This window comes from Vigna unguiculata, chromosome 1, assembly GCF_004118075.2.
Source record: "Vigna unguiculata cultivar IT97K-499-35 chromosome 1, ASM411807v1, whole genome shotgun sequence".
Taxonomy (NCBI): Eukaryota; Viridiplantae; Streptophyta; class Magnoliopsida; order Fabales; family Fabaceae; genus Vigna; species Vigna unguiculata.
In genome coordinates this window covers 34,728,798-34,872,976 of record NC_040279.1, presented here as the reverse complement: position 1 = coordinate 34,872,976, position 144,179 = coordinate 34,728,798, and the positions used below count along the sequence as shown (strand labels likewise).

At 30.1% G+C, this 144,179-nt stretch overlaps 15 protein-coding genes, 1 long non-coding RNA gene and 1 pseudogene across 23 annotated transcripts; 5 read left to right on the top strand and 12 right to left on the bottom strand.

Annotated features, from left to right (window-relative positions):
* Positions 1 to 2,380: 2,380 nt before the first annotated feature.
* Positions 2,381 to 3,154, top strand: LOC114194637 (pistil-specific extensin-like protein). Its single transcript, XM_028084988.1, has 2 exons — positions 2,381 to 2,586; positions 2,655 to 3,154. Exons 1-2 carry the CDS (start codon positions 2,424 to 2,426, stop codon positions 3,017 to 3,019), a joined length of 528 nt encoding a protein of 175 aa, XP_027940789.1. The 5' UTR covers positions 2,381 to 2,423; the 3' UTR covers positions 3,020 to 3,154.
* A 114-nt stretch (positions 3,155 to 3,268) lies between these two features.
* LOC114194628 (vacuolar protein-sorting-associated protein 37 homolog 1) lies at positions 3,269 to 8,499 on the bottom strand. Its single transcript, XM_028084977.1, has 7 exons — positions 8,363 to 8,499; positions 7,103 to 7,297; positions 6,829 to 6,916; positions 4,326 to 4,365; positions 4,185 to 4,231; positions 3,973 to 4,093; positions 3,269 to 3,865 (listed from the first exon to the last, which is right to left on the bottom strand). Exons 1-7 carry the CDS (start codon positions 8,374 to 8,376, stop codon positions 3,705 to 3,707), a joined length of 666 nt encoding a protein of 221 aa, XP_027940778.1. The 5' UTR covers positions 8,377 to 8,499; the 3' UTR covers positions 3,269 to 3,704.
* Positions 8,500 to 14,025: 5,526 nt separating this feature from the next.
* On the top strand, positions 14,026 to 15,839 carry LOC114178115. 2 transcript variants are annotated; one of them, XM_028063846.1, is made up of 4 exons: positions 14,026 to 14,243; positions 14,349 to 14,528; positions 14,643 to 14,858; positions 15,264 to 15,839. In XM_028063846.1, the coding sequence occupies exons 1-4, from the start codon at positions 14,241 to 14,243 to the stop codon at positions 15,498 to 15,500; spliced, it is 636 nt and encodes a 211-aa protein (XP_027919647.1). In that variant the 5' UTR covers positions 14,026 to 14,240; the 3' UTR covers positions 15,501 to 15,839. The 2 variants fall into 2 exon arrangements, with proteins under 2 accessions (XP_027919647.1, XP_027919637.1); XM_028063836.1 differs by lacking the exon at positions 14,026 to 14,243 and having other exon boundaries at positions 14,319 to 14,528.
* A 17,363-nt stretch (positions 15,840 to 33,202) lies between these two features.
* LOC114190913 (RING-H2 finger protein ATL32-like) lies at positions 33,203 to 33,655 on the bottom strand. Its single transcript, XM_028079994.1, has one exon. The coding sequence runs from the start codon at positions 33,653 to 33,655 to the stop codon at positions 33,203 to 33,205; it is 453 nt and encodes a 150-aa protein (XP_027935795.1).
* A 17,643-nt stretch (positions 33,656 to 51,298) lies between these two features.
* LOC114179327 (protein DMR6-LIKE OXYGENASE 1-like) lies at positions 51,299 to 54,013 on the top strand. Of its 2 annotated transcripts, none has more exons than XM_028065646.1 (5): positions 51,299 to 51,509; positions 51,644 to 51,939; positions 52,103 to 52,350; positions 52,530 to 52,863; positions 53,567 to 54,013. In XM_028065646.1, the coding sequence occupies exons 1-5, from the start codon at positions 51,308 to 51,310 to the stop codon at positions 53,810 to 53,812; spliced, it is 1,326 nt and encodes a 441-aa protein (XP_027921447.1). In that variant the 5' UTR covers positions 51,299 to 51,307; the 3' UTR covers positions 53,813 to 54,013. The 2 variants fall into 2 exon arrangements, with proteins under 2 accessions (XP_027921447.1, XP_027921437.1); XM_028065636.1 differs by having other exon boundaries at positions 51,641 to 51,939.
* Positions 54,014 to 66,445: 12,432 nt separating this feature from the next.
* LOC114171555 lies at positions 66,446 to 70,426 on the top strand. Of its 6 annotated transcripts, none has more exons than XR_003601628.1 (7): positions 66,446 to 66,538; positions 66,719 to 67,094; positions 67,449 to 67,635; positions 67,714 to 67,827; positions 67,928 to 68,085; positions 68,235 to 68,355; positions 69,886 to 70,426. It is a non-coding gene; the product is annotated as an uncharacterized LOC114171555 (long non-coding RNA). The 6 variants fall into 6 exon arrangements; XR_003601629.1 differs by having other exon boundaries at positions 66,719 to 67,143; positions 67,479 to 67,635; XR_003601589.1 differs by having other exon boundaries at positions 66,719 to 67,143.
* A 968-nt stretch (positions 70,427 to 71,394) lies between these two features.
* On the top strand, positions 71,395 to 81,621 carry LOC114181275 (probable pectinesterase 15). The gene is given in 7 exon segments (XM_028067685.1): positions 71,395 to 72,406; positions 73,425 to 73,596; positions 74,080 to 74,107; positions 74,110 to 74,285; positions 75,490 to 75,645; positions 81,090 to 81,184; positions 81,269 to 81,621. Coding segments are annotated over 7 exon segments (1,260 nt in total). The 5' UTR covers positions 71,395 to 71,969; the 3' UTR covers positions 81,465 to 81,621.
* Positions 81,622 to 83,323: 1,702 nt separating this feature from the next.
* LOC114195519 (UDP-glycosyltransferase 73D1-like) lies at positions 83,324 to 85,117 on the bottom strand. The gene has a single exon (XM_028086021.1). It carries the CDS (start codon positions 84,884 to 84,886, stop codon positions 83,414 to 83,416), a length of 1,473 nt encoding a protein of 490 aa, XP_027941822.1. The 5' UTR covers positions 84,887 to 85,117; the 3' UTR covers positions 83,324 to 83,413.
* Positions 85,118 to 92,960: 7,843 nt separating this feature from the next.
* LOC114183832 lies at positions 92,961 to 95,776 on the bottom strand (annotated as a pseudogene).
* A 3,201-nt stretch (positions 95,777 to 98,977) lies between these two features.
* On the bottom strand, positions 98,978 to 101,031 carry LOC114183824 (UDP-glycosyltransferase 73C3-like). Its single transcript, XM_028070978.1, has one exon. The coding sequence runs from the start codon at positions 100,604 to 100,606 to the stop codon at positions 99,134 to 99,136; it is 1,473 nt and encodes a 490-aa protein (XP_027926779.1). The 5' UTR covers positions 100,607 to 101,031; the 3' UTR covers positions 98,978 to 99,133.
* Positions 101,032 to 101,444: 413 nt separating this feature from the next.
* On the bottom strand, positions 101,445 to 103,202 carry LOC114173310 (UDP-glycosyltransferase 73C3-like). Its single transcript, XM_028057609.1, has one exon. The coding sequence runs from the start codon at positions 103,120 to 103,122 to the stop codon at positions 101,626 to 101,628; it is 1,497 nt and encodes a 498-aa protein (XP_027913410.1). The 5' UTR covers positions 103,123 to 103,202; the 3' UTR covers positions 101,445 to 101,625.
* Positions 103,203 to 105,785: 2,583 nt separating this feature from the next.
* On the bottom strand, positions 105,786 to 107,571 carry LOC114163510 (UDP-glycosyltransferase 73C2-like). The gene has a single exon (XM_028047819.1). The coding sequence runs from the start codon at positions 107,467 to 107,469 to the stop codon at positions 106,006 to 106,008; it is 1,464 nt and encodes a 487-aa protein (XP_027903620.1). The 5' UTR covers positions 107,470 to 107,571; the 3' UTR covers positions 105,786 to 106,005.
* Positions 107,572 to 109,056: 1,485 nt separating this feature from the next.
* On the bottom strand, positions 109,057 to 110,529 carry LOC114189202 (UDP-glycosyltransferase 73C6-like). The gene has a single exon (XM_028077950.1). The coding sequence runs from the start codon at positions 110,527 to 110,529 to the stop codon at positions 109,057 to 109,059; it is 1,473 nt and encodes a 490-aa protein (XP_027933751.1).
* A 4,800-nt stretch (positions 110,530 to 115,329) lies between these two features.
* On the bottom strand, positions 115,330 to 117,206 carry LOC114194221 (UDP-glycosyltransferase 73C1-like). Its single transcript, XM_028084337.1, has one exon. The coding sequence runs from the start codon at positions 117,138 to 117,140 to the stop codon at positions 115,578 to 115,580; it is 1,563 nt and encodes a 520-aa protein (XP_027940138.1). The 5' UTR covers positions 117,141 to 117,206; the 3' UTR covers positions 115,330 to 115,577.
* Positions 117,207 to 118,916: 1,710 nt separating this feature from the next.
* LOC114173760 (UDP-glycosyltransferase 73C1-like) lies at positions 118,917 to 121,055 on the bottom strand. The gene has a single exon (XM_028058384.1). The coding sequence runs from the start codon at positions 120,851 to 120,853 to the stop codon at positions 119,369 to 119,371; it is 1,485 nt and encodes a 494-aa protein (XP_027914185.1). The 5' UTR covers positions 120,854 to 121,055; the 3' UTR covers positions 118,917 to 119,368.
* Positions 121,056 to 126,998: 5,943 nt separating this feature from the next.
* LOC114173275 (UDP-glycosyltransferase 73C1-like) lies at positions 126,999 to 128,783 on the bottom strand. Its single transcript, XM_028057562.1, has one exon. It carries the CDS (start codon positions 128,597 to 128,599, stop codon positions 127,136 to 127,138), a length of 1,464 nt encoding a protein of 487 aa, XP_027913363.1. The 5' UTR covers positions 128,600 to 128,783; the 3' UTR covers positions 126,999 to 127,135.
* Positions 128,784 to 136,361: 7,578 nt separating this feature from the next.
* On the bottom strand, positions 136,362 to 138,182 carry LOC114181040 (UDP-glycosyltransferase 73C2-like). Its single transcript, XM_028067363.1, has one exon. It carries the CDS (start codon positions 138,041 to 138,043, stop codon positions 136,565 to 136,567), a length of 1,479 nt encoding a protein of 492 aa, XP_027923164.1. The 5' UTR covers positions 138,044 to 138,182; the 3' UTR covers positions 136,362 to 136,564.
* Positions 138,183 to 144,179: the final 5,997 nt, after the last annotated feature.

Below are 144,179 nucleotides of genomic sequence, written 5' to 3'. Positions count from 1 at the left end.
GGCTCTAATTGGTATCATCTCACTTTGCTTAAAAACCATTTTGAAAACTAGACAACACTGTCATGGAGGTGCCAATTTGGGTCATGAAATCAAGTGAAACATCTCCCAATGAAAACCAGAATATGTGCTGTTTTCTGGTGTGAGGCTGAGCCTTGAAAATTGCGAGAAGATCAGCGCTGAGCGCCAGCCTAGCGGTGCCTGGCGCTGAAAAATGCGAGAAGAATGAGGTTGAGCTCCAGCCGAGCGGTGCCCTAGCGTTGGGACCCCTACAGGTCTGGAACGAGATTTTAATGTTGAGGCTGAGCGTTGGAATCTGAGGTTGAGCGCTGGCTGCCAGATTTCATGTGTTTGCTATTTTGATGTGTTTCATTGCATTAACTTACCTGAAATGAATTTTTTTGACTGTCTTGGTATGCTTTGAGTGAGATTGGGTGAATATAGACCTGTTGTATGTGAATTATGGAGGAATTTCATGGAGAAATTCTAAGTGTGGATGAGGTAGGGTATGCAAAGACATAAGGACTCAGTTTTGGTTGGTATCTTGACGCTCCAATAACCATTAAGGCTCATATAGAGTATAATGAGTTATGTCGTGAAGAGTAGCAGGAGGTCTTAGCCACTGGACTCGATCAAGTCTTTGGCGCGAAGGAGACTTACCTGGTGTTATGATTGGGTGATAACCCCTTGAGGCCAAACTCTGCAGAGTTTGGGAATCATACTCAGTGCAAGCCACCAAGAGGTTCGATGTTAATTGCATATATCCGGATGATTGAGTCTAGAGTTGAATGGCGTGTGAGTATTGGAATGTTCATGTGTAAATTTGTGATAATTGATTGTTATTATATTGTTACTCTAATGTAACTTTCTTTAAATCATTATTAGCTTACCCCTACTTTATGTGTTTCTGTCTCGTGTTGTATGTTTTCCTTTTGCGATGATTACCTTTTCGGTGGGAACAGATGTGGTTGCAGTGTCAAGGGCACTTCTGGAGAATGAGGATCCATTGTTTTAGGTTATGGAGGAGCTTTCCAGTGGGAGCTTTAGTAGGGATCAGTTTAAACATAGAGTTTACTAGTTTAGTTTAAATGTATAATTGATATATTTTTATAGTCATATATTTTATAAGACTGTAATAATATATTGTGTACATTGGATTATCTGGTTTGGAACTATAATGAAATTTCTTTTTTTTATTAGTTTCAAGCTGCTAAAATTTGGATGTTACATAAAGAATACTATATAATGACTAACGCTAATTAAAGGATAAAACAGTATAACAAAGGTGAAAACACAAAATATGCATTCTCTTTATTATAGTTATAAATAGTTTTGGTTTTCTAATCCGTGATTAAAAGTGGTTTAGAGTGTTTTTTTTTTAATTTTACTATAATGTATCACGGTGGCCTTAATTGGAATACACGGGAAATATTTTAATTAGTTTTAAAGCTTGCATAAATAAAATGTTTGTTTATAGATTAAAGTCTAAGTGTAAGTTTTAGAAATTAAAATTTATTTTTGTTGTATTTTCCATTCGTATTTTTATTTAGGTTTATTAAGTCTAATAAAAATTAGGAGCAGAATAATGGAAGACAAGAAAACAAATAACATTTTGAAGATACCGAACTCACCTAGAATTCATAATAATTTGGGCGAAAACAAAGACATAATGATATAATTGAGTATCATGCTTGTGACACAAACATAAAAAATATGACATAAGTATGAGAAGCATAGAGTTAATCTTAACCTGTGATCTAGAGCTAAATTAATACTTTAAAATCGAATTCCCTCTCTTTTTCTTAACTTTGGTCAACTAACATCGATGAATATGAGAACTTGCATTTAACTCTTGCAATTCGCATTAAAATTAGAAGGTGGTTTCTCCTATAAATAGTCATATATTCTCTTATTGTAAAGAACTTCGGATATTATTAAATGAAGTGAGTATCTTTGAAAGAGAATGAATTTTCTTTCTACTTGAATTTTGTATCAATGGTTGAAGTATCAACTCATTCATCACTTATATTTAAATAATCTAAGTGGTGCAACAATCTCAGTCCCTAAATTATTCTTTCTTACTGTCTTTACCAAACTGTCAATCTATTTCGTATGGTATTAAATTCGTCTCTATAGATGGAGCATCCATAAGTTTCATCTTCATTTTTAAAATTTCAAAACATAAAACAAAGCAATTGCTTAAATTTTTCCAAACTAATCCTAACTAGTTTCATTTCATCAATTTTATTCCATTTCTATAAATAAGTAAATAAATGTTGCAGTTGAGTAATGGGGTGCACGTCCTAAGCGGATAGTATAGTAGTGCCCTTCCACTTTTGTCAACAATTCAACCACATGGTTTGTTATATATATTTACTTCTTTCAGCCATATATCCATCCCTGTGAATCAAAAGAGAGAGGAAGAGATGGGATTTTCAAGAGCTCTGATGATCATTATGATCTCACTGCTGGTGGGTTGCTCCTCAGGTTTGGATGAATCAGGAGTGATTTACGTGGGTGGAAAAGTGATGTGCCAGGACTGCACCCAGGGCTGGAACGAATGGGTTAACGGTGGCAAACCTATGAAAGGTATTGTAGCAATATCATTCTAATATTTTCCTACATCTCATCGTAGCTAATTGTGCGTGCACTGACAGGAGTAAAGGTGTCCCTAACATGCATGGACAAGAGAAGCAGGGTTGTGTACTATACAAGTGACACAACAGATGAGTTAGGGCAATACGACTTGAATGTTAAAAAGTATGTCTATGGCAAAGAATTGGATACAAAACGATGCTCGGTGAGGTTGGTGTCTTCTCCAGATAGCGTTTGCAACATCCCCACTGACTTCGGTGGTGGAAAGTCTGGTGTCAAGCTCAACAATCCTACATCAGTGTATCGCAGTTTCATCAAGTACATGCTCAACCATTTTTATTACACCACTCCCATGTGCGATAAACCAGACACTGAGGTCTCTGATTCTGAATCTCAAGATCACCACGGACCAGGAGGCTACTACTAATTAATGGCTACGCTCCCTCAGCTTAATTCCAATACAAATGATTATTATTGTTTCTCGCTTATTTACTTTTGCAAGAAACGTGTATCTCAACATTAAATTTTACGACAATGGCGAAAAAAAAAATTGTGCTTCTTCATACAAATATAAAATAAGCATTTCTCATGTCCAAAATAAATTTCCTAATCACAACTTATTGAAGGCTTTTTCCTTTTGTTTCCTCAACTTGGTGTATCTATCGTAACAAAAAAAGCGAAAATGAAGAATCGGGCTACATGTTGGCAATGGCTTAACATAAAATGGGTTCTGATAAACTTGTAGTTGCTCCCAAAGAAAAGGAGAAATTGTTTTATATTTTACAACACAACAGTAAAATCCTATATCAGCGATGGTGACCTTGGCATGTACTTCAGAGTTCATACAAATAGCGTTGAAGGTCTGCAAACGAGTACATACCTCATCTCAGTGGCGTTGAAACCACTCGAGAATGTGACTAGAATCAACAATCTCAGGCTGTACATATACGAACAATCTCAATAATAGTAGATTGCTGTATCCCAGCGACCGCAACTCAGTATAATAGGTGGCAAGTATCTTTGACCAATGTCAACTATTGACAATAATGAATCAAAAATCAAATATGTACTTGCCAATACAAGTAACTTTCTTGATATTTCATAATTGGCGCTCATACAGTTGATGTTTTAGCAGCAAGATGTATCAGAGTCTTTTTGTGGTAAGTGGTACGTAGCTTCTTGTACTTTTGCAAGAAAGCCGCAAGATCAATCTCTCTGTCAAGGAAATGCTGGTGTAGATCGTCAGATTCCTCTTCAGTCTTATTCGCAGACTCTGCAAATATTATATAGTTTATCATATTTAAACCTACCCTTTGTATCAATAGTAATAAAATTGCTATAACCAAAACTATTGTTGCAAACTACAATTTTAAGTCACACCTAGAATCCTCTGGACAAGAGATGCTGGCGAATTCAGTTTCAACATTTCTTCTTTCTGCTTTTCAAGCTCATTTAGTTTCTCTTTTGCGGCAGCTAACTCAGTTGTCCTAATTATTCTACACTGTTTCCATAGGTGGAGGAAGAAATAAGTTTAATAATCAGCAATAGCTCGAAAAGAAAAAATCAAACCAATCATAGGATTGTGTTCTTACTTGATTCCTAAGTTCCATGATACGAGGCTCCTTTTGAAGATTTTCCTCTGTAGAAGGCAATAGTTTAGGCTCTACCACAATTTAACAGCAGGCCGACCATTTAATGGCAATATAACAAATAAAAGAAATTAAATAACTCACCTGCAAGCTGCAAATTCTCCTTGCAAAGTTCATCTTTCAGCTGATGAGGTCAATAAGCCAAAATAAAAAGTCAATATACTACATCACTATTACATTTATTTATTTATTTATTTTCGTTTTGTATCTTTTTCTTATCTCTTAAAATACATACACCTCAAAACATGCAAAATTTTAATTTTTCTAATAAAATTTGTTTAGGAGCATTTTGACTAAACAATCAATACATGATTTAAAAAAATAAAATAAAACTAGTGTATTCATATTTAAACTACTAAAAAGAAAATTTACGAATTTAAAGACATCTGTCTTACAGTAACATAAATATTGGTCAGATAGAAAATGTTAATATTTCTTTTTCATTTTCATTAAATAAATAAATAATTATATACAAGTCACTTTCCACACTTTGTAGCAACACGTTTAAAAAATATTAAATTAAATAATACAAATTACATTCATACGTATCTACAGCACCACCCAGTTGAAAGAGCATAAACAAGATTAAGGGCAATCCGAAACAAAGGAATTAAGGGTTTCGGGAAGGGGCAGTGGCGGCAACATCCAGTAACAACTACAAATGCATCCAGTGGCAAAAACAATGAAATCACACCCAATTACAAGAGTCAAATTTCAGATCTAACAATCACACAGAACCATTTCAAATGCAGCGTGACAATTAAGACCAGGTTTAATCTCTGGTGGGTTTATGAGTTTAGGCTGATTTTCATTTAAATGAATATTGACTACACAGCTCCACCGTGCTGCTATTTTACGTCTACTTCCTGAGTTAGCCAAGTCAGAAAATCCTATCATACTTATGCATTTGGACACAACCCACCAAACCAAACATGATTGCAGTTCAGGATTCTTCGATCCCTTCTAATGTGTGTAAAATCGTAAGATTCTAAGAGTTGACGAAAAAGTTTGACTTGTGTAGGAATAAGATCAACTGTCGTCAGATGTTAAGCTTTACAAATCAGCACCTTTAATCATGCCTATCAGTATCACACAATTCTCAATACAATGCAAATTATTCGAGTCAAGAAGCTGGTAATACAAATTGAAGAACAAATCATTTTGGTGCATGAATTGGAGTTGAATGCAAGAATCACAATCTGGAGAAATTCTCCAAGGCCTCAGTCTGCAAGGGTCATCACTTAAGCGTGAAGGTTTTTGGTCAAAATGGAAGAAAACAGTGACTGGAGCGGGAAAATTGTGCCAAACTGCAGTTCTAACTCTTGTTCAACTTAGGTAAGATTGCATCTAGCGGATTAGGAAATACTAACCTAAATAACATACTTTAGTATTTACTTCTACTTTAGCAACTTGAGTTTTAGTTGCAAGACAGAACATGTTTCGACTTCGGGCCATCAGCTTTCACTTTTAATTATTGACATGATACTTGAAGTATTGTGTAATCTCGAGTATCAAATTAAAATATCTAATTGATGTGAAAATTGTTTTTATTTCGATTAATGTATCTTTTACTTATAAATAAAATCCATAATAAAGCACAGTAAAATTTGTTATGATTTTTCTAATACAAATACAAATATTTAATTAATATATAATAATTTTAATAATATTTGTTATAAATTTTAATTCTAATATTATTTCATTTTAATAAATTTTAATAGACCTCATGCTTCTCATGCTCCTAGATTCACATTTTACGTTATTGATCACGAATCTTACAATTCACAGATCAGTCATCCTGCAAATGGATCTTCAAAATCATTGATTTGTTTGAGATTCAATACATGCGCATGCCTCTAGTAACTTTCAGCAAAAGATAAAACTTACCTTCGTAAAATGTTATTAAAGGTATCAATTTATAAAACTCAATACCCTGGGTCAATTGATTGATAATGCAAGACGCAGCTAGTATACTACCAATTATTTTTCAAAAGTGTGAGAAAGTTCCACCAAATTGCATTTTAAATTATCCACGTTGCAACTTGGAATACTCCTGGAAGACAAATGAGAATACATTGGCACCATCCTCTAGATTTTTAGAACAAAATAATAATGTGGCAAGTTATAACTTTGGGAGTGAGTTAACAAAAACAGTATGACGTGGACTTGAGAGATTATATAAAGGAGTTACAATGCTATAGAAAGGTTGTTAAACTTGAGAGTTTATGACAAGGACCCCCATAAAGTCTCGACTAGCAGAGTTGACAAGTAAACTCAGTAAGAGACATAATAAAAAACATAATAATAAACCCGTTAATGACACATACACTTAACAAAATAGTCTAAACACACATAATACTCTTATTCACCAAAAGAAACAAATATTCTAAAGACAATAATAACTCAACTTCATAATAAAATAAAATAGCAAATCACAATAAGAAAATGTAATAATACACTGGTACTGAATAACATTAAACTACACTCCTCGAACTCCATTGAGAGAAGAAAGTGAAATACCAAAAAGAGAACATAAAAGTTCCAAGGTAAGAACCACTAGAAATTGGAGTAAAGATATGAAACTTACATTAGTTTGAATCTTGACCTGATCAAGCGAATGTAAGAACTGCTGGTATGCATCTTTGTCAGATAAAAGCTTCCGCAACTCATCAACACTGCATTTTGTAATGAGAAGAAAAATCAATTAAGATCACCATATTCAAAAACGGGAACAGTTCACAACTTCAAAGTAACTAGAAAATACTAATTGTACAACTAAGAAAACCCGTCCAACTATTTTTCATTTACAAAATCAGATACAACACAATTATGAATAGCAAATAAACTGTGAAAACTCAAACCTCTTGTCCTTCAAAACAGCGATGACTCCAGCAGCTTCAGAGGGCGGAACATGAGAAGAAGGCCTATGCGGTAATGAAGAAGAAGATCCAGACGGTGTAGCAGGCCTAGACGAACTTGGTGAACTTACCACTGATGGTGGATACCATGACTGTGACTGCGAGGAACCATCCTGTGATTGTTGCTCTTGTGATCCCCTGCGCATAATTGGAAAACAGAAATTCTTATATGCTATTAACCACTATCACGCTGGAAATTCAGTTTATTATCATTATCGTTGTTCTACTGAAAGTTTAATGTTACCAAATGCACGATAGCGATTAACTGGCCAAAAATACTATTATTGCTTTTCATATATGCTATTAAGCTCTATACGTTTTGGATTAATGGAAATAAATGGACAGAAATGTGTAGATTAAAACGGAACGAAGCATAATAACATAATAAATCTTTTGTCCTGTTGTTTGATATATTATGAAATTCTAACAAAACACTTATCTTCTGTATATGTAATCATATATTACCTTATTTTAAATCTTACATATATACATTTCAATCATGTGTTATCATTCTCTTTTTAGTGTCACCAGCCACATGCCTATATTTGCAGCAACTAAGGCAGTAAAAATATGTTTTGGAAAGAAAAATACTTTTAAGGATGATGGAAACTCCCGGGGAGATTGACTTGGTTTATATAATAAATTCACAATTAAAAAAGAGGGATTAATTTTTATCTAAATTAAAAAAAAAAAATGGCGTATCTATGTGCCCAAAAGAATGTGAAGGGAAGATCATGGGCATCTCATCGAAAAAGATAATCAAGAAAGAGGGGTTATGCAAAATATAATGAGTATAAGTTAAATCATAAATTCATAGTTAAAACAAAAACAAATTATGTAATCTAATTTTAAGGAAATGACGTGCAATCCTAATGGAGCCAGGTGGGAAAATAAAGTACTCGCTGCCAATCTATGGTCTCCTCCCACGGCGTCTACAGGGTGGAGGGTTGAAGAAATCAAAGGAGAAAACAATAAATTCCCAAGAAACAGATATCCATTTTTATCATACACTCTCCGGTTCGGAAAAAAAGGGCTGAAAACAAAGGAATCAAATGGAATGAGCTCTCAATCCAAGAAATGGACATTAACTATTTAATCACATCCCTTTCCCCCTTCAATTTCTTTCCGTTAATCTAAACCAAGAAAGATGCATGTATATGAAATTTAACGAATTGGAGTTTCAGGGGCGCAGAGAAGAATTACCAGAATCTGAACATGGCTAACTGGTTCCGAATTGCTGATCCACCAAACGAAGAATTACCAGAAACCCTCGAAATTTCAGAGAGAAGGAAACTTCGCAAAGTGGGAACAAACTAGTTCCTTCTATGAATTTAGTTTGATTCATATAAGTTTTAGACATAAAAACCTTTACGGGCTCTGGGCTGACTTTTCCGGCCTGGCCCATTCATTTTTGCCAAAGTCGGTTTCAAATGAACTATCAGTTTCTTTTATCACTTAAAATAATTTTAACAAAATCAAATTTATTGCAATAAATTTCTATATTATAAATTTATATTAAAAGACATAGTTTGGTCTTACTCTTTAACTTCCCTCATTAATCATTATCAATTATTACACTATTAAAGTTGTAGGAGTGGTTTCACTTGAATATACTATTAAAGGAGAGGTTTCACTTAAAATAAATAATGAAATATTTATAGTGTTTAACTAATAATATAAAAATTATTATTATAACTTGCGAACACAAATGTGTTTATGTGTTTCCATTATTTAATTTTCATAAAAATTTAAGTTAAGATCGAAAATAAATATATAATTAATTTTTAAAATAGTTATTAATGTAAAATTAAAAAATAAAATATTTATAAAACAAAATTTAAAATAACAGTTTAATATAATTTTTTAAAATAATAATTAAAAGAAAATTATTTATAAAATATTAAGGATAAAATCAAAATAATGAAATGTGGACAAAAAAGAAGATATCTTTTTTATATATTATTACATATATCAGAAATCTTATAAAAAATAATAGTATAATAACCAAATCAACCAAAAAGTAAAGAAAAATAATGAAAAGTATGTAAAATAAGAAAGAAAATGTAAATGGTTTACGGAACTGGTTGTGCATGTTCGATGTGGTTACAACTACAAAGTGTGTGGTAAGAAGAGATATGTGCTTGTTCCTCATATTCGTGGTTGTTTGTATTGTGGCTCACATGATATCTCCGACCTTGTTACGTAATGTCCAAAAAAGTTCGTTAGAATAAGCTCTAATTTGGCTCTGATATCATGTTAAGTGGACTTTAAACCTAATTTAACCCCACAAGACCGTTTATAAGATGAAGATTACACCCACTTATTTATATATATATATATATATATATATATATATATATATATATATATATATATATATATATATATATTACATTCTCCAATTGAAAAGAGTTTAAATAAGGTAATCAATTAATTAAACAACATTTTTTTTTCATTTCCGATTTTTTTTGAATACATCTTCTAACTCCATCTTATACTATCTTTTTTAGTAGTTCAACGATAACTCCTTTTTTCAATATAAATGTGAGAAATATATTGTTTGTTTAAATATTATATAATCAGTTATATAAGATATTTTAACTATTACTACAATATAATATATGTAATATTAATAAATTTAATTGTTGTAATTTGTAAAAGTTTCAATATTTTTGTGTCTTCTATTTGTTATGTTTTCTATTCTTAGTTGTTCCTATAAGACATTCTTTCACCGAACATTTGAACCATTTATCTTTATCTTTTCAAAAAGGTGTCTAGCCTTTGCAAACTATTATTTAATTAGAAGATAAGTATTAACACTACCTACATGATATATAAATGGACCAACAAAATGTAGGAGTAATAAGGTGGTCTACTGGCTAGAAGGAAGAGAAGGAGAGGAAGTTCCTTCGTACTATCAATTTGGAGAAATAAGATTGATTTATTGAGATTTAAATATAGATAGTTTTTATTTATTTTGTAAATAATTTTTATTTATTTAGTATATGAATTTTATTTATTTAATTTGAAAACGTAGTTAAATTTAAAAGTAATACTTAAAGTTAAAATATAAGTTAAATTTAAATAAAATGGTAACTTCAAGGGTAAAAATGAATCAAAAAAAGACACAAAAAAGGGGAATCTCATTCATCTATAGGTATATGTATAGGGAACTGAGAACATCTTGGCCCAACCAGGCATACACACGTACATCTCGGTCTAAGTCATGGGTAAGTACATATGAGATACAAACCTACATCCATCAGACATACAGACGTATATCCCTCAGACATACAGATGTACATGTCACCCTAGTGGTTAGAAGGAAGAGAAGGGAAAGGAAGGTCGTGGGTTTGATTCTTCTTGCTATTAATTTGGAAAAATAAGGTTGGTTTGGTGAGATTTAAATATAAATAGTTTTTATTCATTTATGGTAGCTTGAAGGGTAAAAGTGAACAAAAAAAAAGACACCAAAAAGGAGAATCTCATTCATGTATACATACATCTATCATACATACAGATATGGGCCCAGGTATACATACCTACATTAACCTTAGTAACTAATATTTAGTAATCAATTTCCTTTAATAGGTAGAATGTTGGTAGATAAATTTAGAGACCAATTATAATTTTTTATTCATAATATTGATTATTTTAATAATCAATATTTTTTTTTAACTTTGTAAACTAGTTTCTAAATTGGTCACTATAGTTATTAACAACTTTTGGTTAATAAAATTGGTTATCAACAAGACATTCTCTTGTAGTGAAAGGGATCTTTGCATTCATTCTTTACACACACCTCACCTTAAATTATAACTAACTTGTGCTAGAGTGCCTACGCGTACTCACCATCCAAGAACATCGTTAAATAGCAATTTAGGGGAAGACCTGCGAAAAGAGAAAAGGAATGCAAACTTTTGAAACAACACGATTCCATACAAAAATAATATAAATTATTTTTATTTTCTCTACGTAAGAAGGAAAGTTTAAAAGGTAACATTCCGTTTGACCTTGTTTTTGACATCATGCTATATTTTTGGAAACAAATAGAGGTTTAGAGTTTCTTATTATCTAAGTGAAAATTCAGCTCTTAAAAAAAGACTTATTTGATAACTTATCAATAGTAGTAGATGAATATTACCATAACTATATTTCACTTAAGTGAGATTAAGGGCAAATATAATGTTGTTACTTTTAGAGTTTTTTATCCAATGTGACAACTAAGTTTTTCAAATAGCTCAATTTATTCATGACATTGTTGTAAAATTTGTTCATGTCACATTTTGTAAAAAGAATGGAACAAATAACTATCCTAAGATAATGTGAGTTGATACTTGAGATAAAATGTTTTCATTATATTTTTGCCAAATTATTTTCATTTATTCTTTTTCTGTAATTTGTTACCAAGCAAAGGTTGAGTAATTTCAAATGCACTATTTTTTTTCTGATAGCTCGCAAATTACAAGGTGAAACTAACGTGATAGTAAAACACATAAAAAACAAAATGATAGTAAGAGAAAGAGAAAGTACAATGAAAGGGGAAACAAATTATTCATTATTAGCTTTGCTTGACATTGATTGGATTTGAGACAAATTAAAGTTAGATGAATCCATCATGACATGATATTTTGTCTACGTTTGCACAATGTAATGCTATTCTAAATGAATGATATAATTTCAAATTTCTTAAAATGAAATCACAGTAATTTTATATGACTTTTGAAAATGCTTTATTTTTATTTTTTAATTTGAACTGAAGTTTTGTAAGGAGACACATTTTAGTGTAATATAAAAATTAGATTACATTGAAATCATGCAAACGATCTCAGTTCAAATTAAACTACACTGTCTCGTATCTTTCTTCCATAACCTTATTTCAAACCAGATCATACTGTCATTTCTATATTCAAATTGAAAAAAATAATAATAACAATGAAACAAGATTAGACGTATCAAGATAATGTTTAATCCAAAAATTTTTCTTCGTAAAAAATTATTTATAATTATATATAAATTTATTTTATATATTAATTTAATAATATTACTATATCATATTAAAATATTATTATATATATATATATATATATATATATATATATATATATATATATATATATATATATAACATTATCACGTTTATCCCGGTACAAAATAAACATGATTTGACTTAAAATGTTTTTGAAATTATGTCGTACAATAAAATTTTATATTTATCCATATACGTAAAAAATTTATCTATTTCAGTAATTTTTATTTAAAGTTAACTATCATGAAAAATCCTCAATCTTTAGGCATATCTTCAGGTAAAAGTAATCAAAGACGTCAAGATCATGTTGGCACTAAAATGAGTATTTAATTTTCTAAAATAATAAAATAAACAGAAAACATTAATAAGAGTGCAAACAGAAAACATTGATAAAAGTGAATGGGCCAAATGGCCATAATTGCACCAGAAATCAAGAAAAAAGGAAAACATTCCTAATTCTGTAGAAAAAATAATTTTTTTCCTTCTAATTATACTAATTTTTATAAAGACTATTTATGACAATTAATAATAACAATTAATTTTTGTAACTTATTTTTATGGGTACATATTTATTTATTTATTTTGTTTATCTTTATGTTTGTTAATCATTTTTTAATTTTAACATTCTATAATAAATTATTTATAAAAGTGGTCTTGATAAAAATAAAAAATACTTTTGTTTAATAGTTATGATAACTGATAAAAATTAAATCAAATTTTTTATATTTTAAATTTTTATAATTATAATTGTTAATTTAGTATTTTTATTATCATAAAAATCTCAATATTAATTAATTAATATATTATCTAAATTGGTAATTATAATCACTAATTATCTTTTATCATTAAAATTGATTATGTAATATTCTAATGAGACAAGACAATCGATCATCAAATTAAAATAGTACTTTTGAGAAGTTATTCTGTTTATACATGAGTTAATTTAATTAAAATAAAAATTATATTTAATACTTCCCTTCTCTATGTATTTATTTTAATTAATGTTTCTATAAAGGAATAAAAATTGATAAAAAATAAACAATAAAAGAAACTAGAATAACGTTGTTAAAAATATTAAGAATATTAAAAAGACAACTTTAAACGATATAAATTTAATCAATCAAATTTATATGTCACAAAAAGGAACACACAAAAAAACGTAATAAGATTATAAGAAACAAATAAAAAACAGACTCATAAAATGTTAAATAAAATTAAAAAAAATGTCGAGTGTAAATAAAAATATAGTCTCACCTTACAAAATAATATTTTTATCTTTTATTTCTCTTATTATTGTGTCATTTCATACACAAACAGCAGAAGAGAGTAAAAAAAATATAAAACGATGGAAAGAAACATGTGTAAAGAGTCTGAGATTTTTTGATATATACTTAAATATCAGGTATTATTAGCTTGACATCGAATAAATCTCCACAGACTATTTTACTTTTTAATTTTTTTTAATGATTAGAATAGCTCAATAAATAAAAATTTGTTTTAAAGAAAACATTTTCCTTGGCAATATTTTAGAAAGAGCTGACAGAAGATTCCTTGAGAATGGGAGCCACAATCTGTGATGGACCATAGACGTAACGACACGTGGATAAGTATGGCATGTAGGATGATGAATGAGTACTACAATACATCTAGGGTAGGTATATATTGTATCGTGCCAACTTAGACGCAAAGAAGATCCAAAGTAGCGTAAGCGCCAAACACATCCCCAAACATTCAACGGCTGTGATCTTCTACTGCTCCTATCTTTTCATCTCATCGGTATATTCTCCTATTTCTTTAATCACCCTTTGTCCTTATACACTCTTTAGCGTTGCTGTGTAGTTGAATTCTAAGTCGAAGGCCGTTTATTATTCTCATCGCTCTTTCTCTTTCTCTCCCTCTCCCTCTCCCTCGCCATTTTCATCTTCAGCATCTGCGTTTTTCTTTCTGAACAAGTGAATAAAAATTGAACCCCTTCACGGTTCTAACATTCTGCACACAACCATCGACCCACATTATTAATCTTATTCATATCCATATCCATATCCACCGACAATGGTATATTTATCTGTATGCATATTTATTTCATCGTCATAGATTCTGTTTATGTCTTTAACGAGGTTTAAAAAAAGTTCATTTTTTCCGACAATGGGATTTGAACAGGACACAGTTCTGGTACCTCCGTGGCTGGAACAACTTCTTCACACACCTTTCTTCAACGTGTGTCGAATTCACGCAGACGCAGCTAGGAGTGAATGTAACATGTTTTGTCTAGATTGCAATGGCGAAGCCTTCTGTTTCTATTGCCGTTCTTCTCGACACAAAGATCATCGAGTCATTCAGGTGGGTGGAGTAGAACACACTTGTTCCTATATATATACACATGTATTTTCTGAGTTTAATTACATGGTATAATGTTTTTGAAAATTTGTGAGGCTGTTGTTTATTGATGGATAGATAAGAAGATCTTCGTATCATGATGTAGTGAGGGTGGCCGAAATTCAGAGGGTGTTGGACATAAGTGGAGTACAGACATATGTGATAAACAGTGCTCGAGTTTTGTTCTTGAATGTGAGGCCACAACCAAAATCTGGGAAAGGAGTTGCTCACATTTGTGAGATTTGTGGAAGGAGCCTCTTGGACCCATTTCGCTTCTGTTCTTTGGGATGTAAGGTGAAATATTATTATTACTATTACAACAATTATTAATCTTCTTCTTATTATTATTTTTTTGTTTTGCCGTATTGTTCATTTCATTATCAACATGCACATCATTCACAACTCAATCATCCTCATCATATGGGTATAACACCCACCACCCATACATCATCACCTACATTTGAAACCCCATCGCCATCATTCACCATCAGAATTATATTCCCTCTACTTTTGAATATTCATCATGTCCGACCATAACAATATTTTTAATTCATTTTTAATACTCATAATCATGATTATAGTTAAACAAAGCACGAGTTTTGCGATTATTTAAGTTGCGAGTATGGTTGGGAACATGGCGTGAGATACCATTACTACTAATTAATACGTATATATACTTTAATTGTGGGATTGAACTAGCTTGAAGGAATAAAGAAAAATGGGGATGCAAGCTTTGCTTTGGATGGTAGGAACGAAGAATTAACAATGGAGACTACCACCACCACCACTACTTCAACTTCAAGAGGATCGGTCTCATCAAATCAGCAAGAAGAAGGATTGCGTGAAGGTTCAACACAAGACATGTATCAAGCCACACCTCCTTCAAACGCAAGGAGAAGAAAAGGAATTCCTCATAGGGCACCCTTTACCTCCTAGGGATGCTTATTCATATTCTCCAATATTCAACTTCATCTCCTCACCACATAAATATATTTTTATTTTTTTACTTGTAATATATAATATAATACGACCCTCTTTGGTGGGAAACCTCGTGATTGTAAATTTTTTTTCAATAAAAAAATGGGAGGCTTTGGAGGGGGGTTTGCCCAAGGTCCGTGATGAGGGAAAAAAAAAAGAAAGGGTATATAGGAAAGTTCCCTCTTTTCGGGTCCAAGAAAAAACGAATGAAGATTCAATAATGCAGATTTGTTTAATGTTTAATTGTTGTGGGTGTATGCGTAATTAAGGAATAAAAAGGCAAATCTTTGGGAACTCCGTTTTATAGTTTTCAATGGCCCACCATCCACATGGGTCGTTTACATAAAGATAACCATAGCTTTTTTTTTTTTTTTAATTTATTTATTTATTATATATATTTTGTATTTTATTTTACTTATTAATTTGTGAATTTGTGTGCATGTAAAGTAACGGGGACAAATCAACTTTCTATTTATCATTGCCAATTTTGGAGAGCTGAATGAGTTGGCCTCACTTTCTCTCCTTTTTGCCCTACATAACCTCCTAAAAATACGCCCTCTGCTTTTCTCTATATTCCTTCGTTAATTTCTTTCCTTCTTTCACTCATTTTTTTTATCTCTGGAAGTGTCACAAATGTGAATGATTAGTTCTGCTTATACCTGGCCACACAAAAAAGTTGAATTTATACTTTATCACTGCGTAGTGACTTTTTCTGTGATTATTAAAACCAATGGCACAATGCAATTTTTTTTTTCTGGGACAAAGAGACGAAATAGTTAGGTAGGAGCGCTGGAAATTTGGAGCCTCACTTAAAGACAAAAAAACTCAAAGATCTATCTATCTACCCAACTTTATCCTGAATTGATAAATCTGCAGAATGAATGAATAATTAAATTTAGGTGATAACGTTATCGACTTTAAAACAAGAATATGGATGACGTCGGAGTTGTTCGAATACATTAAGATAATTAAGATGTTGAATTTCATTGTTAGTACAAGTTTTACCTATTGTTTCTCCGGATTTTGCTTTTGATACTAGTTGAATTTATTTTTAGTGAATATTAAATAAAGTGGATGTGAATTTCGGTCAATTTAACTAATAAATATTTTAAATTTAAATTAAATTGTTTTAATTTATGATTCTATAATGAAGACAAAGTTGATGTACAATTTATTCATATCGTGGATCAACTTTATAAAAATGTTTCATTTATTGAATTCTCCTTTTATATGAATATCAATGTCAATCGGGAATTCGTATCTCTTTCCAATAATCATATTTTTATATTTTTAGATAAAAATATAATAATAAATGTTAAGTATAGTGAAGAAGAATATAGAAGATGGATTGAAGTGAAATTTTTTGACAAATAAAAAAATGTAAAGATGAAAGAATATAAATTGCAATAAATTAAATTTCCAGAATAGAAATTGGTAAAGAAAATCAATAGCGACAATGACCCAAATTGCAACGATCATCACTAAATTTGTGAGTATATCTTATTTTTCACAATATGATTATTTATATTGAAAAAGAAATAACTAAAAATTTTAGATATGATTTAATTATCGATAGGTTTAATAATTTGAAAGAACAAAGAACAAAGAACAATATATTAGATATATGTGATTTCTTTCATAGCTATAATTATATTAAATTACATATTTATTTTATTTATATTAGTGATTATTATAAAATATATAATCTTTTAGTATATTATTTTGACTCTCCTAAAATCAGATCCGTCATGGTTTTTTTGATTTAATTTTTAATTTTTTTAATTTTTAATTTTATAAAAATTTGTCACATGTCAAGTTATAATTGTGTCACGTGTCAATGTCAGTGCCACGTGTTAGTTTGTGGTTATGTTATGTTTTGTGTTCAATTTAGTCCCTATATTCGTTATTTTTATTCAATTTAGTCCAAATTTTTGTTAAAATGAATCAATTTTTTTCCTTTAAAATTGGCACCAAATTTAATATCTTTTATAAAAATTATACTAATATTTTTTTAAATTGACATTTTTATTAATTATTTTTGAAATTCAATTATAAATTATTATATTTAATTATAATTGAATATAATTTTTAGATTCAATTCTTAAATAGAATATTTCTAATTGTTAAAAATATTAGTTTACTTTTTTGACCTATTTTTATTTTCAAGCCACCCACAACTAATAAGGGTTGATTTTATTAAGTTATAATCAAATTTAAGGTACATCCCATTGTATGATAAAAAAATATTGATTAATAAAGTTTAAAAAATTGTACGAAAAGTATTGCGCAACTCTCCACTTATTTATTTATTATTTCATACTTATTTGTCTATCTGGTTTGGCCTATTTTTTTTGTCAGCCCCTAATGCAAGTAATAAGAGGTGATTTTATTAAGTTATAATTAAATTCAGGGCACATTAGAGGTACATCCCATTGGATAATAAAAAAAATTATTGATTAATAAATTTTAAAAAATTGTACGGAGAGAATTACGCAGCTCCACACTTATTTGTTTATTATGCCTCACTTATTTGTCTATATGGTTTGGACTATATATTTTTTTTTCAAGTCAGGCATCTATTGAAAGCAACAAGGCTTGATATTTGTAACTTATAATGAAATTTGGAGTACATAAGTGGTACATCCTATTGGATGATACAAAAAGATTAATTAGTAAATTTTAAAACATGGTACGAAAAATAACACGTAATTTGGCCTTTTTTTTTCATCAAGCCAGCCACCTAGTGAAAAAATAAGGCTTACTTTTGTAACTTATAATCAATTTTGTGGTACATAATACGTACACCCCATTGGATGATAAAAAAAAAGATTGATTAATAACTTTTAATACTTTGTACGAGAAATAATAAGTTGTTCCCCACTTGTTTATTATGCCCAACGTTTTTGTCTATCTAGTTTGACCTCTTTTTTTCTTCAAGGCAGCCACCTAACACAAGTTATAAAGATTGATTTTTGTCACTTGTAATCAAATTTGTGGTACATAAGACGTACATCCTTTGGATGATAAAAAAATATTAATTAGCAAATTTTAAAAAATTGTACAAAAAGTAATACGCAACACCCCAATTATTTTTTTATTATGCCCATCTTATTTATCTATCTGGTTTGGCCTTTTTTTTAAGTCATTCATTCAATGCAAGTAATAGGGTTGTTTTGGTGACTTGTAAGCCAATTTATGGTATATAAGAAATATTTCCCATTGAATAACGAACAAAAGATTGATTAATATATTTAAAAAAATTGTACCAAGAGTAATATGTATACAGTTTTGCTAGTTAGATTCAGATATGATTTGGTTTTTGTTTTTCATCAAGGCAACCACCTAGAGAAGAAATAAGGGTTGCTTTTATAACTTATAATTAAATTCGTGGTACATAAGAGGTACATCTCCATGGATGATAAAAATATATTGACTAAAAACTTTTAATACTTTGTACAAAAAATAATACGTTGCTCCCACTTGTTTATTGTGCCCTAATTTTTTGTCTATCTGGTTTGACCTCTTTCTCTTCAAGGCAGCCACCTAGTGCAAGTTATAAAGCTTGATTTTTGTGACTTGTAATCAGATTTGTGGTACATAAGACGTACATCCTTTGGACGATTAAAAAAATATTAATTAGAAAATTTTATAAAATTGTACAAAAAGTAATATCTAGCATCCCACCTATTTTTTTATTATGTCCATCTTATTTACCTATCTGGTTTGAGCTTTTTTTTGCGTCATTCATTCAATGCAAGTAATAAGGGTTGTTTTTGTGACTTCCAAGCAAATTTATGGTATAAAAGAAATATTTGCCATTGAATAACAAACAAAAAAATTGATTAATATATTTAAAAAAATTGAACCAAGAGTAATATGAATGCAGTTTCCTACTTAGATTAAGATATGATTTGGCTTTTTTTTTTCATCAATGGAGCCACCTTGTGAAAAAATAAGGATTGCTTTTATAACTTATAACTAAATTCGTGGTACATAAGAGGTACATCTCGTTGGATGATAAAAATATACTGATTAATAACTTTTAAAACTTTGTATAAAAAATAATACGTTTTTCCCCATATGTTTAATATGCCCAACTTTTTTGTCTATCTGGTTTGACCTCTTTATTTCTTCAAGGCAGCCACCTAGTCCAACTTATAAAGGTTGATTTTTGTGACTTGTAATCAAATTTGTGGTACATAAGACGTACATCCTCTGAATAATAAAAAATATTAATTAGCAAATTTTAAAAAAATTGTAGAAAAAGTAATACGCAACACTCCACTTATTTTTTATGTCCATCTTATTTACCTATCTAGTTTGACATTTTCTTTTTAAGTCATTCATTCAATACAAGTAATAAGGATTGTTTCTGTGACTTCCAAGCAAATTTATGGTATATAAGAAATATTTCCCATTGAATAACAAAGGAAACATTGATTAATATATTTAAAAAAATTGAACCAAGAGTAATATGAATGCAGTTTCCTACATAGATTAAGATATGATTTGGCCTTTTTTTCATCAAGGCAGCCACCTTGTTAAAAAATAAGGGTTGATTTTGTAACTTATAATTAAATTCGTGGTACATAAAAGCTACATCCTGTTGGATGATCAAAATATATTGGTTAATAACTTTTAAAACTTTGTATAAGAAATAATACGTTTTTCCCCATATGTTTATTATGCCCAATTTTTTTGTCTATTTGGTTTGACCTCTTTTTTTCTTCAAGGCAACCACCTAGTGAAGTTATAAAGGTTGATTTTTGTGATTTGTAATCAGATTTGTGGTACATAGGACGTACATACTTTTGATGATAAAAAAAATATTAATTAGCAAATTTTATAAAATTGTACAAAAAGTAATACGCAACAACTCACTTATTTCTTTATTATGCCCATCTTACTTACCTATCTGTTTTGGCCTTTTGTCTTAAGTCATTCATTCAATGCAAGTAATAAGGGTTGTTTTTGTGACTTCTAAGCCAATTTATGGTATATGAGAAATATTTCCCATTGAATAACAAACAAAAGATTGATTAATATATTTCAAAAAATTGTACCAAGAGTAATATGAATGTAGTTCCCTACTTAGATTTAGATATAATTTGGCCTTTTTTTTTTTCATCAAGGGAGCCACCTAGTGAAAAGATAAGGTTTGCTTTTGTAACTTATAATTAAATTCGTGATACATAAAAGGTACATCTCGTTGGATGATAAAAATATATTGGTTAATAACTTTTAAGACTTTGTATAAAAAATAATACGTTTTTCCCCATATGTTTATTATGTCCAACTTTTTTGTCTATCTGGTTTGACCTCTTTTTTTCTTCAAGGCAGTCACCTAGTTTAAGTTATAAAGGTTGATTTTTTTGACTTGTAATCAAATTTGTGGTACATAATACGTACATCCTTTGGATGATCAAAAAAATATTAATTAGCAAATTTTAAAAAATTATACAAAATGGTAATACGCAACACCGCACATATTTTTTTATTATGTCCATCTTATTTATATATCTGGTTTGACCTTTTTTCTTAAGTCGTTCATTCAATGCAAGTAATAAGGGTTGTTTTGTGACTTCTCAGCAAATTTATTGTATATAAGAAATATTTCCCATTGAATAACAAACAAAATATTGATTAATATATTTAAAAAAAATTGAACCAAGAGTAATATGAATAGAGTTTCCTACTTACATTAACATATGACTAAGCCTTTTTTTTCATCAAGGCAGCCAACTTGTGAAAAAATAAGGGTTGCTTTTGTAACTTATAATTAAATTCGTGATACATAAGATGTGCATCCCGTTGGATGATAAAAATATATTGATTAATAACTTTTAAAACTTTGTATAAAAAATAATACGTAGCTCCCCATATGTTTTTTTTGCCCAACTTTTTTGTCTATCTGGTTTGACCTCTTTTTTTCTTCAAGGCAGCCACATACTACAAGTTATAAAGGTTGATTTTTGTGACTTCTAATCAGATTTGTGATACATAAGACATACATCCTTTGGATGATAAAAAAAATATTAATTAGCAAATTTTATAAAATTGTACAAAAAATAATACGTAGCACCACACTTATTTTTTTATTATTCCCATCTTATTTACCTATCTGGTTTGGACTTTTTTTTTATATCATTCATTCAATGGAAATAAAAATGTTTGTTTTTGTGACTTCTAAGCTAATTTATGGTATACAAGAAATATTTTCCATTGAATAACAAACAAAAGATTGACTAATATATTTAAAAGAATTGTACCAAGAGTAATATGTATGCAATTTTCTACTTAGATTGAGATATGATTTAGCCTTTTTGTTTCATCCAGGCAGCCACTTAGTAAAAAATTAAGGGTTGCTTTTTTAACTTATAGTTAAATTCGTCGTACATAAGAGGTACATCCTGATGCATGATAAAAATATATTGATTATTAACTTTTAAAACTTTGTACAAAAAATAATACGTTGCTCCCCACTTGTTTATTATGCCCATATATTGATTATTAACTTTTAAAACTATGTACAAAAAATAATACGTTGCTCCCCACTTGTTTATTATGCCCGACTTCTTTGTCTATCTTGTTTAACCTCTTTTTTTCTTCAAGGCAGCCACCTAGTGCAAGTTATAAATGTTGATTTTTGTGACTTGTAATCAAATTTGTAGTACATAAGACGTACATCCTTTGGATGATAAAAAATATTAATTAGGAAATTTTAAAAAATTGTACAAAAAGTAATACGCAGCCCTCCACTTATTTTTTTATTATTCCCATCTTATTTACCTATCTGGTTTGGCCTTTTTTTAAGTCATTCCTTCAATGCAAGTAATAAGGGCTGTTTTGTGACTTCTAAGCAAATTTATGGTATATAAGAAATATTTCCCATTGAATAACAAACAAAAGATTGATTAATATATTAAAAAAAATTGTACCAAGACTAATATGAATGGAGTTTCCTACTTAGATTAAGAAATGATTTGGCCTTTCTTTATCCATCAAGGCAGTCACGTTGTGAAAAAATAAGGGTTGTTTTTGTAACTTATAATTAAATTCGTGATACATGAGAGGTACATCCCGTTGGATGATAAAAATATATTGATTAATAACTTTTAAAATTTTGTATAAAAAATAATACGTTGCTCCCCATATGTTTATTATGCCCAACTTTATTGTCTATCTGGTTTGACCTCTTTTTTTCTTCAAGGCAGCCACCTAGTGCAAGTTATAAAGCTTGATTTTTGTGATTTGTAATCAGATTTGTGGTACATAGGACGTACATACTTTGGATGATAAAAAAAAATATTAATTAGCAAATTTTATAAAATTGTACAAAAAGTAATACGCAGCACCCCACTTATTTCTTTATTATGCCCATCTTACTTACCTATCTATTTTGGCCTTTTGTCTTAAGTCATTCATTCAATGCAAGTAATAAGGGTTGTTTTTGTGACTTCTAAGCCAATTTATGGTATATGAGAAATATTTCTCATTGAATAACAAACAAAAGATTGATTAATATATTTCAAAAAATTGTACCAAGAGTAATATGAATGTAGTTCCTTACTTAGATTTAGATATAATTTGGCCTTTTTTTTTCATCAAGGCAGCCCACCAAGTGAAAAGATAAGGTTTGCTTTTGTAACTTATAATTAAATTCGTGATACATAAGAGGTACATCCCGTTGGATGATAAAAATATAGTGATTAATAACTTTTAAAACTTTGTATAAAAAATAATACGTTGCTCCCCATATGTTTATTATGCCCAACTTTTTTGTCTATCTGGGTTGACCTCTTTTTTTCTTTAAGTCAGCCACCTACTGCAAGTTATAGAGGTTGATTTTTGTGACTTGTAATCAAATTTGTGGTACATAAGACATGCATCCTTTGGATGATAAAAAAATATTAATTAGCAAATTTTATAAAATTGTACAAAAAGTAATACGCAACCGCGCAGTTATTTTCTTATTATGCTCATCTTATTTATCTAGTTTGGCCTTGTTTTAAGTCATTGATTCAAATGCAAGTAATACAAGTTGTTTTTTGACTTCCAAGCAAATTTATGGTATATAAGAAATATTTCCCATTGAATAACAAACGAAAGATTGATTAATATATTTTAAAAAATTGAACCAAGAGTAATATGAATGCATTTTTTCTACTTAGATGCAGATATGATTTGGTCTTTTTGTTTCATCAAGACAGCCACCTTGTGAAAAAATAAGGGTTGCTTTTGTAACTTATTATTAAATTCGTGGTACATAAGAGCTACATCCTGTTGGATGATAAAAATATATTTGTTAATAACTTTTAAAACTTTGTATAAAAAATAATACGTTTTTCCCCATATGTTTATTATGCCCAACTTTTTTCTCTATCTGGTTTGACCTCTTTTTTTCTTCAAGGCAGTCGCCTAGTTCAAGGTTGATTTTTTTGACTTGTAATAAAATTTGTGGTACATAAGATATACATAAAAAAATATTAAGTAGCAAATTTTAAAAAATTATACAAAATAGTAATACGCAACGCCCCATATATATTTTTATTATGTCCATTTTATTTATATATCTGGTTTGACCTTTTTTCTTAAGTCGTTCATTCAATGCAAGTAATAAGGGTTGTTTTGTTACTTCTCAGCAAATTTATTGTATATAAGAAATATTTCCCATTGAATAACAAACAAAAGATTGATTAATATATTTAAAAAAAATTGTACCAAGAGTAATATGAATGGAGTTTCCTATTTACATTAACATATGATTTAGCCTTTTTTTTTTCATCAAGGCAAGCAACTTGTGAAAAAATAAGGGTTGCTTTTGTAACTTATAATTAAATTGGTGATACATTAGAGGTACATCCCGTTGGATGATAAAATATATTCATTAATAACTTTTAAAACTTTGTATAAAAAATAATACATTTTCCCCATATGTTTATTATGCCCAACTTCTTTGTCTATCTGATTTGACTTCTTTTTTTCTTCAAGGCAGCCACCTAGTGCAAGTTATAAAGTTGATTTTTATGACTTGTAATCAAATTTGTGGTACATAAGACGTATATCCTTTGGATGATAAAAAAATGTTAATTAGCAAATTTTAAAAAATTATACAAAAAGTAATACGCAACACCCCACTTATTTTTTTATTATGCCCATCTTATTTACCTATCTGGTTTGACTTTTTTTTTAACTCATTCATTCAATGCAAGTAATAAGGCTTGTTTTTTGACTTCTAAGCAAATTTATGGTATATAAGAAATATTTCTCATTGAATAACAAACAAAACATTGATTAATATATTTAAAAAAATTGAACCAAGAGTGATATGAATGCGGTTTCCGACTTAGATTAAGATATGATTTGGCCTTTTTTTTTCATTAAGGCAGCCACCTAGTTAAAAAGAAGGGTTGTTTTCTAAAGTTATAGTTAAATTCGTCGTACATACCCCGATGCATGATAAAAATATATCGATTAATAACTTTTAAAACTTTGTAAAAAAAATATTACGTTGCTCCCCACTTGTTTATTATGCCCAACTTTTTTATCTATCTGGTTTGACCTCTTTTTTTCTTCAAGGAAGCCACCTACTACAAGTTATAAAAGTTGATTTTTGTGACTTGTAATCAGATTTGTGATACATAAGACCAACATCCTTTCGACGATAAAAAAAATATTAATTAGCAAATTTTAAAAATTGTACAACAAGTAATACGCAACACCCCACTTATTTTTTATGTCTATCTTATTTACCTATCTAGTTTAGCCTTTTTTTTAAGTCATTCATTCAATACAAGTAATAACGGTTGTTTTTGTGACTTCCAAGCCAAGTTATGGTATATAAGAAATATTTCTCGTTGAATAACAAACAAAAGATTGATTAATATCAATGAATTTTCCTACTTAGATTAAGATATGATTTGGCCTTTTTTTTTTCATCAAGGCAGCCACCTTGTGAAAAAATAAGGGATGGTTTTGTAACTTATAATTAAATTTGTGGTACATAAGAAGTACATCCCGTTGGATGATAAAAATATATTGATTAATAACTTTTAAAACTTTGTATAAAAAATAATACGTTTTTCCCCATATGTTTATTATGCCCACCTTTTTTTCTTATCTGGTTTGACCTCTTTTTTTTTTCTTTAAGGCAGTCACCTAGTACAAGTTATAAAGGTTGATTTTGGTGACTTGTAATCAAATTTGTCGTACATAAGACGTACATCCTTTGGATGATAAAAAAAATATTAATTAGCAAATTTTAAAAAATTGTAAAAAAAGTAATACGTAACACCCCACTTATTTTTTTATTATGCCCATCTTATTTACCTATCTGGTTTGGCTTTTTTTATGTCATTCATTCAATGCAAGTAATAAGGGTTGTTTTGTGACTTCTAAGCAAATCTATGGTATATAAGAAATATTTCCCATTGAATAACAAACAAAAGATTGATTAATATATTTAAAGAAATTGAAGCAAGAGTAATATGAATGCAGTTTCCTACTTAAATTAAGAAATGATTTGACCTTTTTTTTCATCAAGGCAGCCACCTTGTGAAAAAATAAGGGTTGGTTTTGTAAATTATAATTAAATTCGTGGTACATAAGAGGTACATCCCGTTGATCATAAAAATATATCGATTAATAACTTTTAAAACTTTGTATAAAAAATAATATGTTGCTTCCCATATGTTTACTATGCCCAACTTTTTTGTCTATCTGGTTTGACCTCTTTTTGTCCTCAAGACAGCCACCGAGTGCAAGTTATAATGGTTGATTTTTGTGACTTGTAAACAAAGTTGTGGTACATAAGACGTACATCCTTTGGATGATAAAAAAAATATTAATAAGCAAATTTTAAAAAATTGTACAGAACATAATACGCAGCACGCCACTTATTTTCTTATTATGTCCATCTTATTTACCTATCAGGTTTGACCTTTTGTTTAAGTCATTCATTCAATGCAAGTAATAAGGGTTGTTTTTGTGACTTCCAAGCAAATTTATGGTATATAACAAATATTTCCCATTGAATAACAAACAAAAGATTGATTAATATATTTAAAAAAATTGTACCAAGAGTAATATGAATGTACTCCCCTACTTAGATTGAGATATGATTTGGCTTTTTTCTTTTCATCAAGGCAGTCACCTTGTGAATAAATATGGGATGTTTTGTAACTTATAATTAAATTCGTGGTACATAAGAGTTACGTCCCATTGGATGATAAAAATATATTGATTAATAACTTTTAAAACTTTGTATAAAAAATAATATGTTTTTCCCCATATGTTTATTATGCCCACCTTTTTTCCTATTTGGTTTGAGTTCTTTTTTTTTTCTTGAAGGCAGCCACCTAGTGCAGGTTATAAAGGTTGATTTTTGGGACTTGTAATCAAATTTGTCGTACATAAGACTACATCCTTTGGATGATAAAAAAAATATTAATTAGCAAATTTTAAAAAATTGTACAAAAAGTAATACGCAACACCCCACTTATTTTCTTATTATGCCTATCTTATTTATTTATCTGGTTTGGCCTTTTTTTTAAGTCATTCAATCAATGCAAGTAAAAATGGTTGTTTTTGTGACTTCTAAGCAAATTTATGGTACATAATAAATATTTTCCATTGAATAACAAACAAAAGATTGATTAATATATTTAAAAAAATTGTACCAAGAGTAATATGAATGTACTCCCCTACTTAGGTTGAGATATGATTTGGTCTTTTTCTTTTCATCAAGGCAGCCACCTAATGAAAGAGATAAGGGTGGCTTTTGTAACTTATAATTAAATTTGTGGTACATCCTGATGTATGATAAAAATATATTGATTAATAACTTAAAATTTTTTACAAAAAATAATACATTGCTCCCACTTGTTTATCATGTCCAACTTTTTTTCCTATCTGGTTTAGCCTCTTTTTGTTTCAAGGCAGCCACCTTGCACAAGTTATAAAGGTTGATTTTTGGGACTTGTAATCAAATTTGTGATACATCAGACATACATCCTTTGGATGATAAAAAAAATATTAATTAGCAAATTTTAAAAAAAATGTACAAAAAGCAATACGCAACACCCCACTTATTTTTTTATTATGGTCATCTTATTTACCTATCTGGTTTGGCCTTTTTTTTAAGTCATTCAATGCAAGTAATAAAGCATGTTTTGTGAGTTCTAAGCAAATTTATGGTATATAAGAAATATTTCCCATTGAATAACAAACAAAAGATTGATTAACATATTAAAAAAAAAGTGACCAAGAGTAATATGAATGCGGTTTGCTACTTAGATTAAGATATCATTTGGCCTTTTTCTTTCAGCCACCTACTGCAACTTATAAAGGTTGATTTTTGTGACTTGTAATCAAATTTGTGGTACATGAGACGTACATCCTTTAGACGATAAAAAAAATATTAATTAGCAAATTTTAAAAAATTATACAAAGAGTAATATGCAACACCCCACTTATTTTTTTATTATGCCCATCTTATTTACCTATCTTGTTTGAGCTTTTTTTTTCCTGATTCATTCAATGCAAGTAGTAAGGGTTGTTTTGTGACTTCTACGAAAATTTATGGTATATAAGAAATATTTCCCATTGAATAACAAACAAAAGATGTATTAATATATTTAAAGAAAATTGTACCAAGAATAATATGAATGGAGTTTCCTACTTAGATTAAGATATTATTTGGCCTTTTTTTTCATTAAGGCAACCACCTTGTGAAAAAATAAGGGTTGCTTTTGTAATTTATAATTAAATTCGTGATACATAAGAGGTACATCCTGTTGGATGATAGAAATATGTTGATTAATAACTTTTAAAACTTTGTATAAAATATAATACGTTGCTCCCCATATGTTTATTATGCCCAACTTTTTTGTCTATCTGGTTTGAGCTCTTTTTTTCTTCAAGATAGCCACCTAGTGCAAGTTATGAAGGTTGATTTTTGTGACTTGTTATCAGATTTGTAGTACATAAGACGTCCATCCTTTTGATGATAAAAAAATATTAATTAACAAATTTTAAAAAATTGTACAAAAAGTAATACGCACCACCCCACTTATTTTTTTTATGCCCATCTTATTTACCTATCTGGTTTGGCCTTTTTTTTAAGTCATTGATTCAATGCAAGTAATAAGGGTTGTTTTGTGACTTCTAAGCAAATTTATGGTATATAAGAAATATTTACCATTGAATGATTGATTAATATATTTAAAAAAATTGAACCAAGAGTATTATGCATGCAGTTTCCTACTTAAATTAAGATATGATATGCCTTTTTTTTTATCAAGGCAGCCACCTTGTGAAAAAAATAAGGGTTGCTTTTTTAACTTATAATTAAATTCGTGGTACATCCCGATGGATGATAAATATATATGTATTAATAACTTTGTACAAAAAATAATAAGTTGCTCCCCACTTGTTTATTAAGCCTAACTTTGTTGTCTGTCTGGTTTGACCTCTTTTTTTCTTCAAGACAGCCAGTTAGTGCAAGTTATAAAGGTTGATTTTTGTGACTTGTAATCAGATTTGTGGTACATAAGACATACATCTTTTGGATGATAAGAAAATATTAATTAGCAAATTTTAAAAAATTGTACAAAAAGTAATACACATCATCTCACTTATTTTTTTTATTATACACATATTATTTACCTCTCTGGTTTGACCTATTTTTTTATGTCATTCATTCAATGCAAGTAATAAGGGTTGTTTTTGTGACTTCTAAGAAAATTTATGTTATATAAGAAATATTTTCCATTGAATAACAAACAAAAGATTGATTAGTATATTTAAATTTTTTTTACCAAGAGTAATATGTATACAGTTCGTACTTAGATTGATAGATAGAGATACAATTTGGCTTTTATTTTCATCAAGTCAGCCACCTAGTGAAAAAATAAAGCTTTATTGATTCATTCAATAGCTTTTAATACTTTGTACGAAAAATAATACATTACTCCCAACTTGTTTATTATGCCCAAATTTTTTATCTATCTGGTTTGACCTCTTTTTGTCCTCAAGACAGCCACCGAGTGCAAGTTATAATGGTTGATTTTTGTGACTTGTAAACAAAGTTGTGGTACATAAGACATACATCCTTTGGATGATAAAAAAAATATTAATAAGCAAATTTTAAAAAATTGTACAGAACATAATACGCAGCACGCCACTTATTTTCTTATTATGTCCATCTTATTTACCTATCAGGTTTGACCTTTTGTTTAAGTCATTCATTCAATGCAAGTAATAAGGGTTGTTTTTGTGACTTCCAAGCAAATTTATGGTATATAACAAATATTTCCCATTGAATAACAAACAAAAGATTGATTAATATATTTAAAAAAATTGAACCAAGAGTAATATGAATGCAATTTCCTACTTAGATTAAGATATGATTTGGTCTTTTTTTTCATCAAGGCAGCCACCTTGTAAAAAAATAAGGGTTGCTTTTGTAACTTATAATTAAATTTGTGGTACATAAGATGTACATCCCTTTGATCATAAAAATATATTGATTAATAACTTTTAAAACTTTGTATAAAAAATAATACGTTGCTCCCCATATGTTTATTATGCCCAACTTTTTTGTCTATCTGGTTTGACCTCTTTTTTTCTTCAAGGTAGCAACCTAGTACAAGTTTAAAGGTAGATTTTTGTGACTTGTAATCAGATTTATGGTACATAAGACGTACATCCTTTGAATGATAAAAAAAATATTAATTAGGAAATTTTAAAAAATTGTACAAAAAGTAATACGCAGCCCCCCACTTATTTTTTTATTATGCTCTTATTTACCTATCTAGTTCGGTCTTTTTTTTAAGTCATTCATTCAATGCAAGTAATAAGGGTTGTTTTTCTGACTTCTAAGCAAATTTATGGTATATAAGAAATATTTCCCATTGAATAACAAAATATATTTTAAAAAATTGTACCAAGAGTAGTATGTATGCAGTTTCCTACTTAGATTGGTAGATTGAGATACGATTTGACCTTTTTTTTCATCAAGCCAGCTACCTAGTGAAAAAATAAGGGTTATTTTTGTAACTTATAATTAAATTTCGGGTACATTAAGGTACATCCCATTGGATAATAAAATAAAAAAGATTGATTAATAAATTTGAAAAAGTTGTACGAAGAGTATTAGGCAGCTCCACACTTATTTACTTATTTGTTTATTATGTCTCACTTATTTGTCCATATGGTTATGGCCCACTTATTTGCCTATCTTGTTTGGCCTTTTTTTTTCAAGTCAGTCAGCTAGTGCAAGCAACAAGGTTGATTTTTGTAACTTATAACCAAATTTGAGGTAGTTACATCCCATTTAATAACTGTACGAAAAGGAATACGTAACTCTCCACTTAATTTTTTATTATGCCCATCTGATTTGCTTATCTCATTTGGCCTATTTTTTTGCCTTAAATATATATTTGATTCCTATTTTCATTGTTTTTATTCAATTTGGTAATCATTTTCGTTTTGTGTTCAATTAGGTTCTCATTTGGATCAAATTTTAGTCAGTTTAGTCCTTTTTACTAACGGTGTTTAAATAGTCAAAATTTTTTAACCGTACATACCATGTGTCAGTTACTGATTTTTTTTTTAATTTCTTAATATTATTAATTTTTTAATTTTATAAAAAATGGCCACGTGTCAAGTCAATATTGTGTCACGTGTCAAGTCAATATTGTGCCACATGTCAATGTCAGTGTCACGTGTTAGTTTGTGATTGTGTTATTTTTTGTGTTCAATTTAGTTCTAATATTCGTTATTTTTGTTCAATTTAGTTCCATTTTTTGTTAAAATGAATCAATTTCCCCCCATAAAATTAACACCAAATTTAATATCTTTTATAAAAATTATACTAATATTTTTTTAAAATTGACATTTTTATTAATTATTTTTGAAATTCAATTATAAATTATTATATTTAATTATAAATTGAATATAATTCCTAGATTCAATTGTTAAATAGAATATTTCTAATTGTTATAATAATTAGTTTACTTTTCTTATTAAATATAAGAATTTTATTTAATTTATAATTAAATTTAATAATTCATAATTGAATTTCAAAAATAATTAATAAAAATGTCAATTTTAGAAAAAATATTAGTATAATTTTTATAAAAGATATTAAATTTTGTGTCAATTTGAAAGGGACAAAATTGATTCATTTTAACCAAAATTGAGACTAAATTGAATAAAAATAACGAATACAGAGACTAAATTGAACAAAAAAAAAATAACACAACTACAACTGAGACGTGGCACTGGCATTGACACGTGGCACAATTATGACTTAACATGTGAACAATTTTTTTTAACTTGAAAAATTTTTAAAAATTTAAAAAATAGGAAGTGATGACACGTGACATATACGGTTCAAAAACATTAACTATTTAAACATTGTTACTAAAAATGATCAAATTGATCAAAATTTGACGAAAATGAAGACTTGATTGATCACAAAACGAAAATGATGACCAAATTGAATAAAAACAATGAAAATAGAGATCAAATATATATTTAAGCCAAAAATAAATGATGAATGAATTAATATGTTACTATTATTATTTTTTATTTTTTTATTATATATATATATATATATATATATATATTAAAATTATATTAGTAATCCTTGGTATGCTAATATAACTTTAGTCATTTTAGTTTAAGGTATAAATACTTATTTTATTTTAAATAAATCGCTAAAAATCATTCGTTCAAACTTAATTAATACTTTGAAATTTAGCTTTTTGAATTATTTAATATGTGTCACTTTTTTGCTAATTATTTTTTATAAATTATTAATTTGTGTTATCGTATAAAAAAATTAACATTTTCAAGTAAGGCAATATTTGACATCATTATAAATTTTCACATATTCCAAAGTCCATCAATCATATATTATTATCACATAAAATTTTATTAAAAAAATAAAATAATACAAAATATGAGGAATCACACTAAATTTATGATAAAATTTATATTTCACTAGACATAGACAAACTATGTTTGTTATAAAAAAAATATAAATAAAAATATTCAATATTTATGACAATGAACTTTTATAAAAAATATGATTTTGATTTACATTAATTTTAAAATTATGTGATTTATGTCAAAACGTTTTTGTTATAGAAGCGAATTAATATTATAGTTTGATACAATTTTTCTGATCCAACACAAAAACATTCTGTAAATTTGTTTTAACTTGAAATCATATTTTGACCTAAAATAAATTCTTCAACATGAAACCAAACATGTGTAAATATTTATTAAATATGCCGATCAATATTTCCAGTAGTCTTGTTAGTTTTTTTTTTTTTCAAGCCATTTTTTATTTTTAAATTTTTATTCAAATGAAGTTGTCTATGGTTACTCTATTGCTTGATTCAAGTTTTAACAAAAGTCTCAATTGTCTTGCTTTTGGATCCAAACCGATCCAACACTAAAATCTTCAACCGTCAAAAGGCCAAATAAATAAAGTGACTCAAACCTCCCTGAAATCCAAAAACATGCAAGAACCCTAAAAATCCTAGGTATCAAAATGGGAGAGAACAAGGACAGAACTGAAAAAACCTAATGAATATAAAATGCATGCAAACCTATACATGAATTAATATGAACATATGTGGTGCGAAATTTTAGGCATCACCATTTTGTGAAGCCATTGGCAAGGCTAACTCACAATCAGAAGTGATTGGTGATCGACAAACTGGGCAATTTGCATGGTCCATGAACCATGCATCAACGCAGGATTTATGAAAAACATGATTACAAAGAGGCAACAACCGCACCACATCGTCATCTTCCCACTGTCCTAGGCAAATGGAGCATTCAATATTTTGGCCCAAATGAATGGCAATGGCACCAGTACTACTTGTTTGTGTTGTAGAGATTGAGAAAACTGAGATTTTGTTAAGGATTTCTTGTTGGATCCCTTCACTCTTTACAGAAGTTGTGCTGTCCCTGCGTTGTGTAGTGTGAGTTCTAACGAAATGCCTCAAGAGGATTATGCAGTGGTACACTGCTATTGCTACAGTAGAACAAACTATGCCAGCAGTGGAGAGAACAAGAGGGGTGACATAGGAGTTCATTACAGAGGTGGTTTTGTCATTGGTTCATCATGTTGAATTGGTCGAGGTTGTGGTTTAATATAGAAAGAAAAGATGCATTTTGTGTTGGGGTTTTGATTAGGTTTATCAATCTTGAATTGTTATTCCACCAAAGATGGGTTCTGTTAGATTGACTACTTCATTTTCAAAATGAAAGCTCAAGTACAATTAGATACTTGATTAAGAAATAAATACTAATAGAAATTTAGGAATATTTTATGAATTCTGAGATAAATTTAGTGAAAAAATATAACAAAAATAAAATACGAATCTGATTATATAAGAGATTTAACACTATCTCTAATTTAAAATTTTAAATCAAATATTCAAATTTTCATCTTATGAATTATTTAATTTTCTCAATTCTATTAGATAGAAAACTTACAATGACACTTGGAATCTGATAAATCTTTGTATTTATACTACTTAGTAAATCTATATATTAAATCAGGTATATTGTAACTCATGTCCCATCAAGCTGTACAGTGTAAAATGTGCACTGTATTACACATAATATTAAGTTAATTATATCAATTCTGCACTTAATAATAATTGATTAGTATTGTTTGTATTTATTGTTAGTGTTATCTAAAATGCTAATAAAATATAAAATTAAATTGTTCTACTAAAATATATAAATACTACTGTGTGCATAGTATATATTATTATTATTATTATTATTTTTATTATTATTATAATTAAAATTATTATTAACTAATTAATGAGAAAAACTCTTGTATCACTATATCACACACAAACCACCTGAACATGTATCACTTAGAAGTTATTTTTAATCTATTTTGTCAATTTAATTCTTACAAATTTTTACAAAATTTACTACCAAATTTATTCATAATTATCTCTAAATTCTTTACAAAATACATAATTTACTTTACAATCTACTAAAATTCATTATCTGAAAATAAACACAAGATTAATGTAAATTTAATATTGGAGTAATTAAAGAACGAAATAGTAAATATAATTTATCTTGTCTGCTTGTCACATCTAATAACAGGAAATAAGTATATGTGAGCACAACCTAGTATACATTGAATATTAGAGTCATTAAAGAAATAGTAAATGTAATTTATCTTGTGTTCTTGCAAACTATCTTATAAGAAAATAAATATAAATTTTTATGTGTTAATATTGAGGGATGTGCTCAATACTCGAAAAGTTGTCATGTCATATATTGAATTCAAATTGTATAAATTTTTAGGAGCATTAGTGAAGTTGAATGTTATTAATAAAATAATTTAGGATATTTTTTTGTTTCATTATACCAATTATAAATGATGACAATATTTATTTTAATTTTTTTTAATAGTTGGAAATTATAAATTTTTAATATTATTTTTAAAATTATTATCTTATTCTTATAATTTGCATATATGATAATTTTGTGTTAATAGGTGAAAAGATATTACAGTTGTTATTTTAGTGGCAAAATATGATATTTTATTTCATAATTTTTTTTAATTTTTTAGCATAGTTGTCAATCTATCTATTTATGTGTCTATTTACGATGAAGATTGAGGTAAAATAGTATATAATATATTTTAAAAAGTAAAAAGTAAAGTAATTATAATACTTTAAAATTAAAAATAAAAAAATCAGACATAATAATATAGTATTTTTGTAAAATAAAAAAAAAAAAACATCTATTATTCCCGTGCATTACATAGATAAAATATAGTTTTTGATAAAATCTTAAACAATTGTTATGTAATCAAGTCCTTGTTAAAAGATTAGTCTCAATTGCATAGGATTATCAACAAAACTCGGGCTTTCTTCCTTTACTTTCAAAATTTATTCTGCAACTCTAAATATTTTTCAAATCTTAAAAATACCTTTTTGACGATTTAAGCAAAGTTACTTAAATTATATCTCTAAAATCACTTTAAGATGTGTTTCAATTAATAATATTTTGGATGTCAAAATATATCATTCAAAGTCGACATTCAAATATAAATATTACCTAAAATTAATTTCTCAAATATATATTACCAGAATCGAATTTCAAAATATATATAAAACCGAAAGTGTACTTTTGAAATATATATATATATATATATATATATATATATATATATATATATATATATATATATATATATATTCTTTTCTCGTTTATATTTTTGTATTTTAGAGTTTAATTGTTTTTAATTTTTTTTTTAGTTTAATTTATTTTTTAATACATCATATAAAAACAAAATTATATATATATATATATATATATATATATATATATATATATATATATATATATATATATATATTGATGTTTAATTTTATTTTTCAAATATATTAACAATAATTAAGAAATAAATTAAATTAAAAATACTTAAATTTTAAATAAAAAATATTAATTTTTTTTTATTTCTTTAATTTTATTTAAAGTTATATTTTCTCAATTTTAAATGTTTTTTTTATTATTTAATTATTTATTTTTATGTTTTCATAGTTCTTAATATATATTTTAAAAATAAAATAAAATATTAGTTTAAATTATTTTTAATTTTATTTATTTTATGAGTACTTTTATAATTATTTAATTTATATAATATATATATATATATATATATATTTATATATATATATATATATATATATATATTATTATTTTCTATTTTATTTGAATTTTTTAATTCTATTTAAAAATTAAATTTTTAATTTTAATTATTTTTTCTTTATTTTTAAATTTAAATTTATTTTAATATAATTTGTTAAAAATTTAATAAAAATAAAAATTAAATATAAAGAAAAATAAACTTTAAATTAATATATATATATATATATATATATATATATATATATATATATATATATATATATTTTGCAAGTCATTAATATTCAGAAGTCAAAATTATTCACCGAATATTGACATTCAGTAACATCTTTATTGAAAATCGATATTTAAATATAATTTCGGAGTGCGATCTACTTTATTGTGATTAAATAGTCAAAAAGTAATTTTGAAATTTAAAATTTTGTTGAAGGTGGAGAATAAATCTTGGAGGTGAAGGAAGAAATCTCCTTACTCAGTTTTAGTTATTTGGGTTGGGCCAATCCTATCATTCAAGTTTAAAGACTTGTCAAACAAACTAGTACATGATCAGAAAATAATATATATATATATATATATATATATATATATATATATATATATATAATTAGTTTAAAATTTGGTGACTTAAAATCGATGTAAAAGGATCGTAATTAATTACTTATGACTATTTAATTTGATTATTTTATATAATAAATTCATACTTTGTCTAACTTTAATGAGAACAATAAAACAAAGAAAAGAAAATGGTAAGTAATGTTATTTAGATGGAAGGACAGGGGTGAAGATTTAGTCGAGAACTTGCGGTAGATATGATTAATCTAATTTTTTTAATTTAAAAACAAAATAATAATTTAATGTAAATTCTTTTTAAATATAAATTAAAGTTAAAATAGCTTTTAAATAAAATATTTACTATAAAATTTTAATAAATGAAAATTTTATGTATCAAATTAAAATATTTTTAAATAAATTACTGTTCAAAATATAAAAATTTAAATTAATAATTTTTTATTCATTATTTTAATATGTTATTTATTTATTTATTATATTAAAAAAATTATTTATGTTAACATATAATCAATTATGTTTATTTAGTGTAGTCGTTTATTTACATCAATTTTTTGAATTAAACATATTTTTAGTTCCTTTTTAAAAAGTTTATACATTTTAGTTTTCAAACTTTAAAATAAATAAATAAATATAATCATTTTATTATAATTATGTTAGATTTTGTTGGTGTATCAAACATATTTTCCAACCGATATTGAAGCAGAAAGATATAAAGAGAATGAAGAAAAAAATAAAAAAAAATTTATAATAAATATAATTGATGAAATAGTAACTATTTGATATGTATATAAAAATTAATTCATAAAATATTTTTTTAATAAAGTAAATTTTAAAATAGAAGTCATAATTAAAATAAATTTTAAATTAAAATAAATTTTAAATTAAAATAAAATATTATCATTAAATTTTAAAATTAAGTAAATCATATTTTAAAATAATAATATATTAAAATAAATTAATTTATTAAATATAAAATTTGAATTAATTAATTATTTTTATTATTATTGTAATATTTTTATTTTACATATATTTGGAGTCTCTAAACTTTGATGCAAAATTAAAATGTGTCAATGTCTCAGATTTTGATACATTTGTGTTCTTAAATTGTAAAATGAATAAATATAATTTTCTTAATTAATTAATTATTTTATGAAATATTCTAAATTAACATTGAACATCTGTACAAAGATTAAAGGCTCAAATATCAGCTGAAACATTATTTGACACATAAAAAACGTAATGTAATTAAGTTAGAAAATTGAAATCTATTCATTTTTAATTTTTGGAACCAATTTGTATTAAAGTTTAGAGAATTCGACAATAAAATTAAATAACATAAACAAATTTATACATTAACATTAATAACATAATATTTAAAACAATAAAATAAAACATATAAACATAAATGGTAATAAAACATTTATACAATAATCATTTAAAACAAAAATATAAATAATCATCTTAGGCAGTCTATTATGACATCACCGATTACGTGGAAATCATAATGGACGATGGTACATTTTGTTCGCAAATTTATTTTCAATCTCCGGAAGTTAAGATTGAAATTTGATCTCTTTCTTTGTAGTTTTACGCTTTTTAATATATTACTTTTTGAACTTCTTTCTTTCTGCTTGAACAGTGTTTAAACAGATTGAAACACAGCGTAAATCAATATCTGAGGTCCTTTCAGAGAGTTCAAATAACAAGGTGGTTAGCGAAAACCAGTGAAACTAAAAGACATAGAATATTATGAAGTTCACGGTACAATAGTAAGGTAAAGCGCACTAAGTTATGAAAAATGCCATCCAATGAATTCAGGACGTAAGACAAATTTTAATTGAAATTTATGAATGAGTAAGAGACAAAAGGCTATGCAAATAAACAAGTTAAATAATGAATTAATAAAGTTAAGTCAAGAAAGAAATGGATGCAAACAATTTAGATTGAAACAATGATTTTATGTTTGTTTCTCTTAGGAACTTAGTGCATGAGTTGTGTCACTTCAAAATGATAACACCTTCGCTTAAAAGCCATCGAAGGAAAGACCTTGGCTTGACTCCTATCACAGATGCTTAATTATGTTTTTTTTTTTTTCTTTACATCACTTCAAAGGCCATTGCAGGAAACATTATCAATTGACCTTGCCCTGAATACAAACTCAGAAGCCTCTTCCGTTAATTTTATAGGTGGAACAGTATAAATAATATTTTCTTTAATCTAAGTGTATGTTTAAACATGAAGAAGTTGAATTATATATAAGGAAAAATACTCATAAGTTCATTTTTTTAAGATTTTAGATCGAGAGTGGTGTCAATTTTTTATATGATTGATCATATCATAGATCATATTAGTGTTATATCTCTTTGGTGAACCTCCTCTCTCTGTAGACCCGACATTTTATGTTAAATAAAATTGATTTAGGCATAAATTTTAATATTAATCATAGGAAATTTAATAAAAATGGTTAAATACATTTTTGATCCCTTAACTTTAAGTGAATTTTGAAATTAGTCAATTTTGAAACTTTGAACCAATTTAGTCCATCTTTCAAAATATGTAGATTTAGTCATTTTAATAAAAAACAAATTAAATTTATTTTATATTTCAAGCGCGTTTCATAATAGTGTTTGACTTAACATTAAAGAAAAAAATGTGTCAAACAGTATAAACAACTTAAAATCCTAAAATGCGTACAAAATATCAAATAAACTTAACAAAATTTGATTAAAAGGACTAAATTCACGTATTTTGAAAGATGAAGGACTAAGTTGATTTAAAATTTCAAAATAACTAATTCTAAAATTTATTAAAAATTAAGAGATAAAAACATATTTAATCGTGATAAAAATTTAGAACTATTATGATCTATTATGAAATTCCATGTTCGGAGGTCCACTACCTTAATTCCCTTAAACGAGATTTTGTCTGCATTAACATCTTTAGGTTGTAGGGTTAATAGTTCTATGCCTCTCGTGAACATTTATGGTATACATATCATGCTACTCTAGGTATCCTACCTTACCTATATTACTATATATAATGTAGGGTTTCGATTATTTTATTAGCTCAAATCATATCTGGTGGTTTGTTTATGCTGATTATTCAACATCACCTAACTGATCAAATGTTATGATATGATTAATTAGTGATTGAGTGCTTCAACTTAATAGTATAGAGATTGATGTGCACACTCACTTAATATCGATTGTTTAATTAATTCATGCATAAGTACAACAGCATGAGTTCAAAAACTTAAGGTCAACAGCTGTAATGCACGGATAAGCTTTATTAATTACAAGATCAGTGGAAGCTTGTTAGTAAGTTAATTTAGTGTATTAGATTAATCAAAAAGATCTGTGTCGCTATGAATAAAAAATAATTGTGTGAAATAAATATTTTTACATAATAGTTTAATTATATAGGTAATAGAGCTTTATTATTATGTATTGTTAGGAATTCATGAAAGTTTTCTATTAAGTAAAAATTGTAAGATGATTAAACATTAGTAAAATGACCCATCTATAAGTAAATGATATGTAAATTGATTGTCTTAATGTTTTGAATTGAAAGTGGTGTCTTTGTCTTTAGAGACTTGTTCATGACTTATTGGTGTGTCTATGAAGTTTACCTCTTGATAATGGTTTGGACGGGTATAATATAAAATAGATAAAGGATAAAAAAAATTAAAGATTTTTTTTGTATAAAAAATCTTTCATCTTAATTAAATCAGTGTCTCGAACAAATGAATAGTTACTACTAAGATACTTGTGCTTGTAAGTCACACATTGGATAAAAATTAGTAAAATAACTAAATGACCCATAAACATGTTATTTTAGAGTTTTATGTTGAAAAGTGTGTCTTAATTTTTTATAAGAACTTATTTATGATTTATTAAGATCAATTTTTTCTGATATCTTTTAATGAAAAACTTCACATATGCAAATAAGGAATATATATATATAACACCTCAAGGGTCATGGAGGTCTAAAACAAATTTAAAAATGAGACATTTTATTTAAAAAAAAAATTTCAAGTTTTTTTATGCAATATTATTCATTAAATTATCAAAATTAATTTTATTTAATATTTATTTTTCAATAGATAATAAGACTAATCTGTTTAGTCTTTGTTGAAACACTGTTGATCTTAAATATATTTTTATTATAATATAAAATTCAAAATTATAATATATAAAATACTACAACAATAATATAAAAAGAACGAGTTAAAATAATAAAATCTAGCTCTAGTTGTAAAAAAAGTAGACTTATAATATCTTGAAATCTCAAGTTTCATTCTCTTTCTGAAGTGTCAATTTGTTGATAAACCTCTGCAAAGTTTATTTTGAGATTTATCATTAATAAAATCAATTAAATTTTTTTGTTCTTCTCACCTAAACCTTAATCCCTAAGCAAAATCAAACAAAAAAAAACACATTTCTAATCCTAATACAAATTCAATAAACAGAATAAAAATAATATCAACATAAATAGAAAAAAAAATATTAACCTAAATGAGAGTAAAAAGATTTAGATTCAAAGAATGAAATATGTCAAAACCTCAAAAGAAGAACTTTAGAATAGAAGAAAACAAAGAGAGGCAAAAAGTGGAATCAAAGAAGTCACATAAAGATAAAAAAATAAAATAAAATCAAAATAAAGATCACATGAAGATAAAATAATAAAATAAAATCAAAATTAAAGTCACATAGATAGAAGAAGAAGTAAAATCAAAATTGAAATCACACATAAATAAAAGAAGAAAATATAATCAAAATTAATTATAAGAAAATAAACACAATAAATCATTCTCTTCTCCCTTAAAAAAATATAATTTATTGAAAAAATATTATAATTCATTAATTATCGCTCTTAATACTAATAAAATTGATCAAACACTAATAATAATTTAATTAAATTGTATTCTGAAAGGTAAACTTATCACTAATTTAATAGAGGTATATTAATACCAAATATTTTTTAGGCTTTTTTTTTCTGAAACATAATTGTATAGTTAATTTAATATAGTTAAAGTAGTAATAAAAAAAGTTTGAGATCCTTTTTCTTAACCATAATTTTATAATTGATTTAATAAAAAAGTATTAGTATTGAAAAAATTGAGACATTTTTTTAAGCCTGAAACGATTATTTTACCTATTTTATCCTTTAGTAGATCTTTTATATATATATATATATATATATATATATATATATATATATATATATATATATATATATATATATATATTAATATGTTGCCAATAATATAGAGGATGAGAATTTATATTGGTTAAATCAATATCACTTTTACCCATAGTATCTCCATAATTAAGAAAATATAAAATATGATACTTTTTAATAGTAAGTATCTCCATCATTAAGGAGATATACAACATGAGTTATGATTACTGATCCTATGTTATGTTTTCCTTTAAAAAATTATTTATTTTTATAAGTTTCCTCAAATAATAACTAAAGAAAAAATAAATCAAAGAAATGACTAAATAAGGATGATAATGGGATGGAGATGAAATGAGTTTCGTTATCCCATATTCTTCTAAAAATATTTAATCACTGTATCCAAACTTAATGAGTATCAATTTTTGTCTCATTTCCCTTCCCATCGAGCAAAGGTATATACTCGTAACCGTATTCACATCTATTTTCTTACTGTTTCAATATTAATTAAATAGTTTTTATACAACAATAAAAAAATATGGTAGAGAAGAAAACATAATATTATTAAATATTTAATATTAAAAGAAAGGTTGTTTCTTTAATTTCAAATATTTAAAAATAAATTATATTATAGTTTTATATATATATATATATCAAATTATAATACTAACTAAAGTTTCATGGGAACAAAAAATTATTAAATTTACAAACATTAATGAAATTTAAAAATATTTTTAGAAAAATATACAAGGAAATTAAAAACAAAAATTACTTTAAATGTCTATTTACTTCAATTTGTCAAATTCTAATAAAATATCTTTTTTATACATTAATAAAATTTATATTACATCACTTGATCAAAATCACACAAAGAATAAAGATTGAACTAATAATAATAAAATTTTGAAATAGATCTTTCATCTTTTGAACTTCAATATATGCTGAATGGTGATAAAAAAAACTCATGGCATTTATAGTAAATTATCATATTATAGTAAATAAAATTTATTTATACAATTATAGTGATAAAATAACACATATGATAATGAGTTAGAAAATAAAAAAATTATACAAAAATTATCAAAATAATATTCTATATTATAAAAATAAACAACAAATACAAATATTAAAAAGAAATTATCAAATGTGTCTCTCAGAAATTGCAGAAATAAAAACAATTGTGTAATTAAGGGTATGATAAAATGAAGAAAATACCTCAGAGATCTGATAAAGCTTTTTAAATATCAACTTGGTGAATGATTGTTAGATAACGAAAATTGTTTTGAATAAATAAAAGACCCCTTACTCTGGGCTAGTCACCACACAAACCCTCGGCTTTGATATTGTTGTTGGGTCTTTCAAAAGAGAATCACGGGAAAATACAACATCAATAAAACATGAGTCCAACTCATACATAAAGAATTGACATTAGTCTTAATGCAAAATCTTAAGACAATAAATTTATGATTTTCATCCTTATATATGGTGTTTAACTTTATATTTTTATTAAATGTGATATATATATATATATATATATATATATATATATATATATATATATATATATATATATATATATATATATATATATATATATATATATATATATATATATATATATATATGCAACTTGCGGAAATATCCTCCAAAACAAGACAAATTTGCCATAGCTAAAGCCTACTGGCGTTAATTATAAAGTCAAATTGATATAAAACAATTGAACAATCTATTTTACATCAGGCTCATTTTAGTTTTACTACCATATATATATATATATATATATATATATATATATATAGACACATATATTTATTATTAATTTCATAATATTTGATTCAATTACATCTAACTTTTTTTGGCATAGGATGTCTGTAACTTAGAAATTTTTTTTATCGACAATTGTAAGTTATTAATTTTTTTAACAAATGAGTTAAATTCACAATTTTTCACACCTTTCATTTTAGATTTCATCAAATTAATTTTATTTTTCTAAATTATTAGCGTAATCAAACTCATTATTAGCATGATCAAACTCATGACCTCTTACTTTTTTTTTCTTTACCATAAGATGATACTATTTTTTATTGCTGGTGAAAAATCATGTTAATCATAGTAATTAATGAAACTATAATTATTGGTGAAATGGCTCACTACACTATCTCGAGGAACCCTCGTAGAGAAAACCTAATACTCTCTAGGAACCCTCCTCCCAACACTCTCCCATTCAAACTAACAATAATTTCCATCGTCAACTCTTCGTCTATCCAACCACACAGCACGCAATTTTGAAACTAAAAAAATTCTCATCGCATCTCTATAAGTTTCTCTTAGTAATTTTGACAATATTATTGTTGAAATTTAAGTATGGGCAGAAAATTCAAATTATACAAAAAATTATTATTTATATTTCTAGTTCATAGAAGAGCCATGGAGAAGTAATGGAACAACATTAACTAACAATAGCATGCATTGTGAGATTTTCAGCCGAGTGCAAAGGAAAAAAAAATGTATGTTTCATAATTTTTTTCTGCTTTGATGGACGTCACAAAGTTTTTCAAGACAATCTTATTATTCTTTGTAGTACATTTGTTAAAATTAAGATTCTTTGTAAATATTGTCATGAGCCACAAAAATTAACATAATAAATGAAACTTTGAAACTGAGATAATAAATAAAATTTTAATATTTATTTTTATATCCTCTTCAATTTTTTTAACGGGTCAGTCTTCTTTTAAACGAAGTACATGGTCTTTCAACATCTGACAAGTGGGTTAACTTGTCCCATTCCATTTGATTAAGATTAGAGTGGGTTGGACATTCTGGTCCACTTGTGTAATCATCCTACCAATTTTTATTTCTATTTTAATTTTGAATATAAATAAACTTAACAGAAAATAATAATATAATAGATAAGGCTAAATTTTCATATATTAAAAATAATTTTCTTAAAACCACAAACACTAAAATTTCAATTTTTTTTTGCAGTAATTACTCATTCCTTTTAGATTTGTAATGGATAAATATGGAATACATCTATAGAAATATTTTAAAATTATACCTTTTTAAAGTATTCAAAAAATTGTACAAAAAAATACAAGTACTGTTTTACAAGTATAAATTTAAGAAAGACTCGTTATGAAACAAATATTGATCAGATTGATTTTGATCTGTTCCTTATTCATAGGATTTTATATATATATATATATATATATATATATATATATATATTTTTTTTTTTTTATAACTCATGAATGTGATGAATTCACTTCGAAATATGATGACTGATGGAGATTATTTTCTGTACTGTAAAAACTTCTGGAAGCAGTCCAATACAAGGAACTCCACAAATTGACGGTAATTTAAAACGTGCAACCCTTTTAGCAGAATAATAAAAACAATGCAGATGCACTCAGCAGACAAAAGAATTAGTAAGTTAAATAACCATTAACCAGGTGAAGATGGTGATAATTGTAAAATACAAGAAATAACTCGAAAAGGTTATCACAGTCAAAATCAGAATTCAAACCAATATGTAGAAAGAGTGCTAACAGTGCAGACAGAGAACACAAGGCTACTCACCCATTAATATTAATAACAGGTATATGGTGGTGGTGGCTTGCAAAAAAGTACGAAACATGAATATATTTTGAGTCACAAAAGGCTTAAACATGACGTGGAAAGTAAATTCAGTACGGTATAAAGATTTGGGTTTTCAATTATTAATTATCGCCCCACACCATAGCCATCAAAAATGAATTACTAGAAGAATAATGACCTTGAATTCAAATACTAACCCTGTTGTTAAGACAAAAAGGCATGATAATGAAGGCTGCTATACTTCACTGACTTAGCCAAACCAGATGAAATAAGCATATCATTTATCACATGTGTTATATTGAGATTATTGAGATATTGTCATTATGCTTATTTATTATCATTGTCGTTAGCCATTATATTTAGGAGATATCATTTCTTCTATACTAGGAGTGTAAATATTGTGAGATATTTTTAGTCTAATTATTTAGCCTAATTAGGGGCATGATTAGTGGCTGCAATTCTGTTGGCCTTAATAGGGTAACAGTTCCTTGTAAATGTGTATATATATTGTTGTCTTGATGAATGAAAAGATACACATTTTTCCAGCAGTAAACCTTATTATGGTATCAGCAGCAAGGGAAAATCCTAGGGAGCATTAAAATACCATTTTTCTTACAGTACCATAAGAGATTATGGCTGAGAATAATGGTAATGGCGAGAAACATAGCGAGAAGAAAGTCGACTTGATATTTTTCCTAGGCCCCAGTGACAGTCCAGGCAACGTGATTACACCAATTCAATTACGTGGTCCGAATTATGATGAATGGGCGAGGGCAATTCGCACCTCATTGCAAGCGAAGAGAAAATACGGATTTGTCGAAGGGAAAGTCCCAAAACCAACCACACCTGAGAAAATGGAGGACTGGATCGCAGTGCATTCGATGCTCATAGCGTGGTTGCTCAACACTATCGAGCCATCACTACGCTCTACTCTTTCCTATTATGATGATGCGCAATCCTTGTGGACACATCTCAAGCAGCGTTTTTGCGTTGTGAACGGGACTCGTATATGCCAATTAAAGACATCTTTGGGAGAATGCAAGCAAGGCAAAGGGGAAGAGGTATCCGCCTACTTTGGTCGTCTATCTCGTTTATGGGATGAACTTATGACTTATGTCAAAAAGCCGACTTGCGAATGTGGACAATGTACGTGTAATATTGCCCAACAAGTGGCTGATTTAAGTGCGGCAGACTACCTGCATCATTTTCTTATTGGTCTAGATGGTGTTTATGCAACGATTCGCTCAAATTTGCTTTCTCAAGATCCATTACCAACCATTGATCAAGCCTATCAGCGAGTCATACAGGATGAAAGGCTGCTGCGGGAACAGTCTTCACCTCATCTGAACAGTGACAATGTCATGGCTTTTCGAGTTACACCTGATGCACGGGGTAAATCTAACCGTGTGGACAATTCTGACAAATTTTGTACTCACTGCAACAGAGAAGGCCACGATGCAAGCTCGTGTTTTCAGCTTCATGGGTTCCCCGACTGGTGGGGAGACCGTCCTCGGGGTGGTCGTGGACAGGGTCGTCATGGACCAATGAAAGGAGCAAGCCGTTCTGGAGGACGTGGTAGGGGCACAAACAACACATCTGTACATGCCCACAAAGCCACAGCAGGTACCAATAGCTACGGTGCTAAAGGTGGGCCGTCTCATGCACTACCGAACTTAGGTGAGTCAACAGGAATATCAGGCATCACTCCAGCACAGTGGCAACAACTTCTTGACGCTTTGAATATTCCCAAAACCAAGGATCGCCTTCACGGTATGAATAAAATTTCTTGGATTATTGACACGGGAGCCTCTCATCATGTGACAGGCAATTTATCTTGTCTAATAAATGTGAAAAAGATTACAAACATACCGGTGGGATTGCCGGATGGGAAAGATGCCACTGCTACGAAGGAGGGTAGTGTGATTTTGGATGGTGGTTTGCAGCTTGATAATGTTCTCTTTGTGCCTCAATTAAATTGCAACTTAATTTCTGTCTCTCAATTAATAGATGCCTCCAATTGTATAGTTCAATTTACTAATGCATTGTGCGTAATCCAGGACCGGAGGACGAGGATGTTGATTGGAGCGGGTGAACGGACTGATGGACTTTACTTTTTTCGGGGTGTTCCGAAGGTTCATGCATTGACATTCAGAGATTCCTCAATAGATTTGTGGCATCACCGTTTGGGTCATCCGTCAGAAAAAGTGTTAAAATTCATTCCTCATGTAAGCCAATTTTATCGAAGCAATAATAACACAATCTGTGATGTCTGTCCACGCGCTAAACAGCATAGGGATCATTTTTCATTAAGTGAGCACAATGCCAGTAGCCTGTTTGAATTAGTCCATTGTGATTTATGGGGACCTTATCGCACTCCTTCATCATGTGGGGCACAATATTACTTGACAATTGTTGATGATTATTCGCGTGCAGTTTGGGTTTATTTGTTACGCAATAAAAATGAAGTTGAGTCTATGTTTATGAACTTTGTTGCTTTTGTTGATAGACAATTTGATAAGAAAATCAAGAAAATACGCAGTGACAATGGCACCGAATTTCATTGTTTGCGTGATTTTTCTTTAAAGCATGGGATTGTGTTTGAAACATCATGTGTGGGCACTCCACAACAAAATGGGAGGGTTGAACGCAAACATCAACATATTATGAATGTGGCACGAGCGCTCCGATTTCAAGGTAATTTATCCATACAATTTTGGGGTGAATGTGTGTTAGCGGCATGTTATTTAATTAATCGCACCCCATCCAATGTCCTTAATTATCTCACACCTTATGAAAAATTATTTGGTAAAGCTCCTAAATTTGATAACATGAGAGTTTTTGGTTGCTTATGTTATGCGCATCATCAACGCCGTGACGGGGATAAATTTGCAAGTCGCAGTCGCAAGTGTATATTTGTGGGGTACCCCTATGGAAAAAAGGGTTGGAAATTGTATGATTTGGAATCCCACGAATACTTTGTCTCTCGAGACGTGAAATTTTATGAACATGCATTTCCGTTTGCTGTGTCACCACACAACACTCTTTATACTCCTCCTATTACTTATGATATTGAGCATGTTGTTGATGATATTGGATGGGAGACTTCCGCTGCATTACCTACACCAGGGGGTGCATCCAAGGGGGTGCAAGAAGAGCAGTCACAGCCCCACGGGGGATTGTGTGGAAGTTGTGATGGACCTACTATGTTAACTGATGAGGATGTAAGTATGAGTGGTATGGATGGCGAGGTAGTATCTCCACACGGAGTTGATGGGGCTGAAGTTGTGGTGGTGCAAGAGGCTGTGGCGACCGAGGAAGACAATATGGAGACAGACATGGGAAGGGGGATGCGAAACAAAATCCCATCGACAAGATATAAGGATTTTGTCACTCATATCACTCGAAAAGTAAAGTCCTCGGAAAGTTCACCTGCTCAACAACATGCCTCAGGTACTCCTTACCCTATTACTTACTTTGTCAATTGTGAACGATTTTCTGCTAGACATCGAAATTTTGTTGCAGCCGTGACAGCAGGGAAAGAACCTAAGAATTTTAAGGAAGCCGTAAAGGATTCTGGTTGGCGCGCTGCAATGGCCAACGAGATACGAGCCTTGGAAGAGAATGAGACATGGGTGCTGCAGAAACTCCCTCCCGGAAAGAAAGCACTCGGAAGTAAATGGGTATACAAAATAAAATATCACTCAGATGGGAGCATAGAACGTTTGAAAGCCAGACTTGTTATATTCGGACATCATCAGAGAGAGGGAATAGACTATGATGAAACATTTGCACCGGTGGCAAAAATGGTGACTGTCCGTACTTTCTTGGCAGTGGCGGCAATTAAAAAGTGGGAAGTACATCAAATGGATGTGCATAACGCGTTTCTCCATGGTGACTTGGTTGAGGAGGTGTACATGAAAGTTCCTCCAGGATTTACAAACACTGACCCGAATTTGGTTTGCAGGTTGAAAAAGTCATTGTATGGCTTGAAACAAGCTCCTCGTTGTTGGTTTGCTAAGTTGGCCACGGCATTGAAGCGTTATGGATTTGTTCAATCTTATTCCGATTACTCCTTATTTACATTGCACAGGGGCGAAATACATCTCTATGTTCTGGCCTATGTGGATGACTTAATTATTGCAGGGAATGATATTTCAGCCATGAAAATTTTTAAAGCTTACTTAAGTGCTTGTTTTCATATGAAGGACTTGGGCGTCTTAAAGTATTTTTTGGGGCTGGAAGTTGCTCGTAATCCCGAAGGGTTTTATCTTTGCCAGCGAAAATATGCGTTGGAAATCATTGAAGATGCTGGTTTATTAGGTGCCAAGCCGGCGGATTTTCCAATGGAACAACACCATAAGCTAGCCTTGGCTTCTGGTACTCCGCTTGTAGATCCGGAACCCTATCGGCGACTTATTGGAAGATTAATTTATTTGTCTGTCACTAGACCTGATCTTGCTTACTCTGTACACATTTTGTCTCAGTTTATGCAGCAACCTCGTGAAGAGCATTGGGAGGCAGCCTTAAGGGTTATTAGATATTTGAAGAAACATCCGGGGCAGGGTATTCTACTACGGTCTGATAGTAAACTGAACCTAGAGGGATGGTGTGATTCGGATTGGGCGGGCTGCCCACTTACAAGACGTTCTTTGACTGGCTGGGTGGTGCTTCTTGGTCTTTCTCCCGTGTCCTGGAAAACTAAGAAACAATCAACCGTCTCTCGCTCTTCTGCAGAGGCTGAATATCGCTCTATGGCGGCAACTACATGTGAGTTAAAATGGCTCAAACAGTTACTTGGTGATTTGGGAGTCAGTCATTCTACAGGGATGCGATTGTATTGTGATAGTCAATCAGCATTACATATAGCTCAAAATCCTGTTTTTCATGAAAGAACGAAACATATTGAAGCTGATTGTCATTTTGTCCGTAATGCGGTGACGGCTGGCATCATTTGTCCCTCATACGTTCCAACAACGGTACAACTAGCAGACATTTTTACAAAGGCCTTGGGAAAAACACAATTTGAGTTCCTCCTTCGCAAGTTAGGCATTCGAGATCTCCATGCTCCAACTTGAGGGGGGATATTGAGATTATTGAGATATTGTCATTATGCTTATTTATTATCATTGTCGTTAGCCATTATATTTAGGAGATATCATTTCTTCTATACTAGGAGTGTAAATATTGTGAGATATTTTTAGTCTAATTATTTAGCCTAATTAGGGGCATGATTAGTGGCTGCAATTCTGTTGGCCTTAATAGGGTAACAGTTCCTTGTAAATGTGTATATATATATTGTTGTCTTGATGAATGAAAAGATACACATTTTTCCAGCAGTAAACCTTATTATGTTACTTTCTTTTTTGCATCTCTCACTTCCTTCAAAACTATATACACAATACACGAAGTGATCGATGTATTGTATAGATACTTTACTCAAATTAAAAACATATGCATGCCCAAAAGTCAGCTAAATTGATATATACATGGATTATAGAGTAGTTTTAAAATTGGTGTTTTGAGAGCATATTTATATTATAATAATGGAAAGAAACAAAAAGAGAGTAATAATAGGAAAAACACAAGAAGAGAGAGGTAGTAGGTGCTAGGAAAGAAAGAGACACTTTATCGATTAGCATGGATGTGGTCTTTTCTGTGTCTGTCTTGCCCCGTGGTCTGACTGAACTTTTGTCAACGGTATTCTTAATAAACTTGGAATGGAAATGGAAATGGAAATGGAATTAGTCCTCCAATTCAGAACCTTGAAACTGGTTTTCTTCAAAACTTGCTGCTCTTCCCTACCCCACTTTTCCTTCTTCCCTTCACTATATATACACATCAACATATTCATATCATTAACACCCATAAACCTTCTTTTTTCACTTTCTCTTCTTCACTACCTACTACTTCTCAACCAAGGTATAGTTCATAGCAACTCAATTTTAAGCTCGTGTTTTTAGTCAGTCGCACAATTACATAAACCTAAGAATTTTGTTGTTACATGCATATGTTGTTACATAATTAATTGTTTCCACATGCTTTACATTTAGCAGATCCTATGTCGCCTGCAATGGCACTAGAGCAGAGGAGCAAGAGTGATGCAGCAGAAGAACAAATTGAATATGAGAAAGGAGTGAAGCATCTGTGTGAGAAAGGTCATATTCGTGCGGTACCTAAGAAGTACATACTTCCTGTTGCTGACAGACCCACCAAGAGTGTGAAAGGTTCGAATGTTTTGAACCAAAATCTTCAGTTGCCCATCATTGATTTTGCCGAATTGCTTGGTCCAAACAGGCCCCAAGTCCTTCAATCCCTAGCCAATGCTTGTCAACAGTATGGATTTTTCCAGGTAATTATTGGTGTTTCCTGCATGGACTAATGATGCATGAACAGTGAACATTACATATATATACACAAAGAACTAACCTTAAAGGAAATCATTTTCGTTAAGAATCAGTAATTAGTAAGATTGTTTAGGGTTAGAACTTGATGTTTGTGTGTGTGTGATGCAGCTGGTAAATCATTGCGTCTCGGATGATGTTGTGAGGAACATGATAGATGTGAGTGGAAGGTTCTTTGATCTCCCTTTGGAGGAGAGAGTTAAGTACATGACAACTGATATGGGAGCACCGGTTCGATGTGGGACCAGTTTCAGTCAAACCAAAGACAGTGTGTTGTGTTGGAGGGATTTCTTGAAACTCCTGTGCCATCCCTTACCAGATTTCCTCCCCCATTGGCCTCTTTCACCACTGGACTTTCGGTGAGCACTACAAACAACCTTAAACTCAACATAACCCAAAAACAATTTTTTTTTTTTTTTACAGTTTTTATGATTAAAAAAAATGAAATGTTTTGTGGGAATAATGTTACACTTGAATTGATTACAAGCTGTGATGCAAGTGGTGGGTGGTGTGACATTTATATTTTGATTGAAACCAGGAAAGTGGTTGGCAGCTACGCAGAAGAAAGCAGACATTTGTTTCTGGTGGTAATGGAAGCGATCCTAGAGAGCTTGGGAATAATGGAAAAGGAGGAAGAAGAGAGTGTTATGAAAGAGTTTGAAAATGGGAGTCAAATGATGGTGGCGAATTTCTACCCACGATGCCCAGAACCAGAGCTTACCTTGGGTATTCCTCCTCACTCCGACTATGGCTTCCTCACACTTCTTCTGCAAGACGATGTAGCAGGGTTGCAAGTTCAGTACCAAGACAAATGGGTCACTGTTCAACCCATTCCCAATGCCTTTGTAGTCAACGTTGGTGATCACTTAGAGGTACCTATACAGTTCTTCATATTCAAAATTTGGTAACATGCACAAAACAACCATGCATTTTAACTGATTTCTGGTCGTTCAGGATAACTGGATCACATAATTAAATGCATTATACATCATCTCTAAAGATTACGATACTCTCCCAAACTTTTTTTTAACTAAGTTGGACAAAATTTTCTTTTTAATTCATACAGTTTTTTTTTTTTCAAATCATATCAAAAATTTCTTTCATATCCAATAAGGTGCCATCATGTATATATTGTATAAAATTTGTCAACAAAGCTTTATTAAAAAATAATTTTTCAATTTTTAAGCTCAAACATTTAAGCACAGATATAATTAATAAGTTATTATGTTAATTAAGAAAAATAGTTAAATATATAAATTATAATGATGTTATGTATAATAAATATAAATGTTTCTTAATAGTTACAAATACTTACGGTTTCTTAATTAGGGTTCAAACGTATTATGTTGTACCTTTACCAAAACATAGGACTGGAAGCAAGACTACTGCTTTATTAGAAAGGAATGTTACTCTATCTTTCTAAAACCTTATAAACAAAATATTAAAAGAAAAAGTAAAATATATTCAACAACAGAGAGTGAGGAAACAAAGAAAAGAATTTAAAATGATTCCATATTAAGTTATGTTTGTGGTTTTATTGTTCTGATTTTAGTTTTTTGTGTTCGAATTGATCAGATATATAGCAACGGAAAATACAAGAGCATATTGCATAGAGTTGTCGTGAATGAAGTTAAGAGTAGGGTGTCGGTGGCTTCGCTTCATAGCCTTCCATTTAACTGCACAGTGAAACCGTCGCCAAAACTCATTGATGAAGCCAATCCCAAGCGTTACATGGACACAGATTTTGCTACTTTTCTTGCCTACGTATCTTCACAAGAGCCAAATAAAAAAGATTTTCTGGAGTCTAGAAAATTGCAATGATGCATTCACAATTAGAAAGCAGAATAAAGAAAAAAAATCACAGATATTAATTAATTAAAGCGAGGCCGAAAATATGTAATACGAATGGCTTCGATTTGAACGTCCCTCATGAACAACAGTTTGTATTAATGTTTTGTTTTGTGTGTGATCACTGAGTTGTAGAAGGAAATTTTGGAAATTATGATTGTGTTAATTTTGAAATTGGTGTTTGTTTGTTTAATTTAGTTATTAAAGAATTAAATGGATATCCAAGGTTTTTACTTTGGTAATATTCTAAAAATAGCTAAACAAAGGAGTATTAGTTAGAGTTAAACAAGGTGATTAAGACATATAAATAACTAACAAGCTTAAGACTAGATATCTAAAAATTTGAAGTGGGTTGAAAGTTCCGTATTAGCAAAAAATGAGTAACATAATCGGTATATAACTAAAAATTTGAAAGTGATATATTTTGATCTTTCATATACCAAATCTCTTATAGCCTTCCCTAAGAAAATCTCATAAATTATAATTAGATCAAATATAAAAACTCTATTGACTAACAAAAATGACGCTTTTTACAAAGTGTGAAGGAAAAATTGAAATGGGAAGTTTTTATAAAGTTTAATTATAGAAGTTTCTATTGAATATTTAGTTAATCAATAATGTAGATTAGTATTAATGAATTTTTATTTTAGGTCTATTAAATTTGAATGGTTTCTACATTGAAGAAAATGAAAAGAAAAAAGTCAATTTAAGTTAATATGGCAACTAATTAAATTCGAGCATTAATTTTTTTAAAAAAGTGTTTTCATCTCATTATTATATATTTAGCGAAAGCTTTCTTTTATTCTTAGCTTGGAATTTATTTTGTACGATATGACTTTTCCTTTACTTAGGAACTATGCAAATGTATATTAATAGTAATTGGGCCAAAAATACTTAAACAACGTGTTTCCAAACAAATGAAACAATATATTTCGATATTTAGATATGGGTTGGTTATGGGTTCAAAGGGATTGATAAAAAAAGTATTGGACAAAAGTGATATTTGAAATCTGATTGGTATTTAGGGAATATGAGAAAACCATTGCATAATTTCGTGTGGTTATCATATGATGGATAAACATTTCGAGACAATGACTCATGTTAGGAAAGGAAAAATAGTAAAACTCAAATACGTTTGTTATTGAGTGGGAATATTAAATAAGGTTAAAGATGTCATATTAATTAGAGATAAGACGATTTCATAATATGTAAGTGAATACAAATTTCATATTACAAATCAGTTTTTTAAAATTGAGTTAAAATTAAAATTTACTTCTTACCAAGATATTGAAGTCATAAACCCTTATCGGATAATTTATCCATTAATATTTATTTCCACACACACAAGACACAAGATATAAGTATTTGGATAATTATATGTGTGATTCGAGAGTTTATAATTTTATACATAAACATTGTATTGAAAGGTTTACATGTTTATAAAAAGAAATTATAAGATTATTTACAACTTTTGTAAAAAAAATTTACAAGAAAAAAATATGTAGTTTTTGTTAGAAAAATGATAATATTTTGATTAAATATTGATGCATATAGATGTCAACCCATATTAAATTTATTTATATTTACATTTATATATGTATTCTTATTTTTAATCTATATTTTCATCTGAAGAAATTGATTTTATGTTGATATATAGTACCACAACAAGCCATCTAAAATAAAATATATTTTAGAATTTTGAATCTAGCATCTACCATAAAACATTTACTGTACAAATGTTTGTTGAAGGGTGGATTGTCATATTTTGCAATTTTTCTTTGGTTTAATTTGCTTTTTTTGATGATTATCTAGTATTTATTTGTATAACTGATTAATACAATATTATAACCAACGGGTCTTAGTTTTTCTCATCCGTTTTTCTTATTTAATGTAAATGAATTACTTATTCTTATCTTTCTTTTCTTCTAGTGTTCACAAATTGATACCACATGAATGACCACTTATATACATTTCTTCTTATTGCTGATAATTTGTTTTTTGAAGAGTGAAATAATTTACAACTATTCTGAAATCTACCTTTAAATAGCTAAAAAAAGAAAATCAATGTAGAACATAAAAAATAATTTTGCATTAACACCTCAATACATTGTAAACCCTACATTAAATAACAATAAATTTGTACACATATAATTAATTATCGTGCATTTAAAATAACTTAACTTCACCCAATAAAATCTTTGACTCACGGGCCTAGATTTCGTCATTTAATGGCATGTATTATTGATATAATACCATAGTTTTCACCACCTCGATTTCAATGAATATTGACATGTAAATTAACATCATAAAAATTATTGTCAGAGTTTTAGTTTATTCAAGAGCATATGTGTGCCATTTCTCAAACGAGAAAGTCTTTAGATATCATGTCATGTTCATAGAAAAATAAAAGAAAGGGACAATTCTTTATCACTAACCATTTATTTGTCCCTATTCGTGTTTTGTGCTTTTGTGAAGAAAGAGTTGGTGCAAGACTTTCAACATGCTACGCCACAATTGTGAAAGTTTCTTCTACGCTATCACATTGATATAGTACGTGAAATTTTCTACCGTCAAATACTACGATATTTACGAATAATAAGAAAAACTCAAAAATAGAACATTTCAATAACATTTACTTGTCAACAAGAACACTCAAATATTGATATTTAATATTTATAAATAATTGTTTTATCCTTTTTTTTATGCACTTATATCATGCCTAAAAAATAAAAGGAGGTACGTAATTGTTGTCCCACTTTGATGTCAACCAATATTTTTCGTAAGACAACTCTGTCTGATTTGCATAAATCATGACTAATTCTTCTAAGCTCTTGAAAAATAAATAAATTTCTCTAGTACGTACTGTCTGAATTTTAATTTTACACAAATACCTTTTTTCTGCTCGAAATATTATTTTCTCAATGTGCTTTGTTGTATGGGTCCCATATATAATGCTTTTCGTACAATTAAGAAATTTCAACGAAGAAATTAAAAATTATACGAAGAGGAATATTATGCATGCAATGATATAAAAATAATATCTTTTGCTAGATTCCTCACATTACAGAGTAATAGCTAGCTTCCACATATGATTATCTGGAAATTCGTGTGTCAGTAAGTTATGCAGTAGCAACTATATGATTAGCTGGTTGTTAGGATTAATTAAGATGTGTACTATACTTTCCATATTATTGGTGTTAATTAAGAGTTGTAATGGGTCAAAAATTGTTCGCAGTATATTTGACGATGGCATTTTCAAATCATTAAAAGACGTGTTAGAGGCAGAAGAAATCTGTTTTAAAACGTGGAGTTTCATCACGGTTTTATTTTTAAAAATGTTTTAGAAGATATAAGAAAGAAAGAATATTTAAATTATTTTTTATCTCGATTGAACTTATTAGATATATCATAACACTATATTAATTAACTAATTTGCTTATCATATATATATATATATGAAAAGAATTGTCTCTAGCTATGCCGTCAATTTGGCTTGATGTAAATGAATCTTCACAATATTTTAAGAGATGTGTGAAGTGTTAAGTGAGTATTAAAAAAAAAATGTCAACGCCTTACAATAATTTAATAAATTATCTTCGGTAATCACCAATCAAATAATCAATGCAAATTCACAACTAACCAAGATGCACAAACTAGTTTCTCGTGACTTCAGATCTTGGCGTGCATGTCTTCGCAAGACCCCTTCTATTTGCTTCTTCAATTCTGTGTTGTTTTCGTCAAAACTAATGTTTAGGATCAAATTACCCTTCATATGTTAATTACTTAGTGTTTTTAAGCAATTAATAGTTCAACTTTTGATTGAAATTCAGCCATTCAACAACTAACGTTTCCCGTAATTAGCATTGATCTTGTTGAGTGAGTGTTCTCACTGTAAACATATTCAAACCAAAAAATTTGATTTTGAATGGAGAAATTTGAATTCAATACCTAACATCCAATCTAAAATCTCAATGGATTGAGATCTTAATCCAATTTACATTAGGATGATACCACTTTGAGAAAATTTTATGATAATAAATTTATGAATTTATTTTTATCTTAAAAAATATTTAATTTTCTCAATTTTTATACGATGTGAGATTTATGCTTACATTTGAATTTTCGATCATAATACTTTTTATATCTCATTAAGATATATTTTAAATAATATTTTCAAATCATTTTAAAATGCGAACTTTAAATATAACACAACATTAAAAAATCAATTTATAAAATGATATTTATTACATCCATTTATATATTGTAAATTTATTTTTATCTCTAATTGATGTAAGATTGTTGGAAATCCCATATCAACTAGATATAAGACGAATTTATAGTATATAAGTAAGTGCATACATCATCTTATAAGCTGATTTTGTAGGATTGAGTTATGCTTAGCATAGTATCAGAGCCATGAATTCAAACTTATTCTAATGAGATTTTGTATATACCTCAATGTGAACAAAGTGTTGAAGATCCTACATTGACTAAAGATAGATAAGTTTGCACTATATAAATGGATGTAACATCTCATATTACATACCGATTTTGTGAAATTAAGCTACACTTAAGTGCACCTCTTCAAAAATATCTCCACCGATATTTGATCAACCACTACTTTTGTTTTTTCTAACCTCTTTCTTAGATTAACCTGAATCTCTGGTTGAAAGAGCCATTCCAGTTTTTTTAGGTTCCTATAAAGTTCATAAAATATAAGAGTAAAAGAAGAACAACTACATCGAAATCAGGTCAAGTACTATACTTGTGGATTTTGACTCAATCTAACATCTATAAATTAAAGAAGGGGAAACCTAAAGTTTAGAACAAATTGGTAAATAAGTTTTGTATAACTGGGTCATGTTTGAAAATGGAAACAGATATTTTAAGCCGCCATGCAGAAGGTGTTTGGTAAATCCATGCAGTAACGAAGATGCATGGACCTTGACCTTAATGGGATTGGTAGGAATTTTGTGCCAAATTGACTTGACCATATATAGCCATGTCCACATGCAGGTCTTTAACACAGTTGACTCATTTTTAAATTCTCAATCCATATCACGTTATTGTTCATACTACACCATCACATTTACGAGTTCACCTAATTTGCTGCTTCATATATATGGATCCCTCCAATAAAATTGCGAGCCCCTTTTGTTGAAAAAAAAAAATCAAATATCCACGCAAGGAAGCAAAGAGTAGATTGCATAAAATAAACCACAGAATTTTTTAATTCGTGGATGACTTTTAAAGTAAACACTGTGTATGCATGATGACGTAGGGTTTTGTTTAATATACATTATCTTAGTTTCTGAATTTTAGATTTTTTTTAATCCATATATTTCAACAATAAGAAAGTAGAACTAAAACAATATATAAAGTGAAATATTATTTTTAAATTTCTGGTTAATGTATTTTTTTCTATCTCTTGAATTTATGTTAAATTTTATTTTGATTCATTTTAGGTTTTTAAATTAAAAAGTTTATATGAATTTAATTTTTTTGTTTTATTCAATACTAATTAACGTAAAAGATTGAGGTATAAAAAAGTATATTTACATTTATAACGCATAAAAATAAACTCTAAAAGTAGTAATTTTAAAATAATACTCTTAATTATTATGTAGAATATTCCAAGATTAAATTATGGTGTAATGCAATTTTACACTATCAAACCATTATAGCGAAAAAAAAAATCAATAATTTTATTCTATGATTACATATGTTATTCACAGACAGTACAATGAGTTTGCAAAATTTACACGGAGCGTAAAATTTAGTTTAATATATCTCTCTAATATAAGTTTTATTAATTGGGTGAAATTAATATAATGATATTATTGAAAGTTTGCACTATGGTACTAACAAAAAGCTGAAATGTGTGATATTTTTAATAAATAACAATGGAAAGAAAAAAAAAATCTAAAAACTTGATTATTTTTTCGTTCTCGTTTGCACTTAATAATTTACTCTTTATTTACCTATTTTCTTAATTCGTCTCTTTACAGCTCTCTCTCTCTCTCTCTCTCTCTCTCTCTCTCATAATTTGTTATTCTAAATATTTGAAAATTGCGATTCGATTTTTAAATAAAGAAAAAGAGTCTGCATCTTTTCAAGGTTTGATTAGTTATAAGAGACCGTCATAAACTTTAATTATACTATGTTTAACAACCATAGAATAGTGACATGTAGAAATAAAATCATTTCATTGTTAAGGTATCAACCGTCCATTAGAGTATTATTTTACAACGATTGTAAATATTGCCTTTATTAGTTTTAATAAAAAATAAGTAAAATTTATTAAAAATTATTTACAAGACTATAATATTTGTTTAATTTTCAAAATATATACGAAAGGAAGAGAAAAAAAATGATGAGATACTTGATATGACAGAAAATATAAAAGAAATAATATTCTAAGTAATTGACAAATAAGTAATACATCTCTTTTTTAAAAATTGCTACGCTTGGGCAAGTGGAAAATGAAGGGCCGAGTTTTACATAGTTAATTAAATTGTACTCAACAACTTGAGACTTTCATGTATTAGAAAACTCACATAATTTTATCAAAAAGTGAATGAAAAATATGATTAAGAGGTACACATCAAATTATTGAGAAAATAAAGTATTCAATTATTGAAATGTGTAAAAAATTAAAATTGCATTCAAATTGAAGCAAACCATTATTTTATATTTGAATGCAGTAACCCATATTGGAAAGTCTTATCCGATTGTTCGGCCCATTATTTTAACTATATGCCCAACAAATGTCCACGAAGGACTTTCTTCCTACACCCTCCATACATTCTCTCTGCAATCCGTAGGTATATTTGACAGACGAAAATACTCTTTTCAAATTCTTAGTGTAAGTCCTTTTAATTTTTTTTTAATTTTAAATTTTTAAAATATAATTAAAGATAAAATAAATATATAAATTACGTACACAAAAAAAAAATGTCTTGATTTTATATTACTGGAAAGAAGCACTTCATGTCTCTACATATATTTTAAGGAAAAATGTAACATTAAAAATAATGGCTAAAAAAAAAGAGAGAGATTATTATATGATAGTAATTTTTAATATTTGAATAGTTTATGTTTAATGTTAACTAATAGAGGAAGGAAGAGAGAGACCAGAGACCTTTCAGTAAGTGACAAAGAATCTCTCAATAAATGGCCAAAAACCTTTCAACACATACCAGTACCTCTTAGCAAGTTACTAGAAATCTCTCAGCAAGTGACCAGGAACCTCTCAACAATGACCAAAAATCTCTCATCAGAGACCAGGGGTCTCTCAATAGAGACCAAAGACCTCTGCGCAAGTGACTAAGGACCAACCAGGGACCTCTCAACAATTGATCAGGAACCTCTCAGCAAGTGACCAGGGACCTCTCACAGAGAACAAAACCTCTCAGGACAGACAAGAAAACTCTCAACAAAGACCAGGGACATCTCAACAAGTGACTAAGGACTTTTCAACAAGTGATTAGTGATCTCCCAATAAGTTATCAAGATCTCTCAACAAGTTACCAGAACCTCTCCAACAAATTATCTTGGATCTCTCAGCAAATTAACTTAACATTATATAAATAAATATTTATATATATATATATATATATATATATATAATATCGAATTGTTTTAAGGTATTCATTTTAATAACGCAGGAGGAAAAAAAACTATTTAAGCTTTTTAATATATATTTGAAGCAATTAACCTTTTGCAGTGCTGTTACATCAGAGTATGCATCAGGTTAAACCAATTAAATTAACTTCCAATGTTAAGAGATGAAATCTCTAATGCTTTATCACATTAATATTAACTTACTCATTACACTTTTTTTTAGTCATTGAAAATGTTAAATTGACATTGTATTTTACTATTTTTTTCCTTTTCCAAAAGTAACTTAGAAAATTAGAAGAAAAAGAGGAATTCTCTTCCCAAAATAGAATAGGTTAATTAGCTTAATGCACTATGGCTTTCATTCATTTGTTTTGGATGAGCCATTGGTTTGTGATTAAACCCACTTATTTCTTCGCTAATCACGAGGAAGTGTTTCTTAATACCCTCTAACTTAAAACTTGTCTCAAAGTACTCATCAAAGAGTAAAATCCTCTTACTAAGGAATGCATCACTCAATGAAATTGAGAATAGAGAATATTTAGAGAACTATATATGACATGCTGCTGCTGTTGTCATAAATAATATTGGTCACTAAGATTTATAGGGGAAGAGGAAAAGAAAAAAAGTGTATACAACTTAACTTTTTTAAAGTTTATATTTTCTCTTCTTTGTAAAGGAGACAGAACTGCACTTATGAACTATAAAATATTTGAGACGCGTGGCCGAAGTTGTTCCTTGCATGTATTTTGCCCATCCCTTATCTGCACATGCTAGACAGACCCAAGAGTTACTTTCCTAGGTGCTATTCAACTTCATTTCTTTTACATTTTTCCTCTAAATACGTACAGGGAAAACCTCGCTAGTAAAAAATATAAAAAAAGTGGCAAAGAAAATTGAATTTTAAACCTAATTTAATCTTATAAAATTGGTCTGATACCAATAAAACTTAAATCCAACCACATGAGACATTAAGACAACTTTCAATCCAAAATCTTATAAATTTATGGATTTTTATCCTTATATAGTGTTCTACATTATATTTTTAATCGATATGGAACTTAGACTGACACTTAAATTTCTAACAAAAGTGGCGTCGATGAGTGTTTCTGTAAGTGAAAGTAAGGCATTATAAGTGGGTAATGAACATGAGCTAGTAGGTAATAAGGTAGTTTAGGTAACAAGAAACTGATTGCTGAACTGCTGAAGTAGCTATAGTTAGGAGAAAGCTTAGGGCATAGTGGGATACTACTATACCAACTAATCATTCTAGAAACGGTGGATGGTGTGTTGCCAAAAAGAAAATACGTATGATGTGAGATTTATGCAAAAGTGTATATCAGATGTGGAGAGCAATGGAGGTGGCAATGGTATATGCTTTGGAAGATGCTGAAACAAGAATCTTGGTTTAACCCTTTTTCTGTTTTGTTTATGTGTTACTTTTCAGAAAAAGTCACTCTTCACACAGCTATAAGTCATCTCGCACACAATCTATAACGCCAAATCCAACCCTCCTTCTCAAATCCTCTCCAAACTGCTTCTCTCTAGCATGGAGGTGGTGGTGCAGAGGCATAGTTATCCTCCATTTTTGTCAAGGTTTTCTTTTGATTCGATCATGGTGGATGGAGCAAGAATGTGTAATAAGTTGAAAGATTGCTGGGAATGAACCGTCCTTCTTAAGGGCGATTTTCTCTTGAAAAGGGCAACTTGCATCCTTTGGCATGTACTGTACTACTATTGTACTCTTTGTTTTGTTGTACTTTATGCTTCAATTCGAACTGCATTATATATGTATCAATATATATGATACCATGCGCCTACTGTGTAGTACAGTGGGCAACCAATAAATGTTGGTGTTTAGAGAACTGTTTTCATGCTGCGTTGGTGTGGGTAAGTTTCTCTGTTTTTCGTCTTATGAAACAATACCAAATTGCTTCTTACTCATCCTATATATATCAGTTGAGAATTGCTGGAGATAATGGCACAAACTACTGCAATAGGTACATGTCATTCTTTTGAAGCTAAAACAACAGTTTTTCACTGTCTACTGTTGTAAGCGTTTTTTGCAACTTCCCAGGAAATAAAGTAAAAATAGCAGTTTCAAAATTTCAAGCGTATTACTGATTAATATATTATATCAGTACTCCAGTTATAGTTTCATCTTCAGCAAAAACTAACCTGCACATTTTGTTTGCATATTGGAAGTTCCCCCATATGTTATTTTCTCTCTAGATACCTTTATTTATTTATTGAAAAATAATATTTTAATAATTTAAATTTTGATAAATTTCTAATACAATTTTATTTGATATGACATTTTTTAAATAATTTTTTACTTTTTAATTTTTTATATTTCAAAATTATTTAAAAGATTTCACTTCAAATTATACGAAAAAATTATCAAAATTTATTTATTAAAATATTACTATTCTTTATTTTCATTTCACTCTTCTCCCGTTTCAATTCCTAATTTAATCAAATTTAACTAAATTTTATGCGCTTCAAATTGATGGTAATTTAGTTCTAGTATGTCCAATATTTGGTTTGTTTTATATTTTAATTTTTAAGATTTGTATTCAAAAATTTAGATCTATTAAAAATAAAATAAAATTGTAATATATAAATAGAGTAATTTTCATTTCACATATGATAATTTATAAATATTTAATGTTAGGCAGAAGATGTAAATGTCTCTGTACAAGAAATATACGTTGAAGATTCAAAATCAATTAGAGATATGAATAGAAAAAATATTTGTTCTCATTTAGCTGACACCTCCAATTATATGCTATTTTTAGTTTGTTTGAGTTAGTGAGTTTGCAATTTTCTGCTCCATCTAGCAATGAAGCTTTTGACTTCTGCAAGTATATATGTTAATAAAAATACAAGATATATGCGGTTGATACTGAATTTGTACCTAATATCTGGCTGAATCGATATCTATGTGCCTTTAAATATTTTAACTCATGACATTAACTTACTCATAAAACTTTTCTTTACACTTTCAATTCCCTCCATGGAAGTACTAGACTTCAAATTTTTTAAATGACCTTATATAATGAAAATTTGTACCTTTAAGGTGATGCCTATGGAATATGTAAGCATTTATATAGAAAAATGAGTAAAATACTAGGTGGACCATAATATTAAAAATAATCATTTCCTATGTTAAAAGAATCATTACGATACTTTTAATTTAAGAGTAAAATAATAGGTGGACCATAATATTACAAATAATTTATAAATGTAAACTATAGAAAGTGGATTTAGGAAGAAAAAAAAAAACAATCACACTTAAAAATATTGTCATTAGTATATGTTGTGTCTTTTTTATCATCTTCTTTCAAAAGAAACTATCAAAGTCAAAAATTTATTATAGTAATCGATTCAAATTAGTGCAATATGATTTGTATAGTAAAAGTTTTTCTAATAAAGAATTAAAGAATCATGTTCTATTATGATAAATGAGTATTCATGTGAATTAATATATAAAAAAATACTTATAAATTTATCAGATTTTGAATTGAAAATAATATTTTGTGAATTAAATTTATATCTTTCTACATAATATTGATATATAATATTAGTAGGAACAATTGCATGAGAAATTTTATCCAATATCACATAAGATCAATTTCATCTTGATTTTAGATGATCTGTCTAAAAGGAAAAAAAAAAGTTAAAAAGTTTGAGACTCAACTTGTAAAGTAATGAAAAAACTCCAAACAAATCTTGTAAAATCATCTTCGATAGTTAAAAAGTATATTTATAACAATAATATAAATTACTCAATAGGATCATTAAATATATCAAATAAAAAAGGATCGAAACTCAAAGAGAAAAACAATTTGTTTTTCTTTATTTAAGCATATATGACGAGTTTTTCGTACAAAATCTTGGTTAAAAAATATCAGTTTAGTTCTCAAGTTGTTTCGTTGTCTCAATTTGGTCTTTATTTTCTTAAAAATTATTCAATTTGGTCACTGCCGTTAAGTTTAACGACCGTGCTAAAATGAACGTCACATGTCAATTTTTTATTTTTTTGAATTTTCTTAATTTTTTACATGTGTCACTTCATAGTTGTGCCACATGTCAAAATGACTCAATGTGGTCCCTATACTTGTTTTTAGTTTCAATTTAGTCTCAATTTTTGTAAGAATGAACCAATATTGTCCCTCTTTAAATTGACACTCAATTTAAGTTTTGTATATAACTTATGATGATATTCTTAATAAAATTAACATTTTCATTAAATATTTGTAGAAATATTTTTAAATAAGTTTTTTTTAGTTTTATTATTAAACAAAGTTAAATCTCAAACTTAATTTTAAAAATTAACAATTTTGTCATCATATATAAAGGTATCAAGTGTATCATATTATACAAACTTAGTCAAGATTAAAAATTAAATAACTTGTCACACATAACTTTAGGAATTAAATTTCAAATTCAAAACAAAACCAAAGTCTAATGTTTTGTATAGAATTTAAAATTAATTTTAAATATTTATAGAAATATTTAATAAAAACGTTAATTTTAGTAGGAATATGACCATAAAATTTATAAATAAGTAAATTGAGTGTTAATTTAAGAGAGACAATATTGCTTCATTTTTACAAAAATTGGATTAAATTGAAACTAAAAACAAATATAGAGACCAAATTGAAGCATTTTGACACGTGACACAATGGTGAAGAGACACATGTAAAAAATAATAAAAAAAATCAAAGATTGACACGGGTTGACTTTAACACCATCTGATCAAATTAACCGTAAGGACTAAATTGAATTATTTTTCTAAAAATGAGAATCAAATTAAGACAACAAAAAATTTGAGAACCAAACTGATATTAGTTGATAAATAAAAAGAAAGAAAAAGTATTTTAACCCTTATTATTATAAACAAATAAACAAACGTATTTCCACTTATCTTTATATTAGAGGCATTTCCATCAATTAAATGTTTAGGTTTATTTGATAAATTTATTTACGATCTGCCATTTACCCTTTCTTCAAACCTCGTCTTCTATTCTATCAGCGAATCTCTAATTTTCTGTCTTCCTCTGTGTGCCTTAGTGAGTGAGTGAAACCAGTGGTTCACTTTCTCCTTCTTTCTTCCTCCTTTCCTTTATCTTCAAATCCAATTAAAATCATGTTGATTTTCATGCTTAATTATGCTCATTTGCTTAATTTATGTCCCCTTTCACTGACCTATGACTCATCTCAATCTCTAATAGATTTATCTGTGCATGGACGCAGTTTGCAGGAATCTGGTACCCTTTACATGGATCAAACTCAGAATGTTTCAGTGGTCAAACTGTTACATCGAGCCAAGAATCTGTCGATTTTGGGTAATTTTTCCAACAAGTGGGATTGAATGTGGATGCTGAGATTGCAGTTGAAAAGGATAAAGGAGAGTGCGAGGAGCTGAGTAAGGAGTCCTCCAAGGTGGCGGTGAGGAATGTGAAGGATAAATGTTGTGATCAGACTGCGGTGAGTGTGTCTGAAGGTGTCAGTGGAGGAACTGGAATCAACAGTGCATTGGGAACTCTGAGGAACAAACTGGAGCTGAAAATGTTGAAGAAAGTTATGGTCAACAGGAAGCCTACGACTGCAAAAGAGCTTTTGGAAACAGGTATTCTTGATGGAGTGACCGTGGCTACATGAGCAGCATTATTACTAAGGTTGTTTTTCACATGCCCTGGGTGAATGAAGAAGATTACATATTGGAAAAGATATAATTAAGAAGTATCTAATTATAAGATTGTAATTGAACTATCAATTTTAGTGTGAAATGCTAGCATGTATTATACATAGAAAATAAATCCAATTGTTAGCGGGGAATATTAGCATGAGTTTAACATGGACACTACCATGTTATAATGTACTTTTACATATCAAAAAAAGACTAATTGAATAATGTAGAATAGAACTTATTGTGTGTAATTGAGTTATGAGGAGAAATTAAGATTTAATACCCTCTTTACAGATAACACTTTGGAGGACTTGTTACCTGCAGGCAGGTAGAGTGAGACATTTATCAATTTAGTCGTATAGTAACAGATATAGTTAGAAAGCTATGCTCTGGTCACTATCTCCTTCATGTAAGAATTCGGGATCTGAAGGATATTTCATGATTATCCTTCTAGCTGGAGCTAGGTGCTCAGTTTCCAAAGGTCTGCTTGGTCCCCACTATGTTTAGAGTCAATTGTTTGATATAATATTTGTTTATTGTTTTGTTTTTCTTATCATAGGAGTTCGGATTAAGAGGAGTAATCAGAGATGGCGGAATATTGTGTTCTAGCTGTCTATGTAATGGACGCAGGACAAGTTAGGATTCTGTCTTTTCATAGCAGTTTGTTTCTATGGTCTGACTTCTGAAACTCTGTTCCATCATTTATTCTCATGCTTAAGTAGCTTATTTATTCCACCTCACCAATTCAAGATCCATGCATGTGAACATTGTAGGAGAGCTGTGCAGTATATTTTGTCTTGAAAATGGGAATATTTTACTTGATCTGTTGAGAGCATGTAGGGGAGCTACCCTACATAATTTGGAGAGATAGTTGAAAATTTTGTTTGTTCTCCACTTGAAGAAAGATACTTTACCTGCAAAAGCTACAAAGGTGAGTTTCGCTTCTGCTATTCAAAGTCATTTGTTTTCTGCTGTTCTGTTTGTCATGCCTATCAAAAGAATATCCTACACGATTAAAATAGACAATGAACTAATGTTTTACTTTCATTGAGTTCTTACTGTTTGTGTTTTTCCTCATAGGATGTTTGATGTTCCTTTTCCTTTCTTCCTTTGTGGAAAGAGTGGGGTCCATTTGCTGATCTTGTGTGGAATCAAAGAGCTCTGAAGAAAGTTCAAATAGCTTGGTTGGCAAAAGAGTTAGGTACTCGTTTTTTCTATTTCAGTTGTTTGTTGTACTTGTGTTTGATGATTTGCATGGAATTTTAGACACAGAAAAGTAAATTATAGTAACCAGGCTAATACAAAAAAAATGAAACATTTTAATTTTTTTACCCTTCTTATTTATGAATTTGGTCTGCTGTTTCTTTTTAACTTACCTTTTAAAACTGAATTATCTTTACCAGTAATCAGTGCATATATGATTCCTGCATCCAGTATGTGAGTTTTTATCATGTCAGTGTAGGCAACTGAGCACACAATTGTGAACATAAATTAATTGCTTTTGTACCAGAGAAGGTTCCCATTTAAAGTTTGAAGACAATTGTAATAACTTAATTTTGCCATTTATTTACTATGCTAGGGCTAGGAATATAATCATATGGAAATGACATAATGTCACAGTTTAATGGAAGTCAAGGCTATTTAAAATGTTGAAACTTGAAGCCATCTGGAAGGTTCAACGACTTGTCTTCTATCTCTTCCCCTTTACCCTCTCTAATTTTGCTTTTACCAGATTTCGGAAGATAATGATCTTTTCTAAATTTGAATATCTTATGTAAAGAACGATTAAAATAAGAGTAAAGAATGCGGAATAATAAGACAGAGATGGAATGCACACCACAATCTAGCAGAATGATAAGCAAAGGAAGATTCGTCACAAAGAGGTCCTCTTTGATAAGAACCCAATCAAAAGGACAGACGCCACAAGCAAAGATAGATAAGTCTAGACGTCACAGTCCAATTAAGGATTGATAAGTCAAGATGCCACGATTGAGATTGATAAGTCTGAAAAAAGTTCACCACAAAAATCCCTGTCTTTGATAAGAATCTACTAATATTGACACCATAAAGATCCCAGTCTTTGATAAGTCAAAGAGATTCGTCATTGGTCTTTGATAAGTTAAAGAAAATTTGTCACAAAGATCACTGTCTTTTATAAGAACCTTGATGTCTAAGTCAAGAACCAAGAGAATATCTCTTTAATAAATTAATTTTATTAATGAGTGAAAGAGTGATTGCAATTGGAGTAGACCTTGGTATTTATAGGCATTAATAGATAAAAAATAAAAAATAAAAATATCAAAAGAAATAAAAAAATAAAAAATATATAAAAAATATCAAAGATATAAAAAATATCAAAGATATCAAAAGATAACAAAAGATATTCAAAAATATCAAGGATATAACAAATATAAAAAATATAACAAATATCAAAAAATAACAAAGATATCAAAAGATAACCAAATATAATAAAAAAAAGGATCATTTACATAATTAAATTTAATTAATAAATTTAATCATACAAATTATTCTTTAATTGTATGATTTTCATGTCTCATTGTCCTTTTAATGCTAAAAGCTCCCTCTCCGGTTCTTCTTTTATATATTCGTTCCTCTCTCATATGTAATTACATGCTCTCAAACATCATGGATCCGTTAATTAATCACGTCTTTTTGTTAATTGTTATGTGTTCTCTCTCTCTGAACTTACATGATGCTAACTGTTATTAAGGTTGTCACAAAGGATGAGCCGTTCAAATACTTCCAAGAATGCCTCTGGCTGTTCCACCCCGCAAGAAAAATTTGTTGAAGATGAAAAAGAAGTTCGTATCTACCTATCTTTTGTCAATCTTGATGTAGTTAGGATAATATGGTTGTCAGTGAACTGTTTACAGCCAAATAATCTTTTCCAGCTGAATTCTAATCAACTTCGATTACTAGTCCCTGGAAAAATATCAAATTCAAAATATAACAAGTCAATAGAAGATAACTAAGAAGTTAGTTCCCTACATCCCTTCACTAATACGTATTTATCTAGGCGTCAATGTTCCGATCCCAAGACATCGTTAGAATTAATCATTATGTATCTGAGTCTGTCACGGTTTTGTCCTTAAAAGGTGTTTTGAATAATGGAAGGTATTTAAATCGTCTTAGACCTCGACTTCTAAGCGATGTGAGACTATTAGATGCTATAGGAAGTTAGTTGTTGATGAAAATGGACAGCATGATGTAACTGAAGTAGCTTATTATAATATCTTTCAAAATTGTATTAACTTATATTTCATACAGAAATAGCTGAAACTTTTTGTTTTAGATGCCTTGAATTTTGTTTCATTATTTACTGAACGGAAGCAGCATGAAGAATATTTTGCTTTGTTGGGTAAATTACGAGATAGTCATCTTGAAAGCAACTGTTATGGTCCTATCTTTGAAAACATACAGAATGTGCAGCTCTGTCTAGTATTTCGAGTGGTGACTGGTACTGTCAATTTTGCCAAAACATGTTCCAGACAGAAAAGTTTGTTGAGCACATTGCCAATGCCGTGGCAGCTGGAAGGGTTGAAGGAGTTGATCCTATTAAACAGATTAACAATAGATAGTCAAAGACATCGAAGCTGAGCTTAGGGGTGTGCTTTAAACGGATGAGTAGTTTTTTTTTTTTTTTCAACACATTCTTACCAATTTACTGTTACCAATAGCTATCAGGCTATAATGGTTTAAGAAGACTAAAGTCTAACCATTTGATACTTTTCAGTACCTATTATTTCATATCATAGGATTATTTTAAATGATTATATTTTACTATGCATAAATGAATTTGGGTAATTTCATATCATCAATATAAATCCCAAAATTAAATTATTCATTATTATTTTTATAGTTTTTTTTTCACTAATTCTTTTAATCTAACGAGCTTAAATTGTTAAATGGAAATAAACTGAAAAAATGTTTATGAATTTATCTTCTTTAGTTATTCTGCTACTTTATCACTCACTCATCCAATCTTTATATTTTATTTAACTTTTTAATTGTCTCATTTCCGTTATTCTCAATGGCTTCATAAATTCAAATATAACTAGTAACTTTTATCTTAAGATTTTATACAAATTAAGATTAACATGAAAAATAATTACAAAGACCTGGAATTCCTACGAGCCAAGTATTAATTAATAACAAGTAATACAAGACACAAGTCCAAGAGGGGTGATTGCAGCAGATTCAATTCGAAGTATCTGCAATAGAAAAAAAGTGCATTCTAAGATAAGAAGCCAACTTCACTGCTCTGGAATCAAACAAAATAATCTTGTTCATGCACAGTCTCACTCACACCAACCCAGTACTGAATGAACCTGCATTTATTTTATCCTTGACTTCATTTTTTATCCATTTTCGATCTTTGTGCAATTACTTGGCGTGTCCATCTTCCAATCTCTATTACTGAACATCTTTATTTTACCATCAATTTTCTCAATAAAGATAACAGAATTTTTTTTACACCTATAACTATTCTTTACTACTTTTTTCTCCCTCTTTTTCTTCAGAAATACAAAATAAAAATTTTCAAATGATAATCGATGCCAAATAACATTTTTTGGATCCATAATGCTTTAAGAAACAGACTCTAGTATAATCTCTGCAAGCCTAACTAGACATGACACAACTCCACACGAACATTTCTTACCTCCCACTCCAATCAAGCATCACTAGCAAACCCTTTTCACATGCACATAATACAAGCATTCCTCACTCTCCCCTCAACCCCAAACCCTTTTTTAGCTCAATAACAAACATAAACTAACCATTTCACAAAGCTAAATGATGGTATTCAACAGAAACCTCTTCTGGCTTTCTGCCTCTGTCATTTTTCTCTTTTCTATCTCTTTTGTTCTTCATTCCACTTCACCTTCCCCCAGAGATAACATATCCATTAGTCCTCAACATACTTTCAGTTTCCCACTTGGTATATTTAGCAAGATTATAAAGCTTAGTGGCGTTCAAGACTTGGTATCTCTGATAACAAGTATAACTAGGAGGAGACATCATCATCATCATCACCACCACCATCATCATAAGGAAAAATGTGAAGGGGCCAAGTGGGATTCCAGGCTTATTCAAGACTATAACGTGAGTCTTGTTTTCACGGTTGATTTGAAGGGTTGTGCTAACTTCAGCAGCGTTCAAAAAGCTGTTGATGCTGTTCCTGAATCTTGCTCTGATACCACCCTTATCATAATCGATTCTGGTACATACAGGTCCTTATTCTCTCTCTCACTTTTTTCTTCATCCTTTCTGCCTCATCACCTTCACTTTACTTTTTCTTTCATCTGTTAAACCAGACACCTAGTTCAAGTCAATCATGAATCCAAAAAAACAAATCAATGATTCTGTATTACATCTCAGAAACTCTCTTAGTCTTCTTAGACTGAAGGGTAAATGATTCAAAGGTTGTCTTATGTTCAAAAATTAATTTTGGTAAGAATGGAGGCTGTGAAGGATCAAATTTTAGATGACTTGGTCGTAAAGGTGCTTATTCCATGCCATGAACTGTTATGCATATTAGGTGGAGCAAACTCTATCTCACATCACTAACACTAACTCCACCAACTGTTATGCATATTCTTGTTTATAAGGTTCCACTCTTACAAGAATCAGCCATTAATATCCGTTGAGTTAGTATATAAAGGTTCTCAAGGAATAAAAAATTTAATTATAGTAATTCATTGTTTTTAAGTCGTCAAAATAAAAAAATATTAAAGTAATTATTTATAAAAATCTTGCCTAGGAACAAAACTATCGTAAAAAGTGGTGTAATTAAGATTACTTATAGATAATGCAGTGAACATAAAAATGAAAGAATAACGGATGATCGTTAGTGTTTTCATTCAAAGTTATAGGACATGACTAGACGTGTCTGGCTATATATAATTATAGCGTTTTTGTTTTCACACTTCAATCCCTATTTTAGAAAAATATTTAGCAATATAACAAAAATCCTTGAAAACCAAAACCTATTTATATATGCAATAATCTATCTAGAAGAGTGAAGTTGAAAATTTAGCATATATAAAATTGTTTTACATTATATAGTTTATTTCTACTTTATTATATATAGTAATATTATTGATATTTTTAATAATCATTTCAAAATTCGAATAAATATATAAGATAACTTATAATTAATTACTTAAGGATCTAATTTTTGCACAAAATAAACTTCAATTAGTAGCTGTATCTCACTTCAAATATTTGATAAGTTGTTACAAATCACAGGGAGAAGGTAACAGTGCAAGCCAACAAAACAAACTTAATAATTCAAGGTCAAGGGTATCTGAATACAATCATAGAATGGAACGACACCGCCAATTCCACCGGCGGTACTTCCTACAGCTACTCCTTTGCCATTTTTTCTCCTAAGTTCACTGCTTACAACATCAGCTTTAAAGTAAGTACGCATGCATCATGTTACTTTTTATCAACGATAATTTAAATGTCAATTTAAGTCCTATATAAAAATAATAAAATTAAACATTATATAAGAAAAAACTCATAAATTTAATGTTTCAAGATTTTAGATTAAAAATGATGTTAATTTCTATTGAAAGTTTCACATCAACTTAAGATAAGGTCAATTCATAATTTATAAGTGAGGTGCAAACCTTACCTTACAAGTTAGTTTTGTGGGGTTGAGTTAAGCTTAAAATTCACTTCTAACATGGTATCAGAGCCAAGTTAGAGCCTATCCTAACGAACTTGCTTAGATATTTTGTTTCACCCGATATCGGACCGTCAACGGACCACCCACTAATTTCTAATTTCTTATGTGGATTGAATTGATGTTACTTATATATAATCTCTTCATTAAGAATATTTCTGGGATATTATGGCCATGTGATCTGAGATTTTTACAATTTGATTCTCTGAAAAGAACACGGCTCCTCCACCGTTACCAGGAGCGGTGGGGCACAAGCAGTGGCATTGAGAGTTACCGGTGATCAAGCAGCTTTCTATGGATGTGGATTTTATGGTGCGCAGGATACACTGAATGATGATGGTGGAAGACATTATTTTAAAGAATGCTTAATCCAAGGATCCATTGATTTCATATTTGGAAATGGTAGATCACTTTATGAGGTAAACAAACAAAACTTTCTTCGCTTTAAATTAAAGTATGTATGTCTTGTCTATCGCAATTCATTTCCAAATACATGACATTGCTTAAGGTTTTGGATTCTCTCCTATTCACAAGAATCCGTTAGGTAATGTTATTCTACCATATGTTTGCCTTCTTCGGGATATATTTATATAGTTTAGTGATAATAAAGGTGTCATACTATCAAATTAATTTTTAATCTTTATAGAAATAACTATTGCTGTTTTATCGTTTTGGTTCTGGATCAGGCTGACCCATCAAACAGAAATGGGTCAATAATCACAATCCATCTTTTATAAGACGGTCTAACGGGTCGGGTCAATTGATCCGTACAGTTTTTTTATTTTATTTTATTTTTTTAAAAAAAATTTAATTTGTTCTCAAATTTTTTAATTTTTTAAATTTGTTTATATATATATATATATATATATTATTAAAGTCATATTTAATCAAATAAAATATTTGTAAACTTTTAATTGATTAGTTAGTATTTTTAATTAGATAAGTTAAAATAATTATTAAATTTAAATATTAAATTATTCAATTATAACTAATAATTCAAACTTAATTTGTATGGGTTAATGATTTAAATTACAATACTACTATATATATTTATACATTAAAATATATAATATAAAAATTAATCTTTTTAATTATTTTTATTTTATTTTATTTTTTTAAAACAAATCAACGGGTCAGGACGAGCTGACCTGTATTTTGACCCGTCAAGTTGACGGACTAGACGGAACGGGTCAGAACGGACTGGTAGGTTAAAATCTTCAACCCAACCCGTTCTTTTTTACACGGGCTGATGGACCGGCTTGTTGGACCCAGCCCGTTTTACCACCCATACTATTTTGTTTTCACATGATATACATTTAAAAACATTACACGTTACAACCATTTTTTTTTTCCTTTTGTATTTTGTATATGAGATATATACAAGGAAAAGTGGATGCGTATATATTCAAGAAAAATAATATTATAATTCGAATATTTTGATTCTATTTTTTAGGTTTTAGTATGACTTAATATGAGTTATTGATTCTTTTAAAAGAAAAGACAACATTGACACGTTAATTAATTAAAGATACTAAGTGACTTTAAAAAGTAAAGGATGTATCTCATTTTCTTGTATATAGTTGGGAAAAGATAGGAATTAAATTGTGACAGTGAGAGGTGCAGGATTGTAGCATAAACTGTGTAGCAAAAGCAGAGAAGGAAGAGATTAGCGGGTCGATCACTGCTCAAGGGAGACAATCGATGGATGAAGAAAGTGGTTTTTCGTTTGTGAATTGTATCATCGTTGGGAGTGGAAGAGTGTGGCTTGGAAGAGCTTGGGGACTGTTGGGTATTGGGCTCCCTTCCTATGTGGAGAAAAGGCCCAAAATTTGAGAAGCCCATGTCTCACTTAAACCTAGTGGAGAGGAGGCTATAAAATAAAGAGAGAGGCAGAACAATAGAGTCAGAATACACTGAAAGCCCTAACACATAGAGGGAGAGGTAGAGGGAAAATTCTGTTCACGTTTTTCATAGAGCTGTCGCAGTAAATTCGGCGCTGCGGATTCGTTCACCGTTGGATCGGGCTGAAATTTTTACAGCAGGTTCGGAACTCATTGCTCTTCATTCTGACCGGTCGGATCTTTGATACGAGGTCTGAGTTGGGAGATATTAATTTCGCACTGCAGCAGTGATTTGTAGAGGTTTTCCTCTCTTGTTCTTCTCTATTTGAAAGCTTTGTTGCTTTGTTATTTGGTTGGGTGTTGGCACTAATTTGTGCTATTGATTAAGACTCTTTTGTACTCTTGTTGATCATAGTGAAGCTATTTCTTTGGTCTGGACGACTCGTGGTTTTTACCCTTGATTTGAGGGGTTTTCCACGTTAAAAATCTTGGTGCCTTTATTTGTGCTTTTGGTGATTTATTATTGCTGCTCTTTGATTATTGCTCCTCATAGATTCTTGCAAGTTAGGGGAAATTATATCCGCTGCATTCTCTGGTATATTGTTTGTTATTGTTTTCCCCATCAGAGTGGCATCAGAGCTCTTGGTTGGGCTATATTTACTTGCTTGAATGATGGAGGCAAATGCAAAGATGGTTGCTTTGAATGGTACAAATTATCATTTGTGGAAGGGCAAGATGAAAGATTTATTATTTGTCAAGAAATTGCATCTTCCGGTCTTTGCTACACAGAAGCCAGATTCTATGTCTGAAGAAGAATGGGACTTTGAGCACCAACAGGTATGTGGTTTTATTCGGCAATATGTTGAAGATAATGTTTATAATCATATTGCTAATGAGACACATGCCAGAGCTTTGTGGGAGAAGATTGAGTCTTTGTATGCTTCTAAGTCGGGCAATAATAAATTGTATTTGTTAAATTGCTTGATGAATTTGAGGTACAGGGAGAATTCTTCTATTTCTGATCACTTAAATGAGTTTCAAGGGCTCCTAGATCAATTGTCAGGAATGGGCATAAAGTTTGATGACGAAGTTATGGGATTATGGTTGCTTAATACTCTACCAGAGTCTTGGGAGGTATTTCGGGTTTCAATTACGAACTCTGCCTCGAATGGTGTTGTTTCTTTTCAGATGGCAAAGAGCGGTGCTCTTAATGAAGAGATGAGAAGGAAGGCACATGGTTCTTCATCTCAGTCTGAGATGCTTGTTACAGAAGCTAGGGGGAGAAGTCAGAAAAAGGAACATAAAGGTGGTAGAGAGAAGAGTAGGAGCAAGTCCAAGTCAAGATACAAGAATTTAGAGTGCCATTTTTGTCATAAAACTGGCACATTCAGAAATACTGTTTTAAGTGGAAAAAGGAGAACAAAGACAAGAAGGGCAAACAGAGAGAGAATGATCATGATGATGATGATCGTGTCACTACTGCTACAGATGGTGATCTTGTTCTTCTTCGTGACTTTGAGTCCGTTAATCTTGTATCTGATGAGAGCATGTGGATTATTGATAGTGGTGCTACACTGCATGTTACACCTAGGAAGGAGTTCTTCACATCTTACACTTCTGGTGATTTTGGAGTGTTGAAGATGGGTAATGATGGTGAGTCTAAAGTGATTGGTGTTGGTGATGTTTGCCTGCAAACCAACATGGGAGTGCAGTTGTTGCTTAAAGGAGTCAAACATGCTCCGGATGTCCGTTTTAATTTAATCTCTGTGCAGTTGCTTGATGATTGTGGTTATGACAATCACTTTGGTTCTAGTAAATGGAAGCTCACTAAAGGTAACTTGGTTATGGCCAGAGGGGAGAAACAATCTAAATTGTATTGGACTAAAGCTTTGGTTGCTAAAGACAGTGTGAATGCTATGTATATGGAGGCATCTTTGTGGCACCGGAGGCTTGGTCATATAAGTGAGAAAGGGCTTAACTGCTTAGCTAAAAAGGATGTGCTTATGGGATTGAGAAATGCAGAATTGGAGAAATGTTCTCATTGCATGGCTGGTAAACAAACCAGAGTATCTTTTAAGAAGCATCCACCCTCAAGGAAGTCAGAATTGCTTGAATTGGTGCATTCTGACGTTTGTGGCCCATTAAAGGTAAAGTCATTTAGTGGTGCACTTTACTTTGTTACTTTTATTGATGATTGTTCCAGGAAGCTATGGGTCTATGCTCTTCAGCGGAAAGGTCAAGTACTTGAAAAGTTCAAGGAATTTCATGCTATGGTTGAGAGGCAATCAGGCAAGAAGCTGAAATGCATCCGTAGTGATAATGGTGGTGAGTACCGTGGACCTTTTGATGTTTATTGCAGGCAGCATGGTATTAGACACGAGAAGACTCCTCCTAAAACTCCTCAGTTGAATGGTCTAGCGGAGAGGATGAACAGGACCTTGGTTGAAAGGGTTACATGTATGCTTTCAGAAGCAAAGTTGCCTAAGCACTTTTGGGGAGAGGCATTGCTTGCAGCTGTGCATGTTATTAATCTCAGTCCCGCAGTTGCTTTGAATACTGAGGTGCCAGACAAAATTTGGTTTGGTAAGAATGTTAGCTATGATCATTTGCGTGTCTTTGGTTGCAGGGCATTTGTTCATGTTCCTAAGGATGAAAGATCCAAGTTAGATAAAAAGACAAGGCAATGTATCTTTATTGGCTATGGTGAGGATGAATTTGGCTACAGGTTTTATGATCCTGTTGAGAAGAAGCTTGTTAGAAGCCGTGATGTACAATTCATGGAAGACCAGACCATTGAAGACATTGATAAGGTGGAGAAGACCACACCCGAGAAAGATAGTAATCTCACTGATGGTAATCCGATGAGGTTGCCCGCTCACAATTTGGAGAATGTTGAAACGGAAGCTCAAGACAATGAGCAACATGGTGATGTTGATGATCAACAGTTTGGAAGTGGAGTAGAGGTTCCAATTGATGATGCTCAAGAGGAACATGATGATGATGACGATCTTGGTGATATACCTGAATCACCTCAAGTCCAACTCAGGAGGTCTAATAGACAAAAACAACCTTCTACAAGGTATTCCTGTGATGAGTACATAACCTTGACTGACGGTGGAGAACCTGAGTGTTTTGAAGAGGCTTTGGATAGTGAAGAGAAGAAACAGTGGCTGGATGCAATGCAAGATGAGATGAAATCTTTGCATGATAATCACACTTACGACTTGGTGAAATTGCCTAAGGGCAAAAGGGCATTGGAAACTAGGTGGATTTTCAGGGTGAAACAAGATTCAAATTCTACGCTTCCAAGGTACAAGGCCAGATTAGTGGTGAAAGGTTTCAGACAGAAAAAGGGTGTTGATTTCAATGAGATTTTCTCACCTGTGGTGAAAATGTCATCCATCAGAACTGTGCTAAGTTTAGCTGCTACTCTTGATTTGGAGGTTGAGCAGATGGATGTGAAGACAGCTTTCCTTCATGGTAATTTGGAGGAAGAGATATACATGAAGCAACCTGATGGTTTTCTTGTTAAAGGCAAGGAAGATTATGTGTGTAGACTAAGGAAGAGTCTATACGGTTTGAAGCAGGCTCCAAGGCAGTGGTATAAGAAGTTTGAGTCTTTTATGTGTGAGCAGGGTTACATGAAGACTACTTCTGATCATTGTGTCTTTGTTAAAAGTTTTTCTAATGATGACTTTATTATCCTGTTATTATATGTTGATGACATGCTTATTGTTGGAAAGATATTTCCAAAATTGACAGGTTAAAGAAGACACTTGGCGAGTCTTTTGCCATGAAAGACTTGGGAGCTGCTAAAAGGATTCTTGGCATACATATCTCACGTGATAGGAGAGAAAAGAAGATTTATCTATCACAAGAGCAATACATTAGGAAGGTGTTGCAGAGATTCCAGATGGAAAATGCTAAAGCTGTGAGTACTCCTCTTGCTACTCATTTTAAACTGAGTGTTAAACAGAGTCCTTCAAATGAAGTTGAGAAGACCAATATGAGTAGAGTTCCTTATGCATCTGCGGTGGGCAGTTTGATGTATGCGATGGTGTGTACAAGACCAGATATTGCACATGCTGTTGGTACAGTTAGTCGATTTTTGTCAAACCCAGGTAGAGAGCATTGGAATGCTGTGAAATGGATTTTGAGGTATCTTCATGGTACAGTTGATATGAAGCTTTGTTTTGGAGGTGATAAACCTACTTTGATGGGTTACTCAGACTCAGATATGGCTGGGGATATTGATTCCAGAAAGTCCACTTCGGGCTATTTGATAAAGTTTGCAGGGGAGCTGTGGCTTGGCAATCAAGACTACAAAGGTGTGTAGCGTTGTCTACTACAGAAGCAGAGTTCATTGCTATTACTGAAGCATGCAAGGAGGTGTTATGGTTGAAGAAATTCTTGCAGGAGCTTGGTTTTAGGCAAGATAACTATTCATTGTTTGTTGATAGCCAAAGTGCTATCCATCTTGGTAAGAATCCAACTTTTCATTCTAGATCCAAACATATTGATGTGAGGTATCATTGGATACGTGATGCTTTGGATGCTAAGTTGTTGGAGTTGAAAAAGGTTCATACAGATGATAATGGTGCTGATATGATGACTAAAGCATTGCCAAGAGGAAAGTTTGAAGTTTGTTGTGAGATCGCCGGTTTGGCGGTTATCTCCACATAGTTGTGAGGGGGAGATTTGTTGGGTATTGGGCTCCCTTCCTATGTGGAGAAAAGGCCCAAAATTTGAGAAGCCCATGTCTCACTTAAACCTAGTGGAGAGGAGGCTATAAAATAAAGAGAGAGGCAGAACAATAGAGTCAGAATACACTGAAAGCCCTAACACATAGAGGGAGAGGTAGAGGGAAAATTCTGTTCACGTTTTTCATAGAGCTGTCGCAGTAAATTCGGCGCTGCGGATTCGTTCACCGTTGGATCGGGCTGAAATTTTTACAGCAGGTTCGGAACTCATTGCTCTTCATTCTGACCGGTCGGATCTTTGATACGAGGTCTGAGTTGGGAGATATTAATTTCGCACTGCAGCAGTGATTTGTAGAGGTTTTCCTCTCTTGTTCTTCTCTATTTGAAAGCTTTGTTGCTTTGTTATTTGGTTGGGTGTTGGCACTAATTTGTGCTATTGATTAAGACTCTTTTGTACTCTTGTTGATCATAGTGAAGCTATTTCTTTGGTCTGGACGACTCGTGGTTTTTACCCTTGATTTGAGGGGTTTTCCACGTTAAAAATCTTGGTGCCTTTATTTGTGCTTTTGGTGTTTATTATTGCTGCTCTTTGATTATTGCTCCTCATAGATTCTTGCAAGTTAGGGGAAATTATATCCGCTGCATTCTCTGGTATATTGTTTGTTATTGTTTTCCCCATCAGGGACCCTTTGCCACTGTCATCTTCTCAACGACATACATGTCTGATGTGGTAGCACCAGAAGGATGGAATGATTGGAGAGATCCCTCGAGAGACCGGTACATACATATGAATGTCTTCTTCTTCTTAATTTATGTCTTCACTTTCAACCATGATTCACTGTCTCATTTTCTCTCACACAGGAGCGTGTTCTTTGGGGAGTACAGTTGCCATGGAGCTGGAGCAAATTATGCCTCCAGAGTCTCTTATGCTAAGCAACTCAAGGATTACGAAGCAAACTCCTACATGGATATTTCCTACATTGACGGAAATGATTGGCTTCTTAATTATCGTCGTAGCTATGTTAATCCTTCATATATATCTAATGCCAAACTATAAACCTCAACTCAGATGCATGATTAGGGTTTGGGAACAAAACAAGTTTCTTTTCTTTTTTGTTGATCCAGCCGTTCATAATTGATGAGTAAATTTTACGTCACTTCAAATTAAACCAAAGTTGGAAAGGGAAATAACAAAGTATTCAACCCGTGTAAAATATTCTCTTAATATATATTAAAGTTCATTTTATTTTATCAGTTTAATTAAATTTCAAGTTTTTCGATTGAAATTTTATTAGATTTTTTAATTTTTTAATATTAAAAAGTTTATATTTTTCAATTAATTTTTTGGTTAATTGTGTGACCGGATTGTTGGATTGTATTGTTATCTTACTAATTTATTATCAATAGATAACAGTCTATTTAGCAGTTAAAAAATTCACAAGAGATTTAAAATTTAGCTAAATCTATTTTATTTTAAGTCATCAAGAGATAAGGACACAAACAAAAACAAACATATCCCTTGTTAATTGAAGGCTAGACAACAAAGACCTTAAGCCCCCGTATGTCTCATATTAATTAATTTTTATCATTTTATTTTCCTGCTGATGACTTGATTATTTGTTGTATCATACATTTTTCTTATTTATATCTTTAAATGTTAATATACGAGAAATGTTGTAGTTAATATAAAATAATAATTAAGTAACTCTCATTATTTTCATTGACAACTAATTAGATAACAAGGTATTCATCATCTATGTAATAAGACATTGGTATTTTGATATCATATTTTTTTTATTATCATTTTATATTATCCTTCATAACTATTCATTGTTTTCTTTTAAAAATATAAAATTAACTTTAATTAAGATTATTTTATTTTTATAAAAATTGCTTAATGAATGTTAAATAATTTTTTTTCATATCAATATTAGTGACAGTAATAATTCTTTAGTCATTATTATAAGTTGTAATGTGAAATGATGATTTTTTATCTTACATGTTCAATAAAAATAATAAAAATCACTTACACTACAAGAAAATACTTCATTAGTAACCAATTTTAGTGACCAAAAATTGTTAGTTACTATAATTACTAATTTAGATACAAGTTTACAAAGTAAAAAAATCTTTGGTTACTAAAATAGTTACTATTATGAATAAAAAATTACAATTGGTCACTAAATTGATTTTTAAAATTAGTTACCATAGTTTTGACTACCAAAGAAAACTGGTCACTAAAAATTAGCTACCTAAGTTTTGACTACCAAAATAACTTAGTTATTAAATTGCTCTCTAATTAATTAGTGACAAATTTAGTGACCAATTATAATTTTTTATTTATATTAGTGACTATTTTATTAACCAATAAATTTTAATTTTGTAAATTGGTATCTAAATTGTCACTATAGTGACTAATAACTTTTGGTCACTAAAATTGGTTACTAATAAGTCATTTTCTTGTAGTGTTATATTTATATTTATATAATATAAATTTATATTAATCACAAAATTTCATATTTTTTTAACATGTGCAGGTAAATTAACAAGAAGGGAAAACATGATGAAAGTCACGTTTTTTACAAAAATAAATTAAACAATAATAACTTAATTTATTATAGACTTCAAATTTAATTAAATTTACATTAGTAGTATTGACAGCAACGTATTCAATAAAAATAATAAAAGTCACCTCAATTTACATAAATTTATATTAATCATAAATTTTCACATTTTTTTAACATGTATCAAGCTCATGAGAATCACGTCTTTTAAAAAAAATAATAAATAATAGCTCAATTAAAAAAATATAAAATTTTAGATTACTAGAAAAAAAATAATAATCAAAAGAATTAAAAATATTCGATTCGTCGTGGACTTCAAATTTAAATAAATATATTTTATTATAAGCCGTGAAGAGAAAATGACAGAAGGAAAAACAAAGATATCCCTTGTTAATAAAAAAGTTGGTGAACAAAGATCTTGACCCACACATTACCATATTATTTAATTAACACTAATGTTGTTGACAATGTCTTCAATTAAGCATGAAACGTTGAAGTGAGACGAACCTTCCTCCACCATGGCATTTCTTGCCATCTTTCCAAACTCCATTGCTCTATTCCTCCTTTTTTCCCCCTCTTCACCACCCGCCATGCACATCTCTATAGCCTCACTGATTCTACTTTTCTTCACCATTGCACCAACTTTCTCTTCATCACCCCACCTCACCGGAACCTCTACACCAATTCTAACTCCAATTTTCAAAACTTGCACGACAAATTTTTCATTCAAGAATTGCTCAGCAAATAAAGGCCATGTTATCAATGGCAACCCAGAAGACACGCCTTCTATGGTTGAATTCCAGCCACAGTGGGTCAAGAATGCACCAACCGAAGGGTGAGACAATATCAACGTTTGTGGAGCCCAACCCTTTATGACAAGTCCTCTTCCTCTCACCCTTTCATCAAAATTTTCATTCTCTAACCAATTATTTACCTCTGCAACATTTTCTCCCGCAGTTTTCACCACCCATATAAATGGTCGATTTGATGCTTCTAAACCCAACGCAAGTTCTACCAACTGAGATGTAACAAGCCTACACAAGCTTCCAAGGCATGCATAAACAACCGATCTTGGTTCCTTTGAGTTCAGCCATTCCAAGCATTGCTTCTCTTCGATTGAAGGCTTGTTTCCTCTCTCAAACTTGTCCAAACTATCTTTGTTTGATAAAGACACAGGACCAATGCACCAAACTCTCTTGTTCAAGGCCTTCTCGTACTCCTTTACACAACCATGTTCCAATTCTTCAAAGCTATTTACCACAACCCCAGATGCAGACATTTCAGCCTCCAACATTTTGTGTCTGAAATCATCCAAATCAGGCAGAGAAAAAAAGGCTCCAGGGAGCTGAGCTTTGGTTATCTCAACCCTCTGTGGCAGTCCCGGAATGAGAAAAGGTTCTGAATCAGAAGAGCAAGAAAGATGAGAATTGTAGAGCTTGATGTTATAGGAGCTGAGTAATGAAAAACAAGACATCCCATGAAAGACGAGCCTTGGAATGTTGAACTTCTTGGCTGTCACAGAAGTCCAAGAGAGGCATTTATCTGATATAATGCAAGTTGGAGGAGAAGGGTGGTTTTGAAGGTAGTGTTCCACAGGCTCTTGCATCATGTCAAGGCCAATATAAAAGTTTCTGAGGAGGTTTTTTGAGGGTAAAGCATCGAGGTTTTCACAGCCTAATGGAAGTCCTAATTTTTGACATGGAAATGGAACTTGTAGGAGCTGAATTGGAAGGCCAGATTTTGCTGCTCTAACAATGGTTTGCCCCATTCTTGAAGCATTGTGAGGGGTACTTATCAATGTGATGATGACACCTCTCTCTGCCAAAATCCTTGCTATGTCAACCATGGGGATCATGTGCCCTTGAGCCAGAAGTGGAACCAACACAAAATGAGGCTGCTTCAGTGGCGAAGCCATTGCGTAATGAAGTTAAATTATCTAATAAAACAGGTTGGGTAAATGCTATTGAAAAAATTTCAGAAACCCTATATTTATTGTGGCCATGAGTCACAGTATGATGTTTCTATTTAAAACTGATGACGATGATTTCAAACCTTCGAGCGTGTTTTATTTTTTTCTTTTATGGTTATAAACATTAACTTCAAAGTAAATTCAAAAGCCATCAAAACGGGTCTTATCAATATATATTGTACTCTCAACAAACAAATAATCTCAAAAAATAATTTGTCTCTGTCAATTTTCCTACAAATTAGTTTTTGTGTGCCCTTTAACACTATCCAAATTTAATATACATAATTGTTATATGTTATGACTAGGTGCAGTTTCATTATGAAATAAGCTTAATTAATTGGTGCTAAGAGTTTATTGGTGATCAAGAAAGATGTAATTACATACATATATGCGTTTGATCAATTGACACTAAGTTTGCATTTTATTACTTTCAGTTTTTTTTTCTAATACAAATTTCTTTAGTTGTTGAAGCATTTGATATAATCCGATACCCATATGACGTAATTTGAGCACTTGTTAATGCGATGAAGTGTACGACTAATTCATATATTAATTTTATATTTTAATAAACGACATCAAATGGTTTGTTTAAATATAAAACTTTGGCACTAGCCATAAAACAACTCATAACTTCTATTTATGTTATTATAATATATATTATGAAATGATTGTTTTAACTATACATTAAAAGTATTTATTTTTTTGACAAAAATATATTATAACTTTTACGAGGTTGCTTTGAAAAGATAAAATAAGATAGTAAAGAAGTCCATCTAATCAATGACGTACATAACCATTGATGAGTTTAATCACTCAAATACGCAATACGACTCACAGGGGGTTCCTCGTTGATTAGGTCAAAAGTTGAATCACTCAAAGACGCAATTTGAAACCAACAGTGGGAAAGGGTTCTTTCTTTCAACAAAGAATTATGGGTAAATGGATATGAAAAGCTGTAAACATAGGAATCTATTAAATAAATATGTTCATATGGTACTATAGCAATTATATGAATAAGTTGATATGTTTTTCCTTCTTTTTTTTAGCTTTTGGAATATTTCTTCAAAAATTATATTTTATTTGAATCCTATAAAATATCAATTTCACCAAAATACGTAAATACAATAAGATTTATTTTAACAATTTAGAGATAAATTTAAGAAGGCATGGGTGTTTGTTTTTCTTCTTTTTTTTCGTAGAAACATGTAGTATTTAAACATGGAGACTTCTATTGATGATGTACATGAGTTGGTTAAATTTAGATGTGAATATGGTTTATATGTGAATATGACTTTTTCAATATAAAAAGAAGAAGTTGTCTTTCTCAAAATATAAATATGGTGACCGAAACATGTGGAATGTTCGAAGGAATTGTAGACTAGAAAAATTTAATATAGGTTTAAGTCAAAAATTTAATATAGTTTTAAGTTAAACATTTAAATATGAATTGAATGCTTGATGTTGGGTAAAAATAAACATGACTTAAACATAAAGAGTCATAAATTTATCACTTTAAAATTCTAAATTAAAGACAATATACATAGGAGTGACAATATAAGTCTGGTCCATCAGGTAAGTCCATAGACAGTCGCATGCTTGCAGAAATAATGTGGGACAGGTCAAGATAGTGAACCCGCAAGCCCGTAGTAACCTGGTTTATAAAAGCCCGCAGTCCGCACGAGCTGACCTGTAAGCCTGCATTAAGAAAAAACTTACACTTGTGTATATTAGTTACTTTTTTTGGACTATTGCATTAATGTTCCAAATTCTTGTATGACTGAAAAAAATAAATATTATGTATTTTTTAATGTGCTAAGATTTGAAGAATACATCGTGTATGTCAAAGTACGATATGAATATGTTGAAAATATTAAATTATCAATTTATCATCCAACTCCTCAAAGTCTTTGCTTAATTTTTTGAATTTCTTAAAATTTTCAATGTTTTTAACATTGAAAGTTTTATCATAAAAATTAAAAAAAAAAACAAAACAGACTGGTCTGCGGACTCACACTTATGTGAGACTACCAGACTTTTCAGCTCGAGTTGAAAATGCAGGGCGGGACGGACCGACCCACATTATGTGAGCTGAGCCTAAATGAGTCAGACTGGCCCACATTGCCACCCCTTATACAAGTCTTTTATATATTTATTTATTGTTCGTTGATATTAAATTAACATAAGTTAATTGTAAATAAAACTAATATTTAATATTTATAGGTGTAAGTAAGTGAGGTAAGGTAATAGTAAGTAAGGGCTGTTAGTATTATTATTTGTATTAGTAATACTATTTGTATTACATCTAGTACCAGTATTATATATTAGTATTAATATTATTATTATTAATGTAAAAGCATTATTATTACTAGCGTACACACAGACGCTATCGCGCATGTCTATACGCATTTTTTAAGGTATAATTATTCGCAACGTACCCAGTTTCGTTCCAATATGTCTAAATGGTACTTGCTTTTAACTTTGCATCTATTGAGTACCCAAATTAGTTAATTTGCATCAATGTGGTCCATCCCGTTAAATTTTCAGAAACGCCGTTAACGGAACAGTGATATGGCATTGTTGAACGGATACGTGTCAATGAGAATAATTGTACAGTGGCAATGGGTAACGTGTCATGCCCTATTTCAATTGATTTTCCCCACTGAAAAAACCCTAATTTTCCATTCCCATGTTCATCTTCTTCTTCATTGTTCAATTGGTGCAGTGACCGTGAAGGTTATTTGCTGCAGTGGTCAAACCCTAAACCCCACCATTCCAAAAACAATTAATTCAATGAAAGACAAATTAAAATAGTTTGCACACCTGGAATCCGAAATAGTTGCCACTTTGATGTCAATTACAGCTTCAATTTCCTCCACAACACTCGAAATTGCCAATTTGAATTGAACCCTAACTTCGCGACAACGCTTCTCACTCGAACACCAACTTCTAATTCGTTCCCAAATCCTCCCCTTTTAATTTTCAATTTCATTTTTCGAAACACTGTTCCACATCACACACTACTCTCGTGCCACGTAATATTTTTTTCCCACTTAAGTAGTCAACATGGTCAGACGTTAAGTCATTTAACGGAGTCAACTAAAAGGGACCAAATTGATGCAAATTAACTAATTTGGGTACTAAATAGATGCAAAGTTAAAAGCGGGTACCATTTAGACACATTGGAACGAAACTAGGTACGTTACAACTAATTATACCCATTTTTTAAATATGAATATGATAATATCTTAGTAGGTGATAATAATGTAATGTTATTAAGTTAATATATAAAATAAATTTATATTTATTAAAAATGAGATTAAATGTTAAAGATAAAGTGAAATGAATAGAAAAGTTAATTGTTTGATGAATAAAAAAAATAAGATAAACAATTTTATAGAAAATGAAAAATAACCATTAATTTTAAAAAATAATAAATAATTATATTATAAAGGGTAAAATTGGTATTATGAGATGTGGACACAAAATAGGGAATCCTCTTTATTATTGTTATAGATTATTATTATTATTATTTTGAATAATATTAATAATTTTAGTATTGATATTATTATTATTGTTGTTGTTGTTTATATTATTATTATTATTATTAATATTATTATTATTGTTCTATCACGCCAAATAGTTTCACATCGCTTAGAAAGAAGTTAAAGATACTTTAAATACTTCTCTCTCCTTCCATCCTTCGATACGTCTTTTAACTTTCACCATTTGAGATGTCTTTTAAGGATAAAATTGTGACAGAGCTTCACACTTCAAAGTGGACAATATCTTGGATACATGGTGATTAACCCTAACGATGTCTCTCAGCGGACTTGGGATCGAAACATTGAAACATTGGCACTTACTGTTGGATTGATAATGAGGTTCTAAGACAAACCATTGGGTCCCTTAAACCCTCTATTGGCAATGAACTCTCATTTTCTTTAGACCTTGTTTAGGGGAGTTTATGTTCTATTACATCTAATAGTCTCACATTGCTTAAGAGTTGAGGTCAAAGACAATTTAAATACCCATTCTTCTTCCCACCCTCTGAGGCACCTTGTAAGGACAGAACCGTGACAAAACTCCATACTCCAAGTGAACAACATTAGATGAATATTAGTTGTAATTGTGTAGCCAACATATATATATATATATATATATATATATATATATATATATTAAATTTTATAATATAACCGTATGTATCTTCATGTTAATTCACTATTTATGTACTCATCTACATCAAGTCTTACAAAAGTTATAATTTTGTAATATATATTTATTTATAATTTAACTATTGGATTTATAAAATTTTAATTTTGTTTATTTTTTATTAGATAAAATCAGTTTAACGCATAATATGCTTTTATAAAATTTAAGTAAACGTGGATCGATAGATAAACTAATCTAACTGTGAATATTTGTTTTCTCTAAATTTTGATATGAATATCTTGTGTGTGAAACAATTTAGGTTTGAGAGATGCTCTCGTAGCAAAACATTGATGACAGCAAGCATGATTTTTTGTAAACAATCCAAGATTTCTAACAAATTGATTTTGAGTTGATTGAGAAAGATCAAAATAATATGTTTTATACTAATTCAGTAGTAACATGTATTTAGCTATTTAACAACATCTTGAATATTTAATTAATAATCTCAAAATTTGCTTATGAATGTGATTTAAGTAAAATTTTGCTTCATGATGGTGGCTTAAATATAGTACCATATTTGGCAATTAACCACCATTTTAGACTATTTTTTCCTTTGCTACATTAAATAGTACATAGTATTGTTGTAAAAACATAAGGTAATTATTGACATGATTTTTTTTTTATAAATGTTCTTTATACTTAATTTATTAAGCATAATAATTATTTATTTAATTTCTTTTAAATACTTTAAGATGTTTTTCATAGTTTTTTCTTTAATTTAAGAGAATTTGAAATTACTTTTTTTCATCGATACATTTAACATTTTACAACTCTTTTTGTTAGGATTTAATGAAAGAGTTTAATTTCAAATTCTTTGAACTTTTACTTTTTAATTAGATTTTGTTACAACTAATAACAACACCCATCATTATTTTTTTAACATTTCTAATAACTGTTATCAATGCTTCAACATCTTTTGAAATCACTGCTAAGTGATGTTTTAATTGATAAATTCTTATTATTAATACTTTTTGACAATAAGTACACTTCAAATTTCTTACTAGCCCATAAATAGAAATACATAGACTTCATGCAGTTAAGGTCCTTTTAATAACACCTCCTCTTTTACCATGACTTAACCATCTTCAACTAACTAAGATTAGTTTTTTCTTCAAATTCTAAATAGAATACCACTCTTCAAGTCTAATTTTTAAAATAACCATTTTATATATTTAAAACTACTAATTCGATTCGTAACAAATTATGTTTAAGAAAATATATTTACAATTAAATATAATAGTTTAAAGTACTATAACTGTGTAAACTATAAAAAACATTTACAAACTTCCTCTCAAAATATTTGAGAAATCAAATTCATTTCATACTTTAATTTAACAATTATTCGAAAATATTTACCCACAACAATTTAATTTACGGGAGCATTTTTTTACCCACATATTGCATTTTGAAGTGAAATTTTCACTGGTTCATATGATTCGATTTTTAAATAAAAGAGTGACCAAAATTAAAAGTAAAAAAAACATAGAAGAGATTCGAGACATATAATCCCTCCAAACCCTGTTCGAGTTCTGCCCTTCAAACCCTTCAATCTCGTTGCGCTGGCACTCCACACCCGTCTCATCGTGGATACCTCGTGGCCGTGTTGGACCCGATGATGGGGCTGGTTGTCATCATCATCAACACCTGCATTTTGGCCACCAATGGTGAATGACGGTTAGTGTGTTTTTTTATCTCACTCTCAGATTTGCACTTATCATCACTTTCTTTATGCGTTACATTCTGGTAGTGTTCCTTGAGACTACTCCTTTCTCCGTTTTCTTAGTTTTTTCCTTATATGTTTTTTTATTGTGAATCATGTTATGTGAGCAACTCTGACAATTGCTCTGATTAGTTTGATTTCGGGCCATGTTCTGTTTCTGGTTTGTGAGGTTTTTCAAGGGAGATACCAAGCATATTCACCATACAATAGATTAGTACATCAGTCTCAATTCAAAACCTAAAGCTCACGAGTCGTTCTCCTGGTGATCTTACCTATTTTTACCAATGTGGAACTTCTAACTCACCTTAAATTTCTAACCATCTTTCCCTCAAATGTGAGAGGCTTTATATATGGCATGCGGGCAAAGTATATTTTGACGGGAGGTTCATAAATAAAGCCTGGTGTTGATATTATAAATAAAGCCTGCAACTCTGGTGAAACTGTATTGTCGTTTGGTTTTTTTACATCAACACAGAGCTGGACAGAAGTTGGAAACAACTTGGTGTTGATATTACTAGTAAAGTAGCTCTTCATTCTGAGCTGTCAACTGGAGAATTTACTGGCTGCTTACTTCATTATGGCGCATCACATGTTTGTGGAGTTGACGTAGGTTATGGACTGGTAAGGTAACGCGTTAGATTTTTTTTTTTTGTTACATTGAAGATGTGATACTGGTTAAGCTATATTGATATATATATTTTTTTCTTTTTGTTAAATGCAAACCCAGCTATGTGGTTTTCCTTAATATTTCTTTAGTTTTGTGTCTAAGGTTTCTTATATTCATTGTTCGTGTTGAATGTTTAATTATGCAGTTATTCCTTAGAGGCTTAACTCACATAGCACAGTACTTTTATTCTGTTACACTTTTTTTCTGGATTTCTATTAGTTTTTAGATTAATAATGATTGTCTGGCTTAACCTATGACTTTCAATTCTAATGATGAATATATCTTTAGTTTAGAGTAGTTTTCTGAGTTTTGAGCATCCATTTTGTCTGTATCTGCTCTCTTGGCATAGTGGCCTTCTACTACACCGCTACTTCTTTCGGGGTTGATCGTTATGCCTTATGGTCTAGGATTAGGCACACTAGATCGTACTCTGGTATCATTCCGTTTGTAAAATAGGTTACATTCCAGAGGTATCAGAGAATGACTGCTGCAACCTTTTCTTTGTCTGAATATGTACGTGTATATTACTGTGAAGTGGACAGGCTGACTCATCGTATGAACTCCAATTGTTAATAATGAATTTATAAAGTGCCTAGGTCATTTTTTTTTTGGAGTCGACTACAGCTGTTGAGGACACAATTCCTAAGTCGTTTAGCCATAAGTTTCGTCCTCGGTGCTTTCTATGAAAAGCAATTTCTTTTATCTGTAAATAAAACTTAATGTATGTTTAGCCGTTCAATGATACAAAATATGGATTGTTTTATTAATAAATATACACTTCTATTGATTTTTTAATGGTAAAATAAAGAATTGTTGCTATATGTTTGTGCCTAGACCCCCAAAATCTTGATTTGGTGACTTTAGACCTCTCATTCATCTCTATTCTCTAGGTAAGCTCTGAAATATTGTCAACCATAGTCCTACAGTCCTATTACAAGTAAAATATTTCAGATTATAAGAAAAAATTATGATCACGATCTTGTCTCCTATGTCTATTGATTATTAAGTGGTCGGTCATCCTTTGTAAGCCTTTGCGTGAATAGACAATTTTTATCCCATTGTGTCAGATGAAAATAACGTCCGTATATTTATAATTGTGTGCCTGTGGGATTATACTCATAATAGTTTTGTATTAAATAACCATCATTGTTGCTCCTTGTGAAAAAAGAAGAGAAAAATACTATCTCTAACCTTTGAATATCATATTCTGTTCAGGTAGGAAGAGGGATAGTGAAAGATCCTAGGTGCGGGAATTTGTGCTATCTGATCAGATTGTTTATTTACTCAAATCTACTATAATTAGTAGAAATTGAACTATTTGAAGATAAGCATGGAACCAGACGGGCAAACACAATGCTTTATAATATGTCCTATTTATTCGTATTTATCTCTTTCTAACACAATCTAATTCAAAATAGCTATAAGTTAAAACAAGATATAACACCTTGTATGGATTTACAAATAGTCTTTACATGCAGCAATATTCTCTATGGATTTCTGACCTTCTGTATAAGTTAAAACAGAGTAGTCTTTACATATAGCATTATCCTCTCTATGGATTTCTGACTTTCTGTTTTTGGCTTTTTTTAGTGAAACTCTGAAATTGTTCTACGAAGGGATTGGAGAACTCCAAGTCTGAGCTAATTGTACGATTTCCTCTTCGTAAATAAAACAACACAATATTGTCAAGGTGGAGCTTGAAAAGAGATTGCCGAAAACAATACTCAGCGAGGATTTATGGGGTTGGTTGATCAAACTTGCACTTAAATTGCTCGTAATATTAGCAATATTAGCATCAAACAATACTCAACTATATAAAGAGTTAATAGCAATAGACAAGTTATGCATAATTTGAGTTGAATTTATTTTGAATTTGCTGCATATTATATACAGCTGTATTGAATAGGTATATCACTAATTGAATATTATCTTTATGTATATTTTTACTTGGCTAGAATCAATTACATGACATTTTATTAGATGAATTTTCCAGGTTACCCAGGAAATTACCCACATATTAATCCGGTATTAATCTGTAGGTAGCTTATCCAAGAAATTATAATAAAATCTTTATACTTAAAACGAGTCAAATTAATAATTGAAATTTGTTTGTCATATTAGTATTTGCGGCTAGTGGTATTAAGAGATATAGTAACTAGTAGGAGACTAAAATGACAATAATTTCAATTTTCTTTATGGCATTCGCCTAATTTCAAAATCTATATTATGATATAATATTTCAATTTTAAGAACTATAATAATTTAATTTAATTAACAGTATTTTCTATGGACTTATTTTTTGTGTGATAATGGCCTAGTCCAGAGGCTTAAGATCGTATTACTCATTAGTTGAGTGTTAGTGGACTAAAATCATCAGGTAAAATATTAGGCGGGCATAATTAATTTGGCAGTCTTAAACACACTCAAGATTACAAAATTACTAATGTATCTTACTAATTTGCTAAGCAGAATTAGGTTCTGTTGAAATAATATACCTTATATGCTTTTGATAACCGAAGATAATCGTTAGTCTTTGTGGGACTGTTGCATGATGTCTTGGATTAGCTGGGTCACATTGAAGTGAGAAGAACCTCCTTCTACAGCTGTCTTAGCCATCTCTGCAAGCCCTCTGGCCCTTTTTCTTCTTTCTTCACTTTCACTTCCCTCATCCATTAACTCCCCTATAGCTCTCACTATATCTTCCTTCTTCACCAACACCCCAGTTTTCTCTTCATCACCCCAGAGCACCGGACTTTCCACCCCAACGCTTACACCAATTCTTATAATATTCACAACAAACCTCTCATTGAAGAATTGGTCCCCAAACAATGGCCACGTAAGCATTGGCACGCCAGCGGATATTGATTCTAAGGTTGAGTTCCAACCACAGTGTGTCATGAACCCTCCAATTGCAGGGTGTGATAGTATTAGTACCTGAGGAGACCAACCCAGAAGCAGTAGACCTACCCCCTTGGTCCTTTCCTCAAACCCTGATTCCTTAATCCACTTCATCAACTCTTCTGTTTGATTCCTTTCCCTGATGACCCATATGAACGGTATTTTGGATGCCTCTAAGGCCATACCAAGCTCTATCAACTGCAACGGAGTCAAATTGCATATGCTCCCTAGGCACACGTAAATGACTGAATTTGGTTTTTGCAAGTCAAGCCACTTCATGCAACTTTGGGCATCACTTGATATGTTGTTGTTGTTCCCTCTCTGAGTCTTATCCAACTCATTCCTGTTTCTAAGTGAAACGGGCCCAACAAACCACACTTTATTGTTTCTGGCCCTCTTGAAATCCCCTGCATATGCTTGTTCCAACTCCTCAAAAGAATTCACGACCAGCCCATAAGTAACCGCTTCAGCTGCGGCCATTTTTTCCACAAACTCGCTCCAGTTTTCGTTCATAGGTCTTGACGTCTGTGCTTTTGTGATCTCAACTTTGTCAGGGATGTCGGGTATGGAAAAGTACTCTGAATCTGAGGCTATGGTATCAAAAACCTTAGAAGTGACCAACTTTTGCTGCCACCAGAGACAGAAACAGCTAACGCCGTAGAAAGAAATTCTGGGAACGTTGAATTTGGTGGCGATGTGGGCTGTGTATGCTAAACTCACATCAGAGATTATGCAGTTTGGTTTAGGTGTCAATTGTTCAAACACTTTCTCAGCCGGTTCGTGTAGAATGGTGTTTGCGGCAAGGAAGAAGTTCAAACCCATGCCCATAGAAGGCAGCATGTCAAAATTTTCACACCCTTCTGGGAATCCAGCCTCGTGGGATGGAAATTCGAGTTGAACCAGTCGGAGGTTGAGGCCTGAGTCGGAAGCACGGGAAAAGGTTTCTGAGAAACGAGAAGCGTTATGTACGGTGGTGACTACAGTAACAATCACGTTATTCTGTGCCAATATTTTTGCAAGGTCTGTCATGGGAGCATGTGGCCTGGGGCCATGAGAGGAAACAGAACGAAGTGAAGCTGAGATTCTTGGGATGCCATTTGGATTTGAATTGGTCGAATGACAAACTCTGAAATTCACTTGTTTATAATCTTTTAGACACTTGTTTTAGAAAGCATGTCATGGCTATTTTCTGTGGTGGAAGAGCCTATCTATGCAAGTTAACGGGTCAAGCCGGCACAGCTTGCAATGGTGGAAGACTTGCAGGTATTGCAAGTCAACACGTCTTTAGTGTTAACCTATTACTTAGATGAATCTTTTATGGTTCTCAGCTAACAAAGAAGATTGGAGCCGTAAGTAAGAACATGACTCGTACATTACACAAGAATTTGAAACATTTGAGTTTGAGTTTCTTGTTAATTAATGTAAAAATCTTATCAACAAACAATTTATAAAACTCCTAAGTGTTTATTTTATTTTTTTGAGTTTGGAAGCTGGTTCTATCCAACTGGACTCACTTAAACTTCTATCTTGTATAGATAAAAAAAAAAAATCTGATTTTCATTGTACATATATTGGGGTTAATTATCAGTTGGAGAATTAGACCATTGGTCAAACTAGAAACAATTACAGAATCGAAAAAAAAAAAAACTAATTCCTGACCAAGGGAGTGGGGGAACTAGTAAAAAGAGAGAGAGAAAACAAAAACATAGGCAATGACTATAAATAGTAGGAAAAACATTTTGCTCCAGCATGTTAAAAGGGTTTACGATCTTTTTTTTCCCACTCTTTTTCATATTTTAGTTTAGTCTTAAATAAAAAATTGATTTTAGTTTTTGAATTTCTTTTTTTCTTAAATAACAATGTTAGCTAATAAACAAACGACAACATTGACAACCTGGTGTTCATGTCATTACGATTTATGCATATGACGGAATAACACGTGTTGTTTCATAAACCAATGTGAAATTAAAAATAAAACAATAATGAGAACTAAACTAGTTAACCATAACATGATGATGAGTTAAATTAAATTGATATCTAGTTATTTAAATGCGGTTGTAAATATATTATTATTTTGAAAGTACAGCTGCCCTATTCCTCTATATTACTAAATGACTAAACAAATGTCATCTATAAAGTGGTTTTAGTGGTTTTTGTAGTTGACTTTAAAAGTAGACTTAATTAATAATTTAATCTCTATATTTTAACTTATAATTATTATAATTTTTTTTTCAATTTAGTTTTAATGTTTTTATTAATTGAGTCTGAATTTTTGTCAAATCTGTAGTCTATTCAGTTAAATTAGCTTGAATGTTATTTAGGTGTCATATGTCAAATTTTAAATCATTTTCTATTTTGGAATGTGCCACGCAGAGTAGTTTCAAAATAGAAGATAACCTAAATTTTGAACAATCTAGCAGAAGAAGTCATATCAAGTTTTTTTCAAAAAAAAAAAAGGAAATCAGTCTTTTTAAAAAAATAGGAACTCAATTGATTCAAAAAGAAATGTAACGATCAAAATCAAAAAGTTAAATATAGTGACCAAATTACTAATTAAGTCTAAAGATAAAAATATGGAAAAATTAACCAATTAGACCAGTTAAGAATGTCATTAAAAGCTAAACAAATCTTAATAAATAAAGAAAAAGTATCTTGAACCCTACGTATAAATTTATGGATTGTCCTGATTTAGCTACATGTGATGTGATGGTATTTTTAGAAGAAGTCGAAGTGAATATGTGAGTAGTTTTTCGGTTTGTTTAAGAGTGTACTCTTCTATTTATTCTAAGTTGTCATTTATGCCATAGAGCATGTTTCTAGGAGGATTTTCAGAGACTTTGGTTAAGTAGTGATTCTACTTTAGTTTACCATGGTTTCTTGGATCAATGAGCGGTTCTTTAAAGTCTTAGAAGGAGATGATGTCGATGCTTATACTTTTGTAGGCATATGTAGTTCAAAATTTCTCATGTTTTTCATGAAGAAAATTATTATGTGGATAATTTAGCTAATTTGATTTTTATCCATGGAGAACAATATAAGTGGTTCCATGTATTTATTTAATTTTTTTTTATAATAGATATAGTTTGTCTATGTTCTGTGAAGTGTAATTTTTTATTATAGATTTTGTGCATTCCTTCATGCTTTATATTCATTTTTTTTTATTTTAATACATTTTTATGTGATGACAAATGATTGATGGACTTTAAAATGTCTGTATAGTTGAGATGTCAAAATTTATAGTGATGCATGACATGAGTTTATTTGAAAACTCAATATGGAGGTAATCTCTTAATTAAATAAACCAAAGGATTAACTCTTTCTTATTTTATTAATAATTAGGAACTAATAATTTCCTGAATAAATAACTTGCGATTAGAAACCGGTACTTTCTGAGTGTTCTCTTCCTCCTTGTGGTTCATAATGAGCTTCTCATTGAAGAACTGTTCAGCAAACATCGGCCAAATTAGCATTGACATTGTTTAACCTTGCTGCATTGAGGGGTGTAAGGAAAACGGTGACAGAAACGACATTGGCTGCGAGTAATTTGGCGATCTCTGTGAAGGGAATGAGATGGCTTGAGTTTGGGAATCCATGGAGTGAAGGGCAAGACTGTGGCCTTGAGTTCATTCTAATAAGGAATGGATGAAAGCATATAAAAGAGAACCAGAAAAGCAGGATTCCAAGAAGGTTCAAGCATAAAAGGATGACAATGTCTTGTCTATTTACCATTCCTTTAAAGGATATATATACAAACTATTATTGTATGGAAAGAAAAGACAAAATAGAAAAACAGAAAATAACACCTCAACATATTTTAGAATGCTGATAACCAAATGCAGCTAGAACATAGAAGAAAAAGAGGATAATACTAATATTTTAGAATGCTGATAACCAAATGCAGCTAGAACATAGAAGAAAAAGAGGATAATACTAATTGAGGTATTGTATTTCGTTTAGCGTACTTGTAATATAATGGTCGTGATAAACGATATACAAGAATAAAATGCCAAAGAGAAAGGAATGTGGCAATCTTTGTCTTCTCTGAAATTTTGGGGTTCTGCTACTACCTTTGCACTTCCAACTCTTTCTTCCGATAGTTATAGATAGAGTAATGATATGTTGGTACACCCCAAAATATATTACAGGTTGCTCTTTTTTTTTATTCAACTGAAAAGCTTTTATCTTTGATTTGGATGTTCCATGAACTCTTTGACAGATTCAGCGAACTTCATGCTAAGTGCTTCAAACTATCTTCTCAAATTCAAAACCTGCATCTTCTTTGTTTTATTTAACTTATCTCAAGTTTTCTTGACATTTTTAGAGTAATCATGATACAAATATTATCATATAGAGTTTCGTGTGCAATAACGGGTGTTTTTACTTTATTATTTTGTTATTATGACTTTTGAGTTTGGTACTCTTGAGTAAGCAATGGAGTTTCAATCCTACATCTTGCACTACCTTTGAACTCTGAAGTATGTCCTTATTTTGACAATAGGAAGTGAAAGTTATGAACTTTTATTGGAAGCCAGTTTTACTTTGAAGAATATTTGTGTGTAATTTTTCTCCAAAACTTTCCACTTCTTTTTTCCGCAAAGAACATAAAATACAAATAAAGAAAGTAATTATCACAAACATACGGAAATTATCATAAGTAGTTTATTTTAATTTATAAAAAAAAACCTCAATATTTCATCTAAGGCATTTTGAAACTTGCTATGTCTTGAATTAGGAGAGACATATTCTTGTAAGACGAGCCACCTTCTTCCACTGTTTTCTTTGCCATGTCTGCATAGTTTCTAGCCCTTTCCATAAACACTTGTTTTTCTTTGCCTTCACCCATTACCTTCTCAATAGAATCTGCAACATTTTCTTTTGTCACCTGAACTCGAGCCTTATCTTCCTCTCCCAAGTGCACAACAGATTCAGCTCCCAAACTTACCCCATTCTCCACCACTTGTACAACAATCTTCTCATTCAGAAACTGCTCAGAAAACAAAGGAAAAGTCAGCAACGGAACCCCAGCACAGATCCCTTCAAGTGTTGAATTCCATCCACAATGTGTCAAAAACGCTCCTATTGCTCTGTGTGACAATATCAACACTTGTGGCACCCAACCCTTTATCAGAATCCCTCTCTCTTTCACCCTCTCTTCAAACCCATCTTCCAAGAGCCACTTCTCCATTTCCTCTCTTCCATATGCTCCTCTAAGCACCCAAATGAATGGCCTTTTGGTTGCTTCCAATCCTAACCCTAATTCTATCAATTGCTCAGGAGTTGCACGGTTTAGGCTACCAAGGCACACATAGATCACAGACCTTGCAGGCCATGAATCAAGCCACTTCACATACCTATCTTCATCACTCCAGTTTCTCTTATTTCTCAGAGCCTTCTCCGTGTAATCCTTATTGCACAGCGACACAGGTCCAACACACCATACCTTATTCCCCGTAACCCTTTCATACTCTTTCACATATTCAGCTTCCAACTCTTCAAAACTATTAACCACAATCCCATATGCCTTTTTTGCAGCTTTTCTTGTCGCCTCGCGACAAGCTTGCAATTTCAAGTCTTTGCCAGGATGGAATAACCCGGGGAGTTGAGACCTTCGCAATTCGATTCTGTGGGGCATTCCAGGCACAAGAAATTTCTCATCATAAGACAAGCCTTCATGGACCTTTTCCTTGTTCAAAATGTAGCAGCATAGGAGATAGAAACAATTAGATGCTTCGAATATTATTCTTGGGACGTTGAACTTGTCAGCAACATCAGCCATACACACGAAATTTTTGTCGGCAATTATGCAGCTTGGAAAAGGCCTTTGGTTTTGAAGAAGCTCTTCTATTGGTCGCTGCATCAAGTTCATGGCGACAGTGAAATTGGATAGGAGATCCATTGAAGGCACAACGTCTGCGCTCTCACACCCCTCTGGTAATCCAGCCTCAGCCCATGGAAACGGAACATGCAGAATCTGGATGGGTGAGCCAGATTGAATCTCTCTGTCTATGCTAGCTTGGAAGTGGATGGAGTTGAGGGTTGTGGTGACTATACTCACTTTCACTTTGCGTCGTGCAAACATTTTGGCCATGTCCACCATGGGAAGAAGATGACCCGGGGCCATTATTGGGACGAACACAAAGTGGAGGTTGCAAAGGGGAGTTGAATCCATTAATTGCAAGCTTCTGTGTTGGGTCTTTCTGAGAAAATTCTTGTTATTTCTCTGCTCTCCAACTCTTTTTCTTAACGAGTATTCAATTTGTTCATCTAGGTGTTAATGGATAGGTCCTTAATGAATCCGAATATCTAATATGAAATGAACGAATTTTGTGTCTCTGCTCACTCTTTCAGATCCAAATCCAATTACATATTTTGTTTTTATTGATAACCAAATACTCGTTGTAAGGCATGCATATGGTATGAGTTCCAAGGATGGACACGACCTGAGTTGAACCACCTAAATTGAGACACGATTTTGTGCTTATAGACAGAACATAAATAACACTTGTTACTTTCCAAAACGCAACGGTGAAAGAGTTTGGTGTTTTTCATTCACGTGATTTGGACAAGAAATTTCCACCTGGTTTTCGTCGCCTCTGTTTAACGAAGCAGAGTTTGAGTTGGCGTGGTTCAGTGGAGGTTGATTCTTGATTAGGAATGGTAACGAGGTGGTGCGAGACGAGTTTTTTATCTTATATTCATTTTCGTAGAAAAAATTCATTTCTATTTTCATATCCAAATTCAACGGATATCAAACTTTTGTCTCAATCTCATCTCCACCGGGTACTGGGTATGATCTCGTACTCATATTTGTACCCATTTTCTTACTACTTCAATATTAATTCGTATAAGATAATAAAAAGTTACGGTAAAGAAAACATAATGTTATCAAATATTCAATATTAGAAAGATGATTGTTTTTTGATATCAAATACTTTGAAATAAATTATAATTGTTTATATTTTAGATTAGAATACTAAATAAAAATTTAATGAGAATCAAAATATTTATTAAATTTCTACATTAATGAAACCTAGTTGATAAAAATTTAAAAATACAGACAAAGCTTAACATTCCGTAAATCAAAGATCCACTTTTCGTGCTTCATACAGACAAAGCTTAAGCAAAAACACCCAGTTTAAAATTTAAGAGGGCGATCTGAGTCAAGCTTAAGGCATCTCTGAACATAATTTACTCTAAAAAAACATTTGGTGTGCCATTTTGTTGTGACATTTTCGAACGAACGATGTCTTGAATTAGCAGAGACATGTTGTTGTAAGATGAACCACCTTCCTCTACTGTTTTCCTTGCCATGTCTGCATAATTTCTTGCTCTTTCCCTCATCACTTCTTTTTCTCTGCCTTCACCTAATACTCTCTCAATTGAATCCGTAACATTGTCCCTCGTCACCTCTACTCGAGCCTTGAATTCATCTCCCAAACGCACAACAGTTTCAGCTCCTGCACTCACCCCAGTCTCCACCACCTGCACCACAACCTTCTCATTAAGAAACTGCTCAGCATACAGAGGATAAGTCACCAACGGAACCCCTGCACAGATCCCTTCAACCGTTGAATTCCATCCACAATGTGTCAAAAACGCTCCTATTGCTCTGTGTGACAGTATCAACACTTGTGGCACCCAACCCTTTATCAGAATCCCTCTCCCTTTCACCCTCTCTTCAAACCCATCTTCCAACAACCATTTCTCCATTTCCTCTCTTCTATATGCACCTCTAAGAACCCAAATGAATGGCCTCTTTGTCGCTTCCAATCCCAACCCCACTTCTATCAACTGCTCTGGCGTTGCACGGTTTTGGCTACCAAGGCACACATAAATCACAGACCTTTCAGGCCATGAATCAAGCCACTTCACATACCTATCTTCATCACTCCAGTTTCTCTTACTTCTCAGACCCTTCTCCGTGTCATTCTTATTGCACAGCGACACAGGTCCTACACACCATACCTTATGCCCCGTAACCCTTTCATACTCTTTCACATACTCCCCTTCCAACTCTTCAAAACTATTAACCATTATCCCATATGCTTTTTTCGCAGATTCCCTTATCGCCTCACGGAAAGCTTGCAACTTCAAGTCCTTGCCAGGGTAGAATATCCCGGGGAGTTGACACCTTCGCAGTTCGATCCTGTGGGGCATTCCGGGCACAAGAAATTTCTCATCATAAGACACAGCTTCGTGGACCTTGTTCTTGTTTAAACTGTGACAGCACAGCAGATAGAAGCAACTAGTCCCGTCGAATATTATTCTAGGGACATTCAGCTTCTCTGCAACCTCAGCCGCGCACAGGAAATTTGTGTCGGCAATTATGCAGCTTGGAAATGGGGTTTGGTTTTGTAAAAGGTCTTGTATTGGGCGCTGCAACAAGTTCAGGGCGACATTGAAGTTGTATAGGAGATCCATTGAAGGAAGAGTGTCTTGGCTCTCACACCCCTCTGGTAATCCAGCCTCGGCCCATGGAAACGGAACGTGCAGAATCTGGATGGGTGAGCCAGATTGAATCTCTCTGTCTATGCTCTCTTGGAAGTGGATGGAGTTGAGGGGTGTTGTGACTATGCTCACTTTCACTTTGCGTCGTGCAAACATTTTGGCCATGTCCACCATGGGAAGAAGATGACCCGGTGCCATTAACGGGATGAACACAAAGTGGAGAGGTGTTGAATCCATTATTTGCAAGCTTCTGTGTTGTGGGAGACTCTGCCAATGAGAACGCTCTCACTTTACCTTTTAATAAGGAGGTTGTTAACAAATACCATACATAATGCACACTGCGACACTAAGCTGCCATATGCTGTTACATCCAAAGCTGTAACATGCGTGGAAAATAGTACAAAAGCGACAAATTTAAAAATAAATAAATAAAGTTCAAGAATATATAAAACTAGGACTTGTATCCGTGCGTTGCACGGGTTTTAAAAAATATAATATATTTATTATAATAATTTAAATTTAATACTTACCATTAAAAATTAAAAATTGAATTGGTACTATCTCTGAAACTAAATTTATATATATATATATATATATATATATATAAATTTTTTTATTAAACGTTGGATTATTTGACATTTTTATTTAATTAATTTTTGAAAATGCATTATCAGATTAGAAGTTATATATTGATAATATTATTTCTAACAAAATTTGACATCAAATAGTTACAATGATAAGAAATTATTATAATTTAATGTGAATTGAAATATTTTACGCAAGTTGGTCCATAATTTTAGATATTATATCTTTAAGGGTGAGATAATTGAAAATGACTGTAATAATATATTATTAAAGTTTATGGTCTGTAAAGTCAGACAGTACAGTGTATAAATTACTTTTTCGAAATTTTATTTATGTAGATATATATGAAACATGCTTAGACAGAACTTATTATCAATCTTAATTGTTTAATGAGGTCGAAGTATATTTTGTATAGTTTTAAGGAATTGACAATATCGATTAGAGAGATAAATTGTTATCCAAAGTTGCAGACAGATGGGAAGAATATCTATAAAAGAATATCAAAGTCAGTTTGAAGTTTGAGATGTCAAGAAATTAATATTAAAATATAATTTATATATATATATATATATATATATATATATCTCGTAAAGTGTGATTTTTAAAATAAATTTTATGCATTTTATAATATTAGATTTTTGTTTAATTGAACTAATTACTTGCTAATTAAATTAGATTAATTAACTTTAAATTAAATTAATTGTAATCACAAATCTTTTTTTTTTTTCAACGAGACATCCTAAGTACATAAACAAATCCTTAATAGTTGGAAGATTCCTTTTTTAAGTCTACAATTCACACCGTGTGATAATATTTCCTTCCAAAGTTACAATTTTAAATTTAAAAAAAAGAAAAGAAAGTAAAAAATGCAGATGAAACATAATTTAAAAAATAAATTAGAGTCCTTGGCCCAGAGAAATTAGATATTCAAATAGTGAAAATAGATTAAAATTTCAAAAACATCATACCATTTTAAATAAAATCAAGCATTTACATAACTACTTCTGTTATCATAAATAACAATAAAACAAAACTAACACATGCTTATAGAAAAACGTGTTTTATGAAGAAATACTAAAATATAAAAATTAAACCTTTTTGAAAACACATGAAAAAGATAAAACTCAAACATTTGGCGTTTTGCTTGAGAGAAAATAATCATACCGCAATACGCCAGGGAAAGATCATGAGAGTGAGAGATGAAAGTATATAAAAAAAAATTCAGATGAAAATTCTAAAGTTCAAATTCAGAAAAAAAAAATAAAGAAGTAAGAGTAATGAACTTTAAAATCCAAATTGGGAAAAAAGATACCAAATCCATACAACAAATAACACACAAATATAACAAATCACGTATAAAAAAACATAAATCAAAACAAACATCAACTACGGTTCAAAAAAGAAATGAAAAAAAAGAGAAAAAATAACGAAACCATAGTAAAAAACCAAAGGACCAACATCGAAAAAATCAGATAAAAACCCCAAACTACAAAATCACCAAAACATAAATCGGTCAAAACGTAATGACATAAGATAAAAAACGTAGAAATATATACTCAATTCATACAACAAATAACAAAGCAAAAAAAGTTGAAATATAAATATATATATATATATATATTTATATTTATATATATATATATATATATATATATATATATATATATATATATATATACTCAATTCATACAACAAATAACAAACTCCTTTTATTTTCTTTTTCTCTTAACTCAACTTCTTTTATTTCTTTTGCTCTCATATTCTCCTCTTTTATTTCTTTGCTCCCATCTCCTCTTTTTTTTTTTTTTTTCCTTTCAAACTCCTTGTATTAAATCTATTTTATTACTTTCATTACCGTTAGAGCATGTCTTTTTCAATACTAATCACACATTCTTTTTTATCTTTATATCTTTTCTTTCTTCTTTTCTCAAATTTATCTTTCAATTTTTCATACATTTGTTAAATAAACTCATTAACACAAAAATTATAATAAACATTGAGTTGACAAGCATTTTAACACTAATACGTACCATAAGTCTATAAAAATACAAATAAAAGGTAAAATTATGTAAAAAAACTCACTAAATATTAATAGTCAAACTTATCCAATTATATCGGACAGGGAAATACAAATTTGTATACAAACAAACATAACATCTCTCATTCCGTTTATTCTATGAGAAAAACATTTTCACATGTTTATCCAAGTCCCAACTTGATAGAAAAACCAACTCAAAACTTTGATTGTGCAATAAATACTCCTTCACTTAATACCATCTAACGAAAATGACATATCCCTTGAGCTAATAGATTTAGTTCCTGCTGTTCACATTCAGATCTACAAGAAAGTTAATCAATTTTCAGGAATATACTGAAACTTAGATAGCAAGATTGGTTTACATATTCAGTACTGCTAAAACAAAAATTAACAGAGCTTATGAATAAATTTGAAATAGTTCATGACACACCATTAAAAAGATAGATCATCATGTGAAAAAAGCATACTACTTCAGATTGGTGCATGACATAACATTGTCACGTGTCTCTCTTGATTTTTTGTCTGATATCCTGGATAAGCAGGGTCAAATCAGAATGAGAAGATCCTCCTTTCTCTACAGCTCTTTTAGCCACCTCTGCAAGTTCTCTTACCCTTATTCTTCTCTCTTCACTTTCGCTACTCTCATCCATTACACTTTCTATTGCCCTTTCAATATCTTCCTTCTTCACTACCACACCAATTTCCTCTTCCTTTCCCCAGCTAATAGTACTCTTCGCACCAACCTTCACTCCAACTTTCAGTATCTGCACAACCAAATTTTCATTAAAGAATTGATCCCCAAATAGTGGCCATGAAACCATTGGCACCCCGGCACATATTGCTTCTAAAGTAGAGTTCCAACCACAGTGTGTTATGAACCCTCCAATTGCAGGGTGTGATAGTATTAGCAATTGAGGGGCCCAACCCCGAATTACAAGGCTTCTACCATTGCTCCTTTCCTCAAACCCCTCTTCCTTAATCCACTTTTCCATTGCTTCTGTCAAACTTCCTCCCCTGATAACCCAAATGAAGGGTCTTTTTGATGCTTCCAAGGCTAAGCCAAGCTCTATCAGTTGTGGCGCTGTTAAATTGCACAGGCTTCCAAGGGATGCATAAATCACAGTCCCTGGTTGCTGAAAATCAAGCCAACTTTTGAGGTGGTTCTCGTCAATTGAAGCCTTGTTGCCTCTTTCAGCCTTGTCCAAGTGATCCTTGTTACTAAGTGACAGTGGTCCAATACACCATACTTTATCATTACTCATCTTGTATTCCCTTTCATATGCTGACTCCAACTCTTCAAAAGAATTCACGATTTTCCCATAAGTAGCAACACTAGCCGCACCATATTCATCAGCAACCTCTTTCCATCTTTTATCTGTTAAGTGTTCGGTTTGGGCTTTGGTTATTTCAATTTTCTCAGGGAAACCAGGCAGAACCAAATACTCCGATTCAGCAGCTTTATTCTCCATCATATTAGTAGTTTGTAAAGTGTGCAAACACAGGAGAAAGAAGCAACTTACAGCGGCAAAACAAATCCACGGAATATTGAATCTTTTGGCTATGTGGGTTGTATATGGCAAACCCATATCAGAAATTATGCAACTTGGTGCTGGTGTTAACTCTTCGAATAATTTTTCCACTGGTTGCCATGAAATGTTTGCTGCACTGAAGAATCGAAACCCCATTCCGAGTGTTGGCAGCATATCGAGATTCTCACACTCTTGTGGTAATCCAGACTCTTTACTTGGAAAATGAACTTTAGCTACTCTAATCTGAAACCCCGCTTCAGTGTAGCGATGAACGATTGATTCAAAACGAGCTGCGTTATGTGGTGTTGTGACTACTGTCACAATAACGTTGTGTTGCACCAACACTTTTGCTAAGTCAATCATCGGGATCAAGTGGCCCTGTGCCATGAATGGGAATAATACGAAGTGAAGCTGCGGTTCCTGGGAAGCCATTCTTTTACTGTGAATTCACCTCAACAACAGAGGAAATTAAAAGATTAGCACGAGTTTTGACTTGAAAACAAACGCGCTATGAATCATTTTCACACATCTTAATAGCTGCTTTATTGGTGACGTAAGTGCCTACGTAAACATCTTTGGATTATCCTTTCAAGTTTTCTTCACTCGCGTCGAGTCCAGTTTATCTGATGTTCTTCCGTTCCAGACAAAACAAAGTACTGTAGTGAACATGGTTTTGTCCTAATTTCGCTGAGAAAAACTAGTATCCTATTATAACAATGTTAACGATAAGGATAATTTCTACCGTGGCTAGAAAATAAAATAAAATGAGAAAGTGAGAATAGTAGAGAATAACTAAACCAAAATGCTCATCATCAATAATAACAACAATAAAGTTTAAATGATATATCTAATAAAGTTTATACGATTGTCAAGAACAACAGCTGCGTTTTTAAGTATATTTCGTTTTGGAGCAAGAAATTTGGTCATGATTCTGTTTTTCAAAAACATCTTCAACAGATCAAGATAAAAAAAAATATTTAAACTTTTCAACTCTTAAATAATATGAGATTTATTAATATAAAAAAACAAAAGTTTCATATTTTATAATTTCTTTATGTTGCAAATGATTATATATATATATATATATATATATATATATATATATATATATATATATATATATATATATATATATATTCAAAAACTTTATTGTGAGATTTCATTTCACCGTGTAAGCATGAGGTATGAGATTAAGATTAAGTCTTATAGACACAAGTCTAAGTCAAAATATTTTTATTTCCCTTAAAGATATTTTTATTTGGAAATAGATTTAGAAAAAGAAGAAGGAAAACTATAGTTTCACACTCACCCAAAACATTAAATTCATTTGATCATTATTTTAATAACAGATTTAATTTAATTAAATTGTTTTGAAAATGATAAAAATCAATGATTGTATCATATTAAATATACTATTATTTTATACTAATTATAAAATTTTATATTTGACAATGAAAATTTTAACACTCAAAATTTAATTAAATTTTAATAATTTTATAATATATACTGTATTTTAAATTAAAAAAATAAATAAAGTTAATTAAAATATTAATATTTTAGGTTATTAAGAAGTTGTTTTTTATTTTATAAGTATCAATTTAATGAAATTAGTTGTGGAGTAGGAGAGGTTTTAAGGAATCACCGTCCTATTCGTTTATCATCACCGCAAAACGAAATTAATCATTCAATTATCATTCTTCTCATAAATGATCACTTGAAAGAAAAAATTTAACTGTGCAAACCAATGTGCTTGGGTTGACATAAAACAAAAATAACATTTCCCCCTCACCTAATTTGCATTCAACTAGCTGCTGCTGATGTCGAGTCTTACAAGAAATTCAATCAATTTGCTAAAAATTACAGAGCAATAGTACTTCTGAAACAAAATAATCGCCTAAAAGGTTGTATTGATTTGCAAAACTTAAGGATAAATTTGGAAGAAGTTATGAATACAAATCATAGATAATTAAGTGCAAAACTACAAGGTTGCTCTTTTTATTACAAATCAGCATGCTATTATCATACTTTTTGTTTGATCTTTTGCGCTATATCTTCGATAAGCAAGGTCGCATTAGAATAAGAGGATCCTCCTTTCTCTACAGCTCCTTTAGCTATTTCTGCAAGCTCTCTCACCCTTTTTCTTCTTTCTTCATTTTCGCTTCTCTCATCCATTAACTTTACTATTGCCCTTTCAACATCTTCTTTCTTCACCAACACACCAATTTTTTCTTCTTCTCCCCACGTAACAGGTCGATCCACTCCAACCTTCACTCCAACTTTTAATACATCCACGGCAAGACTTTCATTCAAGAACTGGTCTCCAAAAAGTGGCCACGTAACCATTGGAACACCAGCACATATTGCTTCTAAGGTAGAGTTCCAACCACAGTGTGTTATGAACCCTCCAATTGCAGGGTGTGACAATATTAACAATTGAGGTGCCCAACCCCGAATCAGAAGGCTTCTATCACTTGTCCTTTCCTCAAATCCATTTTCCTGGATCCACTTTTCCAATTCCAATGATTCTGAATAACTTGCTTCCCTGATAACCCAAATGAATGGTCTTTCTGATGCTTCCAAGGCCAAACCAAGCTCTATCAACTGTGGTGCTGTTAGATTACACAGGCTTCCAAAGCATACATAGATTACAGTTTCTGGGTTTTGACGATCAAGCCAACACCTGAGTTGACACTCCTCAATCGATGCAATTTGACCTCTTTGAGCCTTATCCAAGTGATCCTTGTTGCTAAATGATAGTGGTCCCAGACACCACAGTTTATTGTTTCTCATCTTCTTGTACCCCCCTGCATATGCTGGCTCCAACTCTTCAAAAGAATTCATGATCATCCCATAAGCTTCCATTTCAGCTTCAAACAATCTATTAGTAACCAGTCTCATGCCTTCAGTCATTGCCATTCCTGTCTTAGCTATGTTCATTTCAATTTTGTCAGGTATACCAGGCACAACGAAGTGCTCCGATTCACCAGTTACACTCTCCATAACATTATGGATGCGTATGTTAGACATGCAGAAGAGATAGAAGCAACTTACTCCCACAAAAGAAATCCTGGGAATTTTGAACTTTTTAGCAATGAGGCTTGTATATGGTAAGCACATATCGGAGATGATGCAGCTTGGAGCTGGTGTTAACTCTTCAAACAGTTTTTCAGCAGGTTCTCGAAGAAAGTTCGTTGCATTGAAGAAATCAGCGGCCATGCCCAGTGTAGGTATCGTATCGAGATTCTCGCATCCATCTGGTACTCCAGCTTCTTTGCATGGGAATTGAAGTTGAACTAATCTGATTTGAAACCCTGATTCAGCATAACGATCAAAGATCGACGTGAAACGAGCTGCATTATTTGGTGTTGTGACTACAGTGACAATAACATTGCGTCGCACCAATATTTTCGCAATGTCCATCATGGGGATCATGTGGCCTTGAGCCATCAATGGAAACAAGACGAAGTGGAGTTGCTGTTCTTGGGGAGCCATTCTTGTTGTGAAATGGAATGGTGCAGTGGATTCACTTCAACTTGGTAATTTATTTATAAACGAGTCATGCATTGTCCTATTGATGTAATTGCGTAAAATAAAAACCTTGGATTATGAGACAGTGTGCATTGCAAATTGCGTTACCTTTTGTCTGTTTTGGATTTGCATCTTCTGCTGAAACAAATGCATTAAGTTGGAAAATTTTGTTGCTACGTTGTGCATAGTATGTTTGTATCATGATGTCGGATTCCTTTGTCCATGAATCCGAAGCCGGCCATGAGAGGTTTGGTTGGTGTGAGAATAATGTCCACTTGGATCAGTGATATAATTAATGCATGTGTGCTTTCACCTAGATTTACTCTAGTAATAATACCAGTTCATAGGTTTATTATTCAATTATTACATTGAGATTCATTTGTGTCATCTTATCCCTCACCTCTTTTAAATTTGATAAAATAATGAAATAGTTACAAAATTTGTCAATGACAAACATATATATCTTCTTCATTAACAGTATAAACTTTTGTTCGAGTTATTACCAGGATACTTTGAAAATATAAGTATTTATTACCTTCATCGTAAATTTTTTAATCTAGTATTTTTTTTCATTAGAATAATTAATTAAACATTATAAAAAAATACCATGGAGATAAAAATTCATTTATATACTTATCTTGTTTTAACCATAATTTTATAGTAATCAACTAGTTAATTTTTAATTTCAGTCAATTAATTAGTTAAGTTATTTTAAAAAATTAATATATTTTTTTCTACATTTTATAAATGACAAATAGTAAAAAAATATAATTGCATTTTATATGTACAATTTACTTTGTATTATGAGACACATTGGAGATGTCCTTGCCTTTTGTCCTTTTGTTTTTTTATAACACGCAAGAAAATTGGAAAGTTTTACTAGGTGACATCAATGTACCTTTTGTATTGCAAGCCGGCCTGAGAGTTGTAATTATCAGGTTAGGAAAATTTGTAAAATTAAATTTGTAGTGCATCCTAAATTGAAATTTTTAATCAATATATCTGATATAATGAGTATAATTATTTTAGTTATTAATTTATTGATATATTTAATAGATATCACTGATCCAATAAATATAAGTATTTTAATTGTTTATTATTTATAAGGTGAATACTAGTATTATGTATTTAACTTTAGTATACCTATTAAGCATATTTAGATACTTTGAAAAGTTAAGTAATCAAAATAAATTTATTTTTAAGAAGATAATTTTTTTTAAACGTGTATTTTATGGTTTAACTTATTTAATTTTTGATTAAAATTTTCTGAACTCATGTAATTTAATTCAAAAAATATTTTGATATTAATTTTTATACAACTTTATATTTTAAATAATTGATTTTAATTAATTCCATCTAAAATTGAAAAAAAAATCATACTCATTATGTGACTAATCACCTCTTTATTTGGACTTCATGATGTCATGGGCAATGTAGAGATTAGCATGATATATATATATATATATATATATATATATATATATATATATATATATATATATATATATATATATATATATAATGATCAATTATGTCTCTTTCTTTTTTAACTTCGTTTATGCAGAAATTGTGGTTTGATGGGTTGGGGCAAATCATCCAATTTAAGCATACTCTTGGTAGATGCAACAGTAATTTAAGCAGTGGCAGTGAAAAACAGTGGAGGACTATGCATCCATGTGTGTCATAGCAATATTGCAACATCATCCAATTTGTATTAATAAAATAAAAATGTGTATGTACTCTCGAAGATGTTATGTCTAAAATAATGGATCTTAAGATCGTCTTAGTTTTCATATATGTATATCTTCATTCTTTGGATGCAATGAAGTGTAATTTCGTACGTTCATTTATACTTAAGTTGAGAATCAGGTGATTGGTGGTTGTTTATGTTCTATTAATGCAATTCTGTTGGTGCAATGATTTTGTGTAGTTTCATGTGTAATACAAAATGTAAAATGTACATAATAAAGCTTTTTTCGTATTTTTCGTATCCAAAGAATTAATTCAACAAATCAATTATAACAAAAATACAACTTTAACATTTTAATAATGTCATAATAATATAAGCTCAACTTTTAATATTAACGGAAGTTTTTGAAATCCTAAACATTAACGAGGTTTTTGAAATTCATAAACAGAGCTTTTCGAACCCTATGTATCAACGGAAATTTTTAAACCCCCCGATAAATTACATTATTTTTAAGTGTTGTTAAAAATTCTGGTAATCTGTTAGCTATGTTTGTTTTTTTAGAAAAATTACAAACTTATGGTAAAATTATTAGTAGAGGTTAAAATTTTCAACGCAAATATAACCTTCACTTAAAATAATTATTTTTGTAGTGTTTTTATATATATATATATATATATATATATATATATATATATATATATATATATATATATATATATATATATATATATATTCCTTTTTAAATATCTTTTCAGTAATAAGCTGAGTAGTAAGATAAATTATTTTATACTATTGTCATGCCAAATAGATAAAGATTTATACAAAACCATCTCCTTATATTAAATTTAAAAAAAATCTGACTCTCATCGAAATAAACAAAGTCATCAGACTAAGTAAAATCTTAAGTTAATCTTAGAAGACTAAGCTTTATTTTCAACATGAAAATTAATCACTACAACCCACCTTCATATTTATTGCATGATTGATTTCACTTAATAGTTACAAAGACTTATTAAATGTGTTTTGCCTTTAAAAAATGTTTACACAATGAATGTGTAAATGGTCTCCGAAATATTTGAATTGAGAATAGAGGAAATTTACTTATGCTTTTACTTTTGTTATTAGTTTAAATTTTGAATCAATATTAATCCAAAATTAAGTTGTGTTTATTTGTTTTTTAAAGTCTATCGTTTTTTTATGAGATTGATTTGTTTTCCATATTTAATGAACTTTTTTTAATGTATTTGTTATGTAATGATATTATTGCTAACTTTTCTGTGTCACTTTAATTGAAAGTGATGTTTAATATTAGATTATTGATTAAAAAAATAAAATTATATGAAAAAAAAAACACTCTTCTTAAAAGAATAAAAATAAAAATAAAGTTCTCCTATTCTTACCAAACAAATTATTTGTTAGCAGTGGGAGAAATATCAAGTAATATATATCTTTTTCCTTTCAAATAAGGAAAATATTCTTTTACACCAGTTACAGTTGATAACTCATTTTTGAAAGTATTTTATTTATTAAAATAATTAATTTTAGTATTTATAGAAAAAATAAAAGGTGTAAAGTAAGTGTAAAAGTTTGTTGAATATGTGACAATAATACCTTCAAACAATATTGACACAGGACTTTGGAGTTAGTGGAGTCTGAAATGCAGACTTTGACTGTGAAGTAAATTTAGAAATTTTGTTCTATCTTTTGATATTTTCTTCCACAAGTTGGGATGGTAACAATGGACCTGCCCCTTTGTAGAAGAATGAATCCGCATAAATCAACGCGAGTCAAAGTATGGTTGATTAGTTGACTCTGTAATTTATATTATTTTTTAATACAATATAATTACATATTTATATATATATATATATATATATTTTCAAATATAAATTTAGGTTTTATTTTACAATTTATTTTAATGCTTTATTTTTATTGTAATATACTTTTTAATTTATTTATAGTGAACAAAAAATCATTAATTTTCATAAATTTTTTATAATTGTTACAATTACTTTAAACTTACTTTTAATTATAAGAATATAAAATTATAAAATTTTTCTATTTTTTTTAATTTAATTAGATAAATATCATACATTCGTAAATACACAATTAGACCAAGAGAGTGAGACTTAATTAATCAATAAATCTTATTCGGGTCGGCCCACACAACCTAATTTTTGACAAATGGTGCAAAACAATAAAAGGAGACTATGCACCAGTGATCTTTTAAGTATCTTATATCTTAAAATATTAAATTAATGTAACTTAAATATAGGGAAAAAGAAGTTAGTGGAGACGGGGACTCAACAAGGAAAAGCGTTGATAATTTAAGGATAAAAAAACATTTGTTTGAGTAAGTAATGATTGGTTATGTAGAAAATTCATTGAGACAATTGATCTAGTCAATGTTCTGAGTCAAACAGAATTATTTCTCATAACATATTTTTGTAATCTAGAAAAAAAATGTTTGTTTTGTTAACAAAACTTTATTATATAAAAAATAAAATTTAAAAAATTATTGTGTAAATAATTATAATTTGTTTATTATGAATAAATTAATAGAAAATTAAAAAAATTAATGTCTTTTTTTTAAATGGAATTGGCAATTATGATTGTTTGTTTAAAAGAAAAACACTACCATTTTTAAAAATGGTCAGAATTTAAATGTGATTTTTTTTTACATAAAATGAATATAAGTGAAAGAGACGAATGTAAAAGAAGAAAAAGAGTTTGAAAAGATTTATATATGTGAATCAGATTTAAAGAGAATATAAGAAGAAAAAAAAATTGTGGACGAGACAATTTGTCATCTTCAAAAGGAAAAATAGAGATAGTTAACAATACTAATTACCTCAAAAGTGTAAAATTTTAATATATATATATATATATATATATATATATATATATATCAAAATTTCTTCTAGAGAGTTATAATTTATGAATGTAAAAAATAAAAATAAAAGAAATACTGCAATATTTTTTTCTCCAAAAAAATTGATTGCAGAAGAGGCCTATGTAATTTATTTCTGCTAATGACAATGAGTTGAAATAGAAGTTCAATCAAGTCAAAGGAATAGTAAACTTATATAATTGCAAAGCAACAAAAGATTGCATACAATTGGACAACCAAAAGAAAAGAATTGCCTACAAACATCCCATCTATTTAAATATCTTTGAAAATTGTGATGGAACAATGTTCAAAAGATACATAATTGAAAAATTCGTAAATTCTCTAAAGACATCATGGACAGCGTTTGAACGAAAAACACTTTAAGTGAAAATGTGTGACCTTTTACTTGAAAATAGTCTATGACCGATGAATCTAGGGTTCATCTCCCTTGTTTTTTTGCATGATATTCTCGATAAGAAAAGACACGTTAGAAAAAGAAGAACCCCCTTTCTCCACGGCTCTTTCGGCCATCTCACTCAATTCTCTAACCCTTTTTCTTCTTTCTTCACTTTCGCTTGTCTCATTCATTATCTCTGCTATTGCCCTTTCAATGTCTTCCTTCTTCACCTCCACACCGCGTTCCTCTTCCTTCCCCCATGTCATCGGAGTTTCCACCCCAACCTTCACTCCAACTTTTAGAACCTTCACCACAAGACTTTCATTCAAGAACTGGTCCGCAAACAGTGGCCACGTAATCATCGGAACACCACCACTTATGGCCTCTAAGGTAGAGTTCCAACCACAGTGTGTTATGAACCCTCCAATTGCAGGGTGTGATAATATTAACAATTGAGGAGCCCAACCCCGAATCAAAAGGCTTCTACCACTTGTCCTTTCCTCAAATCCGTTTTCCTCAATCCACTTTTCCAATGCTGCTGAATGATTTCCTCCTCTGATAACCCAAATGAAGGGTCTTTCTGATGCTTCCAAGGCCAAACCAAGCTCTATCAACTGTGGTGCTGTTAAATTGCACAGGCTTCCAAGGCATGCATAGATCACACTCCCTTCCTTCTGACAATCAAGCCATTTTACATGTTGAGACTCGTCAACTGAGGCCCTACCTCTTTGAGCCTTATCCAATTCATCCTTGTTAATAAGAGACACTGGTCCTATACACCACACTTTACCATCTTTCACCTTCTTGTAATCCCTTGCATATGCTGGCTCCAACTCTTCAAAAGAATTCATGATTACCCCATAAGTAGCCATTTCAGCAGCCATAACGTCTTCACGGAACTGTTCCCATGTTTCACCCAACGATACTCCACTTTGTTCCATGGTCACCTCAATCTTGTCAGCGATTCCAGGCACAACAAAGTACTCTGAGCTCGATGCTATGTTCTCCTTAACATTATTGACGAGTATATTATGGTGACACAAAAGACAAAAGCAACTTACCCCAACAAAAGAAATCCTTGGGATATTGAACTTTTTGGCGATATGGGATGTATATGGCAGACACATATCAGATATTATGCAGCTCGGTGGTGGCGATAACTCTCCGAAGAGTGTTTCCGCCGGTTGATGCAGAAGGCTTGTTGCTTCGAAGAAAGTCCTGGCCGTGCCAAGTGAAGGTATCATATCGATATTCTCGCATCCTTCTGGCAGTCCAACTTCTTCACATGGGAATGGAACTTGAGCTAATCTAATTCCAGACTCAACATAACGATCAAAAACTGGTGCGAAACGAGATGCGTTACGCGGTGTGGTGACTACAGTCACTGTAACAGCGTGGTGCACCAATAGTTTGGCGATGTCCATCATGGGGATCATGTGGCCTTGGGCCATCAATGGAAACAGGACAAAGTGTGGCCCTTGTTCTTGGGAAGGCATTGTTTTGCAGTGAAATGATGATGCACAATGCAAAGAATTCGCATTTCTTGTCAATTTGTAATGCATTAGTGAATATTCATGTAAGCGCTTACGCAAGCACATGGAATAATGCCACACTCCCGAGTCAATAACTTTGACCTTTTCGGCCTCATTCAAATCTATTGGCTACTAATACATGAACTAGGATTATGTTTATTTGTTTGTTTCCTTTGTCTGTTTTTCTTTTTTATTCCATCACACGTAGCTGTCAATGATGGAGTGACCAAACAGAATTAGAACAAGTATAATGGCTGGTCATCTTTTGAATCACGTACGTATCTAGAGATAATTGTGATATATATTGGAGCACTGGTCATTATAACAAAATTCTCCGATCCAAAGTTTGTTTGTTTAAAGTTTAAGTGTATCTCATATGTCAGCAAAATCAATCCACGATGAAAATCTTTTCATAAGATATATATGTTAATCGATATTGGTGTCCAGGGTATTAAAAGTAGGTCAAATTAACTAGTAAGTACTGAAGACATGACCTAACTGAATTCTTAATCTTGTAATTTGTTAATTATAGCATTTGTTGCGGTGACGATTATAACACTGTTATGTAAACTACTTCTAGAGATCTAAATCAAATATTACAAGATAAATCAAACGATTTAATTAATTATTATTTTAATTTAGAGAAGTAATAATTTCTCCAAACAATTTAGGGTTTTAAATTAACTAATTAAGTTAACCTTAAAAATATATGAAAACTTTATCTAAAATTAGAACGACCGTGCATTGAAAATCACAATTAAGATACAATATTGTAAATATTTTAAATCTATAATTTCTAATTCAGCATTTTTAAGGTACTTGAAACTTTCCAAAAAGGAATTTGGTAATATTCTCTCTCGTATTAATTACTACTTTATGGGTATATATGATCTTCTCCGTTTGTGGAATGATGGAATCATAGTATCTTTATAGAAGTAAACTGTGAATGGATTCAAAAGTATCTTATTAATGCTGCCTTTAATGTTGTTGATGTAGTATTGGTCTATGCAAACAGTTAATATTGAATTTCGTAAAAGTTAATAAATAACTGTAAAATTAAATAAATTATAACTGTACTAATTATGAGTATACTTTTATTTTATTTAAATGATAAAAATACTCATAAATATTATTTATTTTATAATTGATAATTTATTTGATATAAAAAATTTAAATAGTAATTAAATAATAAAATGATTGTATTTGAATATTGTTAAAAATTAAAATATATTAAACACACACAAAATTAAATTAAAAGAAAAATAAAATATCTTTTGTTTTTTAATAAAGAAATAATTAACATAATATTGTATGTTTTTAAAGAAAAAAAATTATTTTATTTTCTCTGTTATTTTTTTGTGCTTATTTATATTTTAATTTTTAACAATATTAAAATATAGTTATTATATTATTTAATTATTTTTTTTATCAAATAAATTATCAATTATAAAATATATAACTAAAATATATAACATTCATAGGTATTTTTATTTTCCAAATAAAGTAAAAATAAACTAATAATTAATAAAGTTATGATTTATTTAATATTATAGTTACTTATGAATTTTTATAAAATTCAATATTTATTAACTACACCTTAAACAGGAGCACTAGTATGTTTCTAATACAATTTACTTCCTTAAGTTTTAATAATTAATACAATTCGATACTTTCTTTCTAAATTGAATTAGAATTGTTAGTCTTGAATACTGACAATGTTACAGAAAATTTATTGATTAGAAATAGTTTTTTAGTGACAACTTAAACTTATCACTGTTAGTTAAAGTCATCATTTCAAATAAATTTAAATAGAAGAAGTAATCGAGTTGAACTGGCTTAGAATGACAAGATAAAATAAAACTATTTATTTCGAAATTAAACAAAAATAGAAGTAAACAAATCACGAGACAAAAATATAACTAATACCTAAAGTGATAATGTATCACGTGCAGATATAGATGTAGCGAAAGTGACACAATAAGACAAACAACTATAGCGCATGGACGTATACAGTTTGTCATTGGACAGAGACAAATCAATGGACCATGTTGTCCACTAGACACATATTTTACTCCCACTTTCCAATCTATTTGTTATTTTTATATTTAAATTAAATAACTTTATTCAATAGATTATGATTCATGGTTGTTATATATCAAAATATTCCCTCTCGCTTTTGAATGTTCCCTCCATAAATGAAACTGCTTCTGTCTATTAACCATAACAAATAGGGGTTATATTATATGAACTTAAAGATGAAAGGAATAGTACGTCAACATGTGAATGGAGAATCTTCAAACGTGCGTCAAATTTGCATCCTCTTTGGTAGTTGTTTGTTGCAGAATGTCTTGGATAAGCAAAGTGACATTGAGATGAGAAGAGCCTCCTTCTTCAACAGCTCTCTTTCCCATTTCACTCAATTTACTTACCCTTTCTCTTCTCTCTTTGGTTTCTTCTTCATCTTCATCCATCACCATGCATATCGCCCTCTTAATATCATCCTTCTTCACCGTCACACCTTTCTGCTCTTCCTCTCCCCACTTCAATGGAACCTCTGCCCCAACCCTCACCCCAATCTTCAACACATCAGTAACAAGTTTCTCGTTTAAAAATTGATCACCAAACAGAGGCCAAGTAACAAGTGGCACTCCACCACTTATCCCTTCAAGCGTTGAATTCCAACCACAGTGTGTTAAGAATCCTCCAATGGAAGGGTGTGATAGTATCATTACTTGTGGTGCCCAACCTCGTATTATAAGGCCTCTCCCTTTGGTCCTTTCCTCAAACCCTTCCTCGGAGATCCACTTTTCCAGTTCTTGGAACTGGCTTCCATTCCTTACAACCCATATAAATGGCCTTTTTGTATCTTCCAAGGCCAAGGCCAGCTCCACAAGTTGTGAAGGAATCAAGTTGCATATGCTTCCAAAACAAACATACACCACAGACTTGGGTTGATGCAAGTCTAACCACTTCAAGCAATGGTGCTCGTTAATTGAAGCCTGGTTGCCTCTTTGAGCCTTGTCCAAATCATCTTTGTTGCATAATGAAACAGGACCAATGAACCACGCCTTATCATTTTTAACCTTCTTGTATTCCCTCACATATGCCTTCTCCAACTCTTCGAAAGTATTTACGATAACCCCATAAGACTTCTTTTCAGCATCACGCACCTGCTCTTTAAAGTCGTTCAAATCAGTGGCAAGTGATCCTGGTAACTGCTCTTTGGTAACTTGAATCTTGTCGGGTATGCCGGGAATGGTGAAGTATTCGGATTGTGAAGTGATGCTTTTGCAAAAATCTGAAGTATGTATGAGGTGCCGGCAGTGGAGGCAAAAACAAGAAAATCCGTGGAAAGAAATCCTTGGAATGTGATACTTTTCAGCTAATTGAACAGTCCAAGAGATGCAGAAATCTGAGATTATGCAACTTGGTTTAGGTGTAAGTGTTTGAAAGAACTCCTCTGCTGGCTTTTGGAGCATGTGGATGACTTGGAAAATTTTGGACATATCATTTGAAGAGACCATGTCCAAATTCTCGCACCCTTCGGGTAGCCCTGCTTCTTTTGATGAAAAATTTAGTTGTACAAAACGGATTTTGAGGCCCGATGAAACAGCTCGAGATATGACAGAATTGAAACGTGATGCGTTTTCTGGGGTTGTGAATACTGTGATAATCACACCACGCTGTGCCAATATTCTTGCAATGTCCATCATGGGGATGATGTGGCCTTGAGCCATAAAGGGGAATAATACAAAGTGAGGATTTTTTTGGAGAACCATGGCTACAAGAGGCAAATGAAAAATGGGTAGCAGTGAAGTTCCCTCTCTTGGTTTTGTGGTTTTCCCTCTGCAGTGTCCTTATCCTTTATAAGAGTGATGAAGACTACAAAATTATATTATTTGATGGTTATGATGTAAGAGCATACGTAATTGTAGTTGGATTATTTGAAGTATGGGTGATGCATATGTGTTTTGTGTACGATCTGAGTCTCTTCTGTTTCACAGATTATTATTTCTAAGCTTTCGTCATTGTTCAACGTTTCATGATGATCCATATATAGTTTTCAACGTTTAGTGAAACAAAATCATAGTTTTGAACACTTATTATTATGAATGTTATCTTTATGTTTTTTTCCACAACTTTTGAAACTACTTCATTGGCATATATGTATTTCATAAAAAAAAGGACAAGATAAAAACAAACTATAAGTGTAGCTGTATCCTAACTAATCACAATTTTTATTTGGTTTATTTTTCTTGTCAATCTATACTATTAATAATTGTGACATCATTATTTATTACTCAATGAAATTAATTGACGTAATTTTAACAATTAAAAGAAAATAATTGGGTATAGTAAAATGACAAATTGAAACACAATTCAATATCAAATAAAAACAAAAAACCTTGTAATATAATTTAATAAACAAAAAGTAGACTAAAAAACAAAAAGTGTATAACTAAAGTTTAAACTTACTTTGTGGATATGTATAGTTACCTAATTAACTTAAAATGAAAATAATTTGACTAAAAATAGGGATATGGTGACAAAGTTGGTCAAGATCCACTGACCAGCTACCGCTTACCAAAATTGTTATGTGTGGAGTGAGTTTTAACCCACAAACTTACTTTGGTCTGTCTCATCTAATTTCCTCAAACTGATGAGTCAAAGACAGACACATGGCTGCCCTGCTGTTTTTTTTAATTAAAAATTAAAACAAAATAATTTTTTTTAATATTATATTATTCAAATAAATATATATTATTATTGTAGCTTACATTATTAATATTTATAAATCAAGTTCAATTATTAAATACAATAATTTTTATTCAATTAGGAACATTAATTAAATAATATAAAGTTTAAAAATATTTATAAGAATATATATATATATATATATATATATATATATATATATAAATTAATTTTTTTCTTTCTAAAAATAAATTGACGGGCTATCCATTAATCTATAGATCCGTCTTTTGACATGTGAATTGAGATTTTCAACTCGTTTTTACATATAATATTGTCGGTGTGACCCGTTTTAACATTATTCATTTGTTTGTGGAAATAATATTTTAATTTTTTTCATATGAAAATAATTAGTATCAACTTAAAATGATACAAAATTAGAAATAGTGACAGCCATGCATTGACCTAGTTTGATATTAATACCTTTTGATCTAGAGGAAAGAAATAAAAGGAAAATGTAAAAAATGGAAGAAAAATAAGTAAAAAAACAAAGTTAATTAAAGAAATGTGTGAAAAGTAATATAATTTTATTTATTATTTTAAATATTACTATCATAATAAAATAAAATACACACTCATAGTTAGGAATGTCAAAAAAATCTATACCTGCGAATATCCGCGGATAAAAATTCGCGACGAGTAAGAGATGTATATTGTAGATGGATATCGCAAGTAATGAATATTTTTTTGTACCTGCATTTTTACGGGGTGGGTATGGGTATCATATATGTACCCGTGGATACCCATATCTGCTATATTAAAAAAATAAAAAAAATATTATTAAAATTTTAACATATTGATTTTGAATGAGTTATTTTTTTTATCAATTAGTTTTTAAAAAAATTATTTCTTTATAAACTGTCATTCAACACTATTTAAATGATTATTTGGACTTTATTTGAAATTTATGAATGTTATGCATTGTATTTTATTTGGATTTACAATTCAAATATGTTATTAAATGTTTATTTTTATTTTTCTGTAAATAACTGTGGATACACATGGATATTCATAAATATTAAAAAATGATGTAGGTACTTGCATAATAGATACTCACACAAATATAAATACGGGAGTATAAGACTTATATTTATCCCGTGGGTATGACAGGGGAGATCTCGTATCCTACCATCCCATTATATTTTATTATAATTGATTATGAATTTAATTTATTATTAGATTGACCTAATTAACGGTAACATAAAAAATTAATTATATTTTATGGTTAGAACTTAACTGGCTTTAATTCCTCAATTTTAAATAAAAAATATAATTTATTGCCAAAATCAATTAATTTAACATTAGTTTTCAAGTTTTTTTTTATTTAATTTTCTTTAAAGTTCTTTATCTCTTCCTCTCTTCGAGATTGTCTTATAAGAAATCTCATTCTTTTTCTCTCCTACTTTAATTTTTTCTAAGTTTTCCTTATATAACATTTTAGACATGTCACATGTCGTGACTGTGTTGCAAGTAAATGTCAAACAAAAATTGTTACCGAAGGTATGATGGGTCCACAAAAGAGGTAGAGGGTCTGGATGTTGTAGAAAAATGTGTAACGTCTCTCGTGGTTGGTTGGAAGTAAACATGTAAAAGGAAGCCAACCCGGCTTACACGGATCGGTTCATCACGAGCGGGGTTGAAAATAAATGAACCTAATCCGGCTCATTTTATGGTGAGCTATAAATTTTGTAATTCGACTTAATCCACTACAGATTGGTGGGTTGAATGGGTTGGCTCACCAATCCACCTAAAAAAATTATTTATTTTTTAGTATTCAAATTTTTAAATAAATTTTTAAGTAACCCATGAGATGACAATCATAGTAAAATCAAAAATCAATGTTTTGATCATGCTCACGAGCAATATATGAAGAATATTTCCAATAAAATATCCATATAGTCTAAGAAAGCATAACTAGTATTACAAATTTTCTGTCATGTTATTCAACAAAATATAAATAAAAAAACTATACAATTTTTTCATGCTAATTTAGAAAAAATTATTTATAAGACGGTTACTTAAGTAATTTACTATAAAGATTATAGTTAAAGATTAAAGTATCAACATATATAACTTGATAATCAAATTAATTATACATTCAAACTATTCAAATATAATTAAGCAACATTCTAGCATTTAAAAATATGAAGTTGTGAACAAATATAATAAGAGTAGTAAATAATTATTAAAAAAATTTAAAAAAAATTAAAAAATAATTGTAAAAAAATGTTGGTGGGTTAAGTGGGCCAACCCACATTCAATCCGGCTCGAACCGTTTAACCCGTGGGTTAAGTGAGTTGGGTTGAGTTCAACCCACTTTTGAAAAAGTTGAATTTTTCTCAACCCAACCTGGCTCGAACCCGTAGTGAACCGAGTTGACTCACGGGTTGAAACTCATTTTGACATCTCTAGTTGGAAGCCAAAGTGGAAGAAAGAGAAAACAAAAATGAAAAAGAAAAGGAGAGGGAGCTAGAACTATGCAAAATTTTTGTCCACAATATTCAATAACTTTCTTGTAGCACTATAATCAACAAAATTAGTATAATTCACATAAATATCATGATGGTTAAAAAATATTTCATTATTATCTCGTAAGCACTTGTCATGTCCATTTAATCCTTTCAATTTATTTTTTTTTTTATCTTTTTAAGATATTAAACTATTATTGATATACGATGAAGAGATACAAATGATTACTTTGAAATAACTTATTCTTCCTTTCCACTCTTTTTTATCTTTTTAATCCAGTAAGGAAAAACTATTGCTAAAACCATTGTATTAAAAAGAAAATAAAGAGTGAAAATAAAAAATAAAATAAAACAAGTTAAAAAAAAACTTTGTATTGTGTTGAACTTGTACATCTCAGATGGTATTGGACTTATACATCTCGACCAAGATGATCCTAGTACATCTTAGTCAGAGATATTGATTCATGTATTGTGTAGGACTTGCACATGTAAGATTGTGTTGACTTGCACAACTTAACCAAGATGGTCCCAATACATATTAGGCAAAGATATGATTATTTTCTAAACTTCTTCCCTCTTTCCTCATGAAGAGTCTAATACATCTAGTTCAAGATGATCCTAATACATATGGGCAAAAATTGTCCAAACACATCTCATTCAGAACAACCTACCAATTATGTGAAATCTGATACATCTAGGCCAAAATGATCCTGACACATCTCGGTCATGACAACTTCATCGTGTAGTAGCAAGAATCACAATTATCACATACATCTCAACCTCTAATAGAGGTATGTCAAACAAAGGCAAGTACAAACTATAGTGACTGTGATAGCCATCAACTCAAGATGTTACGAGGTTATGACGTTATGATACTTACAATGAGACATTCATTAGCATTTATGGAATAATCCAAGCGTTAATCAAGGTAATTAGTAAAATGCAAGTATAAAGGTAATTCACACCAAGGTAAAATGGGGAGTTTGAGTTCTACTTGTTTTTCTCTATTGTTCTTTATTGTGTCTATAAAATACAGTAATGACCACTAATTTTGAAGTTTTAAAATCTATTAAAATTATTTTTAAAGTACCAAAATAATGTATTTTTAATGCTTAGTAGAGGACATCACAAAAAACTCAATAAAGAACTTGAACTCAAAAGGGGAAGGTAAGCTCAATTTTATGCTTATTCTCCTAGAATATTCCACTCCAACTGACTTCAGAATCAAGGTACTTGCAGATATCCATACCCATTCTTCCATGATTTGGCGAGAACATCCTCTAATAAGCAAGTAGTAGGAAAATAAAATAATATGATTTCATATAAAAACATAATTTATACCATTATATGTTAATATTAATACTTTTTTAAAGATCATGTGTCTTTTAAATAATGACTAATGTCATTATACATTGTAACAAAATGTGAATATTTAAACAAATTATTAACGTTAACTTTATTTATAACTTTTATTATTAAATTTTAATATAAATATCAATCTTTAATTTTACAAATTAATTTAAATTTTAATATAAATATCAATCTTTAATTTTACAAATTAATTTAAATATAATGTTGAAATATAATTTTTTTAAATGACCTAATTAAAAGTAGCATAATTACAACTTTAAAGTATTTGTGGTTGTTGATAAAACCTTCCTTGAGAAAAGTACCACAATGTCATAATATCCGGCAATATCAAATTATTGACTCTCTCCTCAACATGTTTCAAGAGGATACAAAATAGAAACTATGCATTTTCTCTAAGCTGTCATCATACAATAAATGTCAATACTTAATCATTACATACACATCAATCAGGTTGATTGACCCAAGTGATTACTTTCTTATTTACCAATTATTGTCGAAAAACATTATTTGAAATATGACCGAAGTGATGAGACTAACTAGTGGTGATAGTTTTCTAGCAGTTTTTCTAACCACGTGAAATTATATTTTTTGTGAGTTGCCGTAACACGACAGACTATTAGATGTTTTTGAGATAATCTAAAAACGTAGTGATCATTATTGTTACAAAGTCAGGAAATAACAAGTGATAATATATTCGTATTGTGACAACTGTCAAAAGAAAAAATAACAATGTCTCTGATGATTTTAAAACTGCCAGAAAATTTCTGCGAATAAAAAACAGTCTTCCGGTGATTTGTTTAACAGAAACCCAGTTAATAAAAAGCACTACATGGCATGAATTCAAAAAGCAAAAAGACGAGTGATCATAAAGTTTGACTGTAAAACCAATACGCCATGCTCGATAACCTCAAAATGAAAATGACGTTTATTTTTATTATGTTAACTATAGTGTATTTAAACTTTCAAGTTTCAGTCACGTTAACAAAAAAATCATTAGGAAAAATAATCGCTTGTATGAGTAAAATGAAATTGTATCTTCACAAAAGATTTACGTACTCTATTGAAGAAGAATAAAATGAAATCTATTTGACAGTCAATCACATAATCATATCCTATTATATGGACTTATATATTAGTGAAATGAGGATAATCGTATACAATATTATTTCATTATAATATTTCATATATTTATTATTGGAATGTAAAGTGAAAAAAGGTTGTCAAAAGTAAAATTTTTCTTGAACCAATGAGCCGGAAAGATAGAACTGTCCATATAAATTTTCAAATATTATAGACTTGCACAAATATAAAGATAAATTTGAAAGATGTCATGGTAGGTATTCAAAGAGATATAAGATAATTAGTAAATTTGAAAAAGATCATGATGAACATGGTTCCATAGAAAGAGAATTATAAGGGAAAAACTGAAGGTATGATCTTTTACATCAAATTGGTGTATAAATGAGATGATCACACGTCTCTCTCGATCTTCTGCATGATATCCTGGATGAGCAAGGTGACATTAGAGTGAGAGGAACCCCCTTTCTCCACGGCTCTTTCAGCCATCACACTCAATTCTCTAACCCTTTTTCTTCTTTCTTCACTTTCACTTGTCACTTCCATTATCTCCACAATGGCCCTTTCAACGTCTTCCTTTTTCACTGCCACGCCAATTTCCTCTTCCTTCCCCCATGTCATCTGAATTTCCACCCCAACCTTCACTCCAACTTTTAGAACCTGCACCACAAAACTTTCATTCAAGAACTGATCCGCAAACAGTGGCCACGTAATCATCGGAACACCCGCACATATTGCTTCTAAGGTGGAGTTCCAACCACAGTGTGTTATGAACCCTCCAATTGCAGGGTGTGATAATATTAACAATTGAGGTGCCCAACCCCGAATCAGAAGGCTTCTACCACTTGTCCTTTCCTCAAATCCGTTTTCCTCAATCCACTTTTCCAATGCTGCTGAATGATTTCCTCCTCTGATAACCCAAATGAAGGGTCTTTCTGATGCTTCCAAGGCCAAACCAAGCTCTATCAACTGTGGTGCTGTTAAATTGCACAGGCTTCCGAGGCATGCATAGATTACACTCCCTTCCTTCTGATTATCAAGCCATTTTACATGTTGAGACTCATCAACTGAAGCTCTACCTCTTTGAGCCTTATCCAAGTGATCCTTGTTAACAAGAGACACAGGTCCTATGCACCACACTTTACCATCTTTCACCTTCTTGTAATCCCTTGCATACGCTGCCTCCAACTCTTCAAAAGAATTCATGATTACCCCGTAAGTAGCCATTTCAGCAGCCACAATTTCTCCACTAAAATATTTCCAGCTTTCATTCATCGGTTGTGCAGACTGTGCTTTGGTGATTTCAATTTTGTCAGCGATACCGGGCACAACAAAGGAATCGGACTCAGACGTTACACTCTCCAGAACATTATAGATTGCCATATTATGCTTACACAGAATAAAAAAGCAACTTACTCCGCCAAAAGAAATCCTTGGAATATTGAATTTTTTGGCGATATGGGATGTGTATGGCAAACACATATCAGATATGACGCAGCTTGGGGCTGGTGTTAACTCTTCAAACAGTTTTTCCACCGGTTGTTGCAGAAGGCTTGTTGCTTGGAAAAAACCTGTGGCTGTGCCCAGTGAAGGTATCATGTCGAGATTCTCACACCCATCAGGTACTCCTGCTTCTTCACATGGGAATTGAACTTGAACTAATCTAATGGGAAAGCCGGATTCAACATAACGATCAAAGATTGAGGTGAAACGTGTTGCATTGTGTGGAGTTGTGACTACTGTCACAGTGATGTTGCGATGGACCAGTATTTTTGCGATGTCCATCATGGGGATCATGTGGCCTTGGGCCATCAATGGAAACAGGACAAAGTGTGGCTTTCGTTCTTGCGAAGGCATGCTTTTGCGGTAATGACAAGGTACAAATCACAATACAATGACTTCGATTGGCTCATGTAGTTGATTTGTAAGTAATATATAGGCATCGATGTATCAGTGAATGTTCACGTAAGCACTTACGTAACATAGGATTGTGTACCACTTCTGAGTCATGTATTTTTAGCTTTTTGTCCCCTGGATTTCAAATCATATCTTCTTACAATAAATCCATTCTAATTCGTAAACTAGACTTATTTAATCTTCATAGCTTAGCTGAAGATAACTCTTCTCATGGGTGTATATCATCAATTTTATTTTTCTTCCTCTTTCTCTATTTTCAAAAATAGATTAGAACTTCTAATCAATTTTCCAAAGTGAAAGTAGATATATTGAGAATTTGTAATATATTCACTTGCCTAAAATCAATCTAAATTCTATTATTGAAGAGTATAATTTGAACCTAATTATCGTAAATATCTTTGTTCACTCGTAAACTTTTATTATTGGTTAAAGAATTTTGACATTTTTGGTTATTTCATACATCTAACAACCTTTAAAATCCTTTAAATGTAATGTGAAAACAATAATTTTTGAGAAAAACATAATAATATACTAAAATATTATATATTTATACAATAATTATTAATAGGGTTATAAAATATATATATATATATATATTAAAATAATATAAATAATACATAATTTAATATGGTTATAATTATAAAAGTATTACGCATATTTAAAAGATGAACGTTGCTTTACTAAAATTTTGAGACATACTTATTAGTAGGGAAATTATATAATAAATGAGTTGTCACAGTAAAAAAGATTTTATCCTATTTCTTATTAAAATATATTTTATAATAAATAGTATAATTAAAATCTTAAATAATGATCTATTTTAGTAATAAAAAATATGTTTAAATATTATTTTTTTAATTAAAAATGAATTATTTTAGCCAAAATATTAGAAACTAATATTAATTTAGAGACTAATTTATAATAGAAACTATTTTAGTTACAATATCTCGACACCATTTATAATTTTTTGAAACTATTTTAATTATGAATAATTTCTAATTTATAGATTTATATCTAAATTGATCATTATAATAAATAATTACTTTTTATTATTAAAATTGATCATTATTCAATAATTTTTTGTGCAGTGAAATATGATTTTCTGACATGTTCCAAAAATTATTAACAACTAAATTTAGAGATAAAATTAATTAATTAAATTATTATATCGATTAAATTAGAAATTATTTATAATATTAAAGTAGTTGGTATTTAAGTTAATCTCTAATATTAATACAAAATATACTGATTTATGAATTAAATTTTAAATTAATTTTTAACATTAATTACTAATATTGTAGCTATGATTATTAATCCTAAATTAGTCTATACTTTTAAATCGGAAAGAATATTTTAAAGTATTTTTCTTATCTTTTCAATAAAAATCAAACTTCTAAAGATGCTGGCTATTAACACAATCTTACATATATGCAAAATGTTATGCTCCAACTACGTTCCAGAGCTTGAAAATTTTCATATAGCATAAAAATGTAAAAATGTATGAAGAACCCAGGAATCGTAATAGGATATGACATTTCTTGATTTGGTAAGGACAATTCGATTTGAAACTTTAAATATGGTGAAGTGATTTGGTGCACGGTAGAGGAAAAGCAATTTGATGGAATGAGAAAGATGATTCTGAGAGTTTCTCGAAACCGGTTTTAAAGTCGTTAGAAATATAAAGAATTGGGTTTTAGATCAGTTTTATAGGCACTTAGTTTTCAAATGGGCTTGAGACTACGGTTTTGGGACTGATTTTTTTTTTTTCTTTCAGAAAATAATTTGGACACATCAAACAATTTACACGTTCCCAAAGCTATTATGATACGTAAGCAAGTTAAACAATGACAATTTTCTACTGTAAATAGTTACAGAGGTCGAGAATAGATGAAAATTCAAGTTTAAGTAAGTTTTAGATTTAATTGTTTGGAAATTTTGTATATACGTGGAATAATATGATATATTCACATAATTAATTATTTTTATAGATGTAATTTATTTGTCAATTAATTTTATAATTGTGACATAAATTTTTATACTGTAATCTCATATTATTGACAATAATTATTATAACAATTATTCTCTGATAGACAAAGATCTTTATATTTCACATGTGCTTTGTGCTTTGGATCATCAAACTTACTTTTTTCAACCTGTATACTATAGCATCAAAGTTTAGATATGAGAGTTTGAAACGAAATTAAAAGATTTTTATGATAGTGACAATGACTAATATGCTGAAAAGATCTGGAAGCATCCGCATTGCGCTCGAGGTTTGTCGAAATTGCTATAGGAATCCGATATTTGTTTTGTGTATTCAAGTAATGCAAAACACTGTCACTTGATCTCACAATTGACATCATTCTTGGATAGTGGGTACATGGATTATTTTGAGGCAAAAGATGAATTAAAATTGCACATTTTATTTTGTTACAATAATAAGGAATATATGACTTTATTTTATATTTATCTTTTAACGTGAAATCTTTTATAGTATGATGTGATGGTTAAGTAGTGTGTTCTGTTTGAGTTACTGTCTTAGTCAATTAAGGATTGACATATGATTATTCCTTTTAAATGATATATACTATAAACTTATGTACTATAAGTTTTTGTACATACTATATAAGGTTTATATCGTACCATACTATAAGCTTGTGTACCATAAGTTTTGTATGTACTATAAGCAGTGGCGGAACTTGGACAAAAAATATAGGGGAGCCAAATAGATTTGTTATATATAATTTTTTTAGTTAGAAAAAAAGCTTTTCATCTTTTCTCTTCATTTTCTCTGCTTAAAATAAGCACACATAATAGTAGAATTTAAAAAAAAATATTACTATCATTCACTATTATATCATGCTATTATTTTATGATACCAAACCATGAATACCATTTTAGATAAACTCTTCGTACCTTATCAATTTGATTTTATGATATTGTCAAATTTGAGACCGTTTTTCTCGCGTTGTAATGAATTTTTAAATTCATTATATTATAACTCTAAGAACTTTAGATATTTGTTTTTTATTGTCTTGAATTCTTGGTTCTCATAAAACCTACCTCTTAAAAAAAAGAGAATCAATTTTTTTACTTTTTATCATAATCTTTCTAATATAAATTTATCATCTCTCGCCTATCTAAAAAAAATAAAATTTATATTCACAAATCACAATGCAAAACATAACAAAACTCATACCACTTTAATTAAAAAAGCAACACCGTATGAATTCAAAACTTTTAAAAAAATTTACCATAGTCAACAAAAAACACAAAATCCCTAAATTTCACAATTAAGGATTATAATAATATGGAAAAAATTATAACTAGGGTTCATACCAATTTCATAAAAGAATCCCTAAAATCATAATTAGGGTTTTATTAATTTGGGATCAACTTAATTTGGGATAAACATTCTAAAAAAATCATAAATTTAACATACAGAAATCATAATAAAATATTAACCTTGATCTGAGAGATCATGCAATAATGTATACTTCAATCTCAATTTATGTGTTTTTCAACCTCTATTTCCCAATCTATCCCTTTGTATTTATTTCTCTTCACACACTTTCATCATAATTTACATGGTAGAAAGATCTTATGACGAAAAAAAAATCCTAATCTCTTTTATAAATCAATGTCTCCATTAAATTTTTTTATTTTATCTTTTATTATAATTTTTCATAATATAAACTTAATATAAATAATATATAAATATAATTTAAAAAATATATAAATATATATAAAAAAAATCAAAAAAAAAAATGGGGGAGCCGTGGCTATAAGGTTTATATGTATTATAATTTTTTGTACGTAATATATGTTTTTATATTTCTGTACTTACTATAATATGTTCTTTAAGTTTCTATACATAATATATGTTTACGTACTATAAGGTTTCTATATACAATAAGTTTTTTTTTAGGTAATATATGTTTTGTATGTACTACAGGTAGAGATGGCAAATAAACCCGTCCCCATGGGTATTGCCCGAATCCCTCCCTGTTTTGACGGAGAATCCCCGCATTGAATGGGTATGGGTATGAAGAATTCCCGATTTTTTCAATTGGGTATGGGGATGAGGATGGGGATGTACATATTCCCGCCATAATACCCATCCCCGCCATATCCTCGTTTAAATTATTAAAATATTCAAAATTAATTAAGTAACCATATATATATATATATATATACTTTTTAGTTTTTATTTTTTCTAATTATTTGGTTTGTCATGAAACTCAATCGCATTGCCAATATATTTTTTATCTTATCATAACATTTATGTAATTATGTTAAAATGATGTATGTCAATTAAAAAAAATTATCTCTAACATTTGAATATTTCTATTATTTTTTAATATTTTTATTTATTGTATATTTTTCTTTTACATGAGAATGTTTAATACTCTCAATTTAAGTGTTTAATAACATAAACCTTTCATTTAATAGGTAATATAAAAAAATTATTTACTTATTATTATTAATTTTTGTTTCATTTGAAAAACTTTTTTGTTTCGCTAAAATAATTTTTTTTATTTCTCAACTATTGAGTATATATGTTGATATTTGAAAAGTTTTCTTAGATCTCTAAGATATTTTTCATCTTATCATCCCTTGATTATACATTTGTTTTTTCCTTTTGTACGATTCTTTTGAATAGTCTCCAAATTGTTTATAAGACACACATTTGTTAATTTTTTAATATTTTTATTTTTTGTTTATTTTCATCATGTAGAATACTATTTCGAGAAATTTTATCTAATTATTTTTTATTTTCTAACACATTACAATCATACTTTAATTTTTTCACTATAATTGTATAAATAATTTTTATTTACTACAATATAAAAATTTAATGTAGTTGGCATGAATATTTTTTTATCACCATTAGCATATATTGGAGTTCAAAAGATACAAGATCTATGTTAAAAATTTATTATTATATTTATTATTTGTTCTTTGCATCATTTTGATCAAGTGATATATTATAACTTTTATTAATGTATATAAAAGAGATTCATTATAATTTAAAAAATTGAAGTAAACAAACATTTAAAATATATTTTAATATGAATATTTCTTTTCCTCTTATATTTTTTTTTAAAATATATTTAAATTTTATCAACTAGGTTTCACTAATGTTTGCAAATTTAATAAATGTTTTGGTTCTCATGAAATTTTATTTGGTATTCTAATCTAAAATGTAAGCAATTATAATTTATTTCAAAGTATTTGATATCGAAGAAACAACCATCCTCATAATATTGAATATTTGATAATTTTATGTTTCCTTTACCATAATTTTTTTTTATTTTATAAAAATTAATTAAAATTAATATAAAGTATTAAGAAAATGGGTACGGGTATGGATACGAAATTATACCCGTTACCTGGTGGGGATGAGGATGAGACAAAAGCTTGATACCCGTTGGGTTTAGATATGGGGATGGAGATGCATTTTTTTTACAGGGATGAGTATGGGATAGCGAAACCTGTCCCCGTCCTGCTCCGTTGTCATCCCTAACTACAGGTTTTGTACATACTATAAGATTCTCTATGTAATGTATGTTAATATAAATTATATGTTGTATAATTAATTTATAAACGTGAATATTATTATTCAATTTTTTTGCAATATAAATAATGTTGATGCAAATATTTATTTTTAGATGATTGAATGGTGGATATATTTTTAATAAGGAAGAGAGTAGCCTAAACATCTCTAATTGATTGATATTTATAATCACATAATAAATTAATTGTAGTTAATTATATGTGATATGATGAATTTTTACCCATAAGAATATTCTTACATCTATATGATTAATTAGGATGAAATATTAGATTATATTTCTCAAATTGCCCACAGGAATTGAGTAAAGGATATAGTTTAATAATTTTATTAGTTGGTTAGATAAGTGTAATTGAGTAAACACAAACAAGTTTTATGTCACTAGATTCATTCATTAAGACGCGTGTTTACATCGATAAAACATAATAGTATAATAATTTTATCATTTGGTTGAATGAATTGAGTAAGACTTTAGTCCATATGAAGTTTTATGTCACTGGATTCATTCACTAAGACGTGTTTGCATTGGTAAAACATAATAGTCATTAGATTCATTCAGTCATTCATCCATTCATTAGATATCAGAGTAATCCAGGTGTTGACCACTAGAAAGATGCAAATAAGGTTATCAAATATCTTCAAGGATTAAAGGATTTCAGGCTCATATACAGAAAAAAAATGTTAGTTTATAGGTGATAGGCTACTTCTATTTAGATTTGGCTGGTTGCAGTAATACTAGAAAATCAACATCTAGTTATGTTTTTATGCTAACTAGTGGAGCTATATTTTAAAGCAGCAAAAAGTAGGCCTATGCAATTAAAGAATTTTAAGGATCATTTAGCACAAATAGGAATTGGTTCCATGTTATACCAATCATTATTTCTTACTTTGATAAAACTCTTATTCAATTTTTCTCATTTTGTTGTCCACATATTTGTTTATTTTGAGAAATTTCATTTGACCCAGAATAAACATATGGTTTATTGATTATAGTTAATAGTCTTTGATGAGAGACTTGATATATTGTGATACACGGGAGATAATACTCAATTTTGGAGGACATGTCACTATGATCCTTATATTTAGTTTCATGTATTGATTGATAATGGGATAAATGGACCAAGTGGGAGAAAGTTGGAAATTTCCAAAATATATGATATGTGAGATAATATGAGATTTTCACATGATTAATTATTTTCATATATGTGGTTCATTTGTCAATCAATTTTATAATTGTTGCATATATTTTTATTTTAATTACTATAATCCCATATAAATTTCACAAGTGCTCTATGTTTTATGTCATTAAATTTATTTTCTTCTACAGTATATTACACCATCTCATACTACACCATCTCATCAAAATTTAGAGGATAATGGTTTGAAACGAAAAAAACACATTATAAAGGAGTCTCATGACAGTAAAACATAACAGTGAAACACATTAGTTTTATATGAATAAATATAAGAAAGTCGAAGGTGTCGACCCTTATATATAAGTTAGATTGATGTTTTATTAACATTATATCTTTTCTATAATCCTTTGTAAAAGATTTAAAAACTTATTGATTGATATTGTATCTTTTCCATCTTTGTCAAAAAGACTCATCAGGAACTTATTATACTACGTTGAAGAGTCCTACATATATAGTAACAATTTTTGTCTATAAGATTTGCATAATAATGATCTCTTCTTCATGAATAAGACGAGGGTCTCTTCTCATTAACTGTACTATTTTTAGTGAGATATAAATTGTGAATTTATGATGATATATATTCATTATTGTGACAATCAACCACTACACATGCATAGTGCACCAATTGTATTGTATGACTGGATAAAGGATATATTAAGTTTACATCCCCAGCAAAATCATTAGATATAAAATTATGATAAAATAAATCATATATTTACAGTGTTGTTATATACATAATTTCTTTTCCACTTTTCAAGTTTGAAACAATCAATAATTTATCTTGAAGAGGACTATTAAACAAATATGAAATTTTTTATTTTGTTATATTAATAATAATATGAAAAACAAATATTAAAGAATTGAAGGAGGAAATATATAGAATTTTGTATTTTATTATATCAAATAATTTAAAAGATAAATTATTAAAAAATAAAGGAAAGTAGAAATTTTTATATTCATGATATAATATCAGAGAAATAGTGTGCTTGCATTGCCTTAATAAGAGGAAGAGCAAAGGCATTTAGTACAGCGAAAAGGACATGCAACTTACATTATGCAAAATATATGAGTAAAAAAGTTAAAACAAAATTTAACCTTGGATGTAAATTGCGACTCTTCAAGCGTGCGTCAAATTTAGGTACTTGATTGTTGTTGCTGCATGATGTCCTGGATAACCAAAGTGATATCAAGAAAAGAAGAGCCTCCTTCTTCAACAGCCCTCTTTCCCATTTCACACAATTTTCTTACCCTTTCTCTTCTCTCTTTGCTTTCTCCTTCATCTTCATCCATCACCATGCATATCGCCCTCTTAATATCATCCTTCTTCACCATCACACCCATCTTCTCTTCCTCTCCCCATTTCAATGGAACTTCTACCCCAACGCTCACCCCAATCTTCAACACATCAGTAACAAGCTTCTGATTTAAAAACTGATCAGAGAATAGAGGCCAAGTAACAAGTGGCACTCCAACACTTATCCCTTCAAGTGTTGAATTCCAACCACAGTGTGTTAAGAATCCTCCAATGGAAGGGTGTGATAATATTGTTACCTGTGGTGCCCAACCTCCAATTATAAGGCCTCTTCCTTTGGTCCTTTCCTCAAACCCTTCTTCAGAGATCCACTTTTCTAGTTCTTGGAATTGACTTCCCTCCCTAATAACCCATACAAATGGCCTTTTTGTATCCTCCAAGGCCAAGGCCAACTCCACAAGCTGTGAAGGAATCAAGTTGCATAAGCTTCCAAAACAAACATACACCACAGACTTGGGTTGCTGCAAATCTAGCCACTTCAAGCAATGACTCTCATTAATTGAGGCCTGCTTGCCTCTTTCAGCCTTATCTAAACTATCTTTGTTACATAATGAAAGTGGACCAAAGCACCAAAGATTATCGTTTCTCGCCTTCCTGTAATCCCTCACATATGCTTTCTCCAACTCTTCAAAAGTATTTATGATTGCCCCGTATGACTTCATTTCAGCATCGCGTATCTGCTCCATAAATATTTTTTCATCATTTGATGTTGTGACAATCATAGGTATCTGCTCTTTGGTAACTTGAATTTCGTCAGGTATGCCAGGAATGGTGAAATACTCGGATTCTGAACTAATGCTTTCACAAACCTCTGAAATTTGTAGCTGGTGCAAACAATGGTGGGCGAAGCAAGAAAATCCGTGGAACGAAATCCTTGGAATATGATGCTTTTCAGCTACTTGAGCAGTCCAAGGAATGCAAAAGTCAGAGATTATGCAACTTGGTTTTGGTGTTAGTGTTTCAAACAATTCCTCTGCTGAGTTCTGAAGCATGTTGATGGCATGAACCATTTTGTTCATCATATCCGCAGGTGTTGTTATCATGTCGAAATTCTCACACCCTTCAGGTAGTCCTGCTTCTTTTGTCGGAAAATGGAGTTGTACAAGTCGGATTTGAAGACCAGATGAAACAGCACGAGAAAGAACTGAATTGAAACGCGATGCATTTTTTGGGGTGGTGAATATGGTAACAACTACACCACGGCGAGCCAATATTCTTGCAATATCCACCATAGGGATCATGTGGCCTTGAGCCATTAGGGGAAACAAGACGAAGTGAAGATTAGCTGTTAGGAACACCATGGTTGCAAGAGGCAAATGAGAGTCTTTGGAGTATGGCTTTGGTGTTGCTCTTCACATGTGCTTAATTGTCCCACTTATATATAAAGAGTACCATAAATTTGTGGGGATTGTCCCAAACGGGCGAACCAGAATGTGATGACTGGGTGGCCAAAATCAATTTAATGTTAGTGAAAGCCTTTTGATTTTATAAATTACAAATTATTCATATTTTTAACAAACAATAATATATATTATAAAATAAAATGTATTGAAAATTGTTCGAAATAGTCCAAGTTTGAGTCAAAGTTTCACATTGAATATAATAAACAAAGTTAAACACTATATAAGAATAAAGACTCATTATACTATTGCCTTAAGGTAGGTGTTGAGATTAAAATGGTGTCAAAAGTCTTATATGTGTAAGACTTAATGTCATATAAGCATATGAAATCACAATTTCTCAATAACCATGATCATATAACAATATATGAGAAAATATAATATATAAACTTATCAAAAATAAAAGTAAACTATACCTCACTTGATCTAAAAATAATAGAGAACTCAAATATTTTCATAATAAAAACTATAATATTTTGTTAAGAAAATAATAGAAATAATAATAATTAAATAATGTTACTTGGGTATTTAAAATGTTAAAATAAAATATTTATTTATGTTTGTTAATTTGAAATATCCACGGCGCCCACGTACGGTTGGAGAATTTGTCAATGATGTTAGGATATATATCACGGATTAATCTTTACATTTTTGAACTAAATATTTTTAGGTATTACCTAAAAATACATTATCAATTTTAACACACATAACCAAAAGACCAGAAGCAACTGATATTAGTTTTACGCTTCAACGTTCACATTGCACCCAGTCACATGCTAAGCTTTTCGATTTCATATAAGATGGAAAGTGACTGGCAATAGTGTTTTAGGCCATTGGAATTGTATCTAAAAATGATTTTTTTTTATTGAAATGTTGACAAAAACAAGTCCGCTGATAATTTATTTACTATAATTTCTTTTAAAAACTAATTTGCGTTCCATCAAACACTAGTGAATAAAATTATAGATAAAACGTCTCTTAAATTTCATATGATGGGGATGTGTGCTAAGTGTTTATATTAAAATATTATTATTATAATTATTTATTATTAATTAGATGATGTCCTAGTTAGGGATGGCAACGGGGCGGGGCGGGTACGGGTATCATGATCCCATCCCCATCCCCATAATAAAAATTCATCCCCATCCCCATCCCCAAACCCAACGGGTATACAACTTTTGACCCATCCCCATCCCCACCGGGTAACGGGTATTTTCTTATACCCATACCCATACCCATTTTTTTATTGTTCCATATATCAATTAAATATTTTTTATAAAAAAAATTTAAAAATCACACCAACGGAATCATGATACTATCAAAATATTCAATATTAAAATAACATACTCTTTTTGATTTTCATGATGTCAAATATTAAGAAAAATATTATAATAGTATAAATCTCAAATTAAAGTATCAAATAACAACTAAATAAAATTCAAATAATTATATAAAAGCTAAAAAATTACACATTACTAAAATTTTATAATAACCAAAATATTTATTAATTTTACAAATGATCAGTGGTTTCATTTGCATTCGATCCACCTACACATAGAAAAAAAATGAAAAATTAGATATGATATAATAATTGAAATTGAAAATTTTAATTACTAGAATATAATGTACCTTCTTCATCAGATTCATTTTCACTCATGAGAACATCTTTTCCTTTTAATTTTTTAACACCTACAAACACCAAATGTAGAATATTAGATGAGAATTCACAAAAAATACTAACAAAAAATATTAATAAATTTGAGTAACTTACCTAGATGGTTTGAGTTCCATATCCAACTTCTTGTACACATCAAAGCCTCTATAGTAATATGATGAAGTCGACTACGGTGAGAAGTTAATATCTGACCACCAGTACTAAAAGCAGATTCAGAAGCTACAGTTGTTATTGGAATAGCTAAAACATCCCTTGCAATTGCTTGAAGGGTTGGAAACTTTAACCCATTTGTTTTCCACCATGATAGGATATCAAATTCTTGTGTAACCGGCAAATTATCTTCTTCCAAGTAATAATCCAACTCTGTTTTCATAACTGTAGTTCTAGATTTTTTCTTTTTTGCCATAAACTCTAAAAATTCATTCGCATCATTATCAACATCCTTTCCCAACTCCAATGATGTAGCTCTATAAGAAGAAGTTTCATTCTTTTTTGATTGATATTCCAAAACCAAATCATAGCACATTTGACGAATCCTACTAAGTTTCAGATCAAAATCATTACCATACAATTTATAAAAATAATATTCTAACATGTCCATCTTGTACCTTGGATCTAAAACTGAAGCAATTGCCAATATATCATGAATAACACTCCAGTAACTTTCAAATTTCTTTAACATTTGTATTGCCATATTTTGAATGGTTATCTCAGGAGATTTAACCCAATCATTTATTGCAATCTTGATCTCACAAATCTTTGGGAAAAAGATGTTGGCAGTTGGGTATTTGGAGCCAGAAATGATTTCTGTGATGTCATTAAATAATTTTAGCCTTCGACAAACATCCTTTGCAAATTCCCACTGCATATCAGTTGGCAAAGAAGTGTATTGAGCTTCACGTTGCTTTAACCTAAAAAACACATCCTTATAACATATGGCAATATCAAGCATCTTGTAAGTAGAATTCCATCTAGTTGGGCAATCCAAACTTAACTTTTTAGTGAAAGAAATTCGCAATTGTCTAGCTGTTTCCTCAAATTTTTCCATTCTTTTAGGAGTTGCTGTCCAATATGCTACACTTTCTCGAATTTTTTCCACCCCTTCTTTTAGGACGGCTAACCCTTCTTTCACAATCAAATTAAGGATATGTGCTGAACAACGCATATGAAGCAAAGACCCTTTCTTAATGAGTGTGTCCAACTTCAACTTATCCTTAATTTTTTCAATCATGCTATCATTTGTGCTGCAGTTGTCTAAAGTGATAGTAGACAATTTTGTATCAATATTCCAATCGAACAAACAATCAACTAATACATTGCAAAGTCGATCAGCTGTGTGAGGTGCGGGAACATAAATGAACCTATAAATTAAGCAATATTTTGTAAGACATATAATCTTTCTAGAGGTGCATAAAAAAAATTACTGGAAAATTTATAAATTAAAAAAGGTGTACCTCAAAATTGTATTTTGCAATGTCCAATTGTCATCAATATAGTGAGCTGTGATAGACATATACCCTTTCTTTTGATTGCTTGCAGTCCACATATCCGATGTAATTGCTATTCTTCCTTTATTTGTATCTATCAACTTCATAACAACTTGTTTTTCATGTTCATAGATGCCGAGTATCTCTTTCTTTATCGTATTTCGTGAAGGAAGTTGAAATAATGGTTGAATTGTTGTCACGAATCTAATAAAACCAATATGGTCCACTATTGACAATGGATATTCATGCAATATAATCATTGTTGCAAGTTCCCTCTTGGCATTTTCTTCATTATAAGCTCCACAAGCCAATTCCTTTTTGCCACTTGAAATCTTAGAAAAAAGTGTTTTTTGTCCCCCTTTTCCTTCAACTTTTATCTTTTCAAAGTGTTCCCACACAACACTTTTCAATTTCCCTTTCTCAGGCTCTACTTGTGTTGTTGAATGTATTTCATCATGAACTTCTGAAGGTGTTTGCGTAGATGGATTCAATGGAGATTGACTGTCATTATTGGAACTTTGAAAGGGAGTTGGTTGTTGTGAACACTGTGGTGGACTTGGTACCTGCAAATCTTGATCTCCTGTGCTCATTTTCTCTAGAAACTAACATACGTAACAAAAAAAAATCAAACAAAGTAAAAAGGTTAATTTCTTTTTTAACAAAATATAAAAGGAAAACCAATAATCAAGTTTAAAAATATTTCAAATATTTTTTATACTATTAAAAATTTATATTATACCACTTAAACGAAATAGCACAAATAACAAAATTAAATTAATAATAATTCAAATTTAAACATAGATTCTTCATCTTTTGATCTTGAATTAAATTAAGGATTTATGCAATTGAGCACTTAAAATTGAGAATTAAACATTATCATGAAACAAAAAATAAATAATAAATAAAATTATCATAAAGGAGTAAAGATAATTAAATGTGTGACCCAAATTTGAGAATATCCATTTGAACATAACATAACGGAAAAAAAATGTATAATTAAGATTATGATAAAAGGAAAAGTACCTTGAAGATCTGCTTAAACCTTAAAGAACAAGCCAAACAATTAAAAGAGAGTAAAAAAGTGTATAACCAAAGTAACAAAAAGAAGAGCTACAAAATAAGAGTCAAACATTTTCATGAAAATAAATAAATAAATAAAGATAATCAAATGTGTAACCTAAAAATTATTTCATAGAATGAAATTGAGGAACACCTATTTGAACATAACCATGTACAGAGAGTAAAAATTATGTAATAAGAAGAAGAAAAATTACCTTCAAAATTAAATCTTGAAAAACAAACCAGACAATTGAGAGAGTAAACAAAGTGTATAACAAAAAACAAAGAGAATGAGAAATATGTATATATATATATATATATATATATATATATTATATTTATATATATTATATATTATATTACTATGTATATATATATTATATGTGTGGATATCTTATGTATATATATATATATATAATTATTTATATATATTATATTATATTATATATTATATTATTATTACTATGTATATATATTATATGTGTGGATATCTTATGTTATATATATATATATATATATATATATATTTATAGATATATATTTATTTTAAGTATATATTATATTATATTATATAATAATATAAATATAATATATATTATATTATTATGTATATATATTATATGTATATGCGTAGATATTTTATGCTTTATATATATATATATATATATATATATATATATATTTTAAATTTTTATAAATTTGTAATGTTATAAATTTGTTTATAAAAGATCTCACTAGTTAAATGATTAATTTGTTTTATACGTATATATTATATATATATTATATTATTATGTATATATTATATGTATATTATATATTATATTATATTATATTACATGTATATGTGTAAATATATATATATATATATATATATATATATATAAAGTATATTTTATTTATATGTATATATACTATATATTATATTATATTATATTATATTATATTTTATGTGTAAATATATTATTTATTTATATATATTTTTTAGATTATTTAATAAATTATAAATAGTTTAGTAATTTAAGCGGGGACGGGTATTTGGGCGGGTATATATATATCCCATCCCCATCCCCATCCCCAGTTGAAAATTTCGGGTATTACCCATACCCATACCCATACCCAGTCAAAGCGGGGATTCCCCGTCAAAACGGGGACGGGTTCGGGTGATACCCACGGGCACGGGTTTATTTGCCATCTCTAGTCCTAGTACACTCAATAAGTCTCACATCGTTCGGGAGTTAACAAAATTTAAATATTTTTACTTCCCTCTATCCTCTAAAACGTCTTTTAAAGACAAAATTATGACGGAATTCCACAATGTTTCAAATCAGACAATATTTCGATATCGTACTTGTTGTTCTAATGGCGAGAACGTAGTCGTTGTTCTAATGGCTGTCGAAATCAGCCATAATTAAATGAACACAATTATAAATATTATTTGATAGACATGATTATAAATACTGCTGTATGACATTATTGGATAAATAAATTGTGAATATTATTTGATAGGTATTTTTAGAAATGATATATATATTAATGACGTAGGAATAAAAGTGACAATAGGAATAGAAGTGATAATTATGAACATTAATTACGTCTTCTGTTTCTTAATAGTTTAGATCAATATGTGTCTAAACCGTGTCCGGGATCCAAATTGAAAAAAATATATAATTACGACGTAGAAGAAAAACATACCACACGTACAAAAAATGACTATCCACACGTACACACCCATACTTATTTTTTACAGGCTATATTTATGTTAGTTTGTGGTTGATAAATTACAGATAAATAATGATTTTGAAGGATGTAATAATAA

Excerpts from the sequence above, each read along its gene's own strand:
- LOC114195519 (XM_028086021.1), bottom strand. The coding sequence starts at position 84,886 with ATGGCTTCGCCACTGAAGCAGCCTCATTTTGTGTTGGTTCCACTTCTG.
- LOC114173310 (XM_028057609.1), bottom strand. The coding sequence starts at position 103,122 with ATGGATTCAACACCTCTCCACTTTGTGTTCATCCCGTTAATGGCACCG.
- LOC114183824 (XM_028070978.1), bottom strand. The coding sequence starts at position 100,606 with ATGGATTCAACTCCCCTTTGCAACCTCCACTTTGTGTTCGTCCCAATA.
- LOC114194628 (XM_028084977.1), bottom strand. Across the intron at positions 6,917-7,102 it reads GCTGTTTTGAAGGACAAGAG|TGTTGATGAGTTGCGGAAGC; the intron begins GTTTGAGTTTTC and ends TACAAAATGCAG. Across the intron at positions 4,366-6,828 it reads AGGTCAAGATTCAAACTAAT|CTGAAAGATGAACTTTGCAA; the intron begins GTAAGTTTCATA and ends TGACCTCATCAG.
- LOC114178115 (XM_028063836.1), top strand. The coding sequence starts at position 14,334 with ATGGGATTTGAACAGGACACAGTTCTGGTACCTCCGTGGCTGGAACAA. Across the intron at positions 14,529-14,642 it reads AAGATCATCGAGTCATTCAG|ATAAGAAGATCTTCGTATCA; the intron begins GTGGGTGGAGTA and ends ATTGATGGATAG. Across the intron at positions 14,859-15,263 it reads TCTGTTCTTTGGGATGTAAG|CTTGAAGGAATAAAGAAAAA; the intron begins GTGAAATATTAT and ends GGATTGAACTAG.
- LOC114181040 (XM_028067363.1), bottom strand. The coding sequence starts at position 138,043 with ATGGTGTTCCTAACAGCTAATCTTCACTTCGTCTTGTTTCCCCTAATG.
- LOC114179327 (XM_028065636.1), top strand. The coding sequence starts at position 51,308 with ATGGAAATGGAAATGGAAATGGAATTAGTCCTCCAATTCAGAACCTTG. Across the intron at positions 51,510-51,640 it reads CCTACTACTTCTCAACCAAG|CAGATCCTATGTCGCCTGCA; the intron begins GTATAGTTCATA and ends CTTTACATTTAG. Across the intron at positions 52,351-52,529 it reads CTTTCACCACTGGACTTTCG|GAAAGTGGTTGGCAGCTACG; the intron begins GTGAGCACTACA and ends GATTGAAACCAG.
- LOC114163510 (XM_028047819.1), bottom strand. The coding sequence starts at position 107,469 with ATGGCTTCCCAGGAACCGCAGCTTCACTTCGTATTATTCCCATTCATG.
- LOC114173760 (XM_028058384.1), bottom strand. The coding sequence starts at position 120,853 with ATGGTTCTCCAAAAAAATCCTCACTTTGTATTATTCCCCTTTATGGCT.
- LOC114194221 (XM_028084337.1), bottom strand. The coding sequence starts at position 117,140 with ATGTGCTTGCGTAAGCGCTTACATGAATATTCACTAATGCATTACAAA.
- LOC114194637 (XM_028084988.1), top strand. The coding sequence starts at position 2,424 with ATGGGATTTTCAAGAGCTCTGATGATCATTATGATCTCACTGCTGGTG. Across the intron at positions 2,587-2,654 it reads CGGTGGCAAACCTATGAAAG|GAGTAAAGGTGTCCCTAACA; the intron begins GTATTGTAGCAA and ends GTGCACTGACAG.
- LOC114190913 (XM_028079994.1), bottom strand. The coding sequence starts at position 33,655 with ATGAACTCCTATGTCACCCCTCTTGTTCTCTCCACTGCTGGCATAGTT.
- LOC114173275 (XM_028057562.1), bottom strand. The coding sequence starts at position 128,599 with ATGCCTTCGCAAGAACGAAAGCCACACTTTGTCCTGTTTCCATTGATG.
- LOC114189202 (XM_028077950.1), bottom strand. The coding sequence starts at position 110,529 with ATGGCTCCCCAAGAACAGCAACTCCACTTCGTCTTGTTTCCATTGATG.